This window comes from Plectropomus leopardus, chromosome 1 (assembly GCF_026936395.1).
Source record: "Plectropomus leopardus strain MGB_pleo_1.0 chromosome 1, ASM2693639v1, whole genome shotgun sequence".
NCBI lineage: Eukaryota > Metazoa > Chordata > Actinopteri > Perciformes > Serranidae > Plectropomus > Plectropomus leopardus.
In genome coordinates this window covers 21,296,494-21,414,434 of record NC_142176.1, presented here as the reverse complement: position 1 = coordinate 21,414,434, position 117,941 = coordinate 21,296,494, and the positions used below count along the sequence as shown (strand labels likewise).

The window sequence follows — 117,941 nt, the reverse complement described above, 5'->3', positions numbered from 1 at the left end:
TGGTCAAATTGCTCTCAATTTGTCATAAAATTGTCTCTTACCAAACAGAGAAAAAACAATGGTGAATCCCCAAAATCAATGCATACCAACAAAAGTAAGTACAAATTTTAGATATGAACAAAAATTAGAGACAATTTGTTCATTTATTGCCTCTTGCATGAGGCACAATGTCTTATATGTCTGTATTTCTAATTTGATTTTTTAAATTTTTGCAACTAAACTACACTACACTACACTAAATTTGTTGTTATAATAATAATAATAATGATAATAATACATTTTATTTATAAGGCGCTTTTCACACACTCAAAGACTGTACAATAGGTAGAGCATTCAAATAACAACAAAAAACAAACAAAAAAAGAAAACATAGCAACATAGCACAAGCATATAAAAAACACACATCACAGTCATACTTTATACATTCATACACTTTATATATCTCCATCCTCCCTGCAAGGAGTCCAAGATCCAGTGACACAAAGTGTTTATCACACAGCCTGAATAGTAGAATTGCATCAAATGCTGAGTTGTTTGCAACAAACTGAATCCTTACATTGATGACATGTGCATTAAGAACATTAAGAGCAAACAGACCTATGTGCCCTTAATGCAACTAGTAAGCTTCAAGAGCAACACGTCCAGCAAACCAGCCTCTCAAAGAGCCTCCCTTAAAAGGTTACGAGTCTACAGTCATCCAGGCAGTTGCTTTTTTTTTTTTTTTAATTTCTATTAACACCCTTGAAACATGCTGGAGAATGAGGCAGTAGGGCCAAGCAAATGGTAGTGCACTCTAAAAGTGTTTTAACTTTTACAACATGTCTCATTTTGACTGGTGCAGATCACCATGGTAACCTAAAATGTGTGGCTAACCTGCTCTGAAAAAGGTTATTTTTATAGGATATGATCAATTTGTGTGAAAAGACTGCCTCCTAACCAGAAAAATAAATAAATAAAAAAAGATGAAATAATTTCATAGTGATGCTGTCATGGTGTGCTCATATGTTTAATAGTCAGACTGTGGTCACAGACCTTCAGAATAACTTTTCTCCCCATGATTACTCTGCTCATGTGCATAATGAATGTTTGTATGAAACACCCACTAAAAACTGTCAATAGTTTTTGGTGCTGAATTCAGATTCCTGCTGCATAATAACTGCACTGAATTTCTTTCATTAGACAACAATTGGTGCAAAGTGCTGAAATCATATTTCATTAGAAGTGTCCCAGACGAACATGATGGGGCAACTTTTATTTAAGAACATAAAATCTTTTGAAAATCCAATCAGATGGCATCGTAAAAACATGCCTACTGTGAGAAACAGCCCCCCCCCCCAAAAAAAGAATCTGATTAATAGAGTTATATGTTAAGTGCAGATCAAATACAAAATGTCTATAGTGTCAATTTGTCTGTCTTTTTGATTGTCTGACCCAACCTCATTACATTCACCTGTCCCTCACTAGTTGTGCAGTCTACATGCCTGTTCTCACTTGTGCAGTGTCTTCACTCATACCTGTCCAGTTCCTTTGCTTTTATCACCTGTTCCCTTGAGTACCAGTCTTTTTCCTGCTGTTGGGTCCTACTTGGCTGTGCCGCATCAGTCAACCATAGCAAGAAAGGCCTCTGAGACAATTGTGCTCGGTAGGCCCGTTCGGTAATCCATCCATAACTACTTTACATGATGTATTGCAAACACCCAACCACCTCTGGTCCAGCCTGAGGAACACAGTGGCTATAATTATGTGTTTCTATGTCTTTTATTCATATAAATGTATATATATATTTATTTTTCAATCAATCCTGATGTTAGTGAGTAAGTCTAACTTTTAAATTATGCTCATTTCTGTCAGTCAGCATATGTTAAAAAGAAAATACAAGACGAGGACCACTTTGAAAATAAGCGTTTTGCTTTTAAGTGCTCCTTTGGGTCTTTGTGCATTTAAAATTCCCAATTAAAAACAACATTAAAAAAAATCAACAAAAAAAGATATTTCTAATATTTCTTCTTTCTTGCATTCTTGTAATATAATATCAGAATCACAGAAAATGTTTAGAAAAATCAATACATGTCTGAATGTTAACTTGAGCAGAGAGAACAAATGGAGCAACTTCAAGATGTTATAATAGGCATGAGCCCACAAACAGGAAACTGGTTTTGAAGTTCCCACATGGGGGCATTTCCAAAAATCAGAGCCTTATCAGAGAGCCTTGAATTTAATTTAATCATGCAAAAATGACAGGGTATTTATACATTTAAAACATAAAGGAAATTCAGACTATTGTCGTGTAGACCTGATTTATGTTGGGAATCAAAGGGTAACAAACTAAAAACTTTTGTTTGGATTTATTCAGACTCATACACACAAACAAAACAAAACAAAAGCACTTAAAGAGTACCAAAAACCCCACACCACTAATTTTTCAGTTGAAAAGCACTATATATGGGTATTTAGCAGTGTTGTTGATTGATTAAGGTCTAACTCTAGACATCTAGGTGCAAGGTATAATTATTATTTTTTAACATATTGTGTTGTAAATATGCATACCGCTTGCCCTCAAAACGTTGACCAATCGATTACTTTTGGTGTATACCCAATTCCTTACTTTTTCTTATTCTTTTTAGTAGCTCTTGCAGCTGCCCTTACAAAGTATGCAATGTTGCCTGAAGTCAGCACACAGTCAGGACATATTTCCTCATAACACTGTGCCCTGAACTTTGACCCTCTTTCTAATATATTTGTTACCATGGAGATAAAACAAATCGCCATCTGCCGAACTCTGCAGAAACAGAGGTTAATCCGGAGAGCTCTATGTTGTCACTTAACAGTGTTTAGCTTTTAAGTTACAACTGCATGCATTGCAGACAATCAATTAATTTAACTAGCCTACATATGCAGTTCTCTATCATTTTTATTTTCATATTTTTGCTGTTGGTAATATGTATGATTATTTTGTTGAGTTAAATGATTCATATTCCTAATGTTACCATTTGACTTGAATGTGCTGTCATGTGTCCTTGCACTTTCTGTCAGCTGTCATCCAGCATCATGATGTGACGTATCTTCCACTGCACTGACTGTATGTAGTAGAACATCTTGGGTTTTTTTTTTTTTTTTGCATACTGCATTTGACATACTATGTATTGGGAAATCCTACATCGTTTTCTGGCATATCTTATAGTATGGTAGTATGGGTAATGAATCACACAGATCAAGTGTGTGCGAGTGGCAGGGAGGTGCTATGGATTGAAAGGCAGTATGATTGGGTTTTGTGACTCCTCTCATGTCTTAGCCCCCCTCCCAGCGCTGCCCATTTTTGAGACTTTTTTTTGACATTCCAGGAAGGAACACTCAAGCCAAAATGGGGGATTTACATAAAATACATGTATAAGATAATAGGAATCTGAATCCATCCTATTCATTTAACCAGTAAGTGGCCCTCACTCGTCCTTCTCTTATCTCTGAATTAAACAAAGGAGTGTGGTTGGCCGAGCAGTCAAAGCAGAGAGTCAGCGAAGCACCTGGCCCTACACAGCTATCTGATTAACGGAGGTTGCAGGCCAGGTTGAACCAGACCAGGCCATGCAGTGGCAGATCTGGAGTAAAATGAACTAAACCAGGCTAATTCTATTGCACCATGGCCTCCCTTAGAGGCTCAGAGCAGCGGGTTCAAATCAAAGCAATTCTATAGCACAGACCAACCTTATCAAGCCAGGAGTGAGGACTGCAGAGGAGAAACTATAGCTTCACTGGTTCAGAACAGCTGATTAGTGTTCTCTGAAGCATGCATTTAATGATTAAGCTGTTATTATCTGCAACGTCCCCAAGCTCCCAAATTGGCTTACGAAAAAGAGTCCTCTGACATATTTTATCTCAGCTGAAAATGGCATGAATGCAGAGAGTGACACAGCAGAGTGAAGGCATTAGTAAGAGAGTTCTGTACGCACAAAAAGGGAAAAATGGGTCTGGTTTTATCTGTTTCAAAACCAGAAACCAGTTTTATCTGGAAAAGATTATTTTGCATGATGGTCCATATATACGTACATGTCCTGCATGCACAGTGCAGAAGTTCTTAACATTGCACCTCCATGACAGTATCAAATGTTTAAAAGCATTAAAAACAAAGCTTGGTTGACCCATGCAATCACTACATGCAAACTACACCTGGCTTACAGATGAAGCTGTGCATGGAACATTTTAATCTTTTTAATACATAGAGATTGTTTATATTTGGATGGTGACATGCTTAGAACCTACATCTGAACAGAGGTGAACAGAAATCAATAACTTGAAAGGAAATCAATGTTGACTAGATTGACTATGAATGGGAAATTTAAATATAAAATTCAAATCAAAGGATGAACCTTTGCAGATTCAATGTGAGAGCAGACATACTGTATACTGTAGTGTCTAACCACAAAACATCATCCTGGTTCATCACCTCATGTTTGGCTCATCATACTCATTAGTTATTGAAAGTAAAGGATAGTGATAGGTAATTAAATCAGCACAGAGGGACCTACAAAACAGTCTGTTGTGTGGACACAAAGTGTTTGTTATTACAGTGTTATTCCTGCACACTGTGAGGCTGCTTCATGACAAGCTCACTTCCATTAGCCTGTTTTTGTTCAGTTTGGGAAAAATGTTGACCATTTGTGGGCAAAGTGTACACACAGTGCAGTGCAAGTGCAATATAGGAGAGTGTAGGTCTGAGTAATGCAGGAATACTATGAGTGTGCAAGGCCCAGGTTTTACTTTTGCATTGGTGGAGGGGCCATGTACCAGCCATAAAACCTACATGATTTCTGCACCATCATATTTATCATTTTAAGCTATATACTACTAACACTGATTAAATAAGTTCAGCAGAAAACGTTAACGAATGTATTGACAGACCCTAGTCATGAGGTTTGGACTGACTGAATTTGTATTGTTACAGGTCCATACTCATGACAGTGGTGTACCACACAAATCACAAAAATACCAATTCTTGCATAATGTTGATTTAAAGTAGGTGCTGTTCACCTGATCTTGAGGTTCTGTGTTAAAATCTAGCTTCCAGGCCTTTTTCCAGGTTTGTACTTATAATTTGGATATTCCTTAATAATTTGGTTAATCAAATTAACACAGTATCTCAAGGACTATGATTTTCTCTGTGTGACAGATGCAGTGCCTCTTTGCAAGAATATCCCAGAGGGCTCAACAGTAACAAGGTTATCACTGGCAACCATTTTAAGAAATTTGCAACCAATTCTTGGTCTTTGGCAGCTATCAGTGGTAACCACTTTTTAACATATAAAAAAGGGATGCATAATTTGTTGCATAAGTGTTATTTAAATACAGTCAAACCCAGGAATAGACTGTGCTGCATGTACACAGCATGAGTTTAGAGACAATGGCAAAGTAAATAAAGATTTTTGACTGTGGGGTGAAAAGTTCAACCAACGTGACCCGTCACAAACCAATGAACAAATTGATTAAACTGACAAAGAAACGGATGAATCTGAATGTTGTTTGAAAGTTTTTGAAGTCCTGGGAGGCAATGTATGCGGTATCTTTGATTATACTGCAAAGCATGTACAACATACATCTTGATAAGTGACATTTGAATAATGTAATAAAGCTTTCAAGCATTCTTTTATGCCATGTTGTTGTTAGCAGGCTATCTTAATGATTTCAAAAACAGTATAAGGAAGCTGAAAGTGCGGCCTTATTTTTCAGTTTCAACGACCAAAAGCTTTTAAAAGTTCAAGCTGTTCTCATGGAATGTATTTATACATACTGAATTAATGCACCAGGATTCATATAAAACCCACATAATCAAGAGGCTGTTACAGGGTGATGTTTTTAAAAATCATGCATAAACGTCATAGTATAGTATGTCGTCAAAAATCACGAAAAAACATCATGGTATAGTATGTCATCAAAAAGAAGCTAGGTTGAGGTGGTGGATGGGTCAAACAAACACAGGACTTGCCCCCTGGAGGCTGGTGTTTGTGTCCCATGTGAAACTAATACACTAATAATTTATGTGGTTGTGAATGCCAATTGAATACTTTCCCATTACATTAAAATCTGGATGTTAGCAGGTGTTAGCAGGCCCTTTGTGCAGTGGAAAAGAGGTCTTTTTCTTAAGGTTTGCTGTCACCATATTTCCTTTCTCAGACCTAACACATAACATGTTGAAGCCATTGGTTGAGCGCTTATCTCTACGTTACAAAGTTAGGGTTGAGCGCTGAGTACTAGGAAGAATAGAAGTTAATTGGGCCATCGATCCCTTAAATCCAACCCCTGGAGCGGAGTGCCCAATATTCCAAAAATGAAACGGTGAATTACCTCGGCAGTGAGTAATGTCATCAATAAAGACATTTGCACATAAATGGTATTACAGGAGTTAGACTTAGAAATATTTACCAGAGCAATTCAGTGGACACTTCCTATACTGTTTAACACATCAAATGCTTGTTTTACATAAAATGATCTTGAAATAAATGTTGAAAAAAATATTTTGACAAGATAAGGGCAACGCTTCACTGTACTCATGCAACACTTTCTGTTTCACTTTTTAAGTACTGAGGGACAAAGCTGACAGAGGTGTGTGTGCGTGTGTGTGTGGGTGTTTACAGAGGTCCTCAACCACCACAAGTTGAGCATCAACATACATTCAAACATGTGACTCTGTCTCACATTCAGTCGCTCATTCCCTGCTGACACATTTATCTACGTTGTCTCATTTGCCACCTATACAGCTTATACCTCTGCACCCGCTCTTGTGCGACCACACCCTGTTACACAACAGCCGAGTGCCTGTGCATGAAGAGTGTCATCGTATATACAGTACTGTACTGCAGGGTGGGCTCAGTAGGTGAGCTATTAGTTTTTGCATACACAGTTTTGACAAAGAATACAGCACAGTGAACACACAGGAAAAAGTAATTCCTATATCCAGAATTTAGCTGCAATCATTTGGCTCAGTAACCTACAAAATGCAGCCTCCGCCTGGTGCACTGACACTGACGACTTCTCATATGAGAGCATTTTCTAACACAGGTGAGGAGGGATTATTTTTAAAATGTAGCTTTCAAACACTGTCAGCTGATGAATTACCACTGTTACTTCTGAGCTCCTGGAGTTACATACTGCTGCATTCATCTCTGGGGAGAAAAAAAAAGCAGGGATTTCTCATTAAAGACGTCCTAGATACAGCTGCCTTTTGATGATTAATAGTTTTTTATTGAGAGAACAGTCAGGACAATAGAGGAAGTGATATGACTGCTAACTTTAAATGGCTTTTGCTCAGATGTATCCTTAAATACACTTCCAGCAAATTATGGAATAAAAAGAGAGACAGTTAAAATGCATTGAAATACAGTCCTGTGTAAAGAACATTTAAATCACACACCTTCTCGTGTTTCTCTCTCGGCTCAACGTGCACAGACAGGTGTTAAAAGGTGTTGATGGATGTCCTCAGAGGGGCAGTCGATCGTCTTCATAGATCCTTTTCTTTTGAAGGATTGGTGTCAAAACACTGGCTTCTAATGGATGACTTGTTCAGACAGGACCGCAGATGTGTCTTTGACTGGGTTTTCTGTCTGCAAGTGTTTGAACTTGCACTTGTAAATCTGTCCAACTCAATCTTTAGAAAAATATTGAGGATCTGTGAACACAATTTGTTTAAAGAATATAGATTTATTAGATGACACATAAACAAAAATGTGCCATTAATCTGTAGCATGATAAGTAATAGAGAAATAAGATATATCATTATTGACACTGTTTTTTTTTTTTTTTTTAACTGTATGCTTAGAGTGATACCCATTTGGAGACCGCAGGTTGTTTAGGCTGGTGATCACAAAGTTTCTCCACACCCAATTTGCATGTAGGCCTGATTTCAACACTCCCCTCCTCTCTCCTGTTTGAATTTGGCCAGTCTTGTGAAGTCAGCTGCTGCCTTCAAGTCATGTAGGAAAAATTATAGCTCTGAACTCTGTGATAAGAAATGAAACAAATACGTAACTAAAAGGACAGGAGGATGAGAGAAAAAATAGAAAATGTGACTGCAGATCCCATTGTTTGGTATATTTTGTGAATTTACATTACATATACATATAGGGATCAAGTAATCTTGCTTCGCAATATCAATCCAAGTTGGCAGTAGCCCACAAAAGAAATGTCAGCAGCAAACAAATATGAATGTCCTTTGTCAGTCATCATTAAAAAAATAAAGTTAAATGCACCCTATTTTTGTACAGCTGTATTATTAATATCATTAATATGGTATCATTAACCTTTTTTTAAAGATTAGTTTTATGCCTTTATTGATAGGACAGATAGAGTGTGAAAGGGGGAGGGTGAAAGGCACTCCAGTATCATTATTTTTAACAGTGCAGTGATGGTGTCTTGAGTTGGTGTAAATATTTTTTAAAAGTGAAATCATGAAAATTTTTCCCATTGCTAACTCCATCAATCGAATGCTTCACTAGTGTGTGATAATTCAACAATACTCAGCACATATAAACATGGATAAATTACAATTATTCAATACAACAATTTCCCTCAACTATTTCTTTTTCTAATTATGACCAAAAGAAAAAAAAAACATTTACACAGACATTCTAAATATGTTCTAATATTCTAATATTTCACAGCTTAAAGTCTGAAAACTACATTTGTCTGTATGTGAATTTGTCTTGGTCACATTCATTTCACACATTTCTTTTTGTGACGGTAGTTTAAAAGATGCCCCAAAATCCAGTGGTGGAAAAAGTTTTCCAATAATTTACTCAAAAACTACAGCATTTTTTAAAACAAAATTGACGAATGTTTCAAATGCAAAAAAAAGGCATAATTCAGCTACTCTCAGTGTAATGCTACTTTAATATTGGCTCACTATTGATTAATATTATTATGATTAGTATTATGATGTAAGCTGTAATGTTATCGATAGATAATACTTCATAATTTTTTGTTAGCCTCATTTCTAACTATAGATCATATTTCATTAACTATTTTTGTTGATTACATAATACAAAATGCAATCAACAAATATAAAAATCCTAATACTAATACTATCAATACTACCAGGCTCCTACTACTACTACTACTGTTAATAATAATAACAGTAATAAGGTACAAGGTAGATTTATTTGTCATTTTTCTTAAACATGGTTTAAGAAGACATGAAATTAAAGCTGATCCTAAATCCTGTCTCTCAGTAATCTTTGGATGGAATATTCTGTATCTATTTTAAATTCTTGGATTTTGGGCACACACATTGTGCCTCATGCAGCAACATTTTCTTAAATTTCTCTTAATTTTCTGCTAAGAGAAAATATAAAATAACATTATATAAATTTGATTATATAATAGCCCAATAATGCATTTTTATGCTTGAATGCATTACTGCACACTGGACTTGACTTTCTCTATACGCTGCACACTGTGGGTTAATTTAGACTGAAGATATCTGCACTGCAACTTTAATTTCGGCACAACTGTACAATTCCTCTGTTGCACCTTCTGTACTTACATTTTGTGTTCTTTATATTCTATTCTTCATTTTATATTTTTATATTGCCTCTTTGATTTTATCTGATATCTTATTCTATTTAAAGTTACAATTTTATGTCCTACCCACTGACCTTTCTCTGCCATCCTATTTTGTTGAACTTGTAGCATTTCTAACAATGTTAACAAGGCGTGTTATTCTGATGCACTGTAAGAGCCCTTGCCCGCTTCTCATACTTGCTGGATAAAGGATGTTAAATTAAACTCTCTTCGTGGCTCCAACATTAAAATTTTCTAAAATCTGTCTACCTTTCTTAGAGTATGTCAGGTCCCTTCAACTGGATGCTGTCCAAACTAACTGAGAACCCCCCCGTATTACACTAACATTTTGCACTTTGAGGTCAAATCTTGTTTTCTCTCATGTCTGTAGCACACATTATGTTTAGTATGTTACTGTCTTTAAAGTGTCTTGTATATTTGATGTAGTTCTGTGCTTGCTTGGTTATTTTTTTCCCTTTTGTTTTCTTTTTTGTCTCTTATTTTTGGTATTTATTTATATAATTTATTGTCATGTTGTTGCTGATTTATTTATTTTTGTCTCAGTATATATATATATATATATATATATATATATATATATATATATATATATATATATATATATATATATATATATATTCCTATAGCTACAGATGTTCTCTTAGTTAATTACAAATATTCATGCCCAGTTTTTTGTATTGTGCTCATTGTGTCGAAAACTTCATAAATAAATCATACACTAAAAAAAGTTACTATTTTTATTCTTCCTCCATATTAATTGTTTTGCACCAAAACACCAGGTCAAATCCTTTGTATGTGTAAATGCACTTGGCAATAAAACCCCGATTCTAAAAAATAAGAACACATTGGTGAATCCCCAAGATCAATTGGTACGAACAGAAAAACGAAAAAAAAATGGATACAAACAAAAACAAGAGAAAATTTGCTCGTGTATTAGCCAATTTCGTGCATGAGGCCTAATTTCTATCCACATCTCCGAATTTCCGATGCTGTAAAATCTGAGCCTGGCGGTGTCCCTGAAGGCGTCAGTTCTCGGGATGTTTTGTACCCTCCCTGTCCCTCCTGCTGCTGCCCGCTGCCCAGGCTGGCTGCTGGGCTCGGGATGACGCCACCTCTCGCTCCGCCCCGGCGCAAACTCGCTCTTTGCGTTCATTTCATTCCTCTTCTCATTCCGAGCATTCTTCGCATCTCTGTCAGTGCGCGAAGCGATTCACCTACACCTTCCTGGCTGGCCCAGAAACACCAGAATAACTTGACATAGTAAAAAAAAATACCCCGTAACATCCCATTACTCAAAAAAGGGACATTTTTATATGAGATATCAATAACGAGGTAAGTTTCGATGGTAGTTGCAGGTATCCAAACTGGTTGTAGACTTCTGTTCGTGAGGTGTTAGTTGACGTGTTTGGAAATATTGGACAGTTTATTTTTAAAAAAAAATAAACGTCGGCTAATGTAGGTGTTTACTATTTATCCCATGGCGTGAAGTAACGTTTAGTCGCCTGTTTCCACCGCGGAGATAGATGGCCGATTCTGGTCGCTGTTTGCAACAGGGTGCTCACTTTGAACACTCACTGTTGTAGCCTATGGCTTTGACATAGCAGCGAAAATCTTTGACATTTTTCACATTTTTTGAAAAGAAGCCCGATCATACGCCCCTGTAAAGAGCCCCAGAGGCCGTTTTGTCCTGTTTCGGATCCCCATAAAGTCCCAGCGGGATTCGGGATGAAGTAAAAAATAATATATACCGCACGAATAACGATTTTTTTGGACAAGATGACGATTGAAAACGTTGCTGTTTTCCTCTCTGTAGTTGGCTCAGCCGGGAGTTGTTGGGAGATTTCACCGGAGCATTTTCGGACCACCTCGAAGAAGAAAGCACGGTGGAGAGAGACTTGTTGCTTCAACACGTTTTGACGGCGCTTTAAAAAAAAAAATCGCCATCGAAGTTTTGTGTAAGTACATTTTTTATGTTTGTTTGTTAGCGCTCTCAGCAGTGTGTGTGCTCCATGTTGTTGCTGTAACTCTGGAGGGATACTCTGTGTCTTTAACAAAAACAATGTTGTAAATTGTTTTATTTTAAGCATGTTTTGTGTTAGTTTGGTGGTTTAAAATAATATAAAAACACCCTGCTGAAAATAGAAGTCTTTGATTATGTTTAAGTAGGAAATGTAGCATTAATTCGTGTTTTTGCAGCTTTTATTTGGGGTTTCCCTCATTGTTTTCCCGTTCCTTCCTCTACTTTGGGAAATGCCTGCTCAGCTAAAACTCCCTCCAACTCTATGCCAGCTGTGCATGTCACAAAGTCTCACTCCTTACAGTGATATCATCCCAATAACTTTTTTTCTGGACTTTGGGAAAATTACACACACTCTTGTGCAAAGGCAGGGATGAGGATGAGGCGAAAAGCTTTCATTTGCAACAGAAAAGTTAGCTTAAAAAAGTGGGTGTACACCCTGTTGCAGCAAACACTGAAGGATCTTGTCTTTGTGCCAGACTTCGGTTCGTCTCCACTTGTTTTTACCCCTGACACTTACTGGATATGCTGCTTTAAATTTGGTTTGCTTTGAACAAACAGCCCAGTCAGGTCATGAGGCTCCAGTTTAAACAGCTCAGATATGCTGCTGTGATTCAATCAAGGTGTCTTTCATTAATTTAGCTGAGAATTATGATTTAACCCCATCCACTCTCTTGTGAGCTCTCCAGTCATGCTTTTTTCCTTTTTTTTAAAAAAAAAAAGGAATATCTCAGTCAGCTGCACTGATCTTGACATGTCATGGCTTCAGTCGTGTTCAGGAAAATAATACGATTGTGAAAGTAACAGTTAAGTAATGGGGTGAAAGAAAACCTGCACAAGTTTGAACAGAATCCACTTTCTGTCCCTACTACTACTACAACAAGTTTTTGGCTGCAGCAAACACAGCCTCCCACCTCTTTTTGTTTTTAAGCAGCTGGTTATGGCGAATACACAAGCTCTCTGCTCTTACAGTGTGAAACATGCTTTTTCTGACAGTTAACGGCTATTAATAATTTTATTAAACTTATAAGCCAAGTACAACCTGGAAAAGATGCAACATTTTTTATTTAATTAAAGTGAAAGGGCTCATATCATTTCCAGGAAACAGACTGAATTGCAGTGAGGCGTAACCCCAGACATGTCACAGTGTAAATCTGCTTGCCTGGAAGGGAAAAAAAAATTAGGGGTAGAAATAGATGCTTTGTTTTCAGCTTATGCAACCAGTGGACCTGTTGGATGGAAGCCTGCATAACATTTGTGCAAGAATAGGATGTTGTCTTTGTTTGACTGAATGAGACTTTACCCTTGAAAGAAGGAGTTACTAAACTCCCTCTGCTTTTTGACGGAGCATAATGCAGGGCATTAAGCATAACCTGCAGTTTGTTAGAGAGAATATGTTCACAGCTATGATGACACGGAGCCTGTGCCTTTCTCTATGTTATGATTAGTCTTTAAATAGTTTGGAATTAGTCATGAGCAAAAAATAACATCAGGTGACATTTTAGCAGATACTGAATGTGGATATATTGTGTCATAGGCTGCACTGGTGAGGAGTAACTTTAATGCATTGTTTGTTCAGGTTTTGCCGCCGTGTTGAGGTCTGAGGACAGAGCTATAGAGAGTGTAGTATACCTGTTGTGAGGTGTGGACAGAATAATCTGCTTGTGTGAGGCACAAAATGAACTGGGGCAAAGTGAGACTCTTATTTTCTTTCAGTTATCCATACTGAATACTGTTTGAGGATTGTTGACTTTTAGAAAAACATATTTTGGTCAAACATTTGTCCAGTATCTTAGCTCATTTTCTGCTTGACATGGCAAATATCAATTCTTGCTTGTGTTTGTCCTGTGAGCATCAGTCACATCAGTCTCCTTAACGTATACATTCTCATAAATTAAAAATTATCTAAAGCTCTTACCATGCTTGTGCAATAACTCATAATTACATTGTATTTACATGCAATAGTGACACAATGTGACCGGTATGACACTCAGATATACTGCTAGTGTATACTAGTGCAGTTTAGGGATGAAGCCAGAAGCCTGTTTGAAACTAGGGTTGCAACAGAATGAAATTTTCAAGGTACGATAGCCATCTCAGAAAATATCACTGTTGCGGTATAAAACAATCTTATTATCAATTATAAGGACTTTTAAATGGTCAAACAAAGACTTTGTTATAATTGAAACTTTAAACCAGTTGTTCTTAATAGAAGTATGTGTAAAAAAAAAAAATCTCCCCCCTCTTTTTGGTTGTACTCTTTTTCAACGCAGTCGATAAGCAGATGGTGTGATAACTGTCTGTGTTCAAACCACGGTATACCTTCAAATCATTACAGTGCTACAACCCTGTTTGCAACATATAACCACAGTTAACCTGGACTGACAATCAAACACAGACACTCCCAATGAGGTTCAAATCTCAGAACAACACTGAAGAAGGAATCTCAACTATCCCTTTAGCCCCTAAAATGATCATCATTATCTTAATTTTTAGAATAACCCCAAATGGTCCCTGGCTGTTTTTAATTATAGCACATTAAGAGATGCAGTCTGTGTGCGAGAGTCATAACTGGCTGCTGCAGAGAAGCACCTGTGTCGTCCGTGCTCCATGCAACAGGTGCCCTAGAGCAGTGATGTATTTATTCTCTCACAATGGCATCTCAATAAAACAGCATTTTAATTTCAGAAGTATTAGTTTAAGACTGATTATCTTTTTGGTCCTCTTGCAGTTCTAATGTGAACAGAGGTTGAGCTAACATTGAAATGTCTACATTTTATACAAGTCTTAAAATTTAAATTCCATTTGAGATAATTCCTAAATGACAGTTATCAATGAATTCGACACACTTTAATAGTGATCAGTCTTATTATAACTTTTAGCAGCCTTTTAGTATTTACTCCTGTTTGGGTGCGCAGATGAGGAGATGTCTTATTTCTCCATGTTGGGTTTTGGTTTGTTGATTGCATCTTTGTTAACACATAATTAGTTGTTGACAAGATGTTTTCATGTCTCAAATTATACTTTGTTATTGTCAACAGTTCTCAGCTTTAGTAGTTCTCAGCTTTTACATTTGGGTTGCATCTCATGCTGTACATGTATGAAGAGGATATTGATTTTTTTGGAAATAAAGCGTTCACCTGATTGAAAATAGTAACATACGGACAACAAAGCATGCTTTCTATCTGTAGTAAGGGGCCTGTGAAATTCCTCATGGGAATTTCAATGCATCGTGTGCCCCACATTTTAATTGAAATGATAATACACAGTATTTATTTTTTTGTTGCTGTAAATATTCCATTTAGAAAAAGATCAGTGATTGAATCTGGACACAAAGTCATTAATTGTGTAATTAGATGTGGTGCGTGGCAGGGGTAGAGTCACATCAAAACATCAGTGTTCTCTGCGGTCAAAGCACGCCGCTTTAAAAAGAGGACACTCCTGCAGGCTTCCAGACCGTGTGTGCCCTGAGGTAAACCCTGGTCTAGAAAGGGAATTTTAGAGTATGCGCTGCTGCTCAGCAGTTTGAGCAGGGCCCACTGAGGCCAGTGGAGAGTGCCACCAAAAAGGAAAAGCTGGCTCAAAGCCACTGACGTCATCTTAGTAAATCTGCTTCAGTACTGCAGCCATAAAATGACTGCCAGCTACCGAATGCACTTTGGCCCTGTCAACCACCTTAGTGAGTGCAACAGTTTTTTTTTTCTCTTTGTGCATACTTACAGAAAACAGACTGTGTTTGCTTTCATTTTGCTGGAGTTGTAGCCGATTTTTCCTATTCATTCAAAAGGAACAAGTCGTGTTGGAGCCTTTCTAGTTTTATGTAAAGCATCAAATGATTGAGCGTCTCTGACCCCTTTGAAGGCTTACCACTTTAATATTACAGCCTTGTAATTTTTGCCATATGGCAATCATTTAGACAACGTAATGTCTTAACCACTCATTATCAACATGCTGTTCCTCAGAAGTTATTAAGAAGCTGGGGACATGTATTTATTTATTTTTTTACCTATTTGGAGTAAAAATACAAATAAATGAGCTGCCTCATGATCACACGCAGATGAAAAGCAATATATACCCCATTAATCATTAGATGAGTCAGTTTTCTAAAACCACTATAAACATTTTGAGTTCTTAACCACAATGAAAGCAGGAAATCTCTGCTTCAACAACTTCCTTTCTCAGTGCTGGCCATAGTGGTGTTCAGCTTTCCACTAGTGAAAGGAAACCCATGGAACAAAGGCGCTCAGTCACTTCATTTACTGAAACTGTGTATAATTTGTGGCTTGTATTCAAATGTGGGTTATTTAGTCTCTCTGGCACTGTGTTCCCCAGTCGTTGCATGTAATAAATTTCCACAAGACCTTTCATCAATGGTCGCTGTATTGTTATCATGGCTGACACAGATCAGGCAGGCTCTCTCTCTGCCCTGAAGGTGCCCTGGATTCAGTGGAGGCACAGATAGACTGGAGGGTAAGCCTCCAACATTAATATGCAGGCTGTGCCCGGTAAATTAGTTTGGAATCCGAGCCGGGACACAGCAATGGAGAGCTGTATTGTCCAAACTTTTTCTTTCGCTGTTTAGTCTGTTTAATGGACCCAAATAGACATTTTCAACAAGGAGTCTTGTTGGTTTCTAATTACATCAACAGAGGTTCGCTGTTCTGTCAACAAACATCTTCATTACCCAATGTTTATTTACACAATTTTTTGATCAAATTAAAAAAAGAAAAGTTGATGAAATTCTATATTTTTGCTATTGTCAACAAAAAGCTTGAAGAGAACAAAACTAAAGGCACTTCAATCCATGTGTCATATATCCCTTTTCCACAAAAAAATAGCACGTCTACAGGTTATTTAATGCTGGAAAACCTGTTAAAAATTGGAAATAGTCTGCTTTCTCATTGCCAGTCAGATAGACAAGTATGCCTTTTTTTCTGGTGTTTTATGTTTGACGTCACAGTGGGACTGAAACATGTTATTAAACAGTAGAAAGCAGCACAGAGGCCAGTAAAAATGCTATGGTGGTTACTTCTTCTTTGTAAATATATCTCTTACTTAATTTAGTACCTCTCTCAGACTCAGTGCTGAATTGATTTGGAAGGATGCTCAAGGCCTACTTGGACGGAGATGGATGGTATTTTGTGGCAGTCGGTCATTGCAATGCGTCAGCAAATGGGCTGAAATTATTATATCAACCCGGATGTCATATTTCCATCCCTACCAGTCGAAGCAAATTGAGGCTGAAGCTGAGAAGTACCCGTGAATACTGCAGGGTCATTTGTCCGGGGAATGAATGCTGCTTGTTACCTTTACCTTTAAATATGAAAGCCAGATGGTAGCAGGTGTTGTTGGCTTTTTGTGCAGTGGAAAAGGGGCTAAAGTTTCTGACTTCCTGTCTGTGGCACTCAGTCCATTTGATCCGACCAAAGATGTAAATCTTTAGGTCACAAATATATTTTTTTCATTTTTTAAAAAGGATAATTCATTTTTTTGAACCACTGGGCACTGTGGTTTATAGCAAACGTTCTTCAAACAGGAGTGAAAAGAGCATTTGTTGGGGACTATTTTCAGTGGCAAATTAATACACATTACACATTAATACACATTCATGTGAGCACACATGGTGCTCGCATGGATGTTTAAGTCAGCAGGATAGTGTATGTGAGACTGAGTCAAAACTACAGTGCCCATGTTCAAAGTTATTAAAGGAACATGTCACCAATATGTTTTTAACAGAGTTTTATAGCACTGAGGTGTAAGTATTATCAGGCTGTGGCTACACAAACAATATAGTCACGTAGTGTGAATACTCATTGTTGGTTGATTTTGGTCTTGGATTTGTTGACGATATGAATAGAGCCAGACTTTTTTCTTAAAACAGTATTAAATGATCTTCATGTTACAGTTTCAAGCTTCCAATTGCTCAGATGTGTTGATTTTTATTTATTTATATATATATATATATATATATATATGTATTTTTTTTTAATTTGTTTTGGTCCCTGATGGACGAATATTCCAGGAAACATGTCTTATGTTAGATGTTCAGTCATTTCTATAAACAAATATTTTCACATGTATGCAGAATCAGGAGTACACATTGCAAGTTTTTACTATCAAAATTGTTCCTACTTACATTTTTCGTCCTAGCAATATGACCAATCACATTGCCTGCAGGTAAACAGTCTGTGTAGATAGTAAAGAGGCAGAACACATTGGCCGAAAATGACATCTCTCATGATTTAGCATCTAGTTTGCGTTTTTCGAATTTATCTGGATTTGGTTGCAGATATTTTTTTTATAGAGTCAGTTGAAATGTTGTCGGGAGCTGTTTCAAGTTGCTAATCGCACTGTAGACAATGGTCGATGCACACATCTGGGCCCATATGTCCTCTGGCTATGTTTGATACCACGAAATATTGGCAGTTGCCTGGCTTTATCTTTATCAGACGATCGCCAAAGGATTACAAGATTGTTTCTTCAGATTTGGTTACGCTGGGACTGCACATAGTGCCTTAGTATAGTGCCTAACTTAATAACTACCTGCTTAATATCTCAGCCTTGGATCTTTATTTTTCAGTACCCAGCAGATGAAAGCCCCCAAAAAATCCAATTATGGTAGACTATACAAGTCAAGTTAACTTTACTGTTGGTGTTTGGTTTTCATGTGCATTGATCTCAAAATTGACTTGACTTAAATGAACTAGAGGATGTCAGAGAATCTAAAAGTAATTTGTATTTTTGTCAGTGTTGCAAAATCTTTGTATCCTCTCATTTGTGTTTCCGGAGTCTTCATACCACTGTTGAACCTGTTAAAGAGTTTTTTTTTAGGCAAAAGATTTTTAATTTAGCTTTAGCTTGGTATATTGTAGGTGTGTATTCATGAATGGTGAATGGCACAGCTTTAATACCTGTAAGTCTCAGGTTTTTGATTACTTTTTAGGAAGCCAAATTGATCTTCTTTCACTGCCAAACAATTGACATAGAAAACATTCAGGTATGTTTGTAACTGTGCATGGCCACAAAGTTTAAAAGGCAAAGAAGTAATTAATTTTATTACAGAATAGTTATAATGTGTGCAGACATAATTCGTTTCCATCAGATTTTTGTATTCTGTGTTATCAGTTAATAGTAACATTTCCCATAGTTATTTTCAGAATACTTGCTAAAAAGTTCAAAAGGGCACATAGTCTTTACTGAGTACGCTAACAAAGAATTAGAATCACAGCTTTGTAGTATTTAAGTTAAACATGACAGATTTTTTTCCACTCAGCCATTTACGTACAAACAGATAACTGACAAAAAATGCTCAATTTCCAAAACTTAATATGTTTAGTATGAAAATAATAAATACCTTGACTTATTTGATATCATATCTCAAAATATATTCGCATGCACGGTCTTTCCCAAAATGCAGTCACCTTATACGTAATTGGTTGGTTATAAAAAAAACCAACAAAACAAAACAAAAAAAACATTTGATCATTTGAGTCACATTTGATTTTGTCGCTTTCAGCTGTCTGCACAGCACCTCTCAGGAGGCTGTTTTATGACTGATGAGGCCAGTGTGATATGCAGGAGTTGCCAAGAGAAAAAAGACAGGAGAAGAAAAGATGGATGCGGAGAGAAAGAAAGAAGTATATAAGGGGATAAATGATGGCTAGAGAAGAAGAAGAAAAGAGATGAAAGTCGGTGTGAATTGGCAGAGCTAAATGCAAATGGTGGCCTTCATGCTCATCACTGTGATTTGTTTTTTCATGCCCATCCGCACGCGTCCTGAATGAGCCAGCGGCCAGCTCTCGGCCTGCTCTGCTCTCATAACTGTCAGGAGATCCTTTATCTGACGGACCTTTATTTACAGCTTTAATTTCCTGAGCTTTATGTGTTCCGCTCGCACTCCGCACCACGGTGACATGGGCGTATGCTGTCTGGAATGCACTGCAAATTTTTGATAGGCAAATGTCTTCTGAGCTTTCATTACATTTCATGTTTGAATGGTGAATTGTGTGGTTTTTTTTATACTGTGGCAGGATGTATCCTCAGAAGGAGAAATTTTTGTGTCTCCAATTTTCCCTCTGTTGTTCAGAGTGGAAGACCTTTAGCCGACATATCTGATGTTGTCCAGGTCGTGTTGTTGCTACCTGTTTCTCAGTCTGAGGCAGGTAGAGCAGGCTGCTTTGACAGAACCTGTAAATCAATCCTATTCTCTGGCAAACAAAGATTGATCCCACAGTGGCCTGATGGTTGCTGGGCGGTGGGATCCAGGCCTCAGATTTGAGTGGGATGATATCAGACAGATTCACGGCATCTCAGCCTGCAGGTTCAAAGAGGCATGAAATAAACACTAGGCCATTGCCAATAACAGAGGCGGCATAAGTAAGCTTTCTAGCCTCTCCAGTGGACCTGCGGAAATTGGTATTGAAAGCCTTGTTTATTCATTCATCTGCTCTCCAAACCTGTAGATTTATTCATGAAACCTAAAGGAAAAATCCAATACAAAATCAATAGTTTTGTCCTGACATTCTTGCGCATTTTGGTGACATACTTTAGTCTGTTTGGAAAGGTTTTCGACATAATTACAGTAATTAAATCCACCCCGTTATTTTTCTTGAAATGAAATTATGGCTGGTTAAGTGTGTCCTCCAAAAATTATTTTATTTTAATTAAAGGCTAGAAGTCATATTCACCTGTTTTGTTGATTTATTTTAAACAGCTGCTGCATGCCTCAACTCAGCCTTGTGTGATAAAGCTTTCCAAATAAATTAAATTCAAAGAGTATTTCCATAGATTTTTGATTAATTTTATTTTGCCCTGTAACTGCATCTCAAGGTCCTCAAAGACCTGCTGTCAAAGACTTCATTCCATAAACATGCTTTTCTTGAGGTAATTAATTTGTTTTAATGACCAAATCTAAATGGAATTTCAGTCTTTGCAAATGTTCATGGTTAATCAGAACTGAATATTTTTAATAATTATGTAAAGGCTGTGATTCGTCTTTACAGCAAGCTCAAAATGTTGAGTTTTGAAATCACATGGTAATTATAGTTTTACACACTGTGGCCTTAACTACTGTGGGCCATTATGGGGTGCACAAAAGTCATTCACAGAATCATTATTGCACCCTCTGAGATAACGGCACAAAAGCTCCACATGGAAAATTACATTTGAGACCTCTCATCTGCTATTTCATTACCTTGCTCTGTCTGATGGGTGAAATGGGTTCTCTTAATTTAAGAAGCTGGATTCCAGCTTGGTGAGTGGTTTATGTAATCTCACGGTAAGTGTAATTTCCCATAATGCCATGTCACAGCTACTACTCTGCTTAGCTGCTACATTCACTTATTGCATCTCCACTGTGCGTCTCACAAATAAGGCCATTTCTATGGTGTACATCCTGCAAAGACAGAAGTATGCAATTATGTGTAAGCCACAAGTGGATGACATTCATACTTTCTTTTGATGGACATAATTAGTCTGCAAATTCTAAGGCGCTAAGAGACACTTTTCATTGACAACCCCGCCACGGTGTGGCAACACCATGTTGCACTCGCAAAAACATCCAATTGATGTCAAGGGATGCAAAGAAACGAATTTGGATTATTTCAATGTTTGTATGAGGACAAGTGAACAACTCCCAATTTCATTTGACATGAGCAAATTTGGATAACCGGGTTAGCCCGTTAAATATTTAGATTAATATGTTAATATGTTGATTTTCTGTTTACTGATACTGGTATACAATAGCAAAAGTATGCACTTACCATTTTCTGTGCACACATAAATAACCCTACCCCACATCCTTTTCCTCCTTCACTGCAAACACTCATTTCCGCCTCCGCATCCTACATCATCGTAATAATTTGACATTTTATAAACAACATTGTAGTTCGGACAGGGCAACTTTGAGGAACAAGAGTGAATTAATGAAAAAGGGCAGAATAATAATTGCAAAGATCTTCCAAACATCCACATACACCAGATAAGAACTAGTTCTACAGCACAGAATATAGTGGGTCACTTGCATTAGCATTCATTTGAACATCATCGTTGCATCAGCAGTACATAACCTTTTGTTGGAAAAGTTGCTAACAGTTTAAATTTTTATAATACAATTTCACAAGTAATGCTAAATCCTTCAGTTTATACACAAAGTTATGCATAAATGCTAAATTGTTGCACCCATCTTAGTCATGTTCATGGAAATGACTTGCACATAATTTGCAGCCACTTTCAGCTAAAGCTGAAGTTTGTTTCAGTTCAAACTGTGCACACTTTAATTCTTTGTAAATATATTCCCAAAATGTTAAAATAAGATACCAAGGCAATTTGTTTAATTCCACCATATTTGAATTCAAGAGTTCAAGTTTCCGAATTTTTATCTTACAATACTTAGTAATTGCAGGAAATCTATTTAGGTGGAAACATGCAGGGATTCTGGATGTCTTGAGGGATAAAGTAGATGCTAAGGTACATGCAACATACAGCGGTGTAGTTCATGGCCAAATTTAGAAGTGACATGAAGTTTAAGACAAGGATGTATTTTTTTTTTAACATGGGGGGGTCACATATATAACAAGGGTTTTGGGGGTCCTCTGCCAGAAATTTTTGAGCGTTAAACACTTAACTTCCTGCATTCTGGTGAATTTCTATGCACAAAATTTTTGCCTTTTCTGCATCAATTTATGAAGTAAATGTCTTCAATTTTGTCAAAATAAAAGTCAACCGCTGTTAATTATGATTATCATTTTAATGATGATTTTGTTTGAGCGGGGAACAATAGCACTTAAATAGTAGTTTAAGTAGTAACAATAGTTTTAAATATTGAGGAGGATGTGAAATCTACACTTGTTTTTAGAACCTGTGTGGCTTGTAGGTACAAATTTTATTACTTCACTTCTGAGTGAAACTCATTGTTATTCTTTTGATTTTTTTTTTTTAAGTCTGGAAAATTTAAATCCCTTGTGGTCTTCAGGCTTGTTGCTCTGCTTTGCATTGATACCCCATCAGTTGCACATGAAAATAAAAGAAGACACACAGTTGTTGCTTTGCAGAAAGGCGGGGTGGAAGGCGAAATATCAAGTGTTGTCAGGTTTGTTACTCGTGCTGGTTGACTTATTTATTTTCCCTCAGATAATGATCAGAATCCTGAAGACACATTTGATCTCATGTCATAGAAAAGCCCTCTGGAGAAACTTTTTTTTTTACAGTGTAATTTTTGTAGAAGAGAAGTATTAATGTTTATCTGTTGCAGAGTGATTTGGGAGATGCTCAGTGATAAAAGAACTCCAAGATTCTTGATATTTTACTTTCTTCTTTAGACTCCCCGAAACACATTTTGTTTTTTGAAAAATAATTATGTTGAGGTGTTGCACAGCATTTGTAGCTACATCCTTTATTTAAAGGGCAGAAGTTGCAGTTGAGACATTATAATTCATTGCATTTACCACAACAACAAAACAAAGGACTAGTGCTCATAGAAAACAACAAATATATATATATATATATATATATATATATATATATATATATATATATATATACAGTATATATATACTGTATATATTTATATATTTAGAAGGATACACAAAAAAATGTGTTGCAACTTACAGTTAGCTAATCGGTTAGCTATAACATTTTTTTTCCCTTGGGTTGTTTTGGTTAAGTTGCTGAAATGTGCAGGAGATTTTTTTGTAGAACAGACAGAATAAATCTTGACTGAAACATACTGGAACAACTGTAGGGGAAAATATCCATGCAGTGTCATGGCATTTTAAACAGTACTTCAGCTTTTACAAATGTCACTAACTCAATGTTTGGACTTGATGAGAATAGAAACAAATATTTTTTTTTCTTGCTGTGAAAATGTAAGCTGGAAGTCATTATATGAGCGCAGTTCATCATTTAGTCGGGATGAGAGGAGCACATCTAGAAAGAGTCCCAGCCTGTTAGTGGTTGAAATGGGAATTTTTTCCCCCTCCCTCATCAGTTTGTGAGTTAGTTCTGCTGTGTCAGCAGTCGGCACACAAAAACGGAATTCAGTAAAAGCTCTCTCCGCTCTCTGGGAGTTTTTTTTCCCCAACAGCTTGCTCCCATCCCCCCTTTCCCCCTTATGAACTGACATGGTGGAAGAAACATATGCTACTATTCCCACTTCCTGACAGCTTGTGCTGCTTGAATAGGATCTTGCTCAGGGAGGAAGCAGTTGTCTGGAAAGACGGGAGAGATTGAGAAAAGAGGAAAACCTCAGTGAATTGTTAGTAAAGGAAGTAAAACATAGAGAGGATTTTGGATCCTGAATTAAGGCAGTAACAATTAGACAGCAGACACAAACTGAGACTTCTTGAAACATTCAAAGTCCAATCTGTTTCTGTTTGTCTTGAGCTAGGCTGTAGATAAAAGGTCACTCTAACATGTAGTCGACATGTTACTGAATGTTAGAGTGACTTTGATTTGCATGTAAGCAAATCGGAGGACAGTGTCACTTAATTTTACACCAGACGTGTTGAGCTCACACATCCCGTCACACACTGTGCACGCTGGATTTGTTCAGCCACAGTACTGTCCTGCACTCAGAAACGATTACTGAGCTCACAGCCCAGTTGTTATGATCCAGCTCGCTAGGGGAAGGTGAAGCAACAAAAGACTAGAGACCATCTTGCCAGTGATCCACGACTTAAAACAAATGTGAGCCAAAGGCGGAAAGTGGTTACTCTACTCCTTTTACTTCAGGCCCCTTTGCTCAGATCACACCCATCTTTTAACCCTGTTTTCATTGTGATCTTTACTAGGGATGCACCAATTTATCCCCTGAACATCAGTATCAGCTGATATTCACCTTTTTGGCTCTCAACAGCCTGTTGGCAAATAAGATTATATTCACAGATGGCAGTAGCCAGTGTTTTTCTGTTGTGTTAAAGGGATATTTTGCTGATTTTCAACCAGCTTCATATCACGATGTGGCTAGTATGTGCCGATGAACTGTGGTAAACTTCCCTTAATTTAACCAGAGCCTAGATATCCCTCTTTTCCCTACTGTGAAACTCCTTGCTACCTCACCAGCTCGCTAGCTCTGGGTGCTGTTGCTCAAAATATGGGCTGTACTTCTGCATTTTTATATTGCCTGCCGACCACGCCACTGCCAACACGTTCACAGAGAGTATACATCTGATCGAGAGCGTTACCCGTCCCTCTCTCTCTGTCTCTCTGAAACTCGGACCAAAGTCCGACCAAACGGTAAATCTAAGCAGCGCTGATCAAATATAAATCAAGATTATATTACTGCACTGCCTGTTTGTCTCCTAATATGTTTAACACCTTGTAATAGTGAGAGTTTGTGAACAGGAAGTGGGCCCCATAGTGCCATACTGCTTCCTGCACATAAAACAGAGTTGTATATTTCTCGCTTTTTTCAGAAACATGTTTTAGCTTATCTTTTGTCTGTAATACGAGATTGTAGGCTGCCATCGTTTCTCAAAGGTGAGTCCACATTATGTCACCCACTAGCGGGAGCGTCTGGTAGGCATGATGCATTCTGGTAGTTTTTCTACCTTTGAGCAAAAGCGTCCCTTTTCTTTCTTTCTCTGGTCATGCAGCATCAGTTTCAAAAGAATTTGTATTTTTCTATTGCAGAAACAGCCCAGTTTTATGTGAGGACTGTCTTTATACCATCAAAGTATTTCTTTAAATTTAACGCCTGCAAAATAAAACTAAATTAAATGAGCAGGTAAAAGAAGAATTCAATGACTTTTTGGGTTCTGTGATCTTACTGTTGTGTTAAAAGATGACTAGCAGCTGGCATCCCGTCATCCTGGGGACAATAGAAAACATGTTTGGGACAAACAGAGATCTTCTTTGGGATTCAACTAACTGCTCACTGATGCTGCGTCGAGTTACATTATGATGCGTTCAAGCTCTTTTCAGTAAAAATGAGTATGGGGTGAGAGGAAATTATTTAGCTTATTTAGTTTTTGGTAAGAAACTTGAATAAATACAGTTGTTTGAAGAAGAAATGTCCAAATATTTTTATAGTAATATAAAAAAATATATAGAGAGGGAATACTGATATTTATATAGACTAAAGAGGCTTTTGAAGCAGTTATTTAAAAAAAAAAAAGGAAAAAAGATGTTTTTCATGTGATTTAAATCATCATAAATTGTTTTCCCTGGCGCAAAAGGGGAAATAAGTACCAACAAAAGCTGGAAAAAAAATCCAATTAAAAGAAATGGTTTTGGCTAATCGGCCAAATGGTTATTTTAAATATCTATATCAGTAGTTTTAATTTAATATTGATGCATCCCTAATCACATCAACACACCTTTCATGACTGCATCTTGTGTGGTTGTGAAACTATCGCAGTGATAATATCCGTCCACAGACAGCGAGACAGACATAAACTTATGAACACCTGCCAAAATACTCGAGACTGATTCATTGGTAGCTTCTGTTACAATGGGTGTCACCAGGATCACACGTTGCCATAATGACACGCTTTCATGGTAAACAGTACCAGCTGTTGCGACATTGTTGTGGCTGGTAACTAGTTTGAATTTGTAAAATAGAATAATTTATTGATAATGAACTTAGGAATCTGTAAACACAAATGAAGAGGCAAACTACAAAGGGTGCGACCACTGAATTTCTCAAAAGCAAACAAATATAGAACTTCAACCTCGGTGTGACCTTAGCGGATTCACAATCAAGACACAAGTAAAAGGACCCTTGCATCCAGTGTTTCTGAACACAGGAATACTAATGGTGTGAGCAATCAGCACTCAACAGTCGAAACTAGTCAAGTCACTTTTATTTATATAGCACACTGAAAAACAACCAAAGTGCTTTCCAGTCGAGACAGATGGGGAAGGACCTGTCCAAACACAAGTTAACTTGATTGAAGAAGTAAAGTGTGCATAAAAGCAGAAATAGATAATGTAATACAATAAAACAATAATACAGAGATAGCAGGGGAAAAGTGAAAAAGCTAAAACAACTTGCATGACAAAAGCAAGAAAGATATAACTGTAAACTCTACCTGCCCCAGTCTCCAGATAATCAAGTCCCTCAGTTCTAAACCACAAAAGCTTCAAATGCATATATTTGGCTTAACAGGACACACATAGAAATTTAGAGGTGGTCCTTTCAAGTGAAATCTCAGCCGCAGCAACTGACAATCTGGCCAAGTATTTATAACAGTTCTCCTGAATCGCTTTTTCTGGATTTGAGGGCTGGACCAGCGCTGCTCCAATCAGGATCTCCACATATCTGAGCAGGAAGTGTGGGCAGTGCCTGGCTGTAACCAATCTCAAACAGGGAACCTCACATCCTTCTTGGCAAATGCAAAGAAAACACTAAAAGGTTATGCACAAGAGAGGGAGCCAGCAGTGGCTGTAGCAGCAATATACAGTCATGATGCACTTATTGTGCTTATAAATGTGAAGCCTAAAATAACATTTCAGGTTTTCAGTGAGAGTGAAGCAGGAGCAGTTACAGTAGACAGCTAAACTGGACAATAAAAACCAGCTGAAATGAGTGCAAAGTATGAATTTAATTTTACTCATGGACGTCTTACCCACTTCTTGCTTTGACTTTTCCCTCTGGCAACCTGCCTTTCAAACAATGAGCTTCCATTGTATTCTTCCATGTTTTCGTGTTCAGTTGCTGTGCCCCAGAGCAAACTTTTTCAAACATTCTTTGCCCTGCATGCATTATTTATTTAACCGTAATTAAGACAGTTTTGTCTTACATGTTTAAGTTTGTTTCCTTTTTGCTTGCATGGACACATTCAAGATGCTAGTCTGTTCATCTGCATTTGCAAGATCATCTGACAAAACTTGGCAAGTTCTCAGAAAAAACTTGTACATTCTTACTATTTTTTTTATTTATAGTATCAAAGCATCTCGTAAAGTCAAATTTATAGTTTCCGCACATGAATGGCTGCAAATGCCTGTGTCCTACAAATGTTGGGACCCAACTATGAGGATCCATCCAGACGGTCCATGTGCGGCCCAAAATGTTTGACTGTGCATGCGCACAGAAATGTATGAACCAACCAATGCACAGACCCAATAAACTATAAATAGAACTGCATGCATGTCTGCTGGGTCCCTTTTTGGGGTTTATCCACCCGTTGAGCCAGCACACCTCTGCTTTTACAAGTTGTACAAATATAAAATCAACCTCGTGATAACTGAGATGTGTTCGTCTCACTGCACACTCGACAAAAAGCATTTGAAACAATTATTTAACCTCCTTAATAAACTCTGTCAAAGTCTCTTAAAGTCCTGGGTCAGACTCTGCGGCAGCTTAAGCTATTATGTGCAGAATGCTCTCCGTTCATGAAGGCCACACAGTTTATACTGACCGCAACACTGCTGAATCTCATTTTACCACACACATGCTTCTCTGGTGCCCAGCATTCATGAGGCTGTAGTGTGTAATAGTCATTTCCCATAAAATGTGGGATATTCTGCTGTTTTATGTTACTGGACACGCAACTCATTCTGCTCCAGATGCTGTCACCGCATAATGATGCAGTGCTTGTTTATTAGCTGCAGATTCACCCAGGAGCTTGTTGGTCTTGTCAATAGCCGCTGGTGAGATGAGACTTTCTCCAGCTGTGTGAGCAGCTTGGTAAAATGCACAAAGGGGGCCGGTTCTTGGATTGAGCCACAGTCTGTAAACGGTAGTTTTCTTGTGATGCCTGCAGGTCTCCAGCCTTGTTTTCTTCAAAACAAAAAAAAAAAAAAAACTCCTCTGGCTTCTCTGTGTGACTCGAGTGTCTGGTTTCTATTAGGGCTGCACCAATGATTATTTTCATTATCAAATAATCTGCCCATTGTTTCCCTGGTTAATTTGTTAATTGATTTATCAATAAAATATCAAAAATATCTATACACTAAATACACCTGCCCTGTGTAATTTTCCAGAGTCCAGGGTGATATCTTCATTTTTTTTAAACAGACCAGCAGCCTGAAAATCAAAAGCTATTTAGTTTATAATGCCATGAAAAAAGAAAACATCAAACTCTCACATGTAAGAAGCAGGAAACCAGTGAACGTTTGTATTTTTTGCTTAAAAAGTTGCAAAAACAGTAATTCAGGTATCAAAGTAGTTGTCATTTAACTGACTAATGATTGACTAATCGATTAATCGATAAGTCTCATTGCACCTCTAATTTCTATATATTGTCATTAACTGTGGCTGATTGGTGACATGAGCCACAATGTTGTTTTTACCTTTGCTTTTGCAGCATAGGCTTCCTGAAAATTAATGTTTTTTTGTTTTTTTTAAAGAAATGTCTTTCTTCACAATCAAGAGTCGTTTTCTCATATGAGTTTCTCTTTCACACGTATAGCACACAGCAGGATACTGTCCGTATCATTCTTAGGTACTGCAGTTTGTTTAGGTGAGGGATGGCGTAGAGCATGCAGGAAGCAGATTACACCCCGTTCATGTAGCTGGTTCATAATTTGGTCACAAACAATAGATTCTCTTGTTCCTTGAATTTGTTGATTTTGGCTTCGGCCCTTAACAACAGAAGTTCTCAAATCTAGGTCATTTCAACAGTTGGACATTTTTGTTGACGTCAGTGTGTAAATGACTCTTCTCTTTCACCTTTAGATGTATGTCTTTTGTCGGTTTTGCGCGAACCTCATGATAGAAATGTCGCTCGCTGTGAATTCTCTGGACAATACCCGCTCAATTCACACATGGCCTCATTCGGACATTACATGGACATTGTACTCGGGAGCTGGCGGGGTAACGTCTGTTTAATCCAGTCCAGCTAATTAGGACATTTGCGCACTCACATGCAGCTCCTTTGGGTAATGTCTAGATCTGTTGTTAACTACGGGTGGGTTGCGGTCCAAAAGTGGGTGGTGGGTTGATTCTGAATGGGCTGCAAGTGACATGCAAACATGCCAAGTCTGTAAAGAATACACTTAATTTTTGAGTACAATGAATTTCCGGCACAGAGCTTTTATTTTGAAATGCTGTTTCCTGCTGTAGAGTGAGTGAATAATGGACAGGTACTTAACAGAAACAACAAATTAACCATCATGCTGACATGTATGATGCTGAATATATTAAACTATGAGGATTCTAAACTAATGACTCAGGAGAAATCTGGAGCCCGTGGCAGTACCAGTTGGGAACCACTGGTCGAAATAATTTGAAGTTTGCAGTGCTGGTGTGAAAGGTGCCACGGAGTTTCACACATTTAAATCTGCATGAACGACCACAACCGTGGTCTTACTGTTGGGGGAGTCTCAAATGCAGCTCAGCTACTTTAAGGTGACAATTCTGATGTGATACTTGTTACGTTTTTTTGAAATACATAAAGCAACTGCACAAGTACTGAACGCGGGTGAAGTTCAGACATCTCATGGTGTTTTAAAACTGGGAAGTGTTTTATTGACTCACCTCAACTCTGGTACTGGTTGCAGAGAATTTCTTTTATCTCTAAATGACTTTTAAATGTGACCGTTCACTCTGCGCTCTGTCAAATAAGTATCAAAAGAAACCGTTCAGTTGTTTAAACCCATAAAATCCAGTGTAAATCAAGTCAACAACATTCTTGGCGTTATCCGAGCTTGTTTGGCTGCTTCTGCACCATATTGTGCTTTCAACTAACAGCGTGTACTGTGTCCTATTTGTGTGCGTGTTTTTGGAAGCAGATGTCTGCTGTTGTGTTGTGGAGAGTGACCGTTTGCTTTTTCTTGTTTATTTGGGAATTCCAGGTCTCTCCCTAGTCTGCTCCAGGCGTCAGCTTGGAGAGCCCAACCGCCACAATTGATCCCAGCAGCTGGAGCGGTAGCGAGAGCCCTGCCGAGGACATGGAGAGGATGAGCGACTCGACAGACAAGCCCATAGACAATGATGCCGAGGGGGTGTGGAGCCCTGATATTGAACAGAGCTTCCAGGAGGCCCTGGCCATATATCCTCCTTGTGGACGCAGGAAGATCATCCTCTCTGATGAGGGAAAGATGTATGGTGAGTGCACATGTGTGTGATTTTTAAACCAAGAGTTGTCTGTGTAGATGCATGTTGAAAAACTGAGGGAGCTTAAAGGAATAGTTTGACATATTTAGGGGTATACACTTTTTTTTTGCTTACAGCGAAAAAATAAGATTGATGGCACATATTAGTGTTGAGCATATTTACACTTCACAAGAGCTAGGTCAAAGTCCACTTCCACAGATTAAAGTGAACTAGTTTAGGTTCATAGTTTACAATTTGAATTTTGAATTAAGTTCACAATCCCAAAGAATGAACTGGTTATGTTGATTTCTTCAGCTAAGGAAAAAAAAAAAAATTAGTCTGACATATGCTTCAATTCGTCGTATTGTTTCAAATTCTCTGCTGATGTGGGTGACTTGTTTTTTTTCAGACCTGGCAGGCTGGATTTGCATAAATATGTGAGAACTTTTCCTACTGGAATCTATACTGATTTTTTCATAAATGTCCCTCAAATATTCATATAAACTGGCTTCACCAGTATCAGTAGCTGCGTTGTCTGAGTCGGTTGCGCTAGCCATGTCAGTATCGGGTCAAAGCCTGTTATGAGAGTTAACATTGCTCACATTCACATTTATTAAGTGGGAACAGAAACATTCAGTTTCCAACATAACATTTTTTGACTCAGCCATCACGGGACTGGTAGATGAAAAAGTACACCGACCAATCATATTTTTTACTGGCCAAAATACTCGTAGCTAGCAGCAGCCCGGCGGCAAGTGAAAATTTAGCAATGAGGCTCTAATTGTACACTGTACTGTGTAACTTGGAGTTTCACTACACTGTTTAGATTTGTGTTAAAAGACATCTGGTCATGTGATTGTGTCAAACTCCGACACGGATAGGAGAGGAAAGAAGCACTGCATCTGTAAATGACACCAAATCGCGGTACAGAGTGTCAGCATAGTTTTTTTTATTACATGACTGTTTTGATGGGAACATTTATTCGCCAGTGTGGTGGATAGCCTTAAAGAAAAATCTACCGTCATTTGGTGCTTGGCGGGTGTTAATATCAGACCATGGATATGTTTGTTTAGTTTACTATTCACCAAAAACATGAGCACATTCATGCTCAGCACTGCCACTCATGTCACACACAGCAGCTCATTAGCTTAGCTCATCATAAAGGCTAGAAACAGGGGGAAACAGCTAGCCTTGCTCTGCCCAAAGGTAACAAAATCCGTCTACCAGGACCTCTAAGGCTACTAATTAACATGCAGTATCTCTTTATTTCATTAAAACTAAAAACAAAAAATTGTGGTTTTGCAGGTGGTTGCTTTTTTCTGCTTGTTGTATTTTTTTTATTTAACGGGCGGACGTAAGAGTGGTATCAATATTGTCATTTAAAAAGTGGCAAATAAAATGATTATTTCCAAACTGTTTCTTTAAAAAAAAAAAAAAAGGATCCACTACATGTCTGTGCCCAGTAATGTAATATTATAAGACTGTCAGATTCATCTGTGATGTGTGCTGTGATGGTGACCATACAGCCACTATACTGGTTCACAGAAGTGCAAGTTTATAAGTAAAGCAGCATGAACTATTAGTCAGTAGCAGATGGTACTGCGGCTGCCACCAGCTGTGCCCCCTCTCCTCCCTCCATTTCCCCCATTCCTGGCTGGGTGATGTCATGGAAAGAGGGAATATTTTCTCTCTGTGGTGTTGGACCGTCTCACAGCCAGTCAGTCAGTGTCAAGTGAAAGCAGAAAGCCCCTCAGAGCATTCGCTTGCAGCTGTCATGTGACCCGCTCCGGCCAAACGAAATGTAAATTGTAGGAGTTGCAGTGAAACCCCTCAGCTGCTACTACAAAGATGTGGGCTCAGACAACAGGACCCTCCCCACTGTCTCTTCCTCCAATTCCCTCGTCCCCACACAGAGCGAGGCTGCCAGAGAAGCTGTCCCTCTGCTTTGGATTAAAGCGTGGCAGTTTTTTTTTTTTTTTTTTCCTAGAGTTAAAAATGAGCAGTGCTAAGTGCAAGCCTCGCTGTTTGTCAGCGGACATCCTTAACATGATGCAATGTACAGCTTTCTGGTAAACATTAAGAATATTACATATTCTTCTATATATATATATATAATTTTTGAAAAGTTACAAATAGAAATTCATTGTGACTTTTTACTTTTTGACTTGCATATACTGCACCAAATATCAAAATGCAAGACCTTATTGAAAGTTGTAGATGCTTCTTTTAAAAATCCTACAAGTTAAATTTGATAAGAGTTATTGTACCTGGCACTGATTTAACATAAACAGACAAAAGACTACAAGATAAACTCACTTAGTGAAACAGTCAAGTTTTCTTTACCTAGACAAAGATTGTTGTTTAAGATAGTTTCAATACCTCAATAACAAACCCAAAGAAAAGTTTAGTTTTTGTGGTGCTGAATCTACCTTAAAATGTGCTGAAGAGACAACTGTAAAGTTGAATAGAGTTTGGTCCTGCCAGATGTTCTCTGTATCTGGTTACACGTTTCACCAGTAGCAGAATCACTGGGCTGTCTGTCCTACTGTTACTAAATCACTACTGTCTGATACAAGAGCAAAATTATTTTCTCACATCTTCGGGTAAACTGAAAGGATACAGTCGGAGAAACCTAATGCATTATTTAATGATAACAATACTGCTGACTGCCGGTGTTCAGCAGTTATCTGTGACACAGGAGGTTATGATGTTTTTATTTTGGATTAAAGGCAGTATTATGGTTGCAGTCCTCTTTCGTAACATATCAGAGTTTAGCTGTGTTTTTGTTACAAGACAGATTGGTATCAGTCTGACGTATGGGAGCTTTTTCTCGGGACAGGGCTTGTTGTTCTGCCCTGCAACTGTTGCTGCAACCTGGTGCCAATCCCATCCTGCCATGAACTGTGACAGTCCCCAAAAGAGGGACAGGCGTTGAAGGTGCCATGGATTTTTTTTAGGAAAAAAAAAAAAAAAGACAGCAGTCATATTTTATTTTAAATAGATTTAGTCTGTTTTTTTCTTAGAGCACAATATAAAATTAGAGCAGGAACAATACAATGTATTTTGTATGGTGTTTTGGTCTTTAGTGGTATAGCATTAGGACAATCAGTGCTGATGCGTTCATTCATTCAGAAGTTGGAAATGTTTTGTATCCAGTCAATCACAGACACTAGGGCTGCACAAGTAATGGAAGTATTGTTGAAATTGCAATTTGGCTGAGTGCAGTGTCCAAATCCCAAGAGCTGCAATTTCTGATGAAGGTAAAATGTGTCACAACATACTTTTCTAAATTAAGTAATGTGGTGTGATAGGGATACCCTGGCCTACAAATCCTATTTCAGATGTAACCAGACATGCTTGTTTGGTGCAGACCCTAGCAAAAATCAAATCATCTTTAAAAAAAAAATAAAGTGACCATTCCCACTAAAATAGTGACTGATATGGCGATTACTATATCTGTCAAAGAAATTGCTAAAACTATGATTGTTTTTGCATATTGTTGACCCAGTTGTGGTCAACTGCATGAATTACCTCTGTATTAATGGTACTTGGATTGACTGGCCATCATTAGTGGCCAGTATTTGTGCTGAATAGTTTGATTGGTGGTGGCTATAAAGTCCGATCAGAAGAGCACATCAAATGATACAAAATAGGCGAGACAACTTCTCTATGTGTTGCTAGGGTTGGGTTTGTTTTAAAGAAATATTACGATATGAGTAGCCTTAAAGAGATACTGATATCAAGAGAGTACTTCATCTCATACTTTTTTTCTACTTCAGGTGTGTAGTATAGCTACACTTCTATATACTATAACGCCACCTCTGTGAAATGCACGATGCTCGACTTAACCTCACCACAAATGTTACTTTCAAACAAAAACATTCACTTAGTAATTTTTAAGAGATCTGGGTACAAAAACGATCAAATGTAGGTATTGTTTGACTGGAGAGTTTTCAATACTACTTGGGACTTTGTTATTTTGGTCGATACCTTCAAATAACAGTAATACCCAGATCCGCCAAAATAGCTTCGCTGGTCTGGTGGTTCTAACAAACTGTGGCTCACACTGAATATTCACAGTTACATTCACGATTTACTGCTAACCTGATGCCAAGCTCACCTGCCCGTCCTGAGTGCAGACCCCAAGTGTCTCTCTCCTTGTTCACCACACACACAAACACACACACACACACACACACACACACGCCAGACGAAACACTTCACTTTTTTCTGGCGGTGTTTTACACTTTTTTTTGTCCTGTATTGTTCCCACACAACTCAACACAGCATCTTTTTGTATACCAGCTCTTTCTCATCTAGATTTTTCCACCATTTGAGTCGTTTTGTCTGGCAGTCGTCTGACTGGCAGGGTTGATAACATTCCTTTAAACTGCTTGGTGGAACAGCGCTGACTCAACTTATGAAATTAACCCACACGGAAAACTTGTTGTTTATTTAGCCCTGTACACTTTTATTCTTTGTTGTACATAGGTGTAGGTAGGTAGGAATTAATTTATTGAACTTGAAACCACACGGAAATTTGGTTGGTTATTTTTTGATTAATTGCCCAGACCTGCATGGTAGAATTATAGAATTGGAAAGTGTCATATCTACAGGTTTCATTCACCCAAATTACCAAAAAATCTATTTTTCTGATGTACCTCTTATTGTATCTAAACATGCATATTTAATGTGGCCATGTTGTGAAATTTTTATCTCCATTCCCAACAAAATGAAGGTGAATATAATGTTGCTGATGTTCAAAGTATTGAACAAAGGAATTTTAATATAAAACGTATTAAAGGCACATTTGCAGTATTTGAACCATATATAATAGGGCTGGGCAACACCGACATTCAGAACCTCTAACTGTCGTAATCTTGGCCATGCTGGTTATTTTGGTTATTTTTAAAATTCTGTTAATCCTTTTCCCACCGGGGTAGCCAACTCCCATGCTTCTGGCGTGAGCCTCACTTTCTGTCGGGCTCTGTCTCACGCTCTCATGACACTGAGGAAAATTATTTAAAATGTTTGTGATATTGATTTAAGGTGTAATCGCCCAACCCGCATATAAAATGTTGTTAAAAATATTTGAAGAAATAAGTAATCCTACATGATATATAGAAGGCTTCAAATAGACCTAGTGATCGGTGGTCATTCCAAAAGACCTATATAAATATATATATATATATATATATATATATATATATATATAAATATATATGAGGTTTTTTTGTGAGCAAATCTTGGAAAAAGCGCTCTACTGTTGCTTTTGACTCAGCTGTCAAATTCCTTATTCCTCTTTATGTTAGATAATTTTCTGTGAAGGCATTTTTACATGTTTGGTCCAATACAGATGGTTTAACCCATGAGTACCTCCCTGTAAGGATGTAAAAATATAGCATCTCTCACTGCAGCATGAGATTGATCAAGTGTGTGAAAATATTTTAAAAGTAAAAAAAATCAGAAAAAGTATTAAAGCAAACATAAATTTTGTTATGCACAGTATTCATGACATAGGATAGAAGATATTTGCATTTAAACGCTCAGTGTTGTGGATTTAAGTACATTGCCTCATCTGATACGCCATGTCCGACATGTTAGCCAATACAGATCTCACTGTTCACTATGGGGTGCAAAACCAGAAGATGTATTGTTGAAAGAAAAAAAACAATAGCCATATGTATGAAGGCAGCTTTACTATTTAGAGAAGTCATGAGGAAAAATATTAAATGAAACCCAAACCCTGGCTGCATGCCCCCAGGAAAAACAAAGATGCTCTGTTTGCCACGTGAATGTTTTCTTTGTAGGACGCCTCAGATTTCCATTTCTGCGGTGCTCCTAAGTAACAGTGCACTACTTTGCAATGCCATCAGAGATGATAAGTCCAATGAAGTGGTCCTCCATGCTGCTACAAGGGATTGATTTGTCTAAAACATCCCAGTGATTTGTCTTTTAAGAAAGGAAGGGTTTGGCTAATCATGGCAAGGCTGATATGGGGCTGTAATCCAGGTCCATTGGGTTTAAAACAGCCACAGACTGACACCACACAAAACCTCTCAAGGCATCTGAAATGAAAGTTGGCTACAAGGAGACAGGTATTTTGTATTTGAGAGACCCTGGGGATGGCATAGTGTTCCATACACAGAGCTCATCACAAGAGGAGCCGCCCTGAGTGCCCTTAAGCCCTTTGTTATCCTGGGGTAGAGTGCAGTTAATTAGCAACAGTCTCTATAGCAACTGTGTTGCGGTACAAAACAATTTCTAATTTCTGCTTCTTAGCTTATTGTGGTGTTTACCTGAAGTGTTTTGGATGTGCTGAGACCAGTGTTGGCTGGCGCTGTGCCCGTTTTCTAAAGCTAATTGTAACTGCACAGGAAGACACCAGATCCACATAGTCGACACTTGCTATCGCCCCAGAGCCGACTTGGGAGAATATTTTTTAAAAAGTAAAGGGAAATAGAGGGCACTGGCCCCTAGCCGAAGGCCTAAGACTCTGCACTTGCATAATCCACCTGCTGTGCTGGGCTGCATTCATTTATCCCAGAAATAGAGTTGATAAATGAAACAACACGCTTCACTCACATTGTATGTTTATTCATTGAGTTATGTATTTGCACTTGCCCCGCAAGCTAAATGACATTGGTGAATTTTTCTCAGTTACTGTTAGAAAAAAAGGGAAGAACTGATTTTTATTCCATCTACTGACAAATAAATATGTAAATATGGATTCTACTTGTAGGCCATACCACACCCATGTAGTGTTTTTCTTGTTTTTGTTGCTGAAGAGGCACGTCCACCAGTTGTATGTTATGCCACCAGCTTTCTTTTTAAACACTTACGGTGGAGACGTATTCACCTTTCATGGAAATCTTGGTTTAGCTTTCAGGCCTGTGTCATTGTATCTGGTATAAATCTGATAAACAGCAACAACAATCATACCATTATTTGATTTGATTTGGTTTATGTTTGGAATTTTAAAAGCACAACGACTCAAAGGAGTATTATGACATAAAAATCCCAAAGGATAGCACTTAAAAACATGTCTTAAAACACCTGTGTGTGGTCCAATGTGGTCCATGGTGGTAACAGCAAACAATACATGGAAACATACGCATAATTGCAAACAAACTACGGTATAAACCTAGTCTTTCCTTCTCAATCCCACACCCATGGTTCAAATTACCTCCCTTAAAGATGAACAATGAACGTGGCCCATTACTCCTCCCTACATTTTTTTTTTTTTTAATTTGCCTTTGTTTGACATTGATTCATATGCAGGGGGAGATTGTTCCATAGGGAGATCCCAACATAGAAAAATGAGCTTCTTGCTATTTTGCCATTAACACAAGAAACACTGCATGACATAAAGCTTGCTCTGGTGATGCAATTGTATGAGCTTATAGTGCATATTTATCTTGACAAAATGAAACGCTGTCATCAAATAAGTGAGACACCACTTACGATCACAACGATCTTTAATATTCACCTCGCAGATGGACTGCTGGACACTATGTGTTAGTCCGCACGAATCGTCGTTTGATGTAAAGCTTTTCCTATTACCACTCTGCTGTTTGCTCTGCCATCTCGTCAGTGATCCAGCTCAGACCCCTCCTGTGGGAACTAAGTGGCACTTGGTTTGCAGAGATGCCAAGGATGAGTTAGATATAATGAGCAGACCTGGCTTGCCCCCGATGGCCCAGCATTGTGCTCCTCTGGGGCTCGTCTCACCGGGCCGAGCATGCTCTGAGACAGAGCGAGCGGACCTGATCCTCCCTGCTGGGCAGATAATGAGGAATTCTGGGATCAGCTCAGGCTCTCCGAGTCACCTACATTCACGCAGAATGGAGTGTGAGGAACTTCATTGCAGGAGAGGCATCACACACCTCCAGAATAATCCCTCATTTGTTCCCCTGCCATTGTCAGTGTAAGACGACCGTGTTTTCACACACATGGTAGTGCAAAAAGTCCAATTATTTTATGTCTTCCTCAAAAGGAGTAACTGTCGAAAGTGTAAATAGTATTGATGCAGGTATGATGAGGAAGGGAAGACGTCATTTTGAATTAGGATTTTAAGGATTGGGTTGTGTGAAACTGGTTATGTATTCATCGTGGGTCGCTATGGAAATGTCTTTCAACCTGACACAATGGTAGGGATCGAACATGCAACTACAGTTGAAGTGAAAGGGTCAACAAGCGTGAATCAACCTGGTTTTGTGACTCTTCTGGTGACCAAGGTGGAACATACGTCTGACACTTGTCTGGTGTTTCTGCTACAGCAGGTCCATCGCCAGAAGAAAATTTTGGTATTACACCTTTCTGCCAACCAAGAACACGTTACATTTGCTTGCTTCATACATATCACATAAACGTTTCTTAAGTGATGTTATATATGAGGCATGTTACCTAGGCAAGATGGCTGCCAAACTGTAGATTACTGTTCCAAATCAATTAACAACAATCCGGTTTTGTTTTATATAGTTTCCAGCTTTACTTTTGTGGTATGTGTTTTTCCCGCTGGCCCCGCCTGCAAGTTCCTCCTCGACTCAAGGACTTTGTATTTTGATGACATCACAGATTTTTATATAGTTTTTCAGGGCTTGAGGAGAGTTTTGCAAATATAAAACCACTTGTGCTCAAAAATTCATACCAGAAAGAGTCATAATTGACCTTGTTTGAAGTTTGGGCTGTCATGTAAACAGTTTTACAGATGTCTCTTTTACCATGGGGATCTATTGGGGAAAATTGCTATTTGGGCCGCAAGGGATTTTCTTGGCTGCAGTACCATCAATGGCCACTGGAAAAAACTGGAGGCAAGGCTGATTATCCGCTACATAATAACATGTAAATGTAACCTGTCTGTGGTTTGCAGAAACATTCAAAGCCAACATTTTTTTCTGGCGATTGTGTTGATTACAGATAGGACTTTTGGTTAATGCTACTGATGTTAATACATTGTTAAGGAGAGACAAAGACCCTGTGAGTGAGCACAAGCCTGAGATAGAAACTAAACAAAAACTCAATTTTGTTTGGCCTGATTTTATTTAATTCAGCCATTCAGCAGCAATGCGTATGGAAACTACAGACTTCCAGAGATTAACCAGTGACAGCTGTCTCATGAATGGCCCACATCCTTTGAAAGCATGTTCACTAGGGAGCGTCATACACAAAATATGAAAGGTGCATCTGCTTTTCACCCTTTCTCTCCAGTGGTGTAAACCACTCTTTAATTTGGAGTTATGCATTATTCAGGGCTCAAAGGCAAGCACAACAGCCGACCTATGGACTATATGGACAGATCTCTATGGACAAACCTTTTTGTTGACAGTCCTTCTGCACCTGTTGTTTTGCACTGCAAATGAGTTGCACACATGGGTCTAAAATGCCCAGTGGACACTAGTCAGGATGTTTGGACAACAGCCGACAGAAACAACCAGGTAGTAGAACATTTGAGATCTGGTGGTATCACCATGCTTGTTTTGATTCGTACATCGTATCCTTAGCTTATGACCCATGTGTGTTTCCGTGGCTCCGATAATGTGCAATTAATGAGACTCTGCCCCAAAATGGAAATACATTTAGAGGCTCCCCTGTTGCTGAGCAGCAGAATTGATTTTGAAGTGCATATTATTTCATGGCAGTCTGTTCAGGGGGCCAGACTTCAGCTCTTACTCATGTCCATGTTGTGGTGACCAAGCATAACATGTTGAGGCTTACGATCCTGCCCACAGCCTCACAGGGCCGCTTACCATGCACAGTGGTGATGGAGGGGCTCAAGGTGTATACAGGGCCGATGCTGACCAGACTGTGAAGAGATGTCACTGGAAAAGGATTTGTTGGTACAAAAGAGACGACATGCTGAGGCAGAGATTCTGTATTTTGCTTTGCATAGCAAATATGCTGTGTAATATTTATCACATGTACCAAATTTGCAATGCAACATTATCCGAAGTGGCAAGTTTATAGACTTATGCTATGTTCACATGGAACAAGGCAGACAGTAGATGGCACACGGACAGCACGTTCTGGATGGCAACAGTCATGGCAAGATGGTAAAACAAAACATCCATGACGATATGTTGTCATGGTGATGTTGAAATGTTTACAAAGATTGAAATAAAATACATTAAGTATAATAATTTTATGTTCATTATTTTATGTAATCTTTCTAATAATGTCCAGTAATAGTCCAGATTGCCCGTGTTTTCCAGCCTGTTCTCATTCCAGAAATATTAAAATACCGCCACTTGGTCAGTGATTTCCATGTCAGACACTGATGCCGAAAGCTACCAAAAGCTACAGCGGTATTGCACACTCACATTCGACCAGTTTGTGTGATGCGCCACCAGGCTGCATGCTGGTAACGACGTAGCATAAGGATCTGGAAAGTCGCTATAGGGTCTGGTGGGCGGTGGATGTGTCCAACAAACCCAAGACTTTCACCCATGAGCTTGCTGTTTGCTTCCTGTATGAATGTTCAGCCAAACCAAACCATGATTTTTAACCATGTGCTTTTGTTGCACAAAGAAGTAAAGGTAAATACACGGCGTGTTACCTACGTTTTAAGTTTGAAAAGACTGTATGCATCTAACGAGCAGAAAGTGTCCATTGATTATAAAAATGGAAGTGTGTTTTGAAAAGACACAGAGCATTTGACAGGTGTAGAATGACACGCCATCCCAGAAAGTCAGACACAGAAGGATATGTAGTGCCTCATATGTGGATGTGAACTGCACTGACCAAGTGGCGATATGTTATGAGTTTGGATGAGAATGCGTTGTATTAGCTCCTAATATGAAGGAGCTATATAACATCCGGTTGTAAATTTCGACGTGGAGGTTGGCAAAAAGTTAAAATATTTAAACTTAACCATTAGTGGTAAAGGTTTTTCTGTCTGCCTTACCTAATTTGTCCGTCCGGCTCTTTTCTACTAAAGTGATATCTGGTTTGCCATTTGCCTGATTTCATGTGAACGCAGCATTTAAGTTGACACAGTATGTTAGATCATCCCAAAAATGAAGCTGAATACATTTTTGATTATGTTTCACTACTTTTGATGTATTTTTACTGTGTATACTGAATGTCCAGAAATGCCTTGCTGGATAAAGATCGTGCAAAATGATCATTGAGTTTGTGATTTTCTCACTGTCTGTATGTAAGTGTTTACTCTGAATAGTTGATAGCAGGCCGTGGCTCTCTGCCTGCCTGAATCAGGAGTACATGGGGTGTGTCCCTGCTCTGAGGTCTGTGTGAGGCCCTCTGAGGCGGGCTTCTGGTTTCAGGTTGCACGTTCCCAATTGGCTGCCTTTGTTTGACTAAAACACAGTGAGACTCCGGGCTTCTTAAAGATGCAGTGTCACTTCAGTGCTCTCTTCAAGAAATCATCTGTTTTGTGCTGATTACATCATATTGCATTGATGAAACACTTTTATTCTGATGAGATCATCTCATACTGATGGGACCATTTTGTGTAATCAACATATGAATGGAATCTGAATGCCAGTGTTATTCTCTCATCTAGAGCGCAGGGACTACACTCCACAGCTAACAGAGACAGTCATCTCTTTCTCCGCTGTTTGTGAAATAGAGAAAGGTCTCTCAACACTGAACAGCATCCCTGGAAACAAAGAAAGACTGTAACCATAGCCATAAAATTATCATACTCAATGCTGTATTATCCTTGTAATGTAAGAGTAAGTGTGTGTTTATCATGTCGTGACCATCAGAGGTATTTCCATTAACTGTTTGGGGCCTTGCCTCTTTCCAAACTTGGATTCAATTACAACTTTCAGCCCAGACTCCCTCGGCCTGCGCTTGTGGCCACAAAAGAACATGAGACAGAAGAGCCCATCATGACCACAAAGTTTGACTTTTCATTCATACATATTGGTCACAGCCGACATGTCTTCCTTTGTGCTCAGATGCTGAATTGATCCTGAGAGATTGAAAATATTGATTTGACTCAGTGTCTTACTTTGTTGTGGAGAAGGGGGGCAGTGCACCTTCCTGACTGTTAGCGCCATGTTCACACATTGGACTCGCCACACAGCCAGTTCCTCGGGAGACTCATAATTACAGCCGTCCTTTCAGATTAGTCCAGCAGCCTGTCCAACTGTGGCTTCACTCCCTGGTCGTTTATTTCATCCCTCTCCCTCTCCTGAGAGGCACACCTCAACACAATGGCCAGGCCGGCCTCTACAATAATGTATGTGATGATAAACACAGTGGCTTCTAATTGATAGAGTGATTCAGACAAGGGCTGCCTGTGCAAATTGGTCCCCTGTGAGTATATTGCACAGAGTTGGGACTAGCGTGTTTCAGCTCTGGCCTCGTTTGAGAGCCGTAGAGTGGGGAGAGAGGAAATAGAATGGGCTGGACCTGCTGAGTGATAAAGAGGCTGTCTTTGCCTCCTCAGCCCCGTCTGAATACAAGCACAGTTCAGCAGAGGTTGGCTGCTGTAATCCTCTCAGTGTCTCCAGGAAAGCTCAGGTTAGTGACCTGCTGCTTTGTGATGTCTTGTAAGATTTTGAGAGAACACCTCACCTTTAATCCCCCACTGTTCAACTAACACATTAGCTCAACCGCTTCTGACCCAGCCCCTGCAATAAAGCCTTTTATCCAGCTCAATAAGGTCATTTGAAGTTAAGTATTGATTTCTTTTGGTGTCCAGAGAAAAAAAAATGGATTTTTAAAGAGCTGTTAATTACAGTTGCACAGTGCATTATGTAGAGAACTTAAATGCGCCATGGCTCGATTTTTCAACCACGAGAGGTAAATATTAACTAAAAGAGTAAGACAAAAATGTTGCTTGAATTCACACAAACTTATATATTTCCATCATGGTTTTTACACTGTTTTGGGTTTTGTTGACACTTTTTTATTCAATTCTTTTAATTCATCAAAGCACTCTCAAGACACCTAAGTAAAGAATTAGCGCCACCAACTGTTAATCTCAATTCACCCAACTCCTAAGAACAGTGGAGGAGGGACATGACGCATTAATTTGCATTTTCTTTTGCTGATTTTCTGGAAATTCTTTTCAACTTTTTTGATAGATTTGACTTGAGAATTTGTCAGTGAAACAAATTGAGCAGCCTGTCCTCAGATACTTGCTGCTTGCTTGCTCAGTCACGCCCCTCGGAGTCTCATGACGCACAAGGCAACCTTTAACATATATCTATGTGACTCACAGCTGAAATACATTGTAACACGTAGTCAGTGTTGTGAACAGTGTAATCATGATACTTGAAAAAATATCGATTTAGGATACTTAATACCATGGGGGAAATTGACACTGTGGGCGTCTAATTTATCATCATTATTATTATTATTATTATTATTTTAAGTTAAAGATAAATTGAACGAGGCTATAACACAACAATGACGTTTCATTTCTTGATTCATAGCAGAAAGCAGCAGAACTACTGTAATTAACATTAACAGTAAGAGAGTAAGAAGACGCAGCTGGTGCCAGTGTATCGATACTGTGGATAATAAGTATTAAAACTGTTTCAAGTATTCAGTATAGATATGCACTGACAAACTGATGCCTTTTAAAAACACTAGCTGCGGTTAGGTTAAGGCAACAAAACTAGAACAAAAATGAGAAAAAAAACATGTTTTGGGTTAAAATAACTGTTATGTAGTGTAACGTGATAACTAATGTGTGTAAATTGTGTAAAGTTACTAGTTACTACAACTTTGACTTTTGGTTTCACGTGGGACACAAACTGTGGTCTCCTGGATGAAAGTCCAGTTTTGTTTTATCCATCTATCTGCCTCCTGCCCCACATCTTTCTCTCTTTATACTATGTCAGCTGCTCGCAGTGTCAAGTATTGCCACTAATGGGATTACATTTGAGTTACTTGAATGCCCGATGTGTCTCATAAAGATGCGAAAGGGTGTTTTTGGCGTCAATATCACACACCAAGGGGTGTGACAAAGTGGCAGTATGCGACATCCTCGTAATGAGAGCATACTGAAATGACTTGTTTAATTAATTTACAGATTTTGGGCTCTGTAATGCCATTTTATATTTAACCACTGATTTAAGCTGATGCAATTGAAAAAGATCTTTGTTCACCACAAAGATGTTTATTAGACTGAAACACAGTGGCCTTCTGTGCAAATAAAAGCACATATGACAAAGAATAAAATCCCTCGGCAGTATTTTCAAGGTTACGAAAAATAGAGACTTTTTTTTTTTTTTTAAATCACAGTGTATAGAAATTGGATTGTCAAAGTAAAAAAACAGATTCACACAACAGCAGAAAACCCCACTCACTGTCTTGCCTCTATCTGTCTTTGGTTCAGAAATTCTCAGGCTTGGGAATAAATGGACTGCTCTTAATTGTAGGCTTTCTTGTTTATATGTCCCTGCTTTTCTTGTCTAAATGAGGACTGAATGGAGTTGTTTCCTGTGGATATGGGAGGAACACCCATGTACATGTGAGGCCAGATCTGAAGGAGCCTGTGAGAATTTTACGAGACATTAAAAACACGCTATGTGTGGAAATTAGAGCATGGTAAAAGATTACCATAATAATAACCATCCACTGAATCTAGAAAGTGAAGTGAAATCCCAAAGTTTAAAGCCCAAAAAACATACTCCAGTGATGAAAAGTTATATTTATATGTATAATACTATACTTCCTGGTTATTATATTGACATATTTGGGGACTGAATCCAATTCATGATGCATAAATGCAGATCAAGTTCAGTGAGAAGATTTATGGGCTTCAAGTTTTCCATTTTAGCCTGCAGGCATTGGTGTGTGTGTGTGTGTGTGTGTGTGTGTGTGTGTGTGTGTGTTAGGGGGAGGGATTTCTATTGTGTCTCAGAGAATAGGTTAAGTGTTTGTGATCATTGTGGCGTCACACATAACACGTCTGGCCTTGAAGTCTTCCTTATGCTCCCAGTACGAGAGTCCAACAATACAAAAAAGCACTTTGAACAAGACAGTGGTGGACCGAAGTCAGATGTTATGATCAGCAGACATTATCTTCTGACTTCCACAAGAGGTTTCACTGCTGAAGGGGCCTTGGTGCTCTGCCGCTCTGACCTGCATTATTACCAGATGGAGAGAAAAGACTTGTAAACATACTAAAAACAAATATATTGGCGCTGCATTTCAGGAAACACCTGCAGGGTCTGGCTCGCTGCTGGCCTCTTTATATTTGGTTGTGATTGTTAAGCTCACATGACTGACGTGTTGTGTTCTCACCACAATAGTAAGGCTTGATTCATTCCCATGAAATTATTCCCCACACAGGAACCTGGTCGTCAGTGTATCCTTTGGCCTCTGAGCCAGGGCTAACACAATGCTAAACTGATAGCATGGTGTTCCCTCCTCCCTAAAAAAGGGCACCGTCAATTTTCTTTCAAGCCACAAGTCACAGGTTCTCCTCCACTTGGCAAGTGGTGGTTTCCCATTGATGTTGCAAGTAAAAGGTTTCCTGCCCCTGCCTGCTATTCCCAAAACCTGGGACGAATGCCTTCATATTGTTGGTTTAGTCTATTGTGATGCTAATGCTGCCTGAGACCCTTGAGTCATCTATCACGGATGACAGGAAAGCTGGGGCCATTGTGTTGGCCCACACACTCAGACACACACACACACACACACACACACACACAGGCACACATAGAGAAACAAACACATACTGCGCTTTGGTCTATGTAACTGTAAAGTGGAAAAAAAGCCAAATAGAAATGTTTGTACCAACAGACTAAATCATCATTTTTATGAAACATTTAGGAATGATCACACAAAAAGATTCCTTGGGTTGTTATGAACAGTTAGAAGTGATTTGATGAGGATTGCAAATTATTATCAATTCATTTGTTGATTACTATTTTATAAATTGATTTATTATTTAGTCTAGAAATTAAGGACAGGCATTTTAAGTAACTTCCATAATTGAGTACAAACTTTAAATTATTACGGAGTACTCTAGTTCTTGCAAAGGCAAATGTAAGAGTGCGATTATAAATTGACCAACAACACAAACAAGTGCAGTTTAAGCCTATTTAACCATAGATTCGAAGTTACCATAAAAAAATCACATTGTCTAGCAAATATTACCCGCTAAAATTTAGTTTACAATAATGTTAAAACAAGGAAAAGCTGCAAATTCTCAAATTTGAAGAGCTGAAACCAAATTAATTATCTTTGCTGGAGAAAGAACTTAAAAGATCAGTTGACTGTCAGCACAGATGCCGATTAATTTTTAACTAATCAGGCTAATTGTTGGAGCTTTAATGTGCAAAGTCAAAATATTTAAAGAAAGATTCTGAAGTATCGTAAACTATAATCTAGCAAGGAAAGAAAGACTAAATAACATATCATAGCAAAGTATGGCTATTACCAAGCCATAAATATTAATCCAACTTGTTGCACTTAAAACATTTCCACTATATGAACTGTATAATTACATTGCAATAAGTGTTGACCTCTCCAGGCCTCAGTGTAAAAAATGAAGAGCTGAACGAAGGGTTAATGATAGATCTGTCCTTACAGTCCGGGCAGCGTCACATGTGTGCTCTCTGTTCTGTGAGGCTGCCCTCTCAGGCCCTGCAGAGAGAGAGACAGAGAGACAGAGACAGAGACAGAGTGACAGAGACAGAGAGAGAGAGACAGCGAGAGAGACAGCCGAGCGGTGGAAGCCACACACATGTAGGCAATCTGCCGACTGATTCTCGGCCAGGCCCAGCGCCGTCTCATGGCAGAGTGCTGGGCCAGATGTGACTGTGGTTGTGCCTGCATTAGTAAAAAGTGCTGTTACAGGAAATGGATGCTTTTAAAAAGAGGAAAAGAAAAAAAAACTAGAGCTGAGCAGTAAAGTATTGTTCTTGCCGCTCAAAGGACGAAACCAAGCCAGTTAAATTGTTTAATATGCCATTACTTAAATTAGCCTGGGTGTTTATGTTGCACAGGTGCATAAAGGCTTTGAATTCAATGACAAACCTTTGTGTTTGATTCTGTGCTGCTTTACCATTATCATGGAAATTTAGACTATGCTAATGTGATTTTGTAAGGTCTGTTTTAATGCGCAGATGAAGTAGTTGGATAAGTGGCGCCTCAAGATTAAGACTAGATCTGTTTTTTCTTATTCTGTGTCTGATGGCTGCAAAATGATATTATAATCTTTATTATCAATTTAGGCACATTTAAGGATATCTAAAAGCTAAGAGAAGTTTCAGTAAATGTAAAGTAAATTACAGTAACATAATCACAATTTCTTAAACCTTTTAACACGATTTAAAAAAGCTTTTCAAAATATCCTTTTTAGAGCTGCAACAATTAGTTTAGGGGTTAATCAATCCATCAGCAGAAAATTAATCTGTTTGATAACTGCTTTAGTAAAGATTGACTGGGTCTGTCTTTACATGTGTGAGAGTTACTCTGTGAACTGAACATCTTTGGGTGTTACACTGTTGGTCAAATAAAACAACATATAACAATATATAACTATATATTTTTTTTTTATTTCTGATAAAATATGTAACCAAATGATTAGCAGAGTAATCAAGGAAATTATCAGCAGATTAATGGATTATGAAAATTACCATGTATTGTTACAGCCCTTGAAGTCCTGAAAAGTATTTCTCTGTAACCAAAAATAAATCACCAACTGAGCAACAATCAAAGTTAAAGTAAAAAACCTCTGGCATGGTATTATTCATTATTACTATTTGCCACTCACAAACTTCGAATGTTTCTAAATCTTGATTAGAGCTGTAACAATTAATTAATTTATCAACAAAATGGATAGTTAATTTAATAGTTTTAGTAATTAAATAAAGTGTTGGGTTTTGGACAAGATGAGGCATTTAAGGACGTTATCTTGAACTTTGGGAACCACTGTTTTTTTTCTGATATTTTATAGACTGAACAACTGAAAATCCTCAACAGATTATTCTAAAATGAAAATAATCACTAGTTACAGTTTTAATCTTTATTAGTGAACAGAAACACAAAAACAAATACATTTATACAAATCTACAATACAATTATTTCACATGAAATTAACAAAATTCTTAAAAACAAAGTTTTTTTCAGTTAACTGTAATGGTCATTTTTTGGTGTCAATCCCTCAGAAATGAATAGGCTTCATACAGGTTTCTGTTATCTACTTGAGCAATGTCAGGATACACACCAGTGTCTTCACTGGGAGAAGCCTTTATAAACCACAGTTGAATGTAAACCTAAAATATGTTGTGTGACTCTGCCTTTCCTTTTATTGGAAAATTCTCATTCTTTTGTGCATTTCTTATCTACTGCAAGGCTCCTCACATCTGCAGGCTGATGGAGGAAGAACAATAAAACACTGTAACAAGAAGTGTTGTAGTGGCTCTAATAGCTTTTACAGTTGAATTAACTATTGCTTGAACAGAGTTCCAGAATTTGTGGGCATAAATGCATTTTACAAATAACTGCAGTGAATCACACCTCTATGAAAGGAGAAAATGACTGCACTCTGTTTTCCATCTAGAGTTTGTCGTGAACAAGAGAAGAAGTCAAGGACAAAGACCCTGTTGCTGTGTTTCAGATGGCTGTCTTCATTGTGGACCAACTCAATAAATGGTCTAAATTGTGGTATCATTAGTTGGATTTCGCCAGGTTATTAGAGTGGCCCACATTTGTGAATGATAATTGACATAACATACAGTCAAAATGTCGAAAAATAGTCTGAATGTGATTGTTCTCTGTGAAGTGAAGTTACTTCCAAATGGTAAATAGCGACGTATGTGGTAACCTGTTTATTACTTGGCAGCTCAGTTACTATCAGGCAGAGAGTTTCTTCCAGTGTGATCAACTGTGAAACTTCTGCAAATATATGTTAAAGTCAGGGCTTGATGATATGGAGAAAAAAAAAAATTAAAAAAAGCATCAAAGCACTTATGAATAAAATTGCGATACTTTTGACCAAATACCCTGACATTGAAACTGTGAGGATACTAAGGGGTTGACTGTTTGTGCTTTCATAGAAAATTTACTCTGAGATTTTTGATGAATAATCATCAGTAATGATTTAGTGACGGGTAAAGTGACGAGCGGGTAAAGGCAAATAACAGATCAGCTAAAAAGTTAATAAATTACATCTCTTAACTGTAATGCAGCCTTTCAAACCAAGGCAATCAACAATTATTAAATTATGTAGGAATGCACCACATTTTATCAAACAAACACCGGTATTGATTGCCATCAGCCTATTTGTAGATAAGTTGACATTCACCATGGCCAGCAGCCAATGTTTTTCTGTGTGTCACAAATTTAGCGCAGGCTAAAAAGCAAGGCTCGAGTTTAAAGGAGTCCCGCTGTCACAGAGACAATTTTAAATATGTTTGGACCGAGATCTTCTCCAGGATGATGCTGGGACAAAAGGACGCAGTAAACTTACTATTGTTTCCCAGATAATGCTACGTTGTGGACAACAAATTGATGGCAAAATCGGCAGGAGGAGAGCTAGTTAATGTTAGCTATTAGCAGTTTGGGCAGGAACCTACAGCTTATTGAGGTTGCATTGAGTTACATTACGATGCGATTAAGCTCTATTCAGTGAAAATTTTGGGTGAGGGTCTGCTACATGATGATTTTGATTTCGATTCAACTCAAGGGCTTATAACTGATATGAGACGATATCAGTAAATATCTGTCTTTTTCTTTACTGCTGAGCATTATCACCCTGGTACTTGGCTGCTTGGCACTTTGTGATGTTTAGGAAGGACGGTGTGGTTGGACAGAAATGGTGACACAGACATACCATGAGAATATCACAATAAAGGCATATCTTAAAGATGATGAAATCTATTGATGCTTTCACTTTGCATCAATGATTTGGGATTTTTTTTTATCTGTAAATCAATGCAGATCGATGTATTGTTACATCCATAGACTGTATCAATAATGGACGTTGTAACTGCGAAGTCACCCATTGGTTTGTGGAACACAGTTTTTGATTTTGCATTTTGGCAATTGTCATCTATCTGCAGATGGCCTGTCACTCAAGCGGCCCTGCCTTTAGACATGCATAACTTTGGACCGTAATAAAATGTAACTGGGTGAGTTATAAAAACATTTACCTCCTATACAGTTGTAATAACTGTAGAAATTAGCTATAGAGACCAAAACTATTTTTTGGAGCCACCCTCAAGTGGCCATTTGATAAACTGCAGGTTTTGGCATTTGGCTTCATTTTTCTGCCTTGGAAGTTGCTGTATAGTTACACCTTAGTCTCATATCACAACATCGATATAATATAAATATAATGCCCAGCCCTTGTTTAAATATATTTAAATAGATGAGTTGTTGCCGTGAGAGACATATTTACAGAAACAAAAAACAGAATGTGTGAATATAAATTTATTCTCAACTCCTTGTTGTATGTGTCGTCATGGTTTTACAGTTAAGTTCCAGAGAAGTTATTTTAGACTCACGAGATCTTGAGGAAGGTTATGGAAAATTATTACTGGGTGTGGTATCTCTGAGATTGGTCCACAGTCCTCCATTGTTATTCACAACAGAGGGAGCCTGTCCCAGCTTCCTTGGAGGAAGGATGCTGAGGGCCAAATTGGATTTCTGGCTGAATGAGGGACCAGCTACTTGGGGACAGTCTAGAGAGGGTTGAGCCACCAATTCTTTGTGGGGCTGCTGCTGGAGTGCCTTTCATACGTCGCAGATCCTCCAGAGTCATTGAGATTCAGAGGAGAGTTCAGTCCGGCCAGGTGGAGGACTCCTCCAGCTGCTTAACAGCACCAGTCTGCTCAGGGGTCACACTATAAATATTTAATCCTTTTCCTGCTGCTTTGAGTGACAGGAACACCCCAGAAAGAGTTAATTTTCTCAGACCTCTCCAGACCTCACTGCAACTGCAGGACTTTACTTAACATTCAGAAGCAGACTCAATTGTAATTCAAACTAATGCAAGAAAAAAACACTGAGGCAAAAAGTAGACAGGACTGACCAAAAGAATTACAAATTTAAAGTTTAGATCTTTAGCTCTGCTCTGTTTTTTTTTATTTAAGCAAGAAAAAAACTTTAAATTTACACCACTAACATACATTACATTTTGGCTGTTTCTAATGTACTCATGTTTAGATGGGCCCTAAAAGTGTAATCTTTAGGCCAATGTAGAAGGAGTAAAAAATGACTTAAAGGTTCAGTGTGTAGGTTTCAGGGGCATCTATTGGCAGAAATGTTATATAATATTCATAACTATATTTTCATTAGTTTATAATTACCAGTAAATAACAATCATCATGTTTCCATTGCCTTAGAATGAGCGGTGTATATCTGCATATGGAGCGGGTCCTCTAACACAGAGTCCACCATGTTTTTACAGCAGCCCAGAACGGACAGGTCAAACATCGGCTCTAAGTTTGGCAATTTGCGTTTTTGTTAGCTAAATGCTTGGCACATGGGAGAAGTTTCAGCTCAAGAAGTTTCAACCTCAATGGTAAATGCCACTAAATCCTACACACTAGACCTTTAAAGCTATGCTGTGTAACTTTTCTAATAAAAACAAGTCTTTACTATATTTGCTGAAACTGTCACTATATCCTAATAGTAGTACAAAAGGCAGATAATATGTGAAAATCAGTTTTTATCTGGCCCTATCAGTGTTTTATGTGCCACAATGACAAACGAACAAAAAAAACCCACAACAACTCTGCTCTTTATTATTAGTGAAATAAAATGTTATAATAGTTTGCAGGAAAATGTTGCATGTTTTGAATTTCAGGTGGGAAAAGCAGAACTGTGTCTTCAGCATTTTTATACCTGAATGTGGACTGTTGAATTTTTTTCAGGAATTGTTGTTTTGCAGTGCATACACAGGCAAGAAAAAAAGAAATGCAGGCCAGCCAGGACCCACTGAGCTTTTTTTTCCAGCCTGGTGAAAAGAATGAATAATTCAACAGTAAGCAAGCTTTCAGCTGGCCATTTGTGTGCTTTGATCTAGGAATCAGGAGTTTGCATGAATGCCTGTATTGTCATCTTATGTTTCCACAGAGTGTGTGAATGATTGAAAATAGTGCAGGCCCCCGCTTCATCTGGTAAAGTTTACACTGCAGGCGCTGTGGACAGGCAGGCTGGCATTGTAAATCCCCAGATGTTGTTTATTTGTCCTGTGAGGTCACGTGGCTGGGTTCACTCGGGCTGGCCTTGCCTAAATGTTCAGCATGAAAACAGCTTTGGGGTCAACCTTTAACAAACTGCAGCTCGACAACAAAGCCCCCTTTGCTCAGTGGAACAACAAAATGTGTAGGTGTGGTGTGCAGCCAGGTGCTGCAGGTATCAAAGATCCCATGTTGTTGATGAGTTTTTACACTGTTTTAAGTTAAACTTACAAAGCTTGATGAAAGAGAATGAGTCCATTTCCTGTAACAGCACCTATTACTGGTCAGGAGCCTGTAAAACACTACATCAGCATGAAAAACGTGACTAACTTAAGTCATTTTTAATAAGTTTCCTATGATAAAAAATAGCACCTTTTTGAAAGGAATTTATTTGTAAATTTGTTTTGCATCCATTGACTTTTAGTTTAAACAAAAAAGAAAAATTATGAAGGAATTCTGTGTGGTTTAGCAGAAACAGTCAGTTGCTAGATTGAGTTAGGATTGAAAGCTGTGGAATTTGAAAAATAGTTTTCCAGGCTTGGAAATGGTGCAGAATTAACTTCATGTATTGGAGAGGTTTGAATATATACTATTTTGACTATCATTTAAAATATGTTGAAAATGTAATAACATGTCTCATGTTATGCGACAAATATGCCTTGTATTACGTATATAAATTCTAGTGTCGCTGAAATGACTAAAGTAACGAGACAACGATCAGCCTTAAAATTTTAAGTCATCACATATGCTCAGATTCAGGCAAGGCTGCAAAACCATTATTAAGACATGTCCATGCCAGGGAGATGTGTATTTAAAATATGCAGGCCTCTATAGCAATTAAGGTCATACATTATCAAGCTACTTAATTAGATACTTGGAAATCTGTAAATATAAAGCACCTTCCACAAATACAAAAAAATTTGTAAACTCACAAAAATATTTTGCAAATATAAAATGGATCAGCAAATAGACAAACAAAATCCACAGATAAAAAAAACATCAGTGAATACACTCAAATGATTTACAAATGAATAAAATGCATTTTTGAATACCTTTCTAACAACTTTCAAATAACTATTTGTGAATCTAGGTTTTATTTGTGAATCAGAAAGGCATTTGTGGATCTGAATTCTTCATTTGTGGGTTTGCGTTTTACACACAGACTTTTGAGACAAACTGTCAGCCTCAACAAAAATTCACGTGTGTCAATCGACAATCGAGAGGCAAGTGATCGCCTGCTAATGATGAATAATACTGAGACAAATACATCTCCATTAAAATTCTGGATTCTCAAATGTTAATATTTTCTGGTTTTCTTTGGTGATTTAAATTTGTTAGAGTTTCAGGTTTGAAGTTATAATTGACTTTGAGAATTTGTCATTTATGAAATACTTGCTGACATTATAAGGACAAAACAAAGAAATGTGTGAAGTTTGAACACAATGGGTTTTGGGGGTTGTAATAGAAGCTGCTATGCCCACACCGACCACGTCTTTCATTTAGAATGCTTGATCAGTGCACAAGAGCCCTGAACATCACATCAGAAGATGATGCTTCACACCGGCTGCCCTTTGTTTCCATTATACAAACACCAAGCAGAGAGAAACATTTATCAGTGTTTTCTTGTCTGGTCTATTTATGCCACATGTCTCCTATATTCTGCTCTTCTTTCACCTTTTGAGATGTTCTCTTGTGATCTGTCTCAATCCGAAATGTGCTGCCATTGATGGAAAATACCTTTTCTTCTGATTACCTAAGATACAGCTCATTAGCACATGTGTGGTACATTGTGGTCCCATTGTGTCATTACAAAAGTAGGGCCTTTAATTGATAATGATGTGAATGTAGAAAAATGTTTCATTATGTTGAGGGTTCGGTGCATTTCATAGAGGAGCGGAGCAGATCCATGGCAGTTGTTGGCTTCAGCTGGACACATCATTAGAATGCCTCCTTACCTATAATTTGTGTAATAGTTTTGGTTTGCGGCATGTTATTACCATATGAAAGGGCTAAACAGGGGTCATGTGCATTGCTACAGCAATTAGAGCAGAGCTGAGGGCAGAAGAATGTTTGGAGCCGTTGTTAATTGGAAATCCCTACAAAGCTATGCTTTAATTATAATTTAGTCAGAGCAGCACTGTTTTAAACCCAATATATTGAGTTGCCATTATTTTCTGTAATAGTATGAACAGCTAGGTCTGTTTCCTTTCAAAGCGTTGGGCTTTGAACAGAATGAGATTGAATTGGATTAATTTGAAAGGCTGTGCTGCTGCCAGTTTGTTTTTCATGCTAATGTCACATGGTGTTCTCAAAGGGAAACTGCATCTGGTTTGTTTAGGTGATGCACATACCTTCTGATTTTCATGCACTCAAAATATGATTAGATACCTTATGGTTTGCTTGAAAGCTTTGTGTTTAATTCTATGATTATTTTTTAGGAAAGTTGTGGTTTTATTAGGGCTGGGCAATTAATTGGATTTTAATTTTGCTTATGATTTTGGCTTCCCTTGATTTTCAAAATAAGAATCGTTCCAGATAAAACGATTATGTGCAGCATGATGAGTCTTACATTGTTGCTCCCATTTTGTCTTTTATTTTGTAAAACAAGCGCACCGTTTCCTCGTGCTCCAAAGTCCAAACAGAAGTTTCAGCAGGGGTTGAAAACAGCGAGTCCCAGTCTAGATGTAAACCATCCGGTTCGATAACATTTGGAAAGTCTAAAAGGGCCACACAATATTTTTTTAGACCGCCATTAATACATCCATGACTCATTCAAGCTACGTCAAGCTAGCGAGGCGCTAATCCGGAAGTCTGTCACTCCGCCGGCGGAAGTTACCCGCTCGGGCACACTCGGCCGCGTTCGGCTGCCGTTAATCTCTACTACGCATGCTCTATGGGCCCATAGATCTGGGTATTTTACGCATTTCTAAACTCGGAAAATAAGTTTTTCTGCTTTCTGCCGGTTTCACAATAGTACATCCATTCTTTCTGCCAGCGCGCTGCCTCTCTGGTTGTTTTGAAACTTCGCTGTCTTATTTTGGATCCAGACAGCCGAGAGAGAGAGAGAGAGCGCGAGCGACAGCGAGCATGAGCGGGGAGAGCAAACGTGCATGTGCCGGTGATAGTGACAGTGAGGCTGCAGAGAGGAGCAGAGAGTTTGACGTGAAACGCGGCTGTGTGATGTGTCAAACAGTTGAGGCTGTTTGTTAAAGAATAAATGCTACAACCCCGGAAGACCCGAGACACGTGCCCATGTCTAGCTCGCCAGCAGCTGATTAAAGTGACAGAAGTTAGCCTCGAAGTTAGCAAGCTAAGTTAGCTTCCCACTGGAAACAGACCAGGCTCCCTTAAGGTGGACTGTTAAGGTGGATCAGCTTTTGTCATTGTAGTGACACTCCCAGCTGCTTCTAAACAGATAATGGAGAAATGTCTGTTTGGTGAGTCTCTCCTGAGTTAGTGAAACAATCATTGATCCCAATTCAAAATGTATTTCGCTGTTATTGATACAGTAACTGTATTGTTAAAATTATATTAGTTGGGTTAGGTTTTATTATTATGTGAATGTGAACAAACTACAGTAATGTGCAAGATGTGTTACAGTCATGGCTGCATCACAGAGCTTTCATTGTTTTTCAGTTCACTTGTATTTAAAGTTAAAGGACGTCCAGTGTTAAAAATAAACACCAGAGTTAATGTTCAATAACTGCATGATGCTCTGGAGGCCAGTGAGTAATCATGTTATATAACTGCGATTTCAATACCAATCAAAATAATCGTGATTATTATTTTTGCTATAATCGAGCAGCCTGAGGTTTTATGAATGAATATATTCCATACTGACTTTTTCAGACCTCCCAGTTCATGGTACTAGACCTTGCAAAATCCCATGGCTCCATGTTAAATACTTCTTGTGATTAAAGGTTTGGCCTTTTTCAAATATTTGAGCTATAGGATTCTGCAAAGTCCCTAAATTTAAAGTTCTAGTGTGTGGGAATTAGTGACATCTAGCTGGGAGGTTGCAGACCTGAAACTTGTGCCAAACGTGCTGGAGAAGTATGGTGGTCATTGCAGAAATGCAAATGGCCCTATCCAGAGCCAGTGTTTGATCTGTCTGTTCGGTGCTTCTGAAAGCACAACGTAATGGACTCCATGGAGGAGGACCTGCTTCACATATAGATATAAACAGCTCAAACTAACAATGGTACTTATTTTAAAGTGATTATAAACTAATGAAATAGGAATGCACGTTACTGGATTTTTTGCTGACATTCATTAGACTGATATATAACAACTCGTTGACTGATAGCCGATACCAATATCAATGTATCCACTTTTCCCACCTGTTGTAGTAATCATCAAGTAACTTCTGCAGTGGAATTAAAATTATATCATGCATAATCTTTTTGTGATAGCCCACCAGCAGATGGAGATTTTGTCTTTTTTTATAAACACTAAATAAATTCCTCATACTCCTCTCCATGCAGGTCGAAATGAACTGATAGCCAGATACATCAAGCTCCGGACCGGGAAGACGAGGACTCGCAAGCAGGTAAGACAAGAGAGGAGACGTCTCTGTTGCATGAGTGTCAGAGGGTTGTCAAATCTGAATGTGTGCAGACTGTTGCCTTTGTTTCCAGACAGAGAATAACACAACGCTTAGCTGTCGAGGGGACTTCTGAGGCTGACAAGTCCCCTGTCACTGCTTAGTTGTATGAACAGATGTCTCTCCATTACGACACTCCCAGAATTGTTACTTATAAGTACAGCTACTATTGTATAAGAACTGTGGTAGTTTTTTTTTTAAAAGTTTGTATTTTAAAATGCAGCTTTTAATTTAGTGCAGTAAAGCGGCTATAATAAATTAAAGCATTTTAAAAGATTGGCTGAACAGTGCAAGTATTCTACCTCATGACTAAATCATGGAGGTCGTGCACTTGGTCAGAGCAGAAGCCTGTATTAATAGGAAGGTGGGACTCTTAGTAGATTGGTGCCATCTCTGATCAAAGAGAGCATTTGCTGAGAGTGCATCCTGTCCTCTGCAACACTCTGTGTGCACTGCAGACTGACCACAGCTCAGATTTCTGATTCAAGCTGTGATGAATTAATCGGTCTCTGCTATAACATAAATAATGTAAATTTCAAGGCACTGAATCATTCTCTTATATGTACATCTCATAGGAATTATGGTATTTAAATAAATCAAGAATATAGTTCATTCTTGTCTTCCGATTAGCAGATAATGAGCAGCTCTGATGGTGTTTCACTAACTGTTTAAAAACCCAGACTGATCTTCGCTCTAAGCAGGAAATTCCCTGTATGATCACTGACTTGAATGACAATGATAAACAAATGAGTGTCTACAGTGACGTTCGATCACTGTGTGAATTGATCAGTCTGGAGCGGAGAGGCCGTGTGGTTTCTCTCTGACATGTCTCCTCGACACAGAATCGGAATGAGGGAGTTGTTTACAGCCACGCCAAGAGACACGCATCTGTTCCTATTGTTAGTTTAAATGCATGATGCTTGTGTGTAATTGCTGTGTTGCTTTTGTTACGGCTGCAACTAACTAGTGTTTTCATTAGAACTGAAATGGTAAGTCGATCGAGATTAAACTAATCAGCAACAGTTTTGACAATTGAATTATCGTGTGTTGTTTTTTAAGCAAATTTGATTCACCAGGTTCAGCTTCCAAAGATGTATATTTATGGACTGTTGGTTGGATGAAACAAGCAATTTAAATATGTCGACATGGACTTTAAGCAACATTTCTCAGTATTTTTGACAGTTTCTTGCCTAACCATTCGTCAGTTAATGAAAAACTGGATACTGATTCTGGAGAAAAAAACTGTGGGTGCTGCACTGGGTCAAGAAACTAGGTGTAAGTGATGGAAAAAAAAAGAGTAATATTCAAGGATAGGACAAGTAGTGAAATTAAAAAACAATCATGACTTTCCTACATCTGAGGCAGTCCGTAAGTGAAAATCCTCTATTAATCCATTTATTAATAAATGATTTTTACTTCCAATCTGAGTGTCTCGGATGCTTTCCAGAGCCAGACTGCCACCCCAAGCTGGACAGTCATTGCTTTTTATTCTTATTAATGAAAAACACAATTGTTGGGGCACCCAGTAGCTCACCTGGTAGAGCGGGCGCCCCCCGTACAGAGGCTGTGTCCTCGCTGCAGTGGCCACAGGTTCAATCCCAACCTGTGGCCCTGTGCTGCATGTCAGCCCCTCTCTCTCCCCCTTTGATGCTTAAGCTGTCCTACATTCAATAAAGGCAAAAGCCAAAAAAAAATAACCTTAAAAAAAGAAAGAAAGAAAAAGAAAAATACAGTTGTCATTTTAACTGAGGATTAAAATAATTAAATGTAAACGGCAGCCCTAATCTTCATTATCAGTTAATATGCTGATTTCTTTCGGGATTGTTTTATCTATGAAATGCCAGGAAAAGGAAAAAAAAATGGTCAGAATAATTTCCCAAAGCCCATTGTGACATCTTTAAATGTGGGGTTCATGATTTTTTTTCCACTTATTCACTCAGACATTTGGTTTAGAAATCAACTTCCCCAAAGTGAAATTTTATTTGCCCCTGTATGCTTATTTTCCTTTTTAATTTATTAGCGGTTATCCAATTAAAACAAAGACTAATGTTAATTGTATGCTTAATCATTATTTAAAGAAATGAAAATTGAAATGCCCGTTTGCGCTTCAGCTTATAAACTTTGTTGTCACCTGTCACCGTTTTCTCATGAATGCACAATTGGCACTGTGCATGTGCAGCTCTCAACAGAGATGAGAAGGAAGTGACAGGCTCACTCCTTAGATACTTCCATCGTCAGCTCCAGAAAAAATGTGTTTAATTTCTTTTTACCACTTGTCCGTTTGGAAGTTACTAGATTTACTTGCCTGGCATGGCATTTAAGTGCCCCAAGTAATCGGGCAGTCCTCTTTATTGAGCCCTACATCCTTATTTTGTTCAACCAACAGTCAAAACCAAAGATATTAAATTTATAGTGATAAAAAACAGAAAAGCATCACATGGGAGAAGCCAGAACCAGCGAATGTTTGACATTATTGCATGAAAAATAATGAAAATAGAGCTGACAAATTTTCTGTTGATGAATTAATCGACCAATAGTTACAGCTCTAGTTTATTTATCAACCTGAATAGCGAGAAAATGTTAGATATTGAATGATGTAAATATTTATCTGCAGAGGAAACACTTGATTATAATCTGTTAAACCACTTCACTCTGCTAGAAAACTCACCTTGGGTGTGATTTGCGTGAATAGTGTCAGAGACACCCCTCAAACCTGCCATCAACACACATTACTTCTCTGTCTAACTGCTACCTGTGCTGCTGAATGTTTCATGTGAGAATATTAAATAATTTTGCACTGTGTGAACATTGGAGGGTAAACTTGGCCGGTGAAATGCCTCGTCCGGCTCCCGTAAGAATACTAGACTAACCAATTCTCATTCAACACACAGCAGATCACATCTGGGTGCTCTTAATGTGTGCTAAAGGGGCCTGCATCCTCCTTAATCAGTTCACTTAAGTGACGACAACACACAGCATAATGCTTTATTGGCTGTTAGCTTGGTGTGTGGTTTTGAGATGCTTCTATTATCCACCTTTTTCTCCCTCAAGTGTCATTTAAACAAAGAAATGTATGATCCACTTTGTACTTTTTTTCTTGTTTTTTTTATTTTACATTTTCTCTTTTTTTTAATGGAGGTGTCTAGTCACATACAGGTCTTAGCAAGAAAGAAAGTTCGAGAAATCCAAGCTGCCATTAAGGTACGTCTGGCTTTGCCCAGTTGCAGGGGGCTTTTCATTGCCATGGTTACAGGCTCTTCCTTTGTTTTCCTCCCCTCCCCTACCCCGCAGGTGTCTAGTCACATTCAGGTTCTTGCCAGAAGGAAATCTCGTGAGTTTCATTCCAAGCTAAAGGTATGCGCTTTTCTGCTTTTGGGCTTGTTGGTTGCTGTGAGTCTTAACTTCCTGTTTCCCGTGGTGACAGAGTGAATGCCTGGTGCTCTGATTTCCCCTAACCCAAATCTTGTGCTGACTGTCGTCTGTTCACATTTTCTAACGCTCCTCCACCTTCTCAGTCCATCTCTTGTCCTTCACTCAGACATGCTGTCACTGTCCTGTCGACACAGTTTCATCTGCATTTATTCACTTCTCTTTACAGGCCTTTGTTCATCATATCTTTGACTTAGTTTGAAAACACTGAAGACATTTTGTTTAAGTAAAAATATAAAATATATTAATATCAAGCACTCTAAAGCAAATTGTGCAGGTAGTCTATATGTTTGTTTTTAATTTTATAGGAGTCTGACTGATACAGGATTTTTGAGGCTGAAAAAAAAATCTGATGACTATACAATAGTAACATATAACATACAAAAAATGTTGGTCCGCATCCCTTAATTTTCTTTTTGAAAGAATGGTAGCCTAGATACAGTTTGTACCTTTCACAGTTAAGCAAGACAAAAGGCCTTCGCACACTAAGTACGTAACACCTCATGGTTTGTCAATCACGTTTCCAAAACTTCACCTGTAGTTAAAGTTTTTGGATCAGGTTCAGTTTTCCGCATTTTGTCTCTCATCCGTCTGTGCTTGTGTGCCTGCCTGACATACAGCCAGCAGCTGTTAAAGATCAATTGCATTACGGAAACTGGTGTTCTTATTTGAATGTTAGATTACAGTTTCTGTGCATTATGATTTTTATGGGATGGATTAAAAAAATGCATAACAGAAATATGGACTTGGTGTTTAAAGACCTTACAAGTATTAGGCTGTACAAGAGCACAGTCACAACTGAGATTACAGGACACCATGAGGTGATAATGTTGAAGACATGCGACCATGATATAGTTTGTTGATAGCCTAACATTAGCTTCTTGCTCAATCTGACAATTTTATTCCCACCTCAAAAATGATAAAAGTGATGTTCATTTATAAAGACTATCTGGCTGAAGAAAAGATGTAAATGTCAAACGCTTGTTTACTGCAGAGTTTATGTCCTGCAGTAATCCACAATCCGAAGGAATAATCCCATTGGTTTTTTGTTGAAGGAACAGAGTCCACACTCTAGACTATGCTCCCGTAAATATTTAATTAAATTACCACAAAGGTGACATTTCGTTTTTTTTTTTTTCTGGATGTGAAGTATAACAAGAGTTATGTTAACTTCTTGGTTGACCAACAAACAAACATCATCCCTGCAGCAATCTATTCATCTTGATAGGGACATAAATGTTTGGAACAAATTAAATGACAATCTTTCAGATAGTTTTGGAAACATTTCACTCAAAACCACAAATTTGAACCTCAAGGTGGTGCTAGAAGAAAAGTCTCACACTGAGGAGCCATCCTCTGGGGACCTTGAACATTTATACAAAGTTTTATTTCAGTCCTTCTAAAGTTTGTGGAAATATTTCAGTCTTGACCCCTGTGGTGGACAGAATGTCAGACAAGGCGATTCTTAGAAAATCCTAAAAATAAAGTTAAAAAACACTTTGTCAGTACTCTGGTAGTAAAAACTTTCTAATCATGATGCTGTTTCGAAATAAGTGTTTCTGTACTGCAATTTCTTCTTATTAATTATCAGCTGACGTATACCAGCCAATATATTGGCCTGGCTTATTTACTGGTCAGGCTCACATTTTTACTTTCTGCACATTTGTAATAATTTAGTAAAATCCTAAATGTTGGAAGCATGCTGGCACTGGCTGTTGGTGGGCGGCTGAGAGCTGAAGGTCCGAGGAAATCGGTCTGATGGCTGACTCTTTCTTAAATGCTCTCTCTGCCTTCTCGTTCCTCCTTCAATCTATTGATAACTCCAGACTCTCACAATGCCTTGGCTGTCAGTCGCTTTCCTTCCTTCCTCCCAGTTCAGATGTCGTCATTTCAGAACATTCTTGTCACTTATTTCTGCAGTGGTGAATTCTGTTAAAATCCCTGGAAAAAGCTTTTCACAATGGCAGATTAAAATGGGAGAAATGCACTGTGAAAGAAGTCATCTTGAATAATATTGACCTGTAATTTAAGGTATTTTATGTAGTAATTCTTGTATATCAAAGCCCACCCATGTGCCATTTTCTCTTTCTTGGGAAGGCAGCTATATATTTTGACTTTCACACTTTGCCACACTCCCAGTATTCAACCCGAATTAATGACCCCTCATTAATCTGTGTGTGTGTGTGTGTGTGTGTGTGTGTGTGTGTGTGTGTGTGTGTGTGTGTGTGTGTGTGTGTGTGTGTTTAGAGACAGAGTCAGACTGCAGCTAGCCACACGAATGCCTGGTCTTTCAAGGGCACAGGCGACTGTGTGAAGAAAAACAGACAGCTTTTGTATGAATCCCTGTCTTTTCTCATTTAAAGCAAATTAGAGTTCAGGGGCAAAAAGAAATACAAGTGTGCCCTTCATTTCAGGGGGCATCAATGAAAACCTGCTGTTTCTGGTCTCGTCTGAAATTACAGTCATTACGTTACTGTTCTGTTGTTTTGTCTCGAGTGATGACTACTGATCAGATTGTGAAAATTATAGAGAGCAAGACATTCGCCACAGGGACCAAGGATTATTTGTAAATACAAATTTCATAATCCTTTGTTATTAAGTGTTCATTACACATTTGTGTTGTTCTGTGTGAGGAAGGCTGGACGATCTCAAATTAAAGTAGAGTGGGTTTTTTTTTTACTGATGTTTTTCATGCAGACTTTAACAGTTTAAAAATGCTGAATTACTCACAACAAATGAATTTACAATAAAACCCTGTTTGTTTGCATTTAGGTTACAAGTATGGTAAGTGTTTATTTTCTGTTTGCAACGCTGTTCCTGCTTTTATTAGGGCCTGCCTCGTCCCTCACCTGCTAGTTTTGCATTTGTGCTCCTGCCATAGTGACACAGTAGCTGCTGCCCAGTGTTTTCCCTGTTTATTGGTGTCTTTTTGTGTCATCATACTATCATCATACTGTAGCTTGACTTCCCTCCACCAGCATCTGTTGCCAGCATGCTTACCTTTAGCTTCTGCCACCAGTGAGTCTGCATGGGTTTGCTAGTCTGTATTGGTTGCTTCAGTGTGCACTCTGCTGCAGTATTCACGCCGAATTTTGCCAATTCAGTGTGATTTTTAATGACTTTGTGAATGCACATTAACAAAGTATTATGTGCAAAACTGCATACAATGTGCAATGCACTTCTGGAGGCTTTTGTGGATCTATGAATTACTATTCAAGAAAGGTTTCTGTATGTACCTTCCAGGAAATCCTCGTTATTAATCATATCAGTGGCCGCTAAATAAACTCAAGCCCCCAACCTGTTCCTCACAACCGCACTCTAAGGGCGTCGTGGATGTATAAAGGAAACTGGATACGATATTCATGGCAGGGCCCATCATATTTAGAAAGTTGTTACTATCTGCAATGTATATTTCATTTGTACCAGTGGCTCCATGATACTAACAAGCTTGCCATTTGCAAATTACTTTGTTAGCTTATGTTATTAAGCAACCAACCGCAGATTCATGCAGCATAGCTCAACAGCTAGCTGGCTAACCCTAGCTTAAGTTATGTTAGTCCAGTGGCCACCCCTGCCTTACATCATGCTTAGCTAATAGAAAGTGCTTTGTACTGCTACATAATTTATTGTTAGCTAAATCAAACCGTTTGTCAAAATACACAGGCGAGCACCATGGATCACATTAACCAGTGGCTAACTGACGGTCCATATCTGGGCTGCAAATGTAAATAACAAACACTGCATTTGTAGACTCAATGTTATGTAGCTTGTTTGTTGACATTAGCGGTCTCAATTTATTAGTTAATGTCAACCAACGATGCACCATAGAGTGTATATAAAGATGGACATTGAGTCCTCACTTCCTCTTACTGTTCAAAAACGAAATCAGAATATCCCAGATACGGCTACTGCCATCTTATGCTGGTGACGTCATATGGAGCCATTGATTGCGAGCACAGTGATTGCCACACATAGCTGATGTCAAACTCCCTTTTGTAGCATCAAATAACTAATTAAAACTAAACTTATCAGAAAAATGAACCATATTGAACATATATCAGCTTTATAACAACAACCTAAAATTACAGAAACCATCTTTGGGAAAAAAACTATTTGACGTTTACATTTTAGTTTTTAGTTTGGCCCATGTCCCATCTGCTAACATAGAGCGGGCAGGTTTATGACCTATACTGCCGCCAGCCACCAGGGGGCTATCAGGATGTTTTGGCTTCACATTTTGAGAGCTGTCATGTTGTTAGTCTTTACATACAGTCTATGTGTTGCACTCTGTTAGTGCTTTAGTAGAGCTGAAGAGAGGCAAGGGACTTTGAAGCGACCATAAATGTCAAATCCTTTGAATTTTTGCCAAAAAAATCATCCTGAATCTTTTACATAGAATATGTCCACAGGCTGTTACAGGCAGCCAAGAAAGTTGCAATAGTCTCACATTTGAAGTTGTGTTACAATCTGTGCACCCAGTGTTCAAAGATTAGAGGGAAAAAAAACAAAGTGGAGCTGTGAAAGTCTCCTAAAGTGGGGTTGGTGTCCTTCAGTTTTACTTGAGAAATTCTTTACAATGTTCAGATGAGTTTTGACATGCAGACAAATGCAGTCTTGGTAGAATTGCTCCTGAAAGAGTATTTTAAAACATGCAAACTTTTGTTTAAGTGCATACCACTGCTATTGCATTGTATATTGGAATTCAGTAGTCATTGGCACATTCCTGTAACAAAAAAGCCTACACTTAAATAGTGATGCACTTGCATCTTATTTTAACCCGCCTGCTGTTTACTGTTGTGAGAGAGGTCGGTGGTGCTTTTAGTGTGTTGTTTGTTGCTACCTCTGCAACATGCCCCACCTCCCCCTTCTGTGTGAGTGCTAAGCCTTTTGTGACTGCTGTTAAAGGACCAAGCCGTGAAGGACAAAGCCCTCCAGAGCATGGCCTCCATGTCCTCGGCTCAGATCGTCTCTGCCACAGCTATTCACAACAAGCTGGGCCTGCCAGGCATCCCGCGCCCAGCCTTCCCTGGAGCAGGGGTAAGAGCCTTGTCGGCACCCTGCTATTGATCCATCCTGTCCAGCTTCACCCAGGGCAGCCATGGGGCCAACCACACAGACACCCAGGCCAAATCACATTACACACCACAGCTTTGCACAACTGCCCCTATCAGATAAGCACATGATCAAAAGGAGTGGTAGTAAAGATAACTACATCCACTGAACATGGAGCACGGATCCATTCTGATCTTGTTGCTTACAGCTGCTTACAATTGTATGCTCTTTGTTGTTTGTTCTTTGCTGCCTATTAATACATGTAATTCTCCAGTTATGGCAGGGCATGATATCAGCTGGTCAGCCAGGATCTTCACAGGAGTAAGTATAGACAACTTAAATTCACAGAAAAACTCTCTTTAAGCAACAAATTTAACATTGTGAGTGATTGTATTTTTTCCCCTAATGATTCTCTCGTCTTTTTTTTTCTAGTATTAAGCCTTTTACCCAGCAAGCATATCCCATCCAGCCTGTTACAACAGCCATTTCAAGTAAGAAATTACCTGACTAAAAATATATCAAGGAAAAATGACCCAAACAGTTACTGAATTTCAAAAAGTGGAAATACAACTTCACATCTCAGCCCTTTGTTTATTGTACAAAGTTCCAATAACGTGCACCACATAGTAAAATATGCAAGCCATTTACCGTATTCAAGCTCCTTCCATCTCCACATGTGCATTTCAAAAATGCCCGAGCTGTTAAATTTGTTCCTTTCATCTTACTGTGGCAACTGTCAGATTTTCTTGTTGTAAAACAAATGTGTTGATAGGTTAAAATGCTTGGGAGACAGCAACAACAAAGAAGGCAGGTTTTGATACTTTGAACACACCTACATTTCTCTCCACATGACCTTATCTACAGTGTAGCTCCAGGAGGGAGAACGACAGTAAATGTTGTGATTTGAAGATCTGGTTTGAGATTAAAATTTACTGATCAAAATTGCAGTCGCTGAAATTTCTTAAAGTTTTGTTTGCAGCCAAGGTTTAGCTTTTAATTGTTAGATTTTAAGCAATTAATGTTGCTCAAGTTTTCAACCAAATTGATGAAACTGCAGATACATCTGTCATGCGCCATATTTAGCCTCATTCAGTTATGTCTTTTTTGTCTTTAAAATTGCACCTCATTAAATTATATAAAAAACTACTTCTGATTTGAAAGATGTGTCCACAGACCACTGATTTTTTCTTCATCATGGTTTTTTTGTGATTTAGGATTGATTGTAAATCATCCATAGGTGCTCCTGTGTCAAAGTAAAAAAAAACAAATCTGTTTTAAATCAGAAACCAAACAGACTTTTTTACACCATGTGACTATTTTTTTTCAGTATTACACCAATGTACAACCTCTTGCCTAGAAATATTTTTGTGTCAGATTGAGATTCCAACCAGTTGTGTATTTTATTCTTAGATATTTTAATAAAAAAAAAAAAGATGCACAAGTTGAGAAATCAAATCTGTGAATACAAAGTTTCTTGAATGAAGCTCAAATATTCTCCCCACCTATCAGCTGAAGATGGATAAAGCTGTAGTTTTACACGTAGTTATTAATGTTAAATTTTGGTTGTGCAGTTTGAAAATTGATTGTTTTAAATTTATATTTGAAGTAAAGAGGACTGTAGCCACATAAAGAAGCAGGACAACTTCAGCTACATCTTGAACATGACTTAAAGGTTCTTTACGATATATAAAAAAAGAACATATTCTTGCTGTACAATAAAATAACCTACAGACAGGAGTAAATCTTTTATTATTGTTACTGCAGGTTACGAGCCCACAGCAGCTCCAGCTCCCACGGCACCAGCATGGCAGGGCCGCTCCATCGGAACATCCAAACTCCGACTGGTGGAGTTCTCTGCCTTCCTAGAGCAACAAAGAGACCCAGACTCAGTAAGTGGAGCGTTAATACTAAAGCATGAAATATCGCTATCTCATGGTGTTCATTCCCACCTCTTATCATCCAGTCCTTTCCTCTATGAATACACTGGGACATTTTCCCAGGCAGAGAGTCAGCTGAGAGGAGGCCAAAACAAGCTGAGAGGGGAGAAGCCTGGCCTGTGGGGACACACAGCATGAAAACCTGCAGAAATAATGAAGGGCTGTATATTAATCAGCTCCTTAAAAGGCATGCCAAAACTATATTTACACTGCAGACTTGAGCTCAGCAAGACGATCAACGACCCACTGAGAGTGATTGACAAATCAGCAGCTTCAGATCTCACATTTCTTGTTTGCTTTAACAATTTTTAAAAAATGTTTGCCCACATTTTCTTGTGCTCTTTATTTTGGCATATATACCGCATTACAACAGCCATTAATCTTACATTTGTCTTAATGCTTTAAATTGTTGCATTTGCCTCAAAGGCGACACGCTGTAGAGGCTGCTCTGTGAGCTTTTTAAACTGAAGTGCAGCGCCACATGACATGGTTTCATACACTCACAACAAGGGCAACAGACCTCTGATAATCAAATGTTAGTCTTTGATTCGCTTCTCTTTGTGTTTTTTTGCTATTCATCAATGGTTTGAGGTTTAACAGACCACAATTTTTATCCACTTTGTAAAACCATCCAAATATTCTCAGTTGAAAAGCTGAAGGAATAGAGCAAATTCATTTGTTTGTTTTTTTAAAATAAACCACTCACCTTTCATTTTGTATTGTCAATTTAGGCTCATCCTAGTTGCCTTTGATGCAGAAATATTGCATTTCATGTGAATGAAGACAGAATTATGCTCATCTACCATTAGCTTTAGAGAAAATAAATTATTTTACCATGCCTTGTTCCAATTGGCAGCCAAAATCTTTTTTATTTTTTTTTATTTTGCATATCCAGATTGTATCCAGGTTGATTTAAGAAAGTCTGGACGGAAAAAAAAAAAAAAAAAACCCAACATGAAATGCGATTTTTGCAAATCAGATTCAGATGATCCAATTCGTATTTCTACATATGCGTCTCAGTTTGGGCGCTCATATGGGATTCCAAAGTGTCTTTTGTGTATTGCTGCTGTACTGCTGAAGCAGAGTTTTTCAGCTGAGCTGCAAGCGCAAGCCTGTCACACCACCAATCATTTAACAGTAATGTCAAGAAAAATCTGATGTAGTGGACACTATATAAGTAAACTGGGCTTGACAATGTCCTATGTTGCATGAAAAACATATTATGTCCAGAAGCGAATGCTAACCTTTGTGCTGCTCCAACGAGAGCTCTGGTGCAATCATGTCCCTTTCATAAGCTTTGTAATCTGGCCTTGAACTGTGGTGTCACTCAGTGCATTCAGAGCAAGACAGCTGGTGTCAGATTTATCATAATGGATTTTTTTATTGCTTTAAATTAGTTAACAATACAATGAAACAAATAAACAGTTTAGTTTTATGTTAAACAGATAAATGGGTTCTTAGCCTCCATTTCTCATGCGTCCTGATCTGAAAGCTATGTAGCTTTCAGATCAGGACTGGAGATGTCTCCAGCCTAGCTACGTAGTGATTGACCATATCAGCCATGGAGATAGGTTGGTGATGTCTGGACACCCTAAATCCAATCTGATCACTCGCAAACAACAGTGCAGACTGTCTTAAAGATCTGATTTGAGAAACAAGTCGGATTTGCCTGCAGCCCAATGGTTTACCTAATAACACATATCTATCTGGCCAAGATGGATCTACTAGATTTGTGGTTTCATGGTTTTCTGTAATAAAGACACAACTTAGAAGCTAACAGAATTTGGGTGAGGCAGTCGGGCATTCCCACCTTGGTTTAATACAAACGGGGGATCAGTGTGTTTTTGGCTTTTGTGGAGCAAAATGATATTTTATAATTTGTACATCATAAAACCATGCAGACATCCGAATACAAAGCAATGATGCATAGGGTTATCATCACAAGGGTGCATTGTTACCAATCTAATTTTGGCTGCCACTTTTGTTTGTTTTGGTAGTTATTTATCAGAACTGGCTTATTTTCTTTCTGTAAGCCTTTCTGTGTTGATGACTCACTGGATATTAATATGATACTCTCATGGATTATTTTTGTTAAAACCTGAAATAGAGCACCTAACTATATGTATAAGTATACAAGTATGTTTATAATACTATTTTTTCTCCTCTTTTAGTACAACAAGCACCTATTTGTACATATCGGACAGACAAATCATTCCTACAGTGACGCCCTGCTGGAGTCAGTGGACATTCGCCAGATTTATGACAAATTCCCAGAGAAGAAAGGAGGGCTGAAGGAGCTGTATGGAAAAGGTCCCCAGAATTCCTTCTTCCTTATAAAATTCTGGGTGAGTGTTATTTACCAGCAACATTGATATGATTAATGAGTATCTTATAAAAAATGCAGTTGGGTTACATTGTATGCACATCAGTATTAATATCACTGTGAAATGTTTGATGGCAGAATCAGTGACAGTGTGCTCAGGTTCGTCTTCAGTGATTGGATGTAATCAGTCTACACAGAGAAGATTGCTCTCTTAATGTTTGCAGAATGCACTCTGCTATATTTGGACTTGCATAGCAGGAGAGCTTTTGATCAAAGCACTCGCTAATTCAGTTTAATATCTCCAAACAATGGAGTGACCTGGTTGCACTCCTAATGGCTGTTTAAACATTGCATGTATTTCCTCCCTGATGCAAAATGCTAACTAGCGGCAGCCAACAAAGTGGGCCGTATGCACTTGGACCAAGTCCCCTCAAATTCCTTTTGAAGTGACCGACCAATCTAAATTTCAAATGAAACACAGAATCTGCACAATAATGAATGTATAACTGCTTTGCTTAATGAAGGAGGAGAATGTTGTAGGAGGATGTCTCCTCTTTTTGAATCCATAATGAACAGGATATTCAGGGCATAGAAAGGCTGCCCTCCGGGAGCAGACCAGTTCAACCTTGTAAATCAGTCTTTTAACGTAACTTCATTTAATCCTCTTTAGAATCTCTTTCCAATATGGACACATTTACATGCTTATTCAGAAGTGGCAGAGATCTTCTAATTTGATATTCGTTGTACATGTTTAATCTCGACAGCTCTTGATTAGACAGTGACAAAGAAAGTCTTCTGTAGAGTCTGATTAACATTTTTAGGCCCATTCCAAATGTACACAGGTATTTTTTAAAACAGCATTTTATACCTAACTCTACCCTAAAAAAACTGAAAAAAACAAAACAAAACTGTGTTTTCCCCGTCTACACATCAGTACTGAATACTGAGTTTCTGAAATTCTCCCCCTTCGACGGACTTTTGGTCAGTGCTCTAAATTGCAGTTTGTGTGTTGATGAAAGGCGACAGCAGATAGCAAAAGCTACATTTCTAAACATACCCGTGTACATGGGGATGAGGCCTAAAATATATTTAAACCAAATTCTGACTCACTCTGAAAAGTACAGATATCTCAATTTCATTCTACAAACTAGTACTATACTGTATACTAAACTTTATGCTTGTTGTGTTTTTCCAGCTTTATTCCAGAATTCAGGAGTTGAAATGTAACTATTCAGTTAGTTGTCTCATCACTTATTCTCCTGTCTGTATACAGGTGTACAAAGCTTACTTCACTTATATGAAATAGCAAGAATATTTAGCAGTTGCCTTTTCCAATACAAGTATTTTATTTCACCAATTAAATGCACTATTTGTGTCTTGTTACTGTGGTTGTGTGTATTCTCTGGCTCTCAGGCCGACTTGAACTGCAACATCCAAGATGATACTGGATCTTTCTACGGAGTCACGAGTCAGTACGAGAGCTCGGAGAACATGACCATTACGTGTTCAACAAAGGTCTGCTCCTTTGGCAAGCAGGTGGTCGAGAAAGTTGAGGTATGAACTCAAATCTTTTTTTTTTTTTTTTTTAATCTTGTAGTTAGAATAGTGCTTAAAAGCTGTGAATTTTAATCCAAATCCACTATATCCATGTATTTTTTGGTTACATACTGCTTCAGTTGTTCTTTTTTTTCTCTTTATCCTCAGACTGAATATGCACGGTTTGAGAACGGACGCTTTGTGTACCGTATAAGCCGGTCTCCGATGTGTGAATACATGATCAACTTCATACACAAACTAAAACATCTGCCAGAGAAATATATGATGAACAGCGTGCTGGAGAACTTCACAATCTTATTGGTAATCACCACATTAACCTGAGTGGGAGAGCTCCCTCTCCGGACTCTCATTCTCCTTCTTCTCTTTGCCGTCAGGGTGTGTTGGTGGCTCCAGATGGCTTCATAAAAAACAGGGGTGGGGGAGTTGACCGGGCCTTGAGATGAGATCCTCTCACTGGTCTTACATTGCTCTCATTCCACAGGGGATGAAACTCAGTGTGAGGAGCCTCATTATCTGCAGGGGAAAAGGGAGGATAAGAGGGGGCAGGAACCCTGTTATTAGCCATCACATGGGGTCTTAAAGTGTCATTCAGCGCCACTGAGGGAGCAAAAAATAAATAAAAAGATAGGCTTTACATGGGGATGTACATGCAAAATAGCAGCTAGGGCCTTTTTATTTATAAACTGAATTTGCTTTTTTTGTTGCGTTACGTTTTATGTAAGATGTTAAATTTGAAAAAAGGAGGATTGAACCATTGAATTAAACAAATGTTGATTTGATTTTCATGATTATGCAATGATCACAGTGATAACAGTATCAAAGTAGAGGATTTTTACCCACTAACTTAAAATATACTAAGCTCTTGTGGCTGAATTGGCACCATTCTCACATTTATTTTTAGTTTTTATTTATTCTCATTTAAATGCGAGGCTGTATATGCCATTTTATCATAAAGAGAAATTATGATGTGCTTACTCATTTAATTACAAGTATATCACTGCTGGATTTTAGGTTTTATATGTGCTTAACAAGTGATGTCCTAAACAGCAAACTAAATCAATCAGTTTACTTTCTTAAAATATTACTTCACCTGCCAAATGATGATTTATATATCAATTACTCATCGTGTGTTTGTGAAGAAAGCTGTTTGCTCAGATGCCTCCACAGTGAACCCAAATCCAAACATGGAGAAAATTCTTGATTATTTGTAATGGGGGACCCCGTTAAACAACAGCAAAACCATATCAAAACTTTTCACAAACTCTCACACAACTTGGGCAGTATAGTCCAAGCCTCTTGTAACCGGTCATATGCTCAGTACATCCCTAGCATATATAGTTGTTGTTGCTGTCCTAATGTGTTTTGAAACACATTAGGACAGTCTAATTCATGACCGAGTAGCACGGTCCCAGACAAGGTCAGGGCACATGACTAGTAAGCCAAAGTGTTTTAAATCATAATATCTCAGCAAAAAAACAGGTTTGGGAAATACTGAGCGTAGGACTCCATAAATGAGTCTTGAATGAAACTGCACAAGTTGTGTGAGAGTTTGTAAACAGATGTTTTGATAGAGTTTTGCTGTTGATGAAGAATGTTTGCTTTTTTAAAATTCTCAGTTCACTACAGAGGCGTGTGAGAAATACTACATGAATTCAAGGTAACACGTGGTAAGTAATTCATATACAAATGGTAATTTTGCAGGTGAAGTATTCTTTCAAACTTTAAGCTACAGTTGGTGACTTTTTTGAAAAATAACTTTTTGTCATTTTTGCTGAAACTATCACTAAATGCTGAAAGAAGTACAAAAGACTTTGTAAAAAAAAAAAAAAAAAAAAATTAACATTCCTTCTCCTTTATCTACTGCTTCTTGTGGCATTCACTAGAATCAGACTGTGGCACACAAAAACAACCAATCAGAGCCGAGGAATTTCTAACGCAGCTGTCGGTCAATAATAAACACCGAAGGAATTCTAGCTGAAAGAAATTTTAGCTGGTTGCAACCCGCAGTTTACAGCAAGACGCCCCCGAAATGCCTCTAAATCTAACACACTTTACTGTCAACGTTTTGAGGAAAAAGCACCTAAATGAACTTTGTGGATACTGTAAAATAGCTTGTTATATTGAAATAGGACTCGTAGCTTTTGATTCTGAATGTGTTTTTGAAAATATGGCCTCTTCTTTGCTACTACTTCAATACTCGACAGTAAAAAAGTCTCTGTTCTGTTGCAGGTGGTGACGAACAGGGACACCCAGGAGACGCTGTTATGTATGGCGTGTGTGTTTGAGGTTTCAAACAGTGAGCACGGCGCCCAGCATCATATCTACAGACTGGTAAAGGAATGAGAGGCTCTGAGCTTCTCCTCTTCCCTAATTCTCCCTCTCTTTTCATGGACTTACCAACCTCAAGACAAGTGGCAGTGCCTCTACCTGAAAGTCACACCTACAATGCTTTTTGGTCATGGTATCAGGTGAAGTCAGTTGTTAAAAATTTGTTTTAATATAAAGTGTTCGTTATTTGACTGCAGCTGTGAATTGCGGTACAGTTGTTTTATGTTTAAATATGGGAATTCTCGTTTTAAAGTATGTTGAGTCGGTCTCTGTTGGGTATAAATGTGGCCGTTTTTTAGGAATTTAATAGATTCATTTGGTAAATGGAAATATGCGTGTCGTCTTCTTCTGCTTTGTCATGTAGACTAAGAAAAAAAAGGATGCTGGCCTTTTGTTGCAGTGGCCTGACGTGGTATGTGTAATATGTTTGAGTATGTTTCGTGTGTCTGTAGTTCATAAGCGTACATTACTGTAGATATACAGACATGCACCCACAGCCAATAGATTTTCCAAAGAAACTAAACTAACACAACACTACATAGACAGTTGGACGGTGGTTGTGTATATTACAAAATTACTGCTATTTCTTTAAAGAAAACTTTCAGTAGTATATTTATTATCCCTGTTGAAGCACTCCGAGTCTTAGACACTAACAACAGAATGAATGCACTGTGAAAAACAAACATTTTGCCTACATCTGCTCCATAAATGTAGGATGTCTTACCATCTGCTAAACATTTCTGTGCTGCAAACATGTCTTTTCTCAACTGATAGGAGAAGTTTTAGGTTTAAAAGTACTGCGAAAATGACTCAAACCGGACTCCCGTCTTGTCCAAAAGCACTTTGTTCCCCTTCCTGGACTTGCCTTAGTGATGCTACTTTTTTTTCTGTTAGATCTGTGGTTTTAGAACAACACTTTAAATAATCTCAACACTATAAATCGTGTAGACAGCAGGCCTTGTTCAGTGTGCTGTGGCTTTGCCCCCCTGAAAGACTCTCAGAATATCGTTCCCCTCTGGGAGAAAACTCCAAACCAGAGTGTCGCTGCCTTCACACTACGTTCACATGTTTCTGTGGCCTACGCCGATCCCGAGCCTTAAACATGATATAGCTGTGAGAACTCCAAAAGATGCCACTTAAACTGTGATCTCTACGCGGGAAGACTCTATATGTTTGCGTTATTGTGTGAGAAACACACAATACTATCTGCCAAAGTGTAGATGTACAGTGCCTTAGAATACACTCTAACATTACCCTTTGCTTTGTTTTAAGTCTAAAATTGGTTTTGTGGATCAAACAGGCAAAAATAACTCACCGCTATATTACTTGGTGCATTGTCACATCTGAGAAATTATGTTTAGTATAATTGGTACACTCCTATAAATACAGTTTTTGTTATTGTTGTGAAGAGGCAGTGCACTTATGTTAAATTAAGTTCGCAAATTTAAGCTCAGAAACTGTTACAACAGGCTTATTTTTCGCTGTAATGTGTTCCTAAAATATCATCCTTTTTTCTCAGAGTGTACTATAAACACAGACTGACTGCCTTTCCTGTCGTAAAAGACCAAAAATACAGAGATACAGTCAATCTTTTTTCCTTCATGGTAGCAAGGAAGTGCCTTTGGTTTTAAATTTTTCAGCTTCAAAAAGATCAAATTAAAAATTAAATGTTGCTAGACCAAAAAACGAGACATAGGCTAAGTGAAACCAATCACCACATTGCCTTTTTTTAAAGGATTGTAATGACAGCAGGAGAAAAACTGGTTACAGGTTAAATAAATGAATGATATATTAATTTTTATCACATTGTAAATTGATTTCACAAATGATGTATCTGGAGAATTTCTTTGCTTGAGGTCAAAGACTAAGAGACCTGCTGATAACGTACAGCCTCTGACTGCACGCAGGATGTCAGTTCGTATGAACGCCGCAGCTGTCTGCTTTGTGCACACTTGCAGGTTCAAGTGTTTTTTTTTTTTAAAACGTAATGTTTTTGGAAACATGGTTTTCTCTTTCCTGCGACCAAACACTCGCGTGATGTGAAAACCACAGTAAACAACACAACATTACCTTTGATGATGCAGACATAGCTGTGATGTCAACGAGGGACCGACACGAGCTTTTATAATTTATCTTTCAGGACGAAAAGTGAAAGTTTATTTAATAGTAATTCTAAGCCACAAATAGAAACAGCTGTTTTAATGTGGTAGAATCTAAAACTCTGTTTGAGGTGCCGTTTCAGAAACTAATTTTTTACAACTGCTCGAGTGGACGAGGCCGTCGAGGTTAATACTTTTCACCGTGAGGACCATAGCTACTCAAACATTTACTGTTTCTTACAAAAAAATATAATTATCTAAAGTATTTTAATGGAAGAAGCTCTAAATAATTGCAGACAATGTCTCTGGTGGATGCAGATAAAGTTCAATCATTCAGTATTTTGCCACAGTCCTGTGGACGCTGTGGAGTTTTAATAGGCTTTTTTTTATGTTTACCCTGTGTATCTGTTCACATTTATTGATTACTTAGTGACAAGTTTTCTTATTGTACTTGTATACAGTTGTACTTGGTTTTGTGATGACATTGTCTGTATATTGCAAGCCCAATAAGATGGTAATGATGTTGCTGCTGCACTGCTGGTACATTTTGACATGTCATTTCAAATCTATAACAGCAGGACTGATGCCTTCGATGGCACGAATGTCTGGTGGACCATTTGAAGAGAAAATGGACACATTAAAAAAAAGAGTTGAGGAATCATGCTACAAACATATCAGCAGTTTAGCTCTTGTTATTTGTAATTCTGTCAAAAGAGTAGGTACTGGTACCTGTTTGTTTTATGACTTTTTTTTTCAGATGGTGGCTTTAAAGTGATTTTTCACACAGCTCACATATAGTTGTCATACACACATTTGGGTTTTGTGTGCAGACTTTTTTTTGTAAAAAGGTGCTTTGTACAAAATTATATATCTTAGCTTTTCTTGGTACAAATGTGTGATATCTTTTCGTATCCATGACAGCAAAGTGTTGGAGCAAAGGAGAGAAAAGAAGCTCTGCTATGTTTCTGTGTTTCTGCATATGGTCTTGTCTTTGCTCCGTAACATTATGATGCCTTCTTGATAATAGTAGATATTTTGTAGCTTTCTAGATACTTTGTATGTATGCAATATTGAAGTTAAATAAATCTAAAAATATATTGCCCTCTTCTGCTTTCACCTTAAGTTTAACATTTATTATAATTATGGCACTTTAGAAATCAGTTATCAGAATGCCATACAACATAATTCTGTGGGGCATAATTTAACACTTTAACTGCAGCTCAACAGATCAACAGTAGATGGAGCCTGGTACTTACTTTACATTAAACTGTCGTCCTGTATCATGCAAAAGCATATTTAATGCACAGCACTGTAGTAACACACACCATCACCAGAGGGAGAAAGTGTTCAATTCAAAGCAAAATTAAATATAATAGCAAAATGTGTGTGTATGTGTGTGTGAAAAATGTCAGAAAAAAATACATCATTTAAAAATGTCAGAAAAAAATTCAGAAAATAGTATTCACTGAAAATATCATAGTGAAGTATGTCAGAATCAATTAAAAAAAACATCTCATGGAAAAATTGATTAAACATGTCAGATTAAAATTTTGGATAAAAAAAAAACATCATAATATAGTATGCCAAAAAAGTAAAAAAAAAAATACATGTCAATTAAAAGAGTGAGGAAACAATTTGGAGCATATTTAACCATCTGTGGTACATATTATGATGTCAGTTTGGGAAAAAAATGTTTGGAGTGTTTTTCGGTAATAAAATAGACCAAAGAAACATAAAGAAAGGGAAGCTTTGTGGGGTACATTGCCTCGAGGCAACAATGTACCATGACTGTAAGGTATTTGAACAAAATGTATTTATAAACACCCGGAAAGCACTGAAAAACAAAAACTCAGTGTCTGAATGTGGCACATCACAATGCGGCGGGACAAAACTGGTCGCGTGCACTAGAAATGCTGAAGGACAGCATCAGATAATAACGCTGCTGGTAACCACATAACATACGGAGTGCAGGAGTTTGCTTCCCGTGTGGATGTCTGTGTGTGTGTGTGTGTTTGTTTTTCTACACTTTACCATGTGCCTGTTTTGCCTAAATCTAACCATTTGTGACTGCCTAATCCTAACCATAGTGACAGTCTGCATTGTTGTGTAAACATAAGGGCCATGCTGCTTCATCCCACCATGTGCATTTGTTGACATCAAAATAACACACAGGATACCTTAAACATCACAGGCTGACGCGGAGGGTTCTGTCAGAGTGGCACCATGTGATGATTTCAGAGTGGGAAAGTCTTGGTCTGTTAGTCACCTGTGTTTTTCCTGACACAAGTAACATCACATTTATGTACGTTAAATTGTAGAGATAAAAAGAAAATTATGATGACGAGTACGCTCTTGAGCAGTATATACACCTAAATACACAATACCAAAATGTCATGGTGCATCCATGATGGTAAGGTGTTGTCTCAAGTTTCCATGACTTAATTAGCAAATGAAGTACATTAAACTATTAAAAAAACAAGCTTTACTTATATATTATAATTAATCAAATTTTTCAAAACCATAGAGTTATTTTTGGCTGTTTTTCCAACATTGTATGACATGACGTGTCTCAACATGCTATTTTATGTGGGTTTTCAGCAGTTTTTTTGGGACATGTCATTTTTGGGTAATTTCTTTTCAAAATGCATTATAATGGTCATATTTTGACATTCTCGACATTCTATATCATAGGAGTTTCAGTCACTTTTTTGACATGCTATATTATGGTGATTTTGGCCATTGTTGAAACATTCTACGCTAAGGGTTGTCTCAGCACACTATTTTATGTGGTTTTCAGCTGTTTTTTGGGACATGTCATTTTTGGGTAATTTTTTTCAAAATGCATTGTAATGGATTTTTGGCAGTTTTTTGCAGCATTCTCTGATATGGCGCATCCCAGCACGGTATTTTATGAAGTTTTCAGCTGTTTTGGGCACATACGATTTTTGACATTTTTTCGGCATACTATAGTATTGCTTTATGGGTCTTTTTTTTTTTAAATACCAAATTATGGTGTTGTTGTGCATTTTTGCAACACTCTATGCCATAGCATGTCTTGGCAAGCTATATTATGCAGTTTTTGGCTGTTTTCAGCTGTTTTTGGGACGTATCACTTATTGACATTTTTTGCCATACTTTAATATTGCTTTTTGGGTCATTCTTTTGACTTAATAAATTATGGTGTTTTGGCCATTTGTGCAACATTCCAAGATATGATGTGTCTTGGCACGCTATTTTATACTGTTTTGAGGTGTTTTCAGCCATTTTTGGAACATGACATATTTTGCCATTTTTCGATGCTATAGCCTTGCTTCTTTGGTAATTTTTTCAACATGCTAAATTATTGTATTTTTGGCGGTTTTTGCAATAGTCTTTGCTATGGCGTGTTTCGGCACGCTATTTTATAATGTTTTGAGTTGTTTTGAGCCATTTTTGGGACATGACATATTTTGCTATTTTCCCATACTATAGCCTTGCTTCTTTGGTCATTTTTTCAACATGCTAATTATTGTGTTTTTGGCGGTTTTTGCAATAATCTTTGCTATGGCGTGTTTCGGCATGCTATTTTATACTGTTTTGAGTTGTTTTGAGCCATTTTTGGGACATGATATTTTGCCATTTTTCCCATACTATAGCCTTGCTTCTTTGGTCATTTTTTCAACATGCGAAATTATTGTGTTTTTGGCGGGTTTTGCAATAATCTTTGCTATGGCGTGTTTCGGCATGCTATTTTATACTGTTTTGAGTTGTTTTGAGCCATTTTTGGGACATGATATTTTGCCATTTTTCCCATACTATAGCCTTGCTTCTTTGGGCATTTTTTCAACATGCTATATTATTGTGTTTTTGGCGGGTTTTGCAACATCCTATGCTATGTCTTGTCTTGGCACGCTATTTTATAGTTTTTTGAGTTGTTTTGAGCCATTTTTGGGACATGACATATTTTGCCATTTTCCCATACTATAGCCTTGCTTCTTTGGTCATTTTTTCAAAAGGCTAAATTATTGTGTTTTTGGCCGTTTTTGCAATAGTCTTTGCTATGGCGTTTTTAGGCATGCTATTTTATAATGTTTTGAGGTGTTTTGAGCCACTTTGGGGACATGACATATTTTGCCATTTTTCCATACTATAGCCTTGCTTCTTCGGTCATTTTTTCAAAAGGCTAAATTATTGTGTTTTTGGCGGTTTTTGCAATAATCTTTGCTATGGCATGTCTCAGAACGCAATTTTATACTGTATAGAGGTATTTTGAGCCATTTTTGGGACATGACATATTTTGCCATTTTTCCATACTATAGCCTTGCTTCTTCGGTCATTTTTTCAACATGCAAAATTATTGTGTTTTTGGCAGTTTTTGCAATAATCTATGCTATGGCTTGTCTTGGCACGCTATTTTATAGTGTTTTCAGGTGTTTTCAGCAATTTTTGGGACATGACATATTTTGCCATTTTTGCCATACTATAGCCTTGCTTCTTTGGTCATTTTTTCAACATGCTAATTATTGTGTTTTTGGCGGTTTTTGCAATAATCTTTGCTATGGCGTGTTTCGGCACGCTATTTTATACTGTTTTGAGATGTTTTGAGCCATTTTTGGGACATGACATATTTTGCCATTTTTGCCATACTATAGCCTTGCTTCTTTGGTCATTTTTTCAACATGCTAAATTATTGTGTTTTTGGCGGTTTTTGCAATAGTCTTTGCTATGGCATGTTTCGGCATGCTATTTTATAATGTTTTGAGTTGTTTTGAGCCATTTTTGGGACATGATATTTTGTCATTTTTCCCATACTATAGCCTTGTTTCTTTGGTAATTTTTTCAACATGCTAAATTATTGTGTTTTTGGCGGTTTTACAATAGTCTTTGCTATGGCGTGTTTCGCATGCTATTTTATACTGTTTTGAATTGTTTTGAGTCATTTTTGGGACATGACATATATTGCCATTTTGCCATACTATAGCCTTGCTTCTTGGTAATTTTTCAACATGCTAATTATTGTGTTTTTGGTGGTTTTTGCAATAATCTTTGCTATGGCATGTTTCGGCACGCTATTTTATACTGTTTTGAGCCATTTTTGGGACATGACATATTTTGCCATTTTTCCATACTATAGCCTTGCTTCTTTGGTCATTTTTTCAACATGCTAAATTATTGTGTTTTTGGCGGTTTTTGCAATAATCTTTGCTATGGCGTGTTTCGGCATGCTATGTAATACTGTTTTGAGTTGTTTTCAGCCATTATTGGGACATGACATATTTTGCCATTTTTTCCCATACTATAGCCTTGCTTCTTCGGTCATTTTTTCAACATGCTACATTATTGTGTTTTTGGCAGTTTTTGCAATAGTCTTTGCTATGGCGTGTTTCGGCATGCTATTTTATGCTGTTTTGAGTTGTTTTGAGCCATTTTTGGGACATGATATTTTGCCATTTTTCCCATACTATAGCCTTGCTTCTTTGGGCATTTTTTCAACATGCTATATTATTGTGTTTTTGGCGGGTTTTGCAACATCCTATGCTATGTCTTGTCTTGGCACGCTATTTTATAGTGTTTTGAGTTGTTTTGAGCCATTTTTGGGACATGACATATTTTGCCATTTTTCCCATACTATAGCCTTGCTTCTTCGGTCATTTTTTCAACATGCTACATTATTGTGTTTTTGGCGGTTTTTGCAATAGTCTTTGCTATGGCGTGTTTCGGCATGCTATTTTATACTGTTTTGAGTTGTTTTGAGCCATTTTTGGGACATGATATTTTGCCATTTTTCCCATACTATAGCCTTGCTTCTTTGGGCATTTTTTCAACATGCTATATTATTGTGTTTTTGGCGGGTTTTGCAACATCCTATGCTATGTCTTGTCTTGGCACGCTATTTTATAGTGTTTTGAGTTGTTTTGAGCCATTTTTGGGACATGACATATTTTGCCATTTTCCCATACTATAGCCTTGCTTCTTTGGTCATTTTTTCAAAAGGCTAAATTATTGTGTTTTTGGCCGTTTTTGCAATAGTCTTTGCTATGGCGTTTTTAGGCATGCTATTTTATAATGTTTTGAGGTGTTTTGAGCCACTTTTGGGACATGACATATTTTGCCATTTTTCCATACTATAGCCTTGCTTCTTGGTCATTTTTCAAAAGGCTAAATTATTGTGTTTTTGGCGGTTTTGCAATAATCTTTGCTATGGCGTGTCTCAGAACGCAATTTTATACTGTATAGAGGTATTTTGAGCCATTTTTGGGACATGACATATTTTGCCATTTTTCCATACTATAGCCTTGCTTCTTTGGTCATTTTTTCAAAAGGCTAAATTATTGTGTTTTTGGCAGTTTTTGCAACATTCTATGCTGTGGCGTGTTTCGGCACGCTATTTTATAATGTTTTGAGTTGTTTTGAGCCATTTTTGGGACATGACATATTTTGCCCTTTTTCCATGCTATAGCCTTGCTTCTTCGGTTATTTTTTCAACATGCCAAATTATTGTGTTTTTGGCGGTTTTTGCAATAATCTTTGCTATGGCGTGTTTCGGCATGCTATTTTATACTGTTTTGAGTTGTTTTGAGCCATTTTTGGGACATGACATATTTGGCCATTTTTGCCATACTATAGCCTTGCTTCTTCGGTCATTTTTTCAACATGCAAAATTATTGTGTTTTTGGCCGTTTTTGCAACATTCTATGCTATGGCTTGTCTTGGCACGCTATTTTATAGTGTTTTCAGGTGTTTTCAGCAATTTTTGGGACATGACATATTTTGCCATTTTTGCCATACTATAGCCTTGCTTCTTCGGTCATTTTTTCAACATGCTAAATTATTGTGTTTTTGGCGGTTTTTGCAATAATCTTTGCTATGGCGTGTCTCAGAACGCAGTTTTATACTCTATAGAGGTATTTTGAGCCATTTTTGGGACATGACATATTTTGCCATTTTTCCATACTATAGCCTTGCTTCTTTGGTCATTTTTTCAACATGCTATTTATTGTGTTTTTGGCGGTTTTTGCAATAGTCTTTGCTATGGCATGTTTCGGCATGCTATTTTATAGTGTTTTGAGTTGTTTTGAGCCATTTTTGGGACATGACATATTTGGCCATTTTTGCCATACTATAGCCTTGCTTCTTTGGTAATTTTTTCAACATGCTAAATTATTGTGTTTTTGGCGGGTTTTGCAATAATCTTTGCTATGGTGTGTTTCGGCACGCTATTCTATACTGTTTTGAGTCCTTTTGAGCCATTTTTGGGACATGACATATTTTGCCATTTTTCCATACTATAGCCTTGCTTCTTTGGTCATTTTTTCAACATGCTATATTATTGTGTTTTTGGCGGGTTTTGCAACATCCTATGCTATGTCTTGTCTTGGCACGCTATTTTATAGTGTTTTGAGTTGTTTTGAGCCATTTTGGGACATGACATATTTTGCCATTTTCCCATACTATAGCCTTGCTTCTTTGGTCATTTTTTCAAAAGGCTAAATTATTGTGTTTTTGGCCGTTTTTGCAATAGTCTTTGCTATGGCGTTTTTAGACATGCTATTTTATAATGTTTTGAGGTGTTTTGAGCCACTTTTGGGACATGACATATTTTGCCATTTTCCCATACTATAGCCTTGCTTCTTCGGTCATTTTTTCAACATGCAAAATTATTGTGTTTTTGGCGGTTTTTGCAATAATCTTTGCTATGGCGTGTCTCAGAACGCAATTTTATACTGTATAGAGGTATTTTGAGCCATTTTTGGGACATGACATATTTTGCCATTTTTCCATACTATAGCCTTGCTTCTTTGGTCATTTTTTCAACATGCTAATTATTGTGTTTTTGGCGGTTTTTGCAATAATCTTTGCTATGGCGTGTTTCGGCACGCTATTTTATACTGTTTTGAGATGTTTTCAGCCATTTTTGGGACATGACATATTTGGCCATTTTTGCCATACTATAGCCTTGCTTCTTCGGTCATTTTTTCAAAAGGCTAAATTATTGTGTTTTTGGCGGGTTTTGCAATAATCTTTGCTATGGCGTGTTTCGGCACGCTATTCTATACTGTTCTGAGTTGTTTTGAGCCATTTTTGGGACATGACATATTTGGCCATTTTTGCCATACTATAGCCTTGCTTCTTTGGTCATTTTTCAACATGTGAAATTATTGTGTTTTTGGCGGGTTTTGCAATAATCTTTGCTATGGCGTGTTTCGGCACGCTATTCTATACTGTTTTGAGTCCTTTTGAGCCATTTTTGGGACATGACATATTTTGCCATTTTTCCATACTATAGCCTTGCTTCTTTGGTCATTTTTCAACATGCTATATTATTGTGTTTTTGGCGGGTTTTGCAACATCCTATGCTATGTCTTGTCTTGGCACGCTATTTTATAGTGTTTTGAGTTGTTTTGAGCCATTTTTGGGACATGACATATTTTGCCATTTTCCCATACTATAGCCTTGCTTCTTTGGTCATTTTTTCAAAAGGCTAAATTATTGTGTTTTTGGCCGTTTTTGCAATAGTCTTTGCTATGGCGTTTTTAGGCATGCTATTTTATGATGTTTTGAGGTGTTTTGAGCCACTTTTGGGACATGACATATTTTGCCATTTTTCCATACTATAGCCTTGCTTCTTCGGTCATTTTTTCAACATGCTAAATTATTGTGTTTTTGGCGGTTTTTGCAATAATCTTTGCTATGGCGTGTCTCAGAACGCAATTTTATACTGTATAGAGGTATTTTGAGCCATTTTTGGGACATGACATATTTTGCCATTTTTCCATACTATAGCCTTGCTTCTTTGGTCATTTTTTCAACATGCTAATTATTGTGTTTTTTGCGGTTTTGCAATAATCTTTGCTATGGCGTGTTTCGGCACGCTATTTTATACTGTTTTGAGATGTTTTGAGCCATTTTTGGGACATGACATATTTGGCCATTTTTGCCATACTATAGCCTTGCTTCTTCGGTCATTTTTTCAAAAGGCTAAATTATTGTGTTTTTGGCGGGTTTTGCAATAATCTTTGCTATGGTGTGTTTCGGCACGCTATTCTATACTGTTTTGAGTTGTTTTGAGCCATTTTTGGGACATGACATATTTGGCCATTTTTGCCATACTATAGCCTTGCTTCTTTGGTAATTTTTTCAACATGCTAAATTATTGTGTTTTTGGCGGTTTTTGCAATAGTCTTTGCTATGGCGTGTTTCGGCACGCTATTTTATAATGTTTTGAGTTGTTTTGAGCCATTTTTGGGACATGACATATATTGCCATTTTTCCATACTATAGCCTTGCTTCTTTGGTCATTTTTTCAACATGCTAAATTATTGTGTTTTTGGCGGTTTTTGCAATAGTCTTTGCTATGGCATGTTTCGGCACGCTATTTTATAATGTTTTGAGTTGTTTTGAGCCATTTTTGGGACATGATATTTTGCCATTTTTCCCATACTATAGCCTTGCTTCTTTGGTAATTTTTCAACATGCTAAATTATTGTGTTTTTGGCGGTTTTTGCAATAGTCTTTGCTATGGCGTGTTTCGGCACGCTATTTTATAATGTTTTGAGGTGTTTTGAGCCATTTTTAGGACATGACATATTTGGCCATTTTTGCCATACTATAGCCTTGCTTCTTTGGTCATTTTTTCAACATGCTATATTATTGTGTTTTTGGCGGGTTTTGCAACATCCTATGCTATGTCTTGTCTTGGCACGCTATTTTATAGTGTTTTGAGTTGTTTTGAGCCATTTTTGGGACATGACATATTTTGCCATTTTTGCCATACTATAGCCTTGCTTCTTTCGTCATTTTTTCAACATGCTAAATTATTGTGTTTTTGGCGGTTTTGCAATAATCTTTGCTATGGCGTGTTTCGCACGCTTATTCTATACTGTTTTGAGTTTTTTTGAGCCATTTTTGGGACATGACATATTTTGCCATTTTCCCATACTATAGCCTTGCTTCTTTTGTAATTTTTTCAACATGCTAAATTATTGTGTTTTTGGCGGTTTTTGCAATAGTCTTTACTAAGGCGTGTTTGGCACGCTATTTTATAATGTTTTCAGGTGTTTTCAGCAATTTTTGGGACATGACATATTTTGCCATTTTTGCCATACTATAGCCTTGCTTCTTCGGTCATTTTTTCAACATGCAAAATTATTGTGTTTTTGGCCGATTTTGCAATAATCTTTGCTATGGCGTGTCTCAGAACGCAATTTTATACTGTTTAGAGGTATTTTGAGCCATTTTTGGGACATGACATATTTTGCCATTTTTCCATACTATAGCCTTGCTTCTTTGGTCATTTTTCAACATGCTAAATTATTGTGTTTTTGGCGGTTTTTGCAATAGTCTTTACTAAGGCGTGTTTGGCACGCTATTTTATAATGTTTTGAGTTGTTTTGAGTCATTTTTGAGACATGACATATTTTGCCATTTTTCCCATACTATAGCCTTGCTTCTTTCGTCATTTTTTCAAAAGGCTAAATTATTGTGTTTTTGGCCGTTTTTGCAATAATCTTTGCTATGGCGTTTTTAGGCATGCTATTTTATAGTGTTTTCAGGTGTTTTCAGCAATTTTTGGGACATGACATATTTTGCCATTTTTGCCATACTATAGCCTTGCTCCTTCGGTCATTTTTTCAACATGCAAAATTATTGTGTTTTTGGCGGTTTTTGCAATAATCTTTGCTATGGCGTGTCTCAGAACGCAATTTTATACTGTTTAGAGGTATTTTGAGCCATTTTTGGGACATGACATATTTTGCCATTTTTCCATACTATAGCCTTGCTTCTTTGGTCATTTTTTCAACATGCTAAATTATTGTGTTTTTGGCGGTTTTTGCAATAATCTTTGCTATGGCGTGTTTCGGCATGCTATTTTATACTGTTTTGAGTTGTTTTGAGTCATTTTTGGGACATGACATAATTTGCCATTTTTTCCATACTATAGCCTTGCTTCTTTCGTAATTTTTTCAAAAGGCTAAATTATTGTGTTTTTGGCGGGTTTTGCAACATCTTATGCTATGTCTTGTCTTGGCACGCTATTTTATAGTGTTTTGAGTTGTTTTGAGCCATTTTTGGGACATGACATATTTTGCCATTTTTGCCATACTATAGCCTTGCTTCTTTCGTCATTTTTTCAACATGCTAAATTATTGTGTTTTTGGCGGTTTTTGCAATAATCTTTGCTATGGCGTGTTTCGGCACGCTATTCTATACTGTTTTGAGTTGTTTTGAGCCATTTTTGGGACATGACATATTTTGCCATTTTCCCATACTATAGCCTTGCTTCTTTTGTAATTTTTTCAAAAGGCTAAATTATTGTGTTTTTGGCCGTTTTTGCAATAGTCTTTGCTATGGCGTTTTTAGGCATGCTATTTTATAATGTTTTGAGGTGTTTTCAGCCATTTTTGGGACATGACATATTTTGCCATTTTTCCATACTATAGCCTTGCTTCTTTGGTTATTTTTTCAACATGCTAAATTATTGTGTTTTTGGCCGTTTTTCCAATAATCTTTGCTATGGTGTGTTTCGGAATGCTATTTTATACTGATTTGAGTTGTTTTGGGCCATTTTTCGGACATGACATATTTTGCCATTTTTCCATACTATAGCCCTTGCTTCTTCGGTCATTTTTTCAACATGCAAAATTATTGTGTTTTTGGCCGTTTTTGCAACATTCTATGCTATGGCTTGTCTTGGCACGCTATTTTATAGTGTTTTCAGGTGTTTTCAGCAATTTTTGGGACATGACATATTTTGCCATTTTTGCCATACTATAGCCTTGCTTCTTCTGTCATTTTTTCAACATGCAAAATTATTGTGTTTTTGGCGGTTTTTGCACTAATCTTTGCTATGGCGTGTTTCGGCATGCTATTTTATACTGTTTTGAGTTGTTTTGAGCCATTTTTGGGACATGACATATTTTGCCATTTTTGCCATACAATAGCCTTGCTTCTTTGGTCATTTTTTCAACATGCTAAATTATTGTGTTTTTGGCGGTTTTTGCAATAGTCTTTGCTATGGCGTGTTTCGGCATGCTATTTTATACTGTTTTGAGTTGTTTTGAGCCATTTTTGGGACATGACATATTTTGCCATTTTTGCCATACTATAGCCTTGCTTCTTCGGTCATTTTTTCAACATGTTAAATTATTGTGTTTTTGGCGGGTTTTGCAACATTCTATGCTATGACTTGTCTTGACACGCTATTTTATAGTGTTTTGAGTTGTTTTGAGCCATTTTTGGGACATGACATATTTTGCCATTTTTGCCATACAATAGCCTTGCTTCTTTTAAATTATTATTATTTTTTTCTTTTGCAGTTTTTTGCAGTATTCTATACTGTTACAGACCCAGCTTGCATTGGGGAAAAGGGAAGTAACACACACACAATCATTGGAGGGGATTGTGAATTAAGGTGTATTTATTTAAAAAAAGGGACAAGTGGATATTTAGTGCAAAACAGATAAGGGCCGCCAGGTACTGTCAAAACCATGAAATAAATATAACAAAAAGAGGACTCCTTGAAGCAAAACTGGAGCTGACTTTCTAAAGCTAAAGATTACATTGACAAATAACTCAAATATCTGTAAAACAAAACTGAAGTTACTACTCTCATGAGTTGGTGAAAAACAGAAAGACAAATGACCAGCACCCCTGGACCTAGTGAAACCAAACAGTGACAAACCTATTGTGAGTGCAGTACAAAATCCGTATTTTAGTCTATCCTGGCCCAAATCTGGGAAACACACTGGAATCGCGTTCTCTTACACTTTACACAATTCACAAGCAATAACTTAGGAACAAAGAGATAAAAGTGTTGTCTGCCTCCATCAGTAGAGCACACCGCTCTTTTATAACTGGCCTCCCTCCTCGATTGGTGAAGCCCCGCACCGACCAGCTGCACCAATCACCAGCCACTGCGAAAGACACGCCTGCAGGGGACAGCTGTAAGTTAAATGGATGGTTAGACACACTCACACATAAATACATCCACATTCAGTAAGAGGAGGGGATTAGAGCTCAGGGCTCAGGAGCCGAAAATATGCTATGGCATGTCTCTGCACGCTATTTCATAGTGTTTTGAGGTGATTTCAGGCATTTTTGGGACATGACATATATTGCCATTTTTGCCATACTATAGCCTTGCTTCTTTGGTCATTTTTTCAACATGCTAAATTATTGTGTTTTTGGCGGGTTTTGCAACATTCTATGCTATGTCTTGTCTTGGCATGCTATTTTATACTGTTTTGAGATGTTTTGAGCCATTTTTGGGACATGACATATTTGGCCATTTTTGCCATACTATAGCCTTGCTTCTTCGGTCATTTTTTAAACATGCAAAATTATTGTGTTTTTGGCGGTTTTTGCAATAGTCTTTGCTATGGCGTGTTTTGGCACGCTATTTTATAATGTTTTGAGTTGTTTTGAGCCATTTTTGGGACATGACATATTTGGCCATTTTTGCCATACTATAGCCTTGCTTCTTCGGTCATTTTTTAAACATGCTAAATTATTGTGTTTTTGGCGGTTTTTGCAATAGTCTTTGCTATGGCGTGTCTCGGCACGTTATTCTATACTGTTTTGAGTTGTTTTGAGCCATTTTTGGGACATGACATATTTTGCCATTTTCCCATACTATAGCCTTGCTTCTTTCGTCATTTTTTCAACATGCTAAATTATTGTGTTTTTGGCCGTTTTTGCAATAATCATTGCTATGGCGTTTTTAAACGCTATTTTATAGTGTTTTCAGGTGTTTTCAGCAATTTTTGGGACATGACATATTTTGCCATTTTTGCCATACTATAGCCTTGCTTCTTTGGTCATTTTTTCAACATGCTAAATTATTGTGTTTTTGGCGGTTTTTGCAATAATCTTTGCTATGGCGTGTTTCGGCACGCTATTCTATACTGTTTTGAGTTGTTTTGAGCCATTTTTGGGACATGACATATTTTGCCATTTTCCCATACTATAGCCTTGCTTCTTTCGTCATTTTTTCAAAAGGCTAAATTATTGTGTTTTTGGCGGTTTTTGCAATAGTCTTTGCTATGGCGTGTTTGGGCACGCTATTTTATACTGTTTTGAGTTGTTTTGAGCCATTTTTGGGACATGACATATTTTGCCATTTTCCCATACTATAGCCTTGCTTATTTGGTCATTTTTTCAACATGCAAAATTATTGTGTTTTTGGCGGTTTTTGCAATAGTCTTTGCTATGGCGTGTTTGACATGCTATTTTATACTGTTTTGAGTTGTTTTGAGCCATTTTTGGGACATGACATATTTTGCCATTTTCCCATACTATAGCCTTGCTTCTTTCGTCACTTTTTCAACATGCTAAATTATTGTGTTTTTGGCGGTTTTTGCAATAATCTTTGCTATGGCGTTTTTAGGCATGCTATTTTATAATGTTTTGAGGTGTTTTCAGCCATTTTTGGGACATGACATATTTTGCCATTTTTCCATACTATAGCCTTGCTTCTTCGGTCATTTTTTCAACATGCAAAATTATTGCGTTTTTGGCGGTTTTTGCAATAATCTTTGCTATGGCGTGTTTCGGCACGCTATTCTATACTGTTTTGAGTTGTTTTGAGCCATTTTTGGGACATGACATATTTTGCCATTTTCCCATACTATAGCCTTGCTTCTTTCGTCATTTTTTCAAAAGGCTAAATTATTGTGTTTTTGGTGGTTTTTGCAATAGTCTTTGCTATGGCGTGTTTGGGCACGCTATTTTATAATGTTTTGAGTTGTTTTGAGCCATTTTTGGGACATGACATATTTTGCCATTTTTCCATACTATAGCCTTGCTTATTTGGTCATTTTTTCAACATGCTAAATTATTGAGTTTTTGGCCGTTTTTGCAATAGTCTTTGCTATGGCGTGTTTCGGCACGCTATTCTATACTGTTTTGAGTTGTTTTGAGCCATTTTTGGGACATGACATATTTTGCCATTTTCCCATACTATAGCCTTGCTTCTTTCGTCATTTTTTCAAAAGGCTAAATTATTGTGTTTTTGGCCGTTTTTGCAAAAATCTTTGCTATGGCGTTTTTAGGCATGCTATTTTATAATGTTTTGAGTTGTTTTGAGCCATTTTTGGGACATGACATATTTTGCCATTTTTGCCATACTATAGCCTTGCTTCTTTGGTAATTTTTTCATCATGCTAAATTATTGTGTTTTTGGCCGTTTTTCCAATAATCTTTGCTATGGCGTTTTTAGGCATGCTATTTTATAATGTTTTGAGGTGTTTTCAGCCATTTTTGGGACATGACATATTTTGCCATTTTCCCATACTATAGCCTTGCTTCTTCGGTCATTTTTTCAACATGCAAAATTATTGTGTTTTTGGCCGTTTTTGTAACATTCTATGCTATGGCTTGTCTTGTACGCTATTTTATAGTGTTTTCAGGTGTTTTGAGCCATTTTTGGGACATGACATATTTTGCCATTTTCCCATACTATAGCCTTGCTTCTTTCGTCATTTTTTCAAAAGGCTAAATTATTGTGTTTTTGGCCGTTTTTGCAAAAATCTTTGCTATGGCGTTTTTAGGCATGCTATTTTATAATGTTTTGAGTTGTTTTGAGCCATTTTTGGGACATGACATATTTTGCCATTTTTGCCATACTATAGCCTTGCTTCTTTGGTAATTTTTTCATCATGCTAAATTATTGTGTTTTTGGCCGTTTTTCCAATAATCTTTGCTATGGCGTTTTTAGGCATGCTATTTTATAATGTTTTGAGGTGTTTTCAGCCATTTTTGGGACATGACATATTTTGCCATTTTCCCATACTATAGCCTTGCTTCTTCGGTCATTTTTTCAACATGCAAAATTATTGTGTTTTTGGCCGTTTTTGTAACATTCTATGCTATGGCTTGTCTTGGCACGCTATTTTATAGTGTTTTCAGGTGTTTTGAGCAATTTTTGGGACATGACATATTTTGCCATTCCTCCATACTATAGCCTTGCTTCTTTGGTCATTTTTTCAAAAGGCTAAATTATTGTGTTTTTGGCGGTTTTTGCAATAATATTTGCGATGACGTGTCTCGGCATGCTATTTTATACTGTTTTGAGATGTTTTCAGCCATTTTTGGGACATGACGTATTTGGCCATTTTTGCCATACTATAGCCTTGCTTCTTCGGTCATTTTTTCAACATGCTAAATTATTATGTTTTTGGCGGTTTTTGCAATAGTCTTTGCTATGGCGTGTTTCGGCATGCTATTTTATAGTGTTTTCAGGTGTTTTGAGCCATTTTTGGGACATGACATATTTTGCCATTTTCCCATACTATAGCCTTGCTTCTTTCGTCATTTTTTCAACATGCTAAATTATTGTGTTTTTGGCGGTTTTTGCAATAATCTTTGCTATGGCGTTTTTAGGCATGCTATTTTATAATGTTTTGCGGTGTTTTCAGCCATTTTTGGGACATGACATATTTTGCCATTTTCCCATACTATAGCCTTGCTTCTTTCGTCACTTTTTCAACATGCTAAATTATTGTGTTTTTTGGTTTTGCAATAATCTTTGCTATGGCGTGTTTCGGCACGCTATTCTATACTGTTTTGAGTTGTTTTGAGCCATTTTTGGGACATGACATATTTTGCCATTTTCCCATACTATAGCCTTGCTTCTTTCGTCATTTTTTCAAAAGGCTAAATTATTGTGTTTTTGGCCGTTTTTGCAAAAATCTTTGCTATGGCGTTTTTAGGCATGCTATTTTATAATGTTTTGAGGTGTTTTCAGCCATTTTTGGGACATGACATATTTTGCCATTTTTCCATACTATAGCCTTGCTTCTTTGGTAATTTTTTCATCATGCTAAATTATTGTGTTTTTGGCCGTTTTTGCAATAGTCTTTGCTATGGCGTGTTTGGGCACGCTATTTTATAATGTTTTGAGTTGTTTTGAGCCATTTTTGGGACATGACATATTTTGCCATTTTTCCATACTATAGCCTTGCTTATTTGGTCATTTTTTCAACATGCTAAATTATTGTGTTTTTGGCCGTTTTTGCAATAGTCTTTGCTATGGCGTGTTTCGGCATGCTATTTTATACTGTTTTGAGTTGTTTTGAGCCATTTTTGGGACATGACATATTTGGCCATTTTTGCCATACTATAGCCTTGCTTCTTCGGTCATTTTTTCATCATGCTAAATTATTGTGTTTTTGGCGGTTTTTGCAATAATCTTTGCTATGGCGTGTTTCGGCACGCTATTCTATACTGTTTTGAGTTGTTTTGAGCCATTTTTGGGACATGACATATTTTGCCATTTTCCCATACTATAGCCTTGCTTCTTTCGTCATTTTTTCAAAAGGCTAAATTATTGTGTTTTTGGCCGTTTTTGCAATAGTCTTTGCTATGGCGTGTTTCGGCATGCTATTTTATACTGTTTTGAGTTGTTTTGAGCCATTTTTGGGACATGACATATTTTGCCATTTTTGCCATACTATAGCCTTGCTTCTTTGGTCATTTTTTCAACATGCTAAATTATTGTGTTTTTGGCGGGTTTTGCAACATCCTATGCTATGTATTGTTTTGGCACGCTATTTTATAGTGTTTTGAGGTGTTTTCAGCCATTTTTGGGACATGACATATTTTGCCATTTTTGCCATACTATAGCCTTGCTTCTTCGGTCATTTTTTTAACATGCTAAATTATTGTGTTTTTGGCGGTTTTTGCAATAATCTTTGCTATGGCGTGTTTCGGCACGCTATTCTATACTGTTTTGAGTTGTTTTGAGCCATTTTTGGGACATGACATATTTTGCCATTTTCCCATACTATAGCCTTGCTTCTTTCGTCATTTTTTCAAAAGGCTAAATTATTGTGTTTTTGGCCGTTTCTGCAAAAATCTTTGCTATGGCGTTTTTAGGCATGCTATTTTATAATGTTTTGAGGTGTTTTCAGCCTTTTTTGGGACATGACATATTTTGCCATTTTTCCATACTATAGCCTTGCTTCTTCGGTCATTTTTTCAACATGCTAAATTATTGTGTTTTTGGCGGGTTTTGCAATAATCTTTGCTATGGCGTGTCTCGGCATGCTATTTTATACTGTTTTGAGATGTTTTGAGCCATTTTTGGGACATGACATATTTGGCCATTTTTGCCATACTATAGCCTTGCTTCTTCGGTCATTTTTTCAACATGCTAAATTATTGTGTTTTTGGCGGTTTTTGCAATAGTCTTTGCTATGGCGTGTTTCGGCATGCTATTTTATACTGTTTTGAGTTGTTTTGAGCCATTTTTGGGACATGACATATTTTGCCATTTTTGCCATACTATAGCCTTGCTTCTTCGGTCATTTTTTCAACATGCTAAATTATTGTGTTTTTGGCAGGTTTTGCAACATTCTATGCTATGTTTTGTCTTGGCATGCTATTTTATACTGTTTTGAGATGTTTTGAGCCATTTTTGGGACATGACATATTTGGCCATTTTTGCCATACTATAGCCTTGCTTCTTCGGTCATTTTTTAAACATGCAAAATTATTGTGTTTTTGGCGGTTTTTGCAATAGTCTTTGCTATGGCGTGTTTTGGCACGCTATTTTATAATGTTTTGAGTTGTTTTGAGCCATTTTTGGGACATGACATATTTGGCCATTTTTGCCATACTATAGCCTTGCTTCTTCGGTCATTTTTTAAACATGCTAAATTATTGTGTTTTTGGCGGTTTTTGCAATAGTCTTTGCTATGGCGTGTCTCGGCACGTTATTCTATACTGTTTTGAGTTGTTTTGAGCCATTTTTGGGACATGACATATTTTGCCATTTTCCCATACTATAGCCTTGCTTCTTTCGTCATTTTTTCAACATGCTAAATTATTGTGTTTTTGGCCGTTTTTGCAATAATCATTGCTATGGCGTTTTTAGGCACGCTATTTTATAGTGTTTTCAGGTGTTTTCAGCAATTTTTGGGACATGACATATTTTGCCATTTTTGCCATACTATAGCCTTGCTTCTTTGGTCATTTTTTCAACATGCTAAATTATTGTGTTTTTGGCGGTTTTTGCAATAATCTTTGCTATGGCGTGTTTCGGCACGCTATTCTATACTGTTTTGAGTTGTTTTGAGCCATTTTTGGGACATGACATATTTTGCCATTTTCCCATACTATAGCCTTGCTTCTTTCGTCATTTTTTCAAAAGGCTAAATTATTGTGTTTTTGGCGGTTTTTGCAATAGTCTTTGCTATGGCGTGTTTGGGCACGCTATTTTATACTGTTTTGAGTTGTTTTGAGCCATTTTTGGGACATGACATATTTTGCCATTTTCCCATACTATAGCCTTGCTTATTTGGTCATTTTTTCAACATGCAAAATTATTGTGTTTTTGGCGGTTTTTGCAATAGTCTTTGCTATGGCGTGTTTCGGCATGCTATTTTATACTGTTTTGAGTTGTTTTGAGCCATTTTTGGGACATGACATATTTTGCCATTTTCCCATACTATAGCCTTGCTTCTTTCGTCACTTTTTCAACATGCTAAATTATTGTGTTTTTGGCGGTTTTTGCAATAATCTTTGCTATGGCGTTTTTAGGCATGCTATTTTATAATGTTTTGAGGTGTTTTCAGCCATTTTTGGGACATGACATATTTTGCCATTTTTCCATACTATAGCCTTGCTTCTTCGGTCATTTTTTCAACATGCAAAATTATTGCGTTTTTGGCGGTTTTTGCAATAATCTTTGCTATGGCGTGTTTCGGCACGCTATTCTATACTGTTTTGAGTTGTTTTGAGCCATTTTTGGGACATGACATATTTTGCCATTTTCCCATACTATAGCCTTGCTTCTTTCGTCATTTTTTCAAAAGGCTAAATTATTGTGTTTTTGGTGGTTTTTGCAATAGTCTTTGCTATGGCATGTTTCGGCACGCTATTTTATACTGTTTTGAGCCATTTTTGGGACATGACATATTTTGCCATTTTTCCATACTATAGCCTTGCTTCTTTGGTAATTTTTTCAACATGCTAAATTATTGTATTTTTGGCGGTTTTTGCAATAGTCTTTGCTATGGCGTGTTTCGGCACGCTATTTTATAATGTTTTGAGTTGTTTTGAGCCATTTTTGGGACATGACATATTTTGCTATTTTCCCATACTATAGCCTTGCTTCTTTGGTCATTTTTTCAACATGCTAATTATTGTGTTTTTGGCGGTTTTTGCAATAATCTTTGCTATGGCGTGTTTCGGCATGCTATTTTATACTGTTTTGAGTTGTTTTGAGCCATTTTTGGGACATGATATTTTGCCATTTTTCCCATACTATAGCCTTGCTTCTTTGGTCATTTTTTCAACATGCGAAATTATTGTGTTTTTGGCGGGTTTTGCAATAATCTTTGCTATGGCGTGTTTCGGCATGCTATTTTATACTGTTTTGAGTTGTTTTGAGCCATTTTTGGGACATGATATTTTGCCATTTTTCCCATACTATAGCCTTGCTTCTTTGGGCATTTTTTCAACATGCTATATTATTGTGTTTTTGGCGGGTTTTGCAACATCCTATGCTATGTCTTGTCTTGGCACGCTATTTTATAGTTTTTTGAGTTGTTTTGAGCCATTTTTGGGACATGACATATTTTGCCATTTTCCCATACTATAGCCTTGCTTCTTTGGTCATTTTTTCAAAATGCTAAATTATTGTGTTTTGGCCGTTTTGCAATAGTCTTTGCTATGGCGTTTTTAGGCATGCTATTTTATTATGTTTTGAGGTGTTTTGAGCCACTTTGGGGACATGACATATTTTGCCATTTTTCCATACTATAGCCTTGCTTCTTCGGTCATTTTTTCAAAAGGCTAAATTATTGTGTTTTTGGCGGTTTTTGCAATAATCTTTGCTATGGCATGTCTCAGAACGCAATTTTATACTGTATAGAGGTATTTTGAGCCATTTTTGGGACATGACATATTTTGCCATTTTTCCATACTATAGCCTTGCTTCTTCGGTCATTTTTTCAACATGCAAAATTATTGTGTTTTTGGCAGTTTTTGCAATAATCTATGCTATGGCTTGTCTTGGCACGCTATTTTATAGTGTTTTCAGGTGTTTTCAGCAATTTTTGGGACATGACATATTTTGCCATTTTTGCCATACTATAGCCTTGCTTCTTTGGTCATTTTTTCAACATGCTAATTATTGTGTTTTTGGCGGTTTTTGCAATAATCTTTGCTATGGCGTGTTTCGGCACGCTATTTTATACTGTTTTGAGATGTTTTGAGCCATTTTTGGGACATGACATATTTTGCCATTTTTGCCATACTATAGCCTTGCTTCTTTGGTCATTTTTCAACATGCTAAATTATTGTGTTTTTGGCGGTTTTGCAATAGTCTTTGCTATGGCATGTTTCGGCATGCTATTTTATAATGTTTTGAGTTGTTTTGAGCCATTTTTGGGACATGATATTTTGTCATTTTTCCCATACTATAGCCTTGTTTCTTTGGTAATTTTTTCAACATGCTAAATTATTGTGTTTTTGGCGGTTTTTACAATAGTCTTTGCTATGGCGTGTTTCGGCATGCTATTTTATACTGTTTTGAATTGTTTTGAGTCATTTTTGGGACATGACATATATTGCCATTTTTGCCATACTATAGCCTTGCTTCTTCGGTAATTTTTTCAACATGCTAATTATTGTGTTTTTGGTGGTTTTTGCAATAATCTTTGCTATGGCATGTTTCGGCACGCTATTTTATACTGTTTTGAGCCATTTTTGGGACATGACATATTTTGCCATTTTTCCATACTATAGCCTTGCTTCTTTGGTCATTTTTTCAACATGCTAAATTATTGTGTTTTTGGCGGTTTTTGCAATAATCTTTGCTATGGCGTGTTTCGGCATGCTATGTAATACTGTTTTGAGTTGTTTTCAGCCATTATTGGGACATGACATATTTTGCCATTTTTTCCCATACTATAGCCTTGCTTCTTTGGTCATTTTTCAACATGCTACATTATTGTGTTTTTGGCAGTTTTGCAATAGTCTTTGCTATGGCGTGTTTCGGCATGCTATTTTATGCTGTTTTGAGTTGTTTTGAGCCATTTTTGGGACATGATATTTTGCCATTTTTCCCATACTATAGCCTTGCTTCTTTGGGCATTTTTTCAACATGCTATATTATTGTGTTTTTGGCGGGTTTTGCAACATCCTATGCTATGTCTTGTCTTGGCACGCTATTTTATAGTGTTTTGAGTTGTTTTGAGCCATTTTTGGGACATGACATATTTTGCCATTTTTTCCCATACTATAGCCTTGCTTCTTCGGTCATTTTTTCAACATGCTACATTATTGTGTTTTTGGCGGTTTTTGCAATAGTCTTTGCTATGGCGTGTTTCGGCATGCTATTTTATACTGTTTTGAGTTGTTTTGAGCCATTTTTGGGACATGATATTTTGCCATTTTTCCCATACTATAGCCTTGCTTCTTTGGGCATTTTTTCAACATGCTATATTATTGTGTTTTTGAGGTTTTGCAACATCCTATGCTATGTCTTGTCTTGGCACGCTATTTTATAGTGTTTTGAGTTGTTTTGAGCCATTTTTGGGACATGACATATTTTGCCATTTTCCCATACTATAGCCTTGCTTCTTTGGTCATTTTTTCAAAAGGCTAAATTATTGTGTTTTTGGCCGTTTTTGCAATAGTCTTTGCTATGGCGTTTTTAGGCATGCTATTTTATAATGTTTTGAGGTGTTTTGAGCCACTTTTGGGACATGACATATTTTGCCATTTTTCCATACTATAGCCTTGCTTCTTCGGTCATTTTTTCAAAAGGCTAAATTATTGTGTTTTTGGCGGTTTTTGCAATAATCTTTGCTATGGCGTGTCTCAGAACGCAATTTTATACTGTATAGAGGTATTTTGAGCCATTTTTGGGACATGACATATTTTGCCATTTTTCCATACTATAGCCTTGCTTCTTTGGTCATTTTTTCAAAAGGCTAAATTATTGTGTTTTTGGCAGTTTTTGCAACATTCTATGCTGTGGCGTGTTTCGGCACGCTATTTTATAATGTTTTGAGTTGTTTTGAGCCATTTTTGGGACATGACATATTTTGCCCTTTTTCCATGCTATAGCCTTGCTTCTTCGGTTATTTTTTCAACATGCCAAATTATTGTGTTTTGGCGGTTTTGCAATAATTTTTGCTATGGCGTGTTTCGGCATGCTATTTTATACTGTTTTGAGTTGTTTTGAGCCATTTTTGGGACATGACATATTTGGCCATTTTTGCCATACTATAGCCTTGCTTCTTCGGTCATTTTTTCAACATGCAAAATTATTGTGTTTTTGGCCGTTTTTGCAACATTCTATGCTATGGCTTGTCTTGGCACGCTATTTTATAGTGTTTTCAGGTGTTTTCAGCAATTTTTGGGACATGACATATTTTGCCATTTTTGCCATACTATAGCCTTGCTTCTTCGGTCATTTTTTCAACATGCTAAATTATTGTGTTTTTGGCGGTTTTTGCAATAATCTTTGCTATGGCGTGTCTCAGAACGCAGTTTTATACTCTATAGAGGTATTTTGAGCCATTTTTGGGACATGACATATTTTGCCATTTTTCCATACTATAGCCTTGCTTCTTTGGTCATTTTTTCAACATGCTATTTATTGTGTTTTTGGCGGTTTTTGCAATAGTCTTTGCTATGGCATGTTTCGGCATGCTATTTTATAGTGTTTTGAGTTGTTTTGAGCCATTTTTGGGACATGACATATTTGGCCATTTTTGCCATACTATAGCCTTGCTTCTTTGGTAATTTTTTCAACATGCTAAATTATTGTGTTTTTGGCGGGTTTTGCAATAATCTTTGCTATGGTGTGTTTCGGCACGCTATTCTATACTGTTTTGAGTCCTTTTGAGCCATTTTTGGGACATGACATATTTTGCCATTTTTCCATACTATAGCCTTGCTTCTTTGGTCATTTTTTCAACATGCTATATTATTGTGTTTTTGGCGGGTTTTGCAACATCCTATGCTATGTCTTGTCTTGGCACGCTATTTTATAGTGTTTTGAGTTGTTTTGAGCCATTTTTGGGACATGACATATTTTGCCATTTTCCCATACTATAGCCTTGCTTCTTTGGTCATTTTTTCAAAAGGCTAAATTATTGTGTTTTTGGCCGTTTTTGCAATAGTCTTTGCTATGGCGTTTTTAGACATGCTATTTTATAATGTTTTGAGGTGTTTTGAGCCACTTTTGGGACATGACATATTTTGCCATTTTCCCATACTATAGCCTTGCTTCTTCGGTCATTTTTTCAACATGCAAAATTATTGTGTTTTTGGCGGTTTTTGCAATAATCTTTGCTATGGCGTGTCTCAGAACGCAATTTTATACTGTATAGAGGTATTTTGAGCCATTTTTGGGACATGACATATTTTGCCATTTTTCCATACTATAGCCTTGCTTCTTTGGTCATTTTTTCAACATGCTAATTATTGTGTTTTTGGCGGTTTTTGCAATAATCTTTGCTATGGCGTGTTTCGGCACGCTATTTTATACTGTTTTGAGATGTTTTCAGCCATTTTTGGGACATGACATATTTGGCCATTTTTGCCATACTATAGCCTTGCTTCTTCGGTCATTTTTTCAAAAGGCTAAATTATTGTGTTTTTGGCGGGTTTTGCAATAATCTTTGCTATGGCGTGTTTCGGCACGCTATTCTATACTGTTCTGAGTTGTTTTGAGCCATTTTTGGGACATGACATATTTGGCCATTTTTGCCATACTATAGCCTTGCTTCTTTGGTCATTTTTTCAACATGTGAAATTATTGTGTTTTTGGCGGGTTTTGCAATAATCTTTGCTATGGCGTGTTTCGGCACGCTATTCTATACTGTTTTGAGTCCTTTTGAGCCATTTTTGGGACATGACATATTTTGCCATTTTTCCATACTATAGCCTTGCTTCTTTGGTCATTTTTTCAACATGCTATATTATTGTGTTTTTGGCGGGTTTTGCAACATCCTATGCTATGTCTTGTCTTGGCACGCTATTTTATAGTGTTTTGAGTTGTTTTGAGCCATTTTTGGGACATGACATATTTTGCCATTTTCCCATACTATAGCCTTGCTTCTTTGGTCATTTTTTCAAAAGGCTAAATTATTGTGTTTTTGGCCGTTTTTGCAATAGTCTTTGCTATGGCGTTTTTAGGCATGCTATTTTATGATGTTTTGAGGTGTTTTGAGCCACTTTTGGGACATGACATATTTTGCCATTTTTCCATACTATAGCCTTGCTTCTTCGGTCATTTTTTCAACATGCTAAATTATTGTGTTTTTGGCGGTTTTTGCAATAATCTTTGCTATGGCGTGTCTCAGAACGCAATTTTATACTGTATAGAGGTATTTTGAGCCATTTTTGGGACATGACATATTTTGCCATTTTTCCATACTATAGCCTTGCTTCTTTGGTCATTTTTTCAACATGCTAATTATTGTGTTTTTGGCGGTTTTTGCAATAATCTTTGCTATGGCGTGTTTCGGCACGCTATTTTATACTGTTTTGAGATGTTTTGAGCCATTTTTGGGACATGACATATTTGGCCATTTTTGCCATACTATAGCCTTGCTTCTTCGGTCATTTTTTCAAAAGGCTAAATTATTGTGTTTTTGGCGGGTTTTGCAATAATCTTTGCTATGGTGTGTTTCGGCACGCTTATTCTATACTGTTTTGAGTTGTTTTGAGCCATTTTGGGACATGACATATTTGGCCATTTTGCCATACTATAGCCTTGCTTCTTTGGTAATTTTTTCAACATGCTAAATTATTGTGTTTTTGGCGGTTTTTGCAATAGTCTTTGCTATGGCGTGTTTCGGCACGCTATTTTATAATGTTTTGAGTTGTTTTGAGCCATTTTTGGGACATGACATATATTGCCATTTTTCCATACTATAGCCTTGCTTCTTTGGTCATTTTTTCAACATGCTAAATTATTGTGTTTTTGGCGGTTTTTGCAATAGTCTTTGCTATGGCATGTTTCGGCACGCTATTTTATAATGTTTTGAGTTGTTTTGAGCCATTTTTGGGACATGATATTTTGCCATTTTTCCCATACTATAGCCTTGCTTCTTTGGTAATTTTTTCAACATGCTAAATTATTGTGTTTTTGGCGGTTTTTGCAATAGTCTTTGCTATGGCGTGTTTCGGCACGCTATTTTATAATGTTTTGAGGTGTTTTGAGCCATTTTTAGGACATGACATATTTGGCCATTTTTGCCATACTATAGCCTTGCTTCTTTGGTCATTTTTCAACATGCTATATTATTGTGTTTTTGCGGGTTTTGCAACATCCTATGCTATGTCTTGTCTTGGCACGCTATTTTATAGTGTTTTGAGTTGTTTTGAGCCATTTTGGGACATGACATATTTTGCCATTTTTGCCATACTATAGCCTTGCTTCTTTCGTCATTTTTTCAACATGCTAAATTATTGTGTTTTTGGCGGTTTTTGCAATAATCTTTGCTATGGCGTGTTTCGGCACGCTATTCTATACTGTTTTGAGTTGTTTTGAGCCATTTTTGGGACATGACATATTTTGCCATTTTCCCATACTATAGCCTTGCTTCTTTTGTAATTTTTTCAACATGCTAAATTATTGTGTTTTTGGCGGTTTTTGCAATAGTCTTTACTAAGGCGTGTTTGGCACGCTATTTTATAATGTTTTCAGGTGTTTTCAGCAATTTTTGGGACATGACATATTTTGCCATTTTTGCCATACTATAGCCTTGCTTCTTCGGTCATTTTTTCAACATGCAAAATTATTGTGTTTTTGGCCGATTTTGCAATAATCTTTGCTATGGCGTGTCTCAGAACGCAATTTTATACTGTTTAGAGGTATTTTGAGCCATTTTTGGGACATGACATATTTTGCCATTTTTCCATACTATAGCCTTGCTTCTTTGGTCATTTTTCAACATGCTAAATTATTGTGTTTTTGGCGGTTTTTGCAATAGTCTTTACTAAGGCGTGTTTGTACGCTATTTTATAATGTTTTGAGTTGTTTTGAGTCATTTTTGAGACATGACATATTTTGCCATTTTTCCCATACTATAGCCTTGCTTCTTTCGTCATTTTTTCAAAAGGCTAAATTATTGTGTTTTTGGCCGTTTTTGCAATAATCTTTGCTATGGCGTTTTTAGGCATGCTATTTTATAGTGTTTTCAGGTGTTTTCAGCAATTTTTGGGACATGACATATTTTGCCATTTTTGCCATACTATAGCCTTGCTCCTTCGGTCATTTTTTCAACATGCAAAATTATTGTGTTTTTGGCGGTTTTTGCAATAATCTTTGCTATGGCGTGTCTCAGAACGCAATTTTATACTGTTTAGAGGTATTTTGAGCCATTTTTGGGACATGACATATTTTGCCATTTTTCCATACTATAGCCTTGCTTCTTTGGTCATTTTTTCAACATGCTAAATTATTGTGTTTTTGGCGGTTTTTGCAATAATCTTTGCTATGGCGTGTTTCGGCATGCTATTTTATACTGTTTTGAGTTGTTTTGAGCCATTTTTGGGACATGACATAATTTGCCATTTTTTCCATACTATAGCCTTGCTTCTTTCGTAATTTTTTCAAAAGGCTAAATTATTGTGTTTTTGGCGGGTTTTGCAACATCTTATGCTATGTCTTGTCTTGGCACGCTATTTTATAGTGTTTTGAGTTGTTTTGAGCCATTTTTGGGACATGACATATTTTGCCATTTTTGCCATACTATAGCCTTGCTTCTTTCGTCATTTTTTCAACATGCTAAATTATTGTGTTTTTGGCGGTTTTTGCAATAATCTTTGCTATGGCGTGTTTCGGCACGCTATTCTATACTGTTTTGAGTTGTTTTGAGCCATTTTTGGGACATGACATATTTTGCCATTTTCCCATACTATAGCCTTGCTTCTTTTGTAATTTTTTCAAAAGGCTAAATTATTGTGTTTTTGGCCGTTTTTGCAATAGTCTTTGCTATGGCGTTTTTAGGCATGCTATTTTATAATGTTTTGAGGTGTTTTCAGCCATTTTTGGGACATGACATATTTTGCCATTTTTCCATACTATAGCCTTGCTTCTTTGGTTATTTTTTCAACATGCTAAATTATTGTGTTTTTGGCCGTTTTTCCAATAATCTTTGCTATGGTGTGTTTCGGAATGCTATTTTATACTGATTTGAGTTGTTTTGGGCCATTTTTCGGACATGACATATTTTGCCATTTTTCCATACTATAGCCCTTGCTTCTTCGGTCATTTTTTCAACATGCAAAATTATTGTGTTTTTGGCCGTTTTTGCAACATTCTATGCTATGGCTTGTCTTGGCACGCTATTTTATAGTGTTTTCAGGTGTTTTCAGCAATTTTTGGGACATGACATATTTTGCCATTTTTGCCATACTATAGCCTTGCTTCTTCTGTCATTTTTTCAACATGCAAAATTATTGTGTTTTTGGCGGTTTTTGCACTAATCTTTGCTATGGCGTGTTTCGCATGCTATTTTATACTGTTTTGAGTTGTTTTGAGCCATTTTTGGGACATGACATATTTTGCCATTTTGCCATACAATAGCCTTGCTTCTTTGGTCATTTTTCAACATGCTAAATTATTGTGTTTTTGGCGGTTTTTGCAATAGTCTTTGCTATGGCGTGTTTCGGCATGCTATTTTATACTGTTTTGAGTTGTTTTGAGCCATTTTTGGGACATGACATATTTTGCCATTTTTGCCATACTATAGCCTTGCTTCTTCGGTCATTTTTTCAACATGTTAAATTATTGTGTTTTTGGCGGGTTTTGCAACATTCTATGCTATGACTTGTCTTGACACGCTATTTTATAGTGTTTTGAGTTGTTTTGAGCCATTTTTGGGACATGACATATTTTGCCATTTTTGCCATACAATAGCCTTGCTTCTTTTAAATTATTATTATTTTTTTCTTTTGCAGTTTTTTGCAGTATTCTATACTGTTACAGACCCAGCTTGCATTGGGGAAAAGGGAAGTAACACACACACAATCATTGGAGGGGATTGTGAATTAAGGTGTATTTATTTAAAAAAAGGGACAAGTGGATATTTAGTGCAAAACAGATAAGGGCCGCCAGGTACTGTCAAAACCATGAAATAAATATAACAAAAAGAGGACTCCTTGAAGCAAAACTGGAGCTGACTTTCTAAAGCTAAAGATTACATTGACAAATAACTCAAATATCTGTAAAACAAAACTGAAGTTACTACTCTCATGAGTTGGTGAAAAACAGAAAGACAAATGACCAGCACCCCTGGACCTAGTGAAACCAAACAGTGACAAACCTATTGTGAGTGCAGTACAAAATCCGTATTTTAGTCTATCCTGGCCCAAATCTGGGAAACACACTGGAATCGCGTTCTCTTACACTTTACACAATTCACAAGCAATAACTTAGGAACAAAGAGATAAAAGTGTTGTCTGCCTCCATCAGTAGAGCACACCGCTCTTTTATAACTGGCCTCCCTCCTCGATTGGTGAAGCCCCGCACCGACCAGCCGCACCAATCACCAGCCACTGCGAAAGACACGCCTGCAGGGGACAGCTGTAAGTTAAATGGATGGTTAGACACACTCACACATAAATACATCCACATTCAGTAAGAGGAGGGGATTAGAGCTCAGGGCTCAGGAGCCGAAAATATGCTATGGCATGTCTCTGCACGCTATTTCATAGTGTTTTGAGGTGATTTCAGGCATTTTTGGGACATGACATATATTGCCATTTTTGCCATACTATAGCCTTGCTTCTTTGGTCATTTTTTCAACATGCTAAATTATTGTGTTTTTGGCGGGTTTTGCAACATTCTATGCTATGTCTTGTCTTGGCATGCTATTTTATACTGTTTTGAGATGTTTTGAGCCATTTTTGGGACATGACATATTTGGCCATTTTTGCCATACTATAGCCTTGCTTCTTCGGTCATTTTTTAAACATGCAAAATTATTGTGTTTTTGGCGGTTTTTGCAATAGTCTTTGCTATGGCGTGTTTTGGCACGCTATTTTATAATGTTTTGAGTTGTTTTGAGCCATTTTTGGGACATGACATATTTGGCCATTTTTGCCATACTATAGCCTTGCTTCTTCGGTCATTTTTTAAACATGCTAAATTATTGTGTTTTTGGCGGTTTTTGCAATAGTCTTTGCTATGGCGTGTCTCGGCACGTTATTCTATACTGTTTTGAGTTGTTTTGAGCCATTTTTGGGACATGACATATTTTGCCATTTTCCCATACTATAGCCTTGCTTCTTTCGTCATTTTTTCAACATGCTAAATTATTGTGTTTTTGGCCGTTTTTGCAATAATCATTGCTATGGCGTTTTTAGGCACGCTATTTTATAGTGTTTTCAGGTGTTTTCAGCAATTTTTGGGACATGACATATTTTGCCATTTTTGCCATACTATAGCCTTGCTTCTTTGGTCATTTTTTCAACATGCAAAATTATTGTGTTTTTGGCGGTTTTTGCAATAGTCTTTGCTATGGCGTGTTTCGGCATGCTATTTTATACTGTTTTGAGTTGTTTTGAGCCATTTTTGGGACATGACATATTTTGCCATTTTCCCATACTATAGCCTTGCTTCTTTCGTCACTTTTTCAACATGCTAAATTATTGTGTTTTTGGCGGTTTTTGCAATAATCTTTGCTATGGCGTTTTTAGGCATGCTATTTTATAATGTTTTGAGGTGTTTTCAGCCATTTTTGGGACATGACATATTTTGCCATTTTTCCATACTATAGCCTTGCTTCTTCGGTCATTTTTTCAACATGCAAAATTATTGCGTTTTTGGCGGTTTTTGCAATAATCTTTGCTATGGCGTGTTTATACGCTATTCTATACTGTTTTGAGTTGTTTTGAGCCATTTTTGGGACATGACATATTTTGCCATTTTCCCATACTATAGCCTTGCTTCTTTCGTCATTTTTTCAAAAGGCTAAATTATTGTGTTTTTGGTGGTTTTTGCAATAGTCTTTGCTATGGCGTGTTTGGGCACGCTATTTTATAATGTTTTGAGTTGTTTTGAGCCATTTTTGGGACATGACATATTTTGCCATTTTTCCATACTATAGCCTTGCTTATTTGGTCATTTTTTCAACATGCTAAATTATTGAGTTTTTGGCCGTTTTTGCAATAGTCTTTGCTATGGCGTGTTTCGGCACGCTATTCTATACTGTTTTGAGTTGTTTTGAGCCATTTTTGGGACATGACATATTTTGCCATTTTCCCATACTATAGCCTTGCTTCTTTCGTCATTTTTTCAAAAGGCTAAATTATTGTGTTTTTGGCCGTTTTTGCAAAAATCTTTGCTATATGCGTTTTAGGCATGCTATTTTATAATGTTTTGAGTTGTTTTGAGCCATTTTTGGGACATGACATATTTTGCCATTTTTGCCATACTATAGCCTTGCTTCTTTGGTAATTTTTTCATCATGCTAAATTTTTGTGTTTTTGGCGTTTTCCAATAATCTTTGCTATGGCGTTTTTTAGGCATGCTATTTTATATTGTTTTGAGGTGTTTTCAGCCATTTTGGGACATGACATATTTTGCCATTTTCCCATACTATAGCCTTGCTTCTTCGGTCATTTTTTCAACATGCAAAATTATTGTGTTTTTGGCCGTTTTTGTAACATTCTATGCTATGGCTTGTCTTGGCACGCTATTTTATAGTGTTTTCAGGTGTTTTGAGCCATTTTTGGGACATGACATATTTTGCCATTTTCCCATACTATAGCCTTGCTTCTTTCGTCATTTTTTCAAAAGGCTAAATTATTGTGTTTTTGGCCGTTTTTGCAAAAATCTTTGCTATGGCGTTTTAGGCATGCTATTTTATAATGTTTTGAGTTGTTTTGAGCCATTTTTGGGACATGACATATTTTGCCATTTTTGCCATACTATAGCCTTGCTTCTTTGGTAATTTTTTCATCATGCTAAATTATTGTGTTTTTGGCCGTTTTTCCAATAATCTTTGCTATGGCGTTTTTAGGCATGCTATTTTATAATGTTTTGAGGTGTTTTCAGCCATTTTTGGGACATGACATATTTTGCCATTTTCCCATACTATAGCCTTGCTTCTTCGGTCATTTTTTCAACATGCAAAATTATTGTGTTTTTGGCCGTTTTTGTAACATTCTATGCTATGGCTTGTCTTGGCACGCTATTTTATAGTGTTTTCAGGTGTTTTGAGCAATTTTTGGGACATGACATATTTTGCCATTTCTCCATACTATAGCCTTGCTTCTTTGGTCATTTTTTCAAAAGGCTAAATTATTGTGTTTTTGGCGGTTTTTGCAATAATATTTGCGATGACGTGTCTCGGCATGCTATTTTATACTGTTTTGAGATGTTTTCAGCCATTTTTGGGACATGACGTATTTGGCCATTTTTGCCATACTATAGCCTTGCTTCTTCGGTCATTTTTTCAACATGCTAAATTATTATGTTTTTGGCGGTTTTTGCAATAGTCTTTGCTATGGCGTGTTTCGGCATGCTATTTTATAGTGTTTTCAGGTGTTTTGAGCCATTTTTGGGACATGACATATTTTGCCATTTTCCCATACTATAGCCTTGCTTCTTTCGTCATTTTTTCAACATGCTAAATTATTGTGTTTTTGGCGGTTTTTGCAATAATCTTTGCTATGGCGTTTTTAGGCATGCTATTTTATAATGTTTTATGGTGTTTTCAGCCATTTTTGGGACATGACATATTTTGCCATTTTCCCATACTATAGCCTTGCTTCTTTCGTCACTTTTTCAACATGCTAAATTATTGTGTTTTTGGCGGTTTTTGCAATAATCTTTGCTATGGCGTGTTTCGGCACGCTATTCTATACTGTTTTGAGTTGTTTTGAGCCATTTTTGGGACATGACATATTTTGCCATTTTCCCATACTATAGCCTTGCTTCTTTCGTCATTTTTTCAAAAGGCTAAATTATTGTGTTTTTGGCCGTTTTTGCAAAAATCTTTGCTATGGCGTTTTTAGGCATGCTATTTTATAATGTTTTGAGGTGTTTTCAGCCATTTTTGGGACATGACATATTTTGCCATTTTTCCATACTATAGCCTTGCTTCTTTGGTAATTTTTTCATCATGCTAAATTATTGTGTTTTTGGCCGTTTTTGCAATAGTCTTTGCTATGGCGTGTTTGGGCACGCTATTTTATAATGTTTTGAGTTGTTTTGAGCCATTTTTGGGACATGACATATTTTGCCATTTTTCCATACTATAGCCTTGCTTATTTGGTCATTTTTTCAACATGCTAAATTATTGTGTTTTTGGCCGTTTTTGCAATAGTCTTTGCTATGGCGTGTTTCGGCATGCTATTTTATACTGTTTTGAGTTGTTTTGAGCCATTTTTGGGACATGACATATTTGGCCATTTTTGCCATACTATAGCCTTGCTTCTTCGGTCATTTTTTCATCATGCTAAATTATTGTGTTTTTGGCGGTTTTTGCAATAATCTTTGCTATGGCGTGTTTCGGCACGCTATTCTATACTGTTTTGAGTTGTTTTGAGCCATTTTTGGGACATGACATATTTTGCCATTTTCCCATACTATAGCCTTGCTTCTTTCGTCATTTTTTCAAAAGGCTAAATTATTGTGTTTTTGGCCGTTTTTGCAATAGTCTTTGCTATGGCGTGTTTCGGCATGCTATTTTATACTGTTTTGAGTTGTTTTGAGCCATTTTTGGGACATGACATATTTTGCCATTTTTGCCATACTATAGCCTTGCTTCTTTGGTCATTTTTTCAACATGCTAAATTATTGTGTTTTTGGCGGGTTTTGCAACATCCTATGCTATGTATTGTTTTGGCACGCTATTTTATAGTGTTTTGAGGTGTTTTCAGCCATTTTTGGGACATGACATATTTTGCCATTTTTGCCATACTATAGCCTTGCTTCTTCGGTCATTTTTTTAACATGCTAAATTATTGTGTTTTTGGCGGTTTTTGCAATAATCTTTGCTATGGCGTGTTTCGGCACGCTATTCTATACTGTTTTGAGTTGTTTTGAGCCATTTTTGGGACATGACATATTTTGCCATTTTCCCATACTATAGCCTTGCTTCTTTCGTCATTTTTTCAAAAGGCTAAATTATTGTGTTTTTGGCCGTTTCTGCAAAAATCTTTGCTATGGCGTTTTTAGGCATGCTATTTTATACTGTTTTGAGATGTTTTGAGCCATTTTTGGGACATGACATATTTGGCCATTTTTGCCATACTATAGCCTTGCTTCTTCGGTCATTTTTTAAACATGCAAAATTATTGTGTTTTTGGCGGTTTTTGCAATAGTCTTTGCTATGGCGTGTTTTGGCACGCTATTTTATAATGTTTTGAGTTGTTTTGAGCCATTTTTGGGACATGACATATTTGGCCATTTTTGCCATACTATAGCCTTGCTTCTTCGGTCATTTTTTAAACATGCTAAATTATTGTGTTTTTGGCGGTTTTTGCAATAGTCTTTGCTATGGCGTGTCTCGGCACGTTATTCTATACTGTTTTGAGTTGTTTTGAGCCATTTTTGGGACATGACATATTTTGCCATTTTCCCATACTATAGCCTTGCTTCTTTCGTCATTTTTTCAACATGCTAAATTATTGTGTTTTTGGCCGTTTTTGCAATAATCATTGCTATGGCGTTTTTAGGCACGCTATTTTATAGTGTTTTCAGGTGTTTTCAGCAATTTTTGGGACATGACATATTTTGCCATTTTTGCCATACTATAGCCTTGCTTCTTTGGTCATTTTTTCAACATGCTAAATTATTGTGTTTTTGGCGGTTTTTGCAATAATCTTTGCTATGGCGTGTTTCGGCACGCTATTCTATACTGTTTTGAGTTGTTTTGAGCCATTTTTGGGACATGACATATTTTGCCATTTTCCCATACTATAGCCTTGCTTCTTTCGTCATTTTTTCAAAAGGCTAAATTATTGTGTTTTTGGCGGTTTTTGCAATAGTCTTTGCTATGGCGTGTTTGGGCACGCTATTTTATACTGTTTTGAGTTGTTTTGAGCCATTTTTGGGACATGACATATTTTGCCATTTTCCCATACTATAGCCTTGCTTATTTGGTCATTTTTTCAACATGCAAAATTATTGTGTTTTTGGCGGTTTTTGCAATAGTCTTTGCTATGGCGTGTTTCGGCATGCTATTTTATACTGTTTTGAGTTGTTTTGAGCCATTTTTGGGACATGACATATTTTGCCATTTTCCCATACTATAGCCTTGCTTCTTTCGTCACTTTTTCAACATGCTAAATTATTGTGTTTTTGGCGGTTTTTGCAATAATCTTTGCTATGGCGTTTTTAGGCATGCTATTTTATAATGTTTTGAGGTGTTTTCAGCCATTTTTGGGACATGACATATTTTGCCATTTTTCCATACTATAGCCTTGCTTCTTCGGTCATTTTTTCAACATGCAAAATTATTGCGTTTTTGGCGGTTTTTGCAATAATCTTTGCTATGGCGTGTTTCGGCACGCTATTCTATACTGTTTTGAGTTGTTTTGAGCCATTTTTGGGACATGACATATTTTGCCATTTTCCCATACTATAGCCTTGCTTCTTTCGTCATTTTTTCAAAAGGCTAAATTATTGTGTTTTTGGTGGTTTTTGCAATAGTCTTTGCTATGGCGTGTTTGGGCACGCTATTTTATAATGTTTTGAGTTGTTTTGAGCCATTTTTGGGACATGACATATTTTGCCATTTTTCCATACTATAGCCTTGCTTATTTGGTCATTTTTTCAACATGCTAAATTATTGAGTTTTTGGCCGTTTTTGCAATAGTCTTTGCTATGGCGTGTTTCGGCACGCTATTCTATACTGTTTTGAGTTGTTTTGAGCCATTTTTGGGACATGACATATTTTGCCATTTTCCCATACTATAGCCTTGCTTCTTTCGTCATTTTTTCAAAAGGCTAAATTATTGTGTTTTTGGCCGTTTTTGCAAAAATCTTTGCTATGGCGTTTTTAGGCATGCTATTTTATAATGTTTTGAGTTGTTTTGAGCCATTTTTGGGACATGACATATTTTGCCATTTTTGCCATACTATAGCCTTGCTTCTTTGGTAATTTTTTCATCATGCTAAATTATTGTGTTTTTGGCCGTTTTTCCAATAATCTTTGCTATGGCGTTTTTAGGCATGCTATTTTATAATGTTTTGAGGTGTTTTCAGCCATTTTTGGGACATGACATATTTTGCCATTTTCCCATACTATAGCCTTGCTTCTTCGGTCATTTTTTCAACATGCAAAATTATTGTGTTTTTGGCCGTTTTTGCAATAGTCTTTGCTATGGCGTGTTTCGGCACGCTATTCTATACTGTTTTGAGTTGTTTTGAGCCATTTTTGGGACATGACATATTTTGCCATTTTCCCATACTATAGCCTTGCTTCTTTCGTCATTTTTTCAGAAGGCTAAATTATTGTGTTTTTGGCCGTTTTTGCAATAATCTTTGCTATGGCGTTTTTAGGCATGCTATTTTATAATGTTTTGAGGTGTTTTCAGCCATTTTTGGGACATGACATATTTTGCCATTTTTCCATGCTATAGCCTTGCTTCTTTGGTAATTTTTTCATCATGCTAAATTATTGTGTTTTTGGCCGTTTTTCCAATAATCTTTGCTATGGCGTGTTTCGAAATGCTATTTTATACTGTTTTGAGTTGTTTTGAGCCATTTTTGGGACATGACATATTTTGCCATTTTCCCATACTATAGCCTTGCTTCTTCGGTCATTTTTTCAACATGCAAAATTATTGTGTTTTTGGCCGTTTTTGTAACGTTCTATGCTATGGCTTGTCTTGGCACGCTATTTTATAGTGTTTTGAGTTGTTTTAAGCCATTTTTGGGACATGACATATTTTGCCATTTTTGCCATACTATAGCCTTGCTTCTTCGGTCATTTTTTCAACATGCAAAATTATTGTGTTTTTGGCGGGTTTTGCAATAATCTTTGCTATGGCGTGTCTCGGCATGCTACTTTATACTGTTTTGAGATGTTTTCAGCCATTTTTGGGACATGACATATTTTGCCATTTTTGCCATACTATAGCCTTGCTTCTTCGGTCATTTTTTCATCATGCTAAATTATTGTGTTTTTGGCGGTTTTTGCAATAATCTTTGCTATGGCGTGTTTCGGCACGCTATTCTATACTGTTTTGAGTTGTTTTGAGCCATTTTTGGGACATGACATATTTTGCCATTTTCCCATACTATAGCCTTGCTTCTTTCGTCATTTTTTCAAAAGGCTAAATTATTGTGTTTTTGGCCGTTTTTGCAAAAATCTTTGCTATGGCGTTTTTAGGCATGCTATTTTATAATGTTTTGAGGTGTTTTCAGCCATTTTTGGGACATGACATATTTTGCCATTTTTCCATACTATAGCCTTGCTTCTTTGGTAATTTTTTCATCATGCTAAATTATTGTGTTTTTGGCCGTTTTTGCAATAGTCTTTGCTATGGCGTGTTTGGGCACGCTATTTTATAATGTTTTGAGTTGTTTTGAGCCATTTTTGGGACATGACATATTTTGCCATTTTTCCATACTATAGCCTTGCTTATTTGGTCATTTTTTCAACATGCTAAATTATTGTGTTTTTGGCCGTTTTTGCAATAGTCTTTGCTATGGCGTGTTTCGGCATGCTATTTTATACTGTTTTGAGTTGTTTTGAGCCATTTTTGGGACATGACATATTTGGCCATTTTTGCCATACTATAGCCTTGCTTCTTCGGTCATTTTTTCATCATGCTAAATTATTGTGTTTTTGGCGGTTTTTGCAATAATCTTTGCTATGGCGTGTTTCGGCACGCTATTCTATACTGTTTTGAGTTGTTTTGAGCCATTTTTGGGACATGACATATTTTGCCATTTTCCCATACTATAGCCTTGCTTCTTTCGTCATTTTTTCAAAAGGCTAAATTATTGTGTTTTTGGCCGTTTTTGCAATAGTCTTTGCTATGGCGTGTTTCGGCATGCTATTTTATACTGTTTTGAGTTGTTTTGAGCCATTTTTGGGACATGACATATTTTGCCATTTTTGCCATACTATAGCCTTGCTTCTTTGGTCATTTTTTCAACATGCTAAATTATTGTGTTTTTGGCGGGTTTTGCAACATCCTATGCTATGTATTGTTTTGGCACGCTATTTTATAGTGTTTTGAGTTGTTTTGAGCCATTTTTGGGACATGACATATTTTGCCATTTTTGCCATACTATAGCCTTGCTTCTTCGGTCATTTTTTTAACATGCTAAATTATTGTGTTTTTGGCGGTTTTTGCAATAATCTTTGCTATGGCGTGTTTCGGCACGCTATTCTATACTGTTTTGAGTTGTTTTGAGCCATTTTTGGGACATGACATATTTTGCCATTTTCCCATACTATAGCCTTGCTTCTTTCGTCATTTTTTCAAAAGGCTAAATTATTGTGTTTTTGGCCGTTTCTGCAAAAATCTTTGCTATGGCGTTTTTAGGCATGCTATTTTATAATGTTTTGAGGTGTTTTCAGCCTTTTTTGGGACATGACATATTTTGCCATTTTTCCATACTATAGCCTTGCTTCTTCGGTCATTTTTTCAACATGCAAAATTATTGTGTTTTTGGCGGGTTTTGCAATAATCTTTGCTATGGCGTGTCTCGGCATGCTACTTTATAATGTTTTGAGATGTTTTCAGCCATTTTTGGGACATGACATATTTTGCCATTTTTGCCATACTATAGCCTTGCTTCTTCGGTCATTTTTTCATCATGCTAAATTATTGTGTTTTTGGCGGTTTTTGCAATAATCTTTGCTATGGCGTGTTTCGGCACGCTATTCTATACTGTTTTGAGTTGTTTTGAGCCATTTTTGGGACATGACATATTTTGCCATTTTCCCATACTATAGCCTTGCTTCTTTCGTCATTTTTTCAAAAGGCTAAATTATTGTGTTTTTGGCCGTTTCTGCAAAAATCTTTGCTATGGCGTTTTTAGGCATGCTATTTTATAATGTTTTGAGGTGTTTTCAGCCTTTTTTGGGACATGACATATTTTGCCATTTTTCCATACTATAGCCTTGCTTCTTTGGTAATTTTTTCATCATGCTAAATTATTGTGTTTTTGGCGGTTTTTGCAATAATCTTTGCTATGGCGTGTCTCGGCATGCTACTTTATACTGTTTTGAGATGTTTTCAGCCATTTTTGGGACATGACATATTTTGCCATTTTTGCCATACTATAGCCTTGCTTCTTCGGTCATTTTTTCAACATGCTAAATTATTGTGTTTTTGGCGGTTTTTGCAATAATCTTTGCTATGGCGTGTTTCGGCACGCTATTCTATACTGTTTTGAGTTGTTTTGAGCCATTTTTGGGACATGACATATTTTGCCATTTTCCCATACTATAGCCTTGCTTCTTCGGTCATTTTTTCAACATGCAAAATTATTGTGTTTTTGGCGGGTTTTGCAATAATCTTTGCTATGGCGTGTCTCGGCATGCTACTTTATAATGTTTTGAGGTGTTTTCAGCCTTTTTTGGGACATGACATATTTTGCCATTTTTCCATACTATAGCCTTGCTTCTTTGGTAATTTTTTCATCATGCTAAATTATTGTGTTTTTGGCGGTTTTTGCAATAATCTTTGCTATGGCGTGTCTCGGCATGCTACTTTATACTGTTTTGAGATGTTTTCAGCCATTTTTGGGACATGACATATTTTGCCATTTTTGCCATACTATAGCCTTGCTTCTTCGGTCATTTTTTCAACATGCTAAATTATTGTGTTTTTGGCGGTTTTTGCAATAATCTTTGCTATGGCGTGTTTCGGCACGCTATTCTATACTGTTTTGAGTTGTTTTGAGCCATTTTTGGGACATGACATATTTTGCCATTTTCCCATACTATAGCCTTGCTTCTTCGGTCATTTTTTCAACATGCAAAATTATTGTGTTTTTGGCGGGTTTTGCAATAATCTTTGCTATGGCGTGTCTCGGCATGCTACTTTATACTGTTTTGAGATGTTTTCAGCCATTTTTGGGACATGACATATTTTGCCATTTTTGCCATACTATAGCCTTGCTTCTTCGGTCATTTTTTCATCATGCTAAATTATTGTGTTTTTGGCGGTTTTTGCAATAATCTTTGCTATGGCGTGTTTCGGCACGCTATTCTATACTGTTTTGAGTTGTTTTGAGCCATTTTTGGGACATGACATATTTTGCCATTTTCCCATACTATAGCCTTGCTTCTTTCGTCATTTTTTCAGAAGGCTAAATTATTGTGTTTTTGGCCGTTTTTGCAATAATCTTTGCTATGGCGTTTTTAGGCATGCTATTTTATAATGTTTTGAGGTGTTTTCAGCCATTTTTGGGACATGACATATTTTGCCATTTTTCCATACTATAGCCTTGCTTCTTTGGTAATTTTTTCATCATGCTAAATTATTGTGTTTTTGGCCGTTTTTCCAATAATCTTTGCTATGGCGTGTTTCGAAATGCTATTTTATACTGTTTTGAGTTGTTTTGAGCCATTTTTGGGACATGACATATTTTGCCATTTTCCCATACTATAGCCTTGCTTCTTCGGTCATTTTTTCAACATGCAAAATTATTGTGTTTTTGGCCGTTTTTGTAACGTTCTATGCTATGGCTTGTCTTGGCACGCTATTTTATAGTGTTTTGAGTTGTTTTAAGCCATTTTTGGGACATGACATATTTTGCCATTTTTGCCATACTATAGCCTTGCTTCTTCGGTCATTTTTTCAACATGCTAATTATTGTGTTTTTGGCGGTTTTTGCAATAATCTTTGCTATGGCGTGTTTCGGCATGCTATTTTATACTGTTTTGAGTTGTTTTCAGCCATTTTTGGGACATGACATATTTTGCCATTTTTCCATACTATACCCTTGCTTTTTCGGTTATTTTTTCAAAAGGCTAAATTATTGTGTTTTTGGCGTTTTTTTTGCAAAATTATTTGCTATGGCGTGTCTCGGCATACTACTTTACAATGTTTTGAGGTGTTTTAAGCCATTTTTGGGACATGACATATTTTGCCATTTTCCCATACTATAGCCTTGCTTGTTTGGTCATTTTTTCAAAAGGCTAAATTATTGTGTTTTTGGCGGTTTTTGTAATAATCTTTGCTATGGCGTGTCTCGGCATGCTATTTTATACTGTTTTGAGATGTTTTGAGCCATTTTTGGGACAAGACATATTTTGCCATTTTGCCATACTATAGCCTTGCTTCTTCGGTCATTTTTTCAACACGCTAAATTATTGTGTTTTTGGCGCGTTTTGCAACATCCTATGCTATGTCTTGTCTTGGCACGCTATTTCATAGTGTTTTGAGTTGTTTTGAGCCATTTTTGGGACATGACATATTTTGCCATTTTCCCATACTATAGCCTTGCTTCTTCTGTCATTTTTTCAACATGCTAAAATATTGTGTTTTTGGCCGTTTTTGCAACATTCTATGCTTTGGCTTGTCTCGGCACACTATTTTATACTGTTTTGAGATGTTTTGAGCCATTTTAGGGACATGACATATTTTGCCAATTTTCCCATACTATAGCCTTTCTTTTTCGGTCATGTTTTCAACATGCTAAATAATGGTGTTTCTGGCCACTTTTGCAACATTCTATGCTACGACCTTTCTTGGCACGTTATATTATGTTTTTCAGCTGTTTTGGTAACATTTTTTTTTTTCTTGCCTTCATTCGTCATACTGTAGCCTTGCTTACTGGTTCATTTTTTCGAAATTCCATATTCTGTTGTTTTGGGCCACTTTTGCCACATTCTATGCTAGTGTGTTTTGGTAAGCCCTTCATTTTTTTTAAAGCTGTTTTTTCTCTATTTTGTGACATTTCATGTTTTGACTTTTTTCGCCAGACAGCCTTGCTTTTTGGGTCAGTTTTTGGACATGCCAAATTCCAGTGTTTTTGGCTTTTTTTGCAACATTCTATGCTATG

General features: G+C 37.2%; 1 protein-coding gene across 9 annotated transcripts; it reads left to right on the top strand.

The window, feature by feature from the left end:
* The first annotated feature begins 10,710 nt into the window (after positions 1 to 10,710).
* tead1b (TEA domain family member 1b) lies at positions 10,711 to 77,106 on the top strand. 9 transcript variants are annotated; one of them, XM_042487684.2, is made up of 15 exons: positions 10,712 to 10,899; positions 11,381 to 11,522; positions 30,320 to 30,572; positions 57,166 to 57,230; positions 60,423 to 60,485; positions 60,576 to 60,638; positions 63,486 to 63,497; positions 65,619 to 65,750; positions 66,040 to 66,086; positions 66,198 to 66,256; positions 67,530 to 67,654; positions 69,874 to 70,047; positions 71,439 to 71,579; positions 71,730 to 71,882; positions 73,812 to 77,106. In XM_042487684.2, exons 3-15 carry the CDS (start codon positions 30,416 to 30,418, stop codon positions 73,923 to 73,925), a joined length of 1,305 nt encoding a protein of 434 aa, XP_042343618.1. In that variant the 5' UTR covers positions 10,712 to 10,899; positions 11,381 to 11,522; positions 30,320 to 30,415; the 3' UTR covers positions 73,926 to 77,106. The 9 variants fall into 9 exon arrangements, with proteins under 9 accessions (XP_042343467.1, XP_042343618.1, XP_042343771.1 ...); XM_042487533.2 differs by having other exon boundaries at positions 10,711 to 10,899; positions 60,423 to 60,638; XM_042487837.2 differs by lacking the exon at positions 60,423 to 60,485.
* Positions 77,107 to 117,941: the final 40,835 nt, after the last annotated feature.

Excerpts from the sequence above, each read along its gene's own strand:
- tead1b (XM_042487533.2), top strand. The coding sequence starts at position 30,416 with ATGGAGAGGATGAGCGACTCGACAGACAAGCCCATAGACAATGATGCC. Across the intron at positions 57,231-60,422 it reads AGACGAGGACTCGCAAGCAG|GTGTCTAGTCACATACAGGT; the intron begins GTAAGACAAGAG and ends TTTTTAATGGAG. Across the intron at positions 66,087-66,197 it reads CAGCCAGGATCTTCACAGGA|TATTAAGCCTTTTACCCAGC; the intron begins GTAAGTATAGAC and ends TTTTTTTTCTAG.